General features: G+C 44.6%; 1 protein-coding gene across 7 annotated transcripts; it reads left to right on the forward strand.

Annotated features, from left to right (window-relative positions):
- The first annotated feature begins 6,512 nt into the window (after positions 1–6,512).
- CSF1 (colony stimulating factor 1) lies at positions 6,513–114,420 on the forward strand. Of its 7 annotated transcripts, none has more exons than XM_053250242.1 (11): positions 6,513–6,590; positions 59,241–59,337; positions 67,081–67,128; positions 88,233–88,364; positions 98,816–98,878; positions 100,329–100,499; positions 101,458–101,623; positions 104,344–105,464; positions 108,847–108,896; positions 109,179–109,234; positions 111,660–114,420. In XM_053250242.1, the coding sequence occupies exons 2-10, from the start codon at positions 59,263–59,265 to the stop codon at positions 109,231–109,233; spliced, it is 1,881 nt and encodes a 626-aa protein (XP_053106217.1). In that variant the 5' UTR covers positions 6,513–6,590; positions 59,241–59,262; the 3' UTR covers position 109,234; positions 111,660–114,420. The 7 variants fall into 7 exon arrangements, with proteins under 7 accessions (XP_053106217.1, XP_053106218.1, XP_053106220.1 ...); XM_053250247.1 differs by having other exon boundaries at positions 6,555–6,590; positions 67,031–67,128; XM_053250243.1 differs by lacking the exon at positions 67,081–67,128 and having other exon boundaries at positions 59,241–59,346.
- Positions 114,421–144,179: the final 29,759 nt, after the last annotated feature.

The raw sequence follows: 144,179 nt of genomic DNA on the forward strand, positions 1-144,179 counted from the left end.
TGCACCCCCCAACCCCCAAATATCTGACACCCATATATATATATATATATATATATATATATATATATATATATATATATGAATATGAATATGAATATGAATATGAATATGAATGAGAGAGACAGAGAGAGGGACAGAGACAGACAAATATTACAGGTACTTAAAGTCTCCAATAGTCTTTCATCTAAGCCTGGAACTTCTCACTGATCAGGAACATACAAAACATCGTGAACATATTCAGTGGTAGAACATCTGCTTTCCCCACCACCCCACTTGCTTCCCACTGCTGCCCCTCATATATATATATTCTCCATCTCAATTTTTTTAATTAAAAAAAACACCTTCCAATTGTTGTTTCTGACGTCTCCAAGCTCTGGGTGTCTCATTTAAAAACACAGAGGAGGTTCCAGCTAACAAGAGACCGAGCCCTTTCTCATGATCATGTGAGAGGCCTTGAAGGCAGGTGGCAGGGAAGGCAGCAGAAGCTCACCTTCCCGGCAGATGATCTGGCTGCTGAGTCTGGGCAGGTCAGGGTGCGCAGATCACATACCCAGATGACCTGCTGATGCCCCATGCAGCACGGAGGTGTGGGGGTTGGCACATGTCATCCAGGCCCCCAGAAACCGCACAATCCACCATGCAAGTGTGTGGTGCATTGAGGGGATTGTGACAGCCGGGAGCCCGCTCCTGTGCCAGCCCAGGCTGGGGAAAGCCAGTGCTCACACATGAGCAGTTAGCCTGAGTTAAGGGTGCATCTGTGCCCGTAACCATGGCTAACTAGCAGGCTCCATAGGCGGGTTTGCTGCTGCTTCACCACTGTTGCCAGTACCACTCTATTTTGAGGTAGCGCTGTCTTAGCAGCACTGCAGCATGGGCTCATGAGCAGTGAATTTTTCACCCTGCCTTAGCTAAAAAGGCAATATTGCATTCCGTTTTAGATGATCCGGAGGAGAATCATCAGATGATCCTCCCGGAGGAGGATCCCGGCAGAGTGGAGCAGCCCGGGCTTCCAGGAGGAGGCAGCCAGCTCACCTTATGCTGTTGTTGCCAGGCAACGGCTTGTAAACACGATGGCGCCACCAGGCTCAAACTCTCATATTTTGGACACATTATGCAAAAACCCAGCTCCCTTGAGAAGTCCATAATGCTGGGGAAAGTTGAAGTAAAAAGAAGAGGACGACCAGCAGCAAGGTGGATGGACTCGATTACGACAGCAATGAATGCACCACTGCGAGACCTTAAAGGCCAAGTTGAAGACAGATCATCCTGGAGAGAATCTACCTATGTGGTAGCTAAGAGTGGACACCGACTTGATGGCACTTAATCAATCAATCAATCAATCAATCAATCAGCCAGTCAGACAACAGTTTGAATTCCTTCTAGGATTAGCAAAGATAAGGTACATTTCCCAACTCACTATGAATATCAAATTGTATGGCAAGGACTTAGTGGAGATGTGGATAAGTTGCTAGAAACTTATAATTTTTTACACGTGAAGACATCCAAATCTTGAGATATGCAATCGAGCTCAGCTCCAGAGGTGCTCTTACCCCCGGACCTTGGGGCTCCAGCCCATGGACTCTGAGGTCTGGGGGGAGGGCTCCAAAGGCCCGGGGGGGGGGCTCCTGTCGCCACCCCACACCCACCGCCTCTGCCCTGCCATGAGGCTGAACTGCTGGTTTTTTCAATAATTCTAGCCTGCAGGGGTAGGCAGTGAGCCGAGCAGTCCTCCCCAGCCTCTTCCCGTAGTGGTCGTGGGAGTGGCCGCTGGCCCTGACCATCTGGTTCCAGTGCACTTGTGCAGTTATAATAGAGTGTTGCAACCACACCCAGCGGTGGGGGGCCTCGCAGCGGGTGGGGTCCGGGTGCCAAAATTACCTAGGTGCGTCACTAGTCAGCTCCATTCACCAAATGCAGTACATCTGTATAGCTTTACCTTCGCCTTTTGTGGGGCAAAATTGACTTAAAGTAATTCAGTCCAGCTAGCAATGGATGACTTTGTTTTGCATAAACACCCTTGCCCTGTAGGGAAAGAGAAACCCCCTTGATGGATTCAATTCAAGCCTCAAGGTTTGATTTTCAGAATATATTTCCCCTGCCCCATCACATGTTTTCAGAGTCGTCACAGCACAGAGACCGTCTTCACATCATGTAGGGGAGTTTCCACTTTCAGCCAAAAGAATAGCTGGCGTGTCTAGCCAGCACTACAGGGCAGTTCTGGTAATACCGCCGGAAGCCATGCAGCTCTCACTGTTTCTTACGGGCAGCCAAGCCCGGACTTATCTGCCCTAGCCCAGACCTGGCTGCTCTTGAGAACAGCCTCACCATCCTTTAACCATTAGTGCCTGCTGATGAAATGCCAGCCAGCAATCCTGGATTGCTTTCACACTAACACTTCTTAGCACTGCCGACACATTACTTTTCTGAAATTAGCTGGAAGTGTAATTGAAATGGAAGCCCCACAAAGCACATTCATATAGCACTATATTATCCTGCAAGGCCCTTTCCCATGGCCCAGATTCTCCATTAAAATTTACCCCTCAAGTATTTTATTTATTTAAAATACTTATACTCTATCTTTAGATCCCATTTGGAGGACCCCCTCAAGATGGCTTTCAACAAGTTTAAAATGCAATGCTATACAAATTCAAATTGTAAAATACCAGTACAATCATAAGCAACATAATTAAAAACATACATAACAGAGATAGCAAATTATTACAAAATAGATCCAATAAGTTTCATTTTGCAAAGGTCCCTAGCAGCTTCAATAAAGGTAAAGTGTGCAGTCGAATCAGTGTCGACTCCTGGGGACCACACAGAGCCCTGTGGTTTTCCTTGGTATAATACAGGAGGGATTTACCATTGCCATCTCCCGCACAGTATGAGATGATGCCTTTCAGCATCTTCCTATATCAGTGCTGCCTGATATAGGTACCAGTGGGGATTCGGACCAGCAACCTCTGGCTTGGTAGTCAAGCCACTTCAATAAAGACCTCAATTTTAGAAGGTTCAGCTTGCTTTGTTGTTTACTGTAGACCAGAGGCAGGCAACCTTGGTACTCCAGCCGTCGCTGAACCTCAGCTCTTATCAAGAAATTGTGACTGGGGATGGTGGGAGTTATAGTTCAGCAGCAGTTGGACTGCCTAGGTTGCCTACCCCTGGTGTAGACCTTAGCTGGCAGACTAGTGACGAATCGCTTTGTTATTACCTACTCTTTGAATAGAGACGCTAATTTCCCCCAATTTCAGTTTCTGGTCCTGTGAAGAGGGGGGAGGTTCTGAGGAATTAATTGCTGGTTTTCTCTTGTTCTTTTTCCCCTCCCCTTTCCCTGTGGTTGGTCTGTGAAGATGGTGTTCTTGCACAAGAATGGCAGTAAATTAATTGTTAACAAATACTGAGGTGGAACAGCCTCCTATCTATAAGAGAAAACATTTGGATTACTCATTATTATGAAAGTTGTATGAACTGGCAGCTGAGAGGCTGTGGCAGAGTCTGGTGCAGGCAGGGAGAAGAGGAGGCAGTGTGCCAGCCACAGTGTCTAGGCTCACTCCTCTCGCCTGCCTGCTTGGATCGCATGGAGCTCAAGTGGCTGCTCCAAGTTGGAATAAGCCCGGCCTTCAAAGACTGGACCAATGCCACCTTCTGTGCCACATGATGGTTATTTTATTTATTTATTTATTTATTTAACATATTTTTATACCACCCAAAACTTACATCTCTTATGCAACCCTTCCAAGCCTGAGCAGTACACTTTGGTGGAGAGGAGGGTAGCAGAGACAAGGTGGCGGGGTGGTGAGGGAGGTGAAACAGGCAGAAAGAGAAAGAGTGTTTTTAAAAGTAGAGGTCACACTGAGTTGGGGGTCCCCGGAGGCTTTCCACTCCTTTGGAGCCCCACACTGCCCCAAACAGTCCCAAAGTATGTGGTCAATTGTTTCCCTTACCCCACAGATCGCAAACTGTTCAGATTCCAGTCTATAACAAAACATTTGCTACATAAAGCACAGTGTCCTGTCAGGATACAGAGCAAGGCAGCCTGTTTCACCCTACCAGCTAGCTCATGTTGTGAACTACACCTGGTTTCACACTCTGTACATGCTCAGAGGGAAAGAGGGAAAGTCACATCATACACAAACTGAATTCGTTCTTGGAGATGGTGACCATGTAGGATCTGGGCGCGCAAACAGAGATAGAGAGAGAGACACACTCAGAAAGTTCAATGGGCTTTATTATAAAAAGTTGCTCATCAGGATAAAATAAAAACATGTTTCCGATTCAAAGTGTAGTGTAATGTGCCTAACTAACATATGTGTGTGCAATCAGTAATTACAGCTATCTAATAATCTAACAAATCCTAATAAAACATTTAGAGAGAAGCAGAGAAAGAAGAAGGGGGGGTCAGGAAGGGGGTGGCAGTGATGAATAGAGAGGAGGAAAGTGGGATCCAAGGCTTGTGGAGCAGCATATTACCAGGGTTAGAGGCTTGAGAGTGGTGGGGCTTTCAGCTGAAGGAGAGAGGCTGTAGCTGGGAACAGCAGCTTGGGAGCGATGCAATCTTCTAGCAGTCAAGCAGGCTGGTCAAGCAGGCAGTTTGCTCAGAGCGAGGCAGAGAACGAGAGTACCCTGGCTGGGGAAGTCTTGACTTCTTACTGTGCAGCAGAAGTCAATATAAGAAGACAGACAGTCCCTTCTCCCTGGAAAGAGTTCCTGCTTCTAGCCCCGCAGCTTGGGCAGCAAACCCTTGGATTGCTGATGAGCAAGTCTTGCTTGTAGGCAAAAGATTGCTTGTAGGCAAAAGTCTGCTAATCTGCAATGTCCAGAGACTCCTTCTTATATTGGTTCAATCCTTTGATGTCCATTTGAGTCTTCTGGATCACAAAAGGTGTCAATTCCTGTTATCCTCCAGATATTGTCTTTTAATTATAGCTCAGGATATTTGGCCAGTCCAGGGTAATCTCAATCCCATCTTCTGTTATCTGTTATTTTGGGGCGGGGACATTTTATTTTGCCGAAAGCAAATCTGAATCTCTGAGCTGCAAATGGGCATCTTCTCTTGTCCCCAGATTTCCCGGCCCAGTCCTAGAAGGTGTTAAAAGGTGTAGTACAAGGACTAAATCTACAGGTGTTTTCCTAGAGTGGAATTTCTATAGACAGCAACTGAGTATCCCCTTTGGGCATGGCAGAGCAATCATTGACAAGGTTTAACATAGTCTTCTTGCAACAGGAAAGGGGAGATCAGCCCCTGGCCTCTTCCACAGACATTATCTGATAGCTCAGGCCTAGCCCTTGTGTTTCTGTGAGTACCCATTTCACAATACAATGCTGGATTGCCTCTTCCTTCACAGAGCAGTCTGCCAAGGCAGTCATGAGACCTGGGTGTCAGTTCACCTTGAGTTCAGGCATTTAATTTAACTCTTAATAAAATGGAATCAGACACAGGCCTGAATCCTACACAATTCTGGGTTGGTATTCTGGGTTTAATGTGTGGGGGGGTCCCCAACATTCAAGAAGTTCAAAGTCATTTACATTTATGCAGCCTACCTTCCTACCACACCTTACTGTTATGCCCTCCTCCCAGCACCTTTTCCTATTTTATTTATTTGTTTATTTGAGCTCCTGTCCCTGTCTAACCCAGCATTTAGTCTCAGCAACTGCTTGAAGCAAAGTGTTGGTTTTAATGGTTGCTACCATTAAAATAAATTGTAGGTAAAATAAATTGTTCATGCCCCACATTTCCCTGAAGAAGGTTCTGTTGCTTATTTATTTATTTTTCAAATTTGTAGACTCACCCAAACTTCTGTCTCTGAGTGATTTACAACATAAAACAGATTAAAAATGAAAACCTTGACACAATTTAAAACCAAAGTCCAATTAAAAAGCTTGGGTTAAAAATAAGTCTTTGGAGACTTTTTAAAGGTTGTCAGAGATGGAGAGGCTCTTATTTCAGCAGGGAGAAGCTCTTATTTCTACCTGAGCAGCAGCCATACAAACCAACACCTTGCTTCAAGCAGTTGCTGAGATTGTATAATGTTGGGTTAGACAGGATAGGAACACAAGCAAGCAAGCAAACAAAGTTGGCAATAAATAGGTTTGGCGAGTCCTCAAGGGACTGCTCCAAGTCAGGGGGTGAAGGCAGGGCTGTATTGTCAGGCTATGGTGGTTCAGATTTCCCTGGGTCTTCTGGCATGGGGGTCCCGAGGCTAGATTATAGGGTCTTCCCAGGTGCGTAACAACGATTGGGCAAGGGGAGACAGTTGTCTGGGGGCCCCACTGCCTGGAGGGGCCCCCCAGAGGCACCTCACGTGACTCCCCATTGCCCCCTGCCCAGCCCCAAGGCCCCTCAGCCACTTGCCCTGTTCGCCGTCTCTCCAGCTTGTTCTCCTGGCCGGCAATCCAGGCGGCAGACAAGCTGCAAAGAGCTCCTTTTCTCCCGCCTCTCAGCTGATCGGCGGGTGGGCGGGGCTTCCACGGAGGTCTGGTGTAGGCCTCTGTGAAGCCTGAACTCGAGTAGGGCCCAAGCCAGCCAGGAAGGAGGAGGCAGCCAGAGAGGCCTCCACTGTTCTCTGCAGCAGAAGACCCCCTGCTGCCAGGTAGAGTGTGAACTCCTTTTTGTGGTTACCTTCCCCACCCCCCACCCCCACCCGGATATATAGGGATCTGCTTGCCATAGGGCTTTGATATGGGGGTGGGGGAGGAGGGACCGAGAAGTCTCTGAATATTTATTTTGAAACAGCTTGGAAAATTTGCTGACTTAAAAAAAACTATCTAAAAAGTCCTATAAGTGGCTTGTTTCATGGCAGAAAATTACAAAAACTTCTGGAAGAAACAGTATTATATTTATTTTATTCATTCATTTATAAATGCACTTATGTTCAAGTTGTTTTGCAACCCAGAAGGTCTGAGTGAGAACTGTGAAGCATGTCTTCTGCTTTTATTTTATTTTATTTTTCTTGTGTGTGAACTGCTCCCCAATAACCTGCAGGGACTTCAGGATAAATCTGGCCAACATGTGAATGCAGCACCTCCATTCCAGAGGAGATGTGTGTTAAAGGGCTTTAAAAGCCTCCTGTGAAAAACCTCCTGGAATCAAACTTGACTGAATTTGTTCAGAATTCTGAGAAAACAAACATAGGCTCACCCTGCATGGTTGAAAGTCTCCTTGGCTAATCTGCAGCGAGGGGTCCATTTTAATCATTCATCTTTCTAGTGTGTTCTAGGCATTAAAAGTAAAACAAATGTATAGTACTCAATGTATATCACTATATATTGTGACGTGTGCGTGTGTGTATTCAGTGAAATGTATTTCCAGGCAGCATACTTATTTTGGAATATCAGACTTAAATCCTTGGGGGCCTGGGGTGTGCGGAGGCCCTGGACTTTGAGTGGGGGGGCCCCATTTTAAAATCTTGTCTCTGGGCCCACTCCAACCTTGCTACGCCCCTGGGTCTTCCAATGCTGAATTTCTCCTGAACTATCCATCTCATCCTCAAATTGTGGCAGGTCATGGTGACACGATTTTAGCTATATGTTTATGACAAAAGCCCTTCCACAAACCAGGTCTGAAACAAAATGCAGGAAAATAGCACAGAAAACCCTGGATTGCAACCATCTGGCAACAAGGTCATCTGGATGCTCCATATACGGTGAATCAACTGTTAGAGAACTTTGGAGGAGATATCATTTATCTACCCCACTCGCAGCAGAAGTGCACAAGGAGAGCAACGCTAATTAATTTATCTGGAGACATAGTGTTAAAGTTCTAGGTAAAGTAGTTTATTTAGGATACATTAGAGAAATAGGAAAGGCCTACATGCCTAGGTGCTTACTACAACAGGAAGTGGAAGAGGAAGAGGAAGTCTGTCTAATGAAACCTGAGACTCTCTGTCTAACAAAGGGGAAGTCGAGAAGAGAAAGTATAGTGAGAGAGGGATTTCCCTTGCTCACTATCTCTACCCCTAGTCCCCCTAATGGTCAATAGGGTTGTTAGTGCAAAGAGTCAATGCCATCAGGAGCTGCATCTCCAACATGAACAATGTATCACAACCCCAGAGAAACAGGCTAGTGTGGAAGCAAGCTATTAGCCAGCATTTTGACTACAGTAACAGAGGAATGACTGGCCAGTCATCCTTTGCTTAGAACACTCTGCCTCCTTCCCATAGAAGAGCCAGTCCTCAGAAAAGTTTTAAATGGCACCGTAGCCATTAACACATTAACAATAAATTAAAAATATAAAGCTGATTACTCATTAGTTATTCACATATGACAAAGATACTTTCCCAAAATGAACATGTGTTTCTCCTCTAAATGGAACATTAATCCCTTTTATAAGCTCCATTCAGACCATCAATATTAGCAACAAAAAACAATTTTTATCTCTGTATCCAAAAGCCATTGGCACACCCTCAATTATACACGTGTTCACATAAAGATAACAGCTGTAACACGATGTTCAACACATCCTGCTTCAGAAGCCAGTGTGGAAGAAGCCACTGCAGAGTAAATGAACAGCAGGCAGAGGAGAGTTTTCAGCAGTGTGTAATAATATGAGGGTGTGGGCTCAGGCAGCGAATTTTAATTTGGGAATAGGGGCATTTGGAGTGCACGAGGGTGTCCCTGCTTTCCTCTGTGAAACGTTGGAGGATATCCAGTGATGTCCTCCAGATTTACAAAGCAGGAGAGTGAGGCTTGTGGTTCTGTGTCACAACAGAAACATCTTGGAAATATTCCTGCCGTTTCCGGTCTTCGCTGCTCATCATTACATGCTCAGGAACAGTTTGTTTTCATCCAAAAGTAAAGCTATAAATTACCCCAGTGGGTGCCCCAGTCTGATTAGTTCTCCCAGGTCAGTGCATTCCCTTGTTCTGACAAGGTCTTGACTGCTCTGTAATGAGGATCGATTATTAACAGTTCTGATGGCCTACTTCCCCCACTTCCCAACAGGCTAGCTGCTCATCCAGTATCCAAATCAGAGTCATCAGAAAGGCATCCATGGAATGAAGACACCCAACTCAAGTCTCTGAATACAGCCAGACACCAGTAAAACAAAAAGCGCAGGCCAAACTAAACATAAGAGGATTATAGAGCATTCCCATGTGTTATTCTCGTGTCTCCCATGTTGACTTCTAAAGCAGGGGCTGGGGGGATCTAATTCTTATGGCAAAAGGTCACATAAGCTAAAGGAGAGGACCCCCTTCTCCGCCACCCCATCTTACCTCCCTGTATTCTGCCACATCAGGCACTTTTCTTCCACCCTAATACAAGGGGTGAGTGGGGCCATTCCATCAAGAGACAGAAACCAGCTGAGGCAGAGGGAAAGTTCTGCTCCTTTTACCCCCATGCCCACTTTGTTGTGAAGATTAGACCCTGCTCCCTACTTTCTTTCCATGTCATCTTTTCATGTTAGCACAGACAAGTTTGGTGTGCTTTTGAACAAAAGTGGTGAAAAGTCTGTTACCTGCCCCGTATCCTAACATAAAGCCCATATATCCAAATGAAGAAAACAGCTAAACCTCAAGCTTTTAGGTTCTCCTGAGCAACTACCAGGCCATCCCCATTATGGACTGGCCCATAAGCTGCGATTTTACATTTCCTGAAGCTTTCTTGGCAGTTTGAATTACACAGAACCCAGATAATATTAAGCATAATAACCCAAGTTCACCTGAAACTATGAGCCTTGTGTATAGCTCTAGTGTGAAAGCATGAACAAGTTCATCACAAGTAATGACAGCTTCTGGGAATCCAACCAAAGTTCTCTATGAATGTTTGTGGAGTTTGTGCCAGGCTTAATGTGGGAATGAAAGAGTGCTTGAATTATCAGCAAAAAGCTAGGGAGGCTCTTACTGAAATCTGTCTGCCACATGACCTGACCTGTACCCATTTTAGCCCCTCCCATTGGTCCTCATAAGTCACACTCCCAGCTCTATTTCCACAGAGTGCTGTACAAATTATAAATATATAGGAACATTTGATTATGGAAAAAAGTAGGGAGGCATTTAATGTGCCAAGAGCAATGACCTCCTGCTCCTGCTTAATGGCATTGAAATGGCTGGAGTCTGTGTTCTCATGGACTTTGTTTCTTTGTGACTGTTTAAATAAAAAAAACAGCAATGGTCCTCTTCCCTTTGGTGCTCACTCTGCTTGTCAGAAATGGAATCCAGAGAGGGGAATTCCATCCTGCCCCCCACTGGACCCATCCAACAAAGAATCCTTCAGGGAAGTGGCATTAACTGAGAATGATGCAGGATGGCACTAATCAAACTCTTTTTATTCCTTGCACTATTCAAATGTTTTTTTACAAGTTAAGTATGTGCACCAGTCTGTCCCACACTGTGACAGGACCGTTGACAGGAATCTGGTAAACTTGCTCTGGGCAGAAATCTGCCCTTCTGTGCCTCCATTAATTCCACATGATAATTTTGAGGGATTTGTTCTTTGCTTTCAGCAACGGGGCCAGTTAGCTGGCCCAGAGCAGGCCCATCCCCCTAATCTGTCCCCCATTTTTTTACTAATAAGTGCCCCAGGCCACAAGTTGTCTTTAAAAGACCCAGATACACTGCCCTCAATTGTTTTGTGCCTATGCCCTGAACCTTTAGGCTGGCTATGGACCTGCCAGCTAGGTTAACCATTGCTTTGCAGCAGAAGTTGTGCTGCTCTTCTGCACAACCTTAACCCAAAGATAATCCAGCCCTATTTTGTGTGGTTCCTGAGAGCAACTTAAATTGGACTCCAGATCCCCCATTCCCTTCCCACTCCTTTCCTTCGGAGCGCAAGAATATGCTCACCTTGGAGCCAGATTTATAGTTAGTGAGGCTGTCCCACTTGGCTAGACGTTTCCCTCAGCCAATGAAGTTAGATTCAAAGGCAGCTAGAACTTTTGAGGTATGGCAGGGGACTCTGAGGCCAGGTTCAGACTAAATACAAAACTGGAGGTCCTTTTACCTCTGGTTTCTGAAGCCACATGTCCAAACCTGGAAAATCAGAATTAAGAGTGAAAATCGATCTGCAGTTTCCCTCGCCAAACTCCCTGGAGGGAGAGAAAGGGAAAGAAATGCACCCAGCTTGCACACGCTGCCTGAAAATGAGCTCTGGAGGACTTGCACAGCCCTTCCGTGGCTCGTGGCCGGGTTCTTTGAACCCATCCACTTAATGGTGGCTTTGCTCCTGAACCAAGCAAGGCAGAACTGGAGACCGGTCTGCCTTTTACAGCCAGGGACATAGAGAGAAGTGGTGCAGAAACTCCGACAGGGGGCCACAGGGGCCCTTGAACAGAGTTAAGGAGGCCAAATCATGGCCCCCCAGACACACTGTAAATCAGTAGCTAAGGGGATCATAACAAATGCTAGGTGAGCCATTCCCTCGACCCCTTGTAATTCAAGTACTGAATCAGGGGTGTAGCCACTATTGTGCCAACGGGTTCAAAGAACCTGGGCCGCCAATGAAAAGAGCTGCTGAAGCCCTGTGGCTCAGGCTCCAGAGGAGCCCAGAGCAAACTCGCCCCTCCCAGGCCCGGGCAGCCGAGAGCCCAGTCGAACTCTCTGTCAGTTATTTCAGGCAGCGCCAACTGCGCGATAGGACACTTTCTCCTTTCTCTCCCTCGGGCAGCTGGCGCTGCCTGAAATGATGAGCTGAAAGCTCACTAGGGCTCTCAGCAGCCCAGGCCACGCCCCTTTGGAGAGAGAGAAAGGGGAAAACATCCTATCAGGCAGCTGGCACTCCCTGAAATAACAGACGGAGAGTTCATTCGGGCTCTTGGTAGCCCAGGCGGGACATCGCGCATGCGGGCATATCTGGAGGGGACTGCCGAGCGGGGCTGGACCCAGGCCGCCGTTCGGCTGGCTCTGCAGCTGCACTGAATGAAACCAATTAAAAGTTTCAGTAATTTGTGGAAGTGAAAAAATATTTCTCCAAACAGGAGAGCTGTGGTGCTCTAATCAGTGATGGCACAGGTGCAATCTAATAGACTAAAAGCCTGCAGCCGAAGAATAGGCTGACTAGTTCAAATCAATATGAAAAATTCAGACTCCCACCCTCACTGATGCTGCAGTAACACTAGAAGCCACAATTGGCAGAATTCCCCTATAAGGCTATAGAGCAAGGCTACACAACTTCAGCCCGCCAGCTGCTGCTGGACTACAACTCCCATCACTCCCTGTCACAATAGCCAATGTTCATGGGTGATGTGAGCTGTAGTCCAACAACAGCTGGAGGGCCGAAGTAGGGCCTTGCTCTAGATCTAGCAATGGCACACCACCTTGACTCTCCGCCCTTCAGTTCTCAGCCCTCCAAATTATTCAAGCTTGCTCAGATACTTCCTGCCAGTAGTTTACAGCCTCTGTTCTACTTTCTTCAACTCAATATTTCCATTACCCATCAACTCAAAATTTCCATCACATATTATTTCCCCAGGTTCCTGCTTACTCCTCTGCTTCTTTCTTCAAGTCTTGAGTTCCCTATAAATTTACTTCAGGTTCTTCTTTTTTGGTCTCTTACGAGCTCTGCACCCTTCCTTACCTCTGAAGTATGCCCCTTAGCTTCCTTACTTTCTATCACTACTTCCCAGTCCTTAACCTGCTCCTTGTAAGGTTTTAATTCTAATCCAATTGACAGTTTCCCATTCCTCACAGAAACTGGTGTACGGAATGTTTAGTTCTGTGACCAACTAAACATTCCATGCCACCCCCACCTCGCAAATTCAGACAATCAGTGGGTGACATACTGACTGACATCATGAACATGAAAGTGCTGGAGATGGAGTCCCAATGCATCGACCTTTTGCACCAACTATCCTCATGACCACTAGGGGCATTGGGAGTAGAGACAGTGAGTAAGGGTCTCCCGAGCTGTTCTACCTGTTTCTACTCTATGACCCCTGATTGGATTCCTTAGGTATTTCCTGTGAGAGTCAGATTCCCTCCCTTTCCTCTTAGAGAGCAGATAGAAACATCTCTCTCTCCCTACCTATTCATTACTCAGTTCTATAGATTAGGATTAGGTCTTTCCTATCCAACGTGTACTTCACCAATAAATCTACTTAACATTTGATTCTACAAGAATCTCCATGTGTCTTCTCTAAATAGCTGCAACAACTAAACTCTGCATTCTACTCTGTAACAGGAGTGGGTATCTTCTTTAGTGCTCTGCTAATTGACTGGGGGTAAAAGTGTCAACCAACAGGAAGAGCATTTGCACATGCAAGGGGAGAAGGGTGATTTAACCAGCAACATCAAACTGTGATTTGAGTGCTGGGTTACCTGGAATTGGATAACCATCAGGAGAGAAGATATCCTTTTCAACAAAGAGCTCTAGGGTGTGCTCATTTCTCTGGGGGTGGGGGTGGGGGAGAGATTGCTTCCCCACCGCATACACACACATATAAAGTGTGCCATCAAGTCGGTGAGGCTATTCACACGATGGGAGGAAATTGGGCAGAGGCTAGCCCAATTTTCTCCCATCGTGTGAACCAGCGGGCTCGGGTGCAAGCCCAGTGGTTACTAAGCGGGTAAGCCGCCCAAGAACCCCTGCCTTTAAACCAGGTTTGCAGAGCGATTGCTCCACCAGTAATTTTGCAGAGCGATTGCTCCACCGGTAATTTTACTTGTGTGTTGCTGTGGCGCAGCTCTGCGCCATGGCAACTCATGAGTAGATCCCTGGCCGGGAGGCCCAAAAACAGCCTCCTGGCTTGGGAGTCTCTCCAGCATGCCCTGCGCACTCGTGCAGGGCACGCTGAAGCTTCTGGGGACCGCATGGCCCTCAAACTCCCTAGCTCTGGCCGGCTCCATGACGGAGCCGGCAGTTGTGTGGGTGGCCACCGCAGCCGCCCAGAGCAGACTGCTGCTCGTCTGCGGGGGGAACAGGTTAAGCCCACTCTCCCTGCAAACCCCCTAGAGGCTCTTCTCACTAATCATGAGAAGAGCCTTGGTGTCTACTCCTGGAGACCACAAAGCCCTGTGGCTGTCTTTGGTAGAATACAGGAGGGGTTTACCATTGCCTCCTCCCACACAATATGAGGTAATGCCTTTCAGCATCTTCCTATATCGCTGCTGCCCGATATAGGTGTTTACCATAGTTTTGGAAACATACCTGTGGGGATTCGAACCGGCAACTTCTGGTTTGGTAGTCAAGCCATTTCCCCGCTGTGCCATTATACATGCATATAAAGGAAAGGAAAGATTGTGTCGTTGGGTCAGTGTCGACTCCTGGCGACCACAGAGCCATGTGGTTTTCTTGGTAGAATACAGGAGTGGTTTACCATTGCCTTCTCCCGCGCAGGGTGAGATTAAGATGATGCCTTTCAGCACCTTCCTATATCACTGCTGCCCAGTATAGGAGTTCCCCATATTCTGGGAAACACACCAGTGGGGATTTGAACCAACAGCCTCCTGCTCTCTAGGCAGGTTGCTTCCCCACTGCACCATTAGGCGGCTTCACACACACATATACACACTCTAATTTTCTTGCTTTTTTGCATATGTGCATTCTCACACTGCTGTTTGGAAATATTAGTACAGAGGCCGGATGTAATGTTTTTTGCTCAAATAGCTGTATGGTTTTCTCAACAGTTGGATTCTAAATGTGTAGTCACATTTAGATGATGTATGGCCTGCTCTTGGAGCACATGTGCTCCTGGTACAGATCTGCAAATTATGTATCTGTTATTAAAAGTTCAGGTCAATCTCAGCAAGGCATGAATGAACAGAATACAGAAGCAACTTTCTGAGCACCTAATCTAAAAAATGCAGGCTGCCCAGGCAGAACAGGCAACTGAGCTCATTAGGTACTTTGTTTAAATAGCAAGCAGAAGACCATAATGAGGAGCAGGGGAGCTTGCCTCAACATGTATTCCCATTCTGAGGAGCTAGGGAAATCCACATATTGTGTGTACTAGATGCTGTAGATTGTATGCCACCAGGGATGCCACAATCAAGATTGTGCTCAACCAGACGATCGAGCACGTGACTCTGAGGGTGGCTGCAGCCAGCCCACTGCCTGCCTGCCAATCTCCTGTTGTGTGTGGCCAGGGGAGGCTGAGGGCCTAACCCTAACCTCGGCTGTGCATGACAGTAGATTGGCAGGCGGGCCTCAGACGACCTCAGAGTTACATGCTAGGCTGTCTGGCACGGGCCAGTGCCATGGCCATCCTGGTCAGGACATTGCCCGCGCCCCCAGTGTGGAAGACCAGACTTCCCCTCAGAAGTCTGGTCCAAAGGGTGCCTCTTACTGGAAGGGGACCTTGCCCTGGCTGATTTGCCCCAGGTCCTGCACCCTACCAGGGCTGTCCATTGTGTCTGGAAGTTTACCAAGATCAGCTGCAGCACAGAGGATATGGGGAAACAGTGCATGCAGAAGAGACTGCCACAGTTCCTGTGCCACATGAGACACCTGAAGATCGGGCTTGATCAGCAATCTTCAGGTGTTTCAACCTTTAGGTCCAGGATCCAAAATCACCCCAGTGTACCTCTGCTTCCAGTTTATGTTAATGGCAGCAACAACAGCGGGGCCCAGGTGGCCGCCCTGCTTGCCCTGCCTTAAGGACAACCCTGCTTAGAAAATCAGGGAGTTAAAAGGTTGCTCTCTAGAGGTGGCTTACAGGACAGGAAGAAGCCTGGTCACTGTTACAAAGTGAACGTTAGAGAGGATGTTACAAATCTCATTACATAACATTTGGAAAACATTCAAGGAAATGATGCAAAAATTTTGGAGGAAGATCATAGATACAGATGAGATGAGGAAAGACTGAAAAAGCAGTAATGGAAGGGAATAAAAACAGTATTCTAAGAAGTAGAAATCATTTTAGGATAATTTAGGACAAAATCACCAAGACTGGCCAAGAAAAATGATTTTTTAAAAGAGAGAATGATACTTTTGCAATAAAGGAAATGAAACCAGAAGAATGAAAAGATATATTTAAACATTTAAATACATTTTAAGATATTTAAACATTCTGACCATTAAATCATGAAGTGACAACATAAAGATGTGAATGTTAAAATATGAGGAGAGTAGGATTGCAGAATGTAGTTCATTCTGGTGAAGGCATTCAAGATATGCTAGTTGAACAAGGTAGTCACCAGAAGGAATGTGACTACTGAACCATTACTGGATGAAATAATTCCAATAATCCCAGTTCAAATGAAAATTTATGGCTTTCCCTCTGCCAGTATTTTTGTAATGAAAATGCATCTCATTGTTCTGCCCGTAATGTAACAAAACAACTCACTATTCTAGATTTCTGAAGTGTGCACTCCTTGCACAGGGGGGCAAGGCAGGTAGACAAAAAGAATTAAGATGCACCATGTTCACACCGCACTAGACGTATTGAAAAGATTGGACACGTATTGGTCATGCTTTCAGAAAAGGATGCTCTCCTCTGCCTCTCCTTGACATGGCTTCAACCTGGAGACAGCTAGGGCTCCCACCCAGTTGGGGAGGAACAAGTCAGATCTCTATCACTTAGACCAGCTGCTGACGTGTGGGACCCAGACCCCAAAAGTGAGAATGATGAACCTGGAAGTGAGGAGCCCCAGGAACTTTAACACAGACTCCCAGAAACAGCCTCTCCCTCCTAAACAGGTTTCTCCTAAAGGGTCAGACCCTGACATGCTGGGAACCTCTCACCCTTCAGAGTCTGCTCACAGGTACAAAGAATGCATCAGCTAAGAGGTGCCTGGGAGGTGGTGGAATGCTTGGCTCCAGTCCCAGGTGCTGGCCCTTTAAGGATACTGAAGGCTGGGAGGGATAGTTAGGGCCAGAAGACACAGAAGGGCATAACTGGAGCTGGAACTTTGTTGAATCAAATTATTCCTCGGAGGTCCTTTGCCCTGCCCTGACACTCTTTGTGACTCAGTAAGGCTATTCATAAGTCTGGGAGCCAGCCAGGGAGGGTGGGCGGGAGGAAGGCTGCACAAAACTTACCTTTCCTCCAAACAATCCTGCAATGCTGGTGGGAAGCTCAGACTGTGCTGCTACACAGGATACTCCCCACCTCCACATATCCCACACTGCACGGCGCAACAAGTGTGGTGCATTGGGAGATATCCATGTGCAAGCAGCCTGAGCCCACACACTCCTGACATCAGGGTTAAGGGCATGCTTGCTCCCTGAATCTCGACTAATGGCCAGGCTTCAAAGTGGGGTTAGGTGGGTGGGTAGCACTGGGATCCACGCATATCCCAGCACTGCACCCAGGGGTGTAGCTAGGGGAGAGAGGACTCGTGTTAACCCCTCTCCCCGGCAGCCCAGAGTGAGGAGATAATAAAGACAATAGGGAGGGGTGGAGCTGAGGGCCCTCAGGAGCTGCGGTGGAGGTTGCGTTCTTTGACCCCATCCATCAGTTACAGCTACACCCCCACTGCACAGGAGCAGCCTAACCCAGGCTGGCTGCCCTAGACTGGATTAGGCTGCTTGTGTGAACAGCCTTCTTTTGTGAGGCTGTAAAGGATTCCTCTGGTCTGGAAAAGGGATGGGCTGAAGGTAGGCTATGGTGCACTGATAAACCACTGGCCAATTTTGGATGGGTCACCTAATATCTAGACCCTTGGACACTTGCAAAGCATTTTATCCTGCTATTCCTCCAAAGAGCCCAGACTGGTGTACATGGTTATATTTATCCCCACAACAACCCTGTGAGGTAGATTAGGCCAAGAGATGTGACTGGCCCATAGTCACCTGTTTTATGGGTGAACGGGGATTTGAATTCTCATCTCCCTGATCCAAGTCCACCACAATGGCTACAAATTAAGAGTGGATGAAAGTGGGATTCATTTGAATCCATGCGTATGGAGTACAGTGGATTAGCAATCCATTGCCTTAACCACTTGACTACCTCATCTTAGAGCATGCTGCATTATGTGACCCTTGGTCTACAGCAAGGAACATCTTGCATCAGTTAAGCAAGCGGTCATACTCAGACTCCCAGCACAGATTAGCTGTGCCTTAATGAGATCCTGTGTATGTGCTTATTATCTGTAAGTTAAACACACATAAGTGTACCATGAATGATTTTTTTAAGGTAGATAACATCATTCTGGGGCATCAGTAACGGTGACTGGGAGCAAAAGAGCACCAGGGTAGCGGTCGCTTAAACTTTCCCACCTCCCATTTTTAAGCTCAAATTGAAATGAAAAGCAAAACCTTCCAATTCCAAACAGGTTTTTAATGGCGAAATAGCACTGTTTTGCTATTAAAAATGTAAATAAAACCTTTTAAAATGGAAAGAAATGAAGAATTATTCCTTGAGTAAGAAATGAGTAATAGTTTCCATGGTGGGAAGTTCCCACAGTGGGGACAGAAACTGACACTGGGGCAATTAAAAAAGCTTCTTCATCACTAATCCCACAGACATAATGAACAGAAAGCAATAAAATGGGCTGAACCTGCAAAGCTAAAGCTTTCAATTAAAGGAGAGGACAAGTTGCCCTTAAAAGCCTCAAAAGTGCTGGACTGGCCACACACACATACACACACACACACAAAGTTGCTAGATATCGGAAATCAAGAAATACAGCTGGGCGCTTTCCAGATTAGACCTTGCAATGGGGTCACAGCGTATCTCTGAAGTGTGTTTCCACACTTCTTGTGTTCTGACACCGAAGTGCCTACGCTGAAAGCAGGATGCCATTCACATTTCTGATGCCTTGTTTCAAATTTAATCGCTGCAGTTTATTGATAAAACATTGTATGTCCAGCATAAAAAGGTTGCTGTATTTTCGGGTTGTTAGTTTTCATGAGACTGCTCCCTCTGCCAGGTGCTTTGCTATTTACATTCGAATGTGATTTGCCTGAACAGAAGCATTTTGCTGCTGTTGAGCGACTAGTCTGGAAAGTGCCCTGGACAACACAGAAAACTCTACACTGCAACAAACTGATTCTTCTTCTTCCCACTTTTAACAAAACACTGAGCCTCAGTTCAGTGTAATTCTGAAATTGTTTTGTGATGGCTTTAGCTGGTCCTAACAAATTTTCCTTCCTGCCTAAACAATGTGTGTCTCGCTGCCACCTGCCTAACTGGCCCAAGATACAGTAATTTTTCCCCCAGTGCTTGGATTTGGGGTGGGGGGAGGCTGGGGATAAGGCCTGCCCCCATGAAATCCAAAATCTCTATCTTCTGGCCTCCCCTAGTTTTAGCCTTCATCCAACCCCTCCCCAGCTGTAGCCTTTTAAAAATAGTAGCAAAAGATAAGGAAGCCAGTCCCCTTCTGCCTCTCCCTGCCTACCCTGTGATTCAAGGATTGATTTTGCTCCTTTGACTAGCCTTGTTTCAGTTACAGGAGAGCCAGCTTCATATTCTATAGTGTGTTTACCTTAAATATTACTCAGAAATTAAACATTTTTAACAACTCTTCCAAGCTCTATTGCTCAGACCTAAATAGGTGTGAGATCATAACTGGATATGTGTGAGATCTAGTGAAACAGAATTTGGAAGCCTCCTGAAAGAAGTCCCAACTCTACCATCCATGAGAGAAATATACAACTGAGTTGTGTCTGGGTGTTCTGGTTCACTATCTCATTAACTACCACCACGACTGGTGGGAACCCATTTTGGATGTAGTGAAGGGCTGGTAGGCATCCAAGCACAGTCAACAACATCAGTCTGACTACTACCAAGATGGTGGATGCTGTGCCCCAGGGGTGTAGCTAGGGGAGAGGGGGCCCTTGGAGTGAGGGAAATAATGAAGAAAATAGGGAGGGGTGAAGCTGGGGGGGGCGGCCTCAGGAGCTAGGGGGCCAGGGTTCTTTGAACCCATCCGCTTAATTGTAGCTACACCCCTGCCATGCCCATAAGCAAGAACCCAACTATCCTAATACAGATGTCAGCTGTTCAGGGGGGGAAAGTGGCATAGTCCTCCCAGACCTTAGCACTTCAGAATACAGATGGAGGATTGCACTTTTCAGTGTTCCTCCCCCATCAAAAACCCCTTGCATTTGGGAAACTAGTGGTTGACTATACTATATACTTTCTTCTAAACATTCATTCATTCATTCATATTTAAAATATGTGTATCCCAGACCTCTGGCTCACTGCTGCTCAGAGCAGCTTACAATAAAACATGATCTAAAACAATAAATCACAATAAAACTGCAACAGGCAATGAAAGCACAGTAATATAACAAAGACGATAAAACATGCTAAGAGACAGAAGCAGAGAAAATAGTTGTCAGGACTAAAAAAACCAATTAAAACTAGAAACCAGACAGGCTTCTTTTTAAAAGTGGGTTTTAAAGTTCTCTTTATAACTAAGCAAAGAGGGAGACTGAAGAAGCCCCTCTGAGAAGGCATTAATTTCCAAAGGCGGAAGAGCAGCACTACTCAGGGAGCCCTATCCCTAGTATCCACCAACTGAATGGAAACTTGACGGCGTAGCTAAGAGAAGGGCTTGAATTGGCAACCTGAGGGCCCTGGCAGATTCATATGAACAAAAGTAATTTCATTTGCAATGGCTCACACAGCATGGCCAAACAGTTTGTATAATGTAGTCATACACAACCAGAGACATGTGCAGCACTTTTGGGAAAAGTATGGAACATTCTGTGGCAAAAGCAGGAAGCTACTCATGTGTGCTGCGCAGCCTGGGCTAGTCTTGCGATTGTCTCTATTAGCCATGCAGATGAGTAAGGGAGAACTGGTCTTGTGGTAACAAGCATGACTTGTCTCCTTTGCTAAGCAGGGTCAACCCTGGTTGCCTATGAAAGGGAGACTAGAAGTGTGAGCACTGTAAGATATTCCCCTTAGGGGATGGAGCCGCTCTGGGAAGAGCATCCAGGCTCCAAGTTCCTTCCCTGGCATCTCCAAGATAGGGCTGAGAGAGATTCCTGCCTGCAACCTCAGAGAAGCCGCTGCCAGTCTGTGTAGACCAGACCAGGCCCCCCAGCTGTTTTTGAACTACAACTCCCAAAATCCCCAGTCACAGTGGCCAATAACCAGGGGTTATGGGAACTGTAGGCTGACATCTGAAGGAGGGCCAAAGTTGAGCAGCCCTGGTGTAGACAATACTGAGATAGACCAATGGTCTGACTCAGTATATGGCAGCTTCCTATGCTCCTAAGGGAGCAGTGTGGGTGAAGCAGCGCGTGTGGAGGTAAGAATCAGATGTGCTTTGTGAGTATATCTGATTTCCTGCAAGGTATAGGTGTGTCCTTAGTGAGGATGCTCTATGTCTGTCTTGATCGTCAAATAAGCAGCAGGTGGTAAGAAGACCAAGTCACATTGAGCAAGTCAGATCTGCACCAAGAATACTTCCAGCGTGATCTCTAGTGCAGTATTATGTTTAATACAGCAGACTTCTGCATGGTTACAGCTGTTTGTATCCACACAGGAAACAGTGAGAAATGATGGCCCCATGATGGTTGAGACACATCATGCCAGAACTTCATAAGGCCAGAGAGAAAAAATGGAGATGTATTTATAGATCAACCATGTGATAACATGTGTCTGTCATCAGGCTGTTTGTGCCCATAAATAGAAAATTCAGCAAAGCAGGTCTCTGATGGAAATGGCTGCTATGGTTCTGACATATAGGCAAAAGGGTGAAGTGACATGATAGTCACTGCACTGGTCATGAAGGAGAACTTTGCATAACCATCTCATGTGTTCAGTGGATGCCGTTGAGAAGCTAATTTAGGGCTTTTTAAAAAAAGGACCTGCTAGGACTAGTTTTTAATGACTCCAGGACCCTATGCCAACAGTCTCTTTGCACTTGTTAAACAAAATAATTGAGTGATAAAATGTGGCCTTTTCCAAATATAATTTCCTGTATGGTGTGATAGAATGGATATAAAGCATAGTGGGGGGGGGTGTTCATCTGCTATGCACCCCTGTTGAGACACTTCAAAGAGCACAGCCCCAGACTGGCAACAGCACAGCAGCTGAACACCTTGACTCCTGTCTTCCACTGCCTTCTGCCTCTTCGTTGCCATTGCCTCCCTATGGTCCTCTTTTTCATTGTCCCAAAGGATGGCCCTGTCATGAGGCAAGGTGAGGCACACTTGCCTCAGGCAGCAGATTGCTGGGGCGCCAGCAGGACTGTAAGATGCCTCTTGCCATCCCAGTCACAGCAGCATTCTGACTAGTCTGACCCCACGCAATGTTTGCAAGAAGCACCTCTCCTCACACTCGGTAAAGCTGGCAAGAAGCAGGAGGAGGAGGAGACTGCTAGCAACCTTCTCTCCTCCCTGCCCTCCCTGCACTTTCAAAGCTTGCAAAGATTAGGTTTGAAAGGGGGATGGCCCACACCAGGGGCATGGGGCAAACGTCAGGTGCTGCAATAGCTCGGGCTGCCCCAGATCATCCCACACGACTCACAGTGCTCATGATATGTAGGTTGGATTGTGGGAGATGGAATTCCCCTTTGAATTTGGCTGGAACAAATATCCTATATGAACAACATCCGAGGCGCTCTGCCTGCTTCCTGCAGCACCTACTCCCTGCTGTGCTTCTATGACTGGAAAACGTGTCTGCGATGAGCAAGCGGACTCAAGTCTGGAAGTACTTTGAGCCAAGAATAATATTCTAAAACCACTTTGGTTTTGCTTCAAAAACTCATGAGTTTCTGAACTCTGCTTTTCTACACACTGTGTGTGCGCATTTACTTCATTTGTATGATTTGTTCTGATGACAGTATTGGAATATGCTCAGAATATGAATAATTTGGCAGAAATTGTTATTGTGGTGATAAGAGGATGAGAGAGGACAAGGTCCTGTAAGGCTGCAGTACAAGTTAGAAAAAAATAATCTTGGTCTGACCTGCTCCTTTGCTTTTAACAGTAGCAAGCTGCAGTAAACTTTTCTCATTTTCATGGGAGCAAGTATTATTACATGCTAATAATGCCTGTAGATCAGGCTGCTGTTAAATGAACTAATGGTTGCCAGTTCTTCTATCTCAGTGCAAAACATCAGCCTAGGTTATTTTAATGCCCCATACAGACTTACATTTCTGGGAGTGCTCAGCACAGTCTTTCAATAAGCTGAAATATGCAACACAGTTCTATGCAGGCTTGCTCAAAAGTAAGTCCTGTTGAGTTCCATATGGCTTGCAAAGGATTACAACCTACAGCTGTTAAAATGATGTCATTCTGTTATGAACAATGCGGCCCCCACCGTAGCCTGCCAGGTATTTAATGGTGAACAGTAGGACCTTGATAAACAGCTTGGAGCAGTGACTACTGAAAGTTCTTGGAGCATCATGTTATGTATAGCACAGATAAGGTCAAGAAAGTTATCTTACTCATGCATTTTAGAGAAGAGACATTTAAATTATGATTAAAAACTTTTCAAAACAGCTCATGAATTAAATTTAATTTCTTAATTGCTAATGCTTCCTGAGAGTCTGACAGTCTATAGTTTGTTTCTATATTTTTGGACTATGCTGGACTATGGCAGCTCATACTAAAAAAGGAACAATGGACTGAAAACTGAACCCAATGGGAAAATCTAATATTTTACTGTGTTCTATGAAAGACCCGAGCAGAGGCCATACTCAGGCTAACTTTGCTTGAAGAAAGGGGCCTCCGAACAAGAGAGGCAGGCACAGCCTGACACTATATAGCCAAAGAAAGTCTGTGGAGATAAGGCAGCAGATAAATCATCAAGGCTTACAAGTCATGGCATGTATGTAAGGAGGAGGAGACTGGAAGCCATTGCACATGCGCCTTGTCAAGTTTGTGGTACCTTGTCGAAGAATGAAGAATAAGAATCACAAGGCCTAATGGTAGCAGTTAGTGGGGGAGTAAGCAAGCCCTCTCCAAGGTGGGAATTGGATTTTTTATTAAATCCAGGTTGCTATGATTAACACAGAATATTAGATTCCTAATAGCTACGGAGATGAGGAGCCTAAAAAGCCAATGAGAATCTGGGTGCAACAGGTGGGAACCAATCAAGAGTCAGAAAAGACAAAGAAGAGAAGTATAACTTACAAGGTATAAAATGAAAAAGTCAGCCTGAAAAGAGGATTTTTCTCCCTTTGTTCACTTATATTTTTCCTTTTCCTTCGTGCAAATTTCCACCCCACTCTTCTTGAATCTTCCCTTTGTCCAAGATGCATCTCTCAGAAACTATTATCTCTCTCTCTCCCATTCTCACCTTCAATCATTCTTATTAAGTCTTAAGTATTTTATCATCTTCTATGCATTGTCAATGCAGTTCATATTCTGATATACTCACTTATCCACTGAGTAGCTAATTCTTTGTTCATTTTGTTCTGATGTCTTTTGGAGAAGCCTGAAAACATCTCAAGCTCCAGAAGGATAAATATGATTGCTTTAGGGGTATTGGTTAAAGGTTTTAGAGACATTTAGTGGGTATGCTTTATTATTAACTCACAACATCACTCTTAATAGTAGCTTCAAATGCCACACACTTTTTTTTGGTTTATGACTGTGTTTTAGTGTATTTTTTGCCATGTATTTACCTTTCATGTGTCTTTTGCTACATTTTACCAACCTATAATTATCATATTTTTATACTGCCTGATATGTATATATCTAGGCAGTGTACAAAATTTAAAATATTTAAGTCACAAATTAAAATAATGACAATAAAAACAATAGAATAAAGTTATTAAAACAAGTTTTTAAAATTAATTCTAATTAAAAGCCTGAGAGAACAGGAGGGTCTTGAGGTTCTTCCTGAAAACAAACAGATAAGGAGATGCTCTTATTTCAGCAGGAAGCTTATTCCATCCTATATGCCTCAAGTCTTTGAATAAAACGTTAAGCTTTAAAAAGGTGGGGCCATTGGGCTCTAGGGTTTTGATAATATGACAAGCCTACTGAGGCAATAGAAGAACTGGATCATTTTAGCATACTTTCAGAGCATATGTATTGCCTATATGTAGTAAAGTCTCTTGAATAGATGTAATTCAAAAGCAGAATTTTGGGGACTGAAATGAATCTCTACTCAGTTGTCAAATATAACTGGCAATTCTGGAGGATGTTGCATTAATGCAAGCAAAGAGTGTGTGTGGGTATTTTAACACACAATTTGTAGGCATTAATACCACATAAAATTAAATATTTATCATATATCCATTTAACATAGGTTACACTGCAACTGTAAATGGTATGCATTCATAATTCAGTGTACAGTATAGCTGAACTATTTCAAAACCATGCCAGAATTGCTGAACTGGTTATCAAATTAATTTTTAAAAGTATATATCATATGAACCAGAAGCAGTTAAACAATATGGTTGAACATGAATGGGAAGTGAACCCACATGTATAAGGGTTTGACTCTCTCTCTCTCTCTCTCATAATAGAATTTTGTTAGATGCAGTTTGTCATGCAGAGATGAGAAAAGCAGCACATGACAAACATTTTCTTCTACGCAAATATTGTTACATAAACGATTTCTTCTTTTGCACCTAGCTGTCTCATTGTTCCCACATGCAGAGGTGCTCTTACCCCTGGACTTTGGGGCCAAAGCCCAGGGCCTCCACAGCCCCTGGGGACCTCCAAATCCTCTTTAGTCTGCCCTGGGTGGTGTGATCACCCAATGGAGCATGATGATGCTTAATTTGCAGGGGGGGCACCTCTAAAGGCCTTTAGGTCCAGGCTCCAAAATTACCTAGGTGCACCTCTGTCCACATGCCCACACACAATGTGTACCTAACACTAAACCCCTCTGTCCAGCTTCCTTCCTGCATGCCCTGCAGCCATTGCTTGAGAGCATCTCTAGGGCGGGAAATCATGAGCTTTTGTGGGAAATCATTACTGAAAGTGAATAATCCCAGGAAGAAGTCTTGAGTGCCCTGGGAAAGTCCCATGTTAGGCTGAAGACAAATCAGGTGGCTTCTTCCTTCCATTAATATGTGCTGCTATCATGGAGATATGCCTATGTAACATAACCAAATATGGGTAATGTTTTTGTCAGCAAGATTACTACCTAGTAAGGGCAACTAATTTGTGCCATATGTCAGTTTAGAAGGCATCTTAAAATACCATACAATATCCCTGCAGTTCCTCTATTCCCAAAGCCTTCACCCAGGGCTACCATCTGCCGTGACTTACAGTCAGGCACCCCCATCCACTCTGGACAAAACCTCAGAGAATCCAGGAAACTCAAGGTCACCCAAGGACCCCATGGCCCAAGACCTCACCCAGCCCAGCTGTGTAAAGCCAGAGGATACATACCACATTACCACCAGCCTTGGATTCCACAGGGTCACTAAGTGAAACAAAGCTGCCACTGCCTTGACAAAGCCTGAAACTACAGCAGCAGGCAAGGTCCCTTTAAACCATCTAGATCCTTGTCCTGGGGGTGGAGTTATCTGTCTCCAAGCCAGAGCTACGAGGATAAAAGCCTAGCCTGCAGTCTGCTCCAAAAAATCCTTGTTAGAGTAAAACCTATGCAGAGCTCTCTTGAATCTGTGGTCTTAGCCTTACTTCTGATTCCTGATTCTCGACTGGCCTGCCTGAGTCTACTTTTGCCTTGTCCCAATACCCACTGCTGGCTGACTCTGCCTTTGCCTCACTCATATACCTACTGCCCTCTGTGGGGATCTCAGACTGACTACCAGATGCCAACTGTGCCACCTAGACCCATCCACACCCTTGATTTCAGTGCTGCCATGACAGACCAGAGCACCATCTCTGGCAAAGCTCATTTGTAATAGCTGTGTGGCAGAAATTCAAGGCTTTTCCAGTCTAGAAAGCAGTGATAGGAAAACTGCATCTGTTGAATTAATGCCGATCATAGCTGTCAAAACATATAGGAATGCCCTCATTCCTCAAAAGGTGGCACCCTAGTCTTCATCTCATCTCACTGTAGAAAATCAAGAAAAGTTGTAAATATTTTTGGACAGGGTGCAAAAGAACATGTGCACATTCTGTATACAGCAAGCCTAAGCGTGTTTACCCAGAACTAAGTCTCACTGTGTTCAGTGGGACCTAAGAGTGCATAGAATTGCAGCCGCAGAATTAAAATCAGAGTCTGACCACTAAACCTGCACCTGAGATTCATTTGTGCTAATTTCTGAGCTTTGTAAAAGCAGAGCTTAGGTATTAGAGGTGACTTGTCATTGCCTGGACAAGAAATAGAGAGACACAGAGATTATGTAAGGATAAAATGAAATAGATGAAGGGGTAGGAAGATCATTCTTGATAAAGACTGGAAATGCAGGATAGCTCAGAGATCTGCGGGCTGCAGCCAAGAGCAGGTTCTGCTTTCTGTAGTGCTGGGGGTGAAAAGAAAAGCTTTTTTGTGAACTCAGGTTTTCCTGGATTACTAAAAAGTAAAAAAAGCAGGCATGAGTGAATGAAATCATGATGAATTTCTACTTTCGGCATGTGTTGAAGTATTGTTTGCACCTTCACCATATTTTAATCCTGAAAGCAAAACAAAACATAACTGTACCTAACCTATGATTCCTGTCAGAACCACTACTTTCGCAAATTCTGCCAGACATTCATATACCCAGTAGATGTTGCTAACTAGCACCTATTTTTCTTTTTCTCTTGTCCAGAGGTAATAAAATCTGACAAGGAATTCTGACCACAGTTGGCATGTTCTATAATTGGCCAATGAAATGAGAACCAGTGTGATAGAGCAAAATCTGCTGTGTTTTTCAGGAAGCTCTCAGGATGGGATTGGGAAACCCAGCAAAATCTGAGAGGCATGAAAAGGAATCTGTCAGAATGCTGCCAATCAGATATGTACTACATTTTTCAGCCGTACTATCTGCCCATACATTTCCTGTGTGACATGCTTTTCTCAATTTGCCATTAGTAGATTACTTTCCATTTCATACTAAGAGTTTAGAAATACAGAGCAGACTTTCAGCAAATCATGGAAAGAAAAACCTTGGCAATATCCTTGGAGTTTTTGACATGATCTAAACTGGCAGAACACAAAAATTAAGATATGCTTTCAGTGGGCAGAAAAATTATCACAAACAGTGGGACTCCTGTAATTCAAAACAAACCTCTAAAACTACAATAACTCAGTCACTGTTGTTGGATTTTTAAAAATCTGAGTAATCATACCCCTTGCCAGGTGGACTCTAGAAATGTGCAAATCGATAATAGCTGAATCACTTTGAGATTGAATCGGAGCGATTCGAGTGATTCAAACTCAAATCAAATCACCCCTAGAATAAAGGCCCTGATTTGAGTTCAAATCAGATCACCCTGTGCCCCCCATTAGCTGGGGGAGGGAACAGGGAGAGGGGAGGCCAAATAAGGGAGATTCAAAATGTATTTTAGAAGCTGCTTAGAGGCAGAGAAACAGAGATCCAATTGTGCCTCAGGTGAGAAGGATCTGAGAGAGACTGCAGCAGCAGCACTGAGAGCAGAGACTGGTGGTGATGGTCGGGGCCTGCCTGCCTGCCAGGCCCAGTGAGGGGAGAGGGAGACAGAGAGTGTCTGCCAGCTGGGCCTATCTGTCTCTCTCTATTCTTTTTTCTCCTTTTTATTTGCAGTCGATTCCCCGCCCCACTAATATTTTTTAAATTAGCCCTGCTACCTTTGCTGCTGCTGTCAGTGTGCCTGGTGGGTTAATTTTTCATTTTAGCAAGCTGGTGCCCAGCCTCAGCCTGCCAGGTTTCTCTTTTGGGTTTTGTTTGTTTGTTTTGTTTGGGTGGGGATGTGCCCACCTGCTTGCACCCACTCCCCCCCCAGCTTTCGAGTCCTGGTGCCTGCTCAGCTGAGAGTGCCTCCAAGAGCAGCACCTGGCAGACTCCAGCCAAAGATGCTGGAACAGAAGCCCCCAGCTGAAAACGCCAGAAGGTGAGAGCCCCCCCCCACACACACACCTTGGTCAAGTTATTAGACCTTAGTGTTCTTTCAATCTGGCCTAGTTTGGGGAAGGGGGATTAGGTGGGTAGTGGCAGGACTGTAGGACAGGAGGGGTGGGCTTGGGTTAGACAGGCCACACTAATCCCCTGTGGCTGCTGAGGTCGAAGTAGAGTGGGAGTATTCGCCTATCAGGGAAGAAGCTCTTCATCCTGTGGCAGCAGAGAAGGAGGTGTCACTGTCTGGTAGCCCAGCCAGATCGGTCTCTTCATCCTCCCCAATCCCCTTTGGCAGTGCAAACATACACACCCATGAGACAGAGGAGGAACAGGAAGTACCTCCACTTCCTGGACCTTCTTAGCCCCATATGGAGGGAGGTGGTGGTGGTGGCCCCCAGAACGAACAAGCAGCCCGAGGGCTAACACCACCAAAACACTGCCAGAGCAATAGCAGCCTGGTATGGGACCACTTTGTGCTCTGCCATGGTGACCCACACCATGCTGCCTGCATCCACTGTGGGACACAGGTAGGCAGGGGGAGGGACCCCAAGCGTCTGACGACATCAGGGATGCTACCGCACCTACAACGGCATCACTCTACTTCTGCTGGCAGCAATAGGCCTCAGTTAGCGGCAAGGCACCTGTTCTTGCTCCATGCAGGGGAAGTTGCCTGCGCAGTGGGTGCACTCAGGTCTAGTTAGGAAAGAGGCATCTTTCAAAATGGTGATTCTCTTTATATTTAGCAGGGGGAGAGCAAATCGCCCTATCCAACCCCAGCACAGCATCCCTTCAGTGGCTGTTGTTGGTGTTTACCTTATATTTCTTTTTTAGATTGGGAGCCCTTTGGGGACAGGGAACCATCTTCTTGATGTATTATTTATTTTTCTATGTAAACCACTTTGAGAACTTTGGTTGACAAGCGATATATAAATATTGTAGTAGTAGTAGTAGTAGTAGTAGTAGCCCAGAGCCCCATCTCATCACCCGGGCCATTGGGGAGATGATTGCTTTGGACGACCAGCCATTCCAGGTGGCACTGAACCCTGGCTGCTCCAACTGCTTGCCCCCAACTACAACATCCCCTAATGCACCACCTTCAGCAGGCGGGTGGTGCCCTCTTGGTACTGGACATGAAGTGAGGCCATGTCAGGGCTGCTGCATGCAGCAGCCCTTGAAACCGGCATGCACTTCATTGTGGATCTGTGGACCAGTCCCAGTGGGTGATTTCCACTAAAATTAAAAATACATAATTAAAATAAAAAAACAATTAAAAGCAGATTAAAATTACAATAAAAACAATTAAAAGCAGATTAAAATTACAATAAAAACAATTAAAAGCAGATTAAAATTACAATTACTAAATATCATTAAAAGCCAGGCTAAAAAGATGGGCCTTTAAGGCTCTTCTCAAGGCCCCCAAGGAAGACAATCCTCTTATATCCACAGGGAGTGCGTTCCACAACCCAGGAGCAACAATTGAGTAGGCCCAATCTGTGGTTGCCACCAGATGAACTGGTGGCACCCGAAGATAGACCCCTCCTGTTGATCTCAATGACTGGTGGGGATCTTGCAGAGAAAGGCGCTCTTTCAGGTAACCCAAACCTAAGCCATTCAGGGCTTTAAAGGTAATAACCAGCACTCTGTGCCCGGAAACATATTGGCAGCCAGTGCAATTGCATAAGAACAGGCATAATGTAGCCTCTCCAGATAACCCAGAGCAGATAGCCCAGGTATCTCTCTGGGATACTCCAATTTGGCTGCCGCATTTTGAACAAACTGAAGTTTCTGAACTACATACAAAGGCAGCCCTACATAGAGCGCATTGCAGTAGTCCAATCTAGAGGTTACCAGCTGGCGTACCACTGTTTTCAGGTCATTCTCCTCAAGAAATGAGCAGAGTTGTTGAATCAGTCACAGCTGGTAAAAAGCGCTCCTGACCACAACCAACCTGAGGCACCAGGGCGAGACCCGGGTCCAAGAGCACTCCCAAGCTCTGAACCTGTTCTTTCTGGGGGAGTGTAACCTTGTCCAGGAAAGGAAGTTCTATTCTGTCTTGCAGATTATGACTGCACCAACAATGAGCACCTCCGTCTTACTTGGATACAGCTTCAGCTTATTATCCCTCAGGCAGCCCATTACTGCCGGTGGCAAACATTTAAGGGGCTAACACCATTTCCTGATATTGATGACAAGGAGAAATAGATTTGAGTGTCATCAGCATATTGATAACACCCAGCACCAAATCCCCTGATGACTTCACCAAGCATTTTCATGTAGATGTTAAAAAGCATTGGTGACAAATTGAAGCCCTATGGGACTCCATATAGTCACTCCCATTTTGAAGAGCAACTGTCACCAAGAGCCATCATACGAAATCTACCTGAGATACAGGAACAGAACCACTGCAAAACAATGCCTCCTATCTCCAAATCCCTCAGGTCAATGGTATCAAAAGCTGCTGAGAAATCCAAAAGAACCAGCAGAGTCATTGTCCTCCTGTCAATTCTGCAAAGGTCATCTATCAGGCCGACCAAGTGCATCTCAACCCCATAGCCCATTCTAAAGCCAGTTTGAAATGGGTCTAGATAATCAGTTTCCTCCAAAACTGGTCAGCCACCAGTTTCCTTGGAGCTGGTCAGCCACCACCCTCTCAATCAACCATGGGAGACTGGAGACTGGCCTATAATTATCCAAACAGCTTATGTGCGGAGACAGCAACACTGAGCCAGGCTTTTCCCACTGCTCTTCTCCTTGAGAATACGATGGATGAGATCAAAACCACACTGACCACTGGGGAAGCAATTGCCTTGGCAGGTCAGCCGAGGACTGGAGTGTTTGATCAGCTCAGCAGCCCCTTGGGTGGATCGGCAACACATGTTTTGTCCTGCTTATGTGATCCAAGGATGAAGGGCAAAGCGGTCACCCCAACCAGCTGCCCAGGTGGAGGGACCTCCTAATTGCAGAGGTTAGGCAAGCAGAGAGAAAAAGGCTGGAGAACAACCAGGAGGAGGGTGCTGGAACACTTACTGCTATTATGCAGTCCACCCTTAGCAGCAGCATCACTGCTGCTTTCTGGTCCAGCAGCATGGTGTTCCTGGCAGGGCTAAGTGAGCCAGTGGTTCTGCTTCATCAGAAGTCTTTCCCCGCATGGAGAAAAGCTTCATCTGATGCATTTCAGTGGGTAAGTAAAGTAAACTGTGCCGTCAAGTCAGTTTCAACTCCTTGAGCCCACAGAGCCCTGTGGTTTTCTTTGGTAGAATACAGGAGGGGTTTACCATTGCCTCCTTCCGTGCAGTCTGAGATGATGCCTTTCAGCATCTTCCTATATTGCTGCTGCCCAATATAGTACCGGCAGGGATTCAAATCAGCAACCTTCTGCTTGTTAATCATGTTGGGAATTCTCTGTGGTAAGAGAATCCCTTTTTCATTATAGCAGAGTGCACAGAGGCACAACACAGAGGAATTTACTTAGGCATGCGTTTATGCTGAGAGTAAAGTAATTTGGAGCCAATTCATAGTTTCAAATCAATATATAAGGCATTTATTAAGGAACTCCATTCTAGATGGGAAAGTGAGGAGTTAGGATCTCTAATCTATCTAGCTGGATGCAGATGGATTCTGCATCTTCTCTGCACACATGGTGCAGGGAGAGGAGCTTGCCATGTTGCAATGTAGAAGGACAGGAAGGGAAGAGAGAGAGGAAGGAAGTCACTCTGAGATTAGCAATCTACATTCCAAAGGGATAGTGTCAGAGCAGTAGAGAAGAGATGACCAATGTCTTGACCCTCTAGCCCTCTGACTCACTAGTCTGTCCTCCACTGTCTGAGACAAGAGACAGCGCAAAGTCCTTAACTTCCAACAAATCAAGCATTTCCCCACTGCACCACTTAAGGTAGGATACTGGAGTGAGTCCCATTTTTTTTTAAAGCTGGTACTCCTAAAGGCGAGGTGGCCAAATTTGCAGATGATACCAAACTCTTTCGGGTAGTGAAATCCAAAACAGATTGTAAGGAGCTCCAAAAGGATCTCTCCAAACTGGGGGAGTGGGTGACAAAATGGCAAATGCGCTTCAATGTTGGCAAGTGTAAAGTGATGCACATTGGGACGAAAAACCCCAATTTCAAGTATACGTTGATGGGATCTGAGCTGTCAGTGACTGATCAAGAGAGGGATCTTGGGGTCGTGGTGGATAGCTCGTTGAAAGTGTCGACTGTGAGAATGCCAATTCCATGCTAGGGATCATTAGGAAAGGGATTGAAAATAAAACTACTAATATTATAATGCCCTTATACAAAACTATAGTGCGGCCATACCTGGAGTACTGTCTGTGTACAATTCTGGTCACCACATCTGAAAAAGGACATTGTAGAACTGGAAAAGGTGCAGAAGAGGGCAACCAAGATGATCAGGGGCCTAGAGCACCTTTCCTATGAGGCAAAGCTACAACAGCTGGGGCTATTTAGTTTAGTAAAAAGGCGACTGTGGGGAGACATGATAGAGGTCTATAAAATCATGCATGGAGAGGAAAAAGCGGATAGGGAGAAATTCTTCTCCCTTTCACATAACACTAGAACCAGGGGTCATCCCATGAAATTGATTGCTGGGAAATTTAGGACCAGCAAACAGAAATATTTTTTCACACTATGCATAATCAACTTGTGGAATTCTCTGCCACAAGATGGGGTGACAACCAACAGCCTGGGTGGCTTTAAGAGGGGTTTGGATAACTTCATGGAGGAGAGGTCTATCAATGGCTACTAGTGAGAGGGTCATTTCCAGCCTCAAGGGCGGGATGCCTCTGAGTACCAGTTGCAGGGGAGTAACAGCAGGAGAGAGGGCATGCCCTCAACTCCTGCCTGTGGCTTCCAGTGGCATCTGGTGGGCCACTGTGTGAAACAGGATGCTGGACTAGATTGGCTTTGGGCCCGATCCAATAGGGCTGTTCTTATGTTATATAAAGGCCACTGAAAAACTTTTCTTCATAGCGGTGGTAGCTCTGTGAGTGTAAGTATGTAACATATGTAAACCACTTATAATATTGCACAACATCTAGGTTCTGCAGCAATAACACAGGCTGCTGGTGCTGGATATGGTGACTCTCCACAGTAATGGGTGATCTTACAAACATTACAGACCCAAATTGGAAGCACTTCTGTGTGGAAGTAGTTTTTGGAGGTTCCATATGGAACCCTCAATTTGACATAATTTACTCTGCATCCAACATAAAGGATTTGTTTTCTTCTCTAAAGATGGAAAGTTCTCTGCACAAAGCGCTCTCTCAATCTCTCTCTCTCAATCTCTCTCATCTGGAAGGTGATGGGAGTCCTAAACCCCTACAGCATTTCTGTATGGAGCTTGTTTTCAGAAGACACTGTTGCTGCCTGTTTGACCTGGCATCTGAACTGTTGTGAAGTGAGGACATAAACAGCTGTATGTTGAACATGGATGCATTAAGCTCTGTCAGCTGCAGTTTGACAGAGCTAGTCAGGAAACTCCAGACAAAGCTTATGCCTGATATGGAAGAAATAGCAGCTGAAGTATCAGCTCTACATCTGGAATGTCTCCTCTTCAATGTGCCCTCTTGGAGGCTTGCTTTCCTGCACCCCAGTGAAACTGAAGGACTGTAAAGGTCAGAGACAGGACCTTGTTGCCCCCTGCGGATTTCCCCCTGCTGCAGAAAATCCCCTAACCCTGACTTTGTGCCCTATTGTGGAGGTTTCAGGATTTCCAGCAGGGTGGACACTCCTTCCTAAGTTCAGATAACTGCACCCGGTTATACTGATATAACTTTCACATGTCCTTCCATGCTGTAGCTTCTTTATCTAACAATATAACAATAACTCTGGTTTTGGCACTTGCTACGCCACTGTCCTGAATGTTTCTAGCAGGAAAGTGGTAGCCCAGTCCGATGGATGTTTTCTCAGAAGTAAATCCAGTTGCGGTGGATGACACTTTCTCCATTAGTGCTGCCTAAGGCAATCCTATCAAATTAAAATGTGATAGACAAGAGCAGCCTGCAGATGGCCTGCTTCATAGGACTGATCTTCATTCATATAGGGAAAAGGATGAAGGCCATACCACTGGCACGTATTTCAGACAGTGAATACATGAAACAGGCCATTTTTTCCTTGCACCTTGCTAATTTTTGTGTAGGAGAAAACAGAAACATTCCTCCATCATTAGGTAGAACAGCCTGTAAAGATAACAAAATGCAGGGGGTGGGGCACACCTCAGTGGCAGAGAATCTGTTTTGCATGTAGGGTCCCAGGTGCAATCCCTGGCATCTCCAGGGATGGCTGGGAGAGACTCCTACCTAAACGTTTGGTGTGCTTCTGCCAGGTAGACCAGACAATGCTGAGCAAAATGGACCAATGGCCTGACTCAGTATAAGGCAGCTTCCTATGTTCCAGTGTTCCTAAAATCAACTTTAATGGTATGATTTAAGCATAAGCAGCAGTCCAATGAGGTCAGAATTCATTGACAACAAAAGAGGGGAGAAGCTTTGCTGAGCAGATAGTTCCTGGCTGCCTGCTACAGTTGTATACAAGTTGTTCTAGTAAGAACTAACCAGCCTACTTTCTTTTCACTGTCTCTACAAATGGACTAAATTTGGTTCAAACTGAGGTCCACAAGTTAGATCTCTTGCACCTCAAATGTTCATGCGTCCGCCATCTTGGATCGGGGTGGATGACATCATCACAAACTATACCACTGAGGTGTCCCTACAACTGTACCCGATTTGGTTCATATTGGTCCAGGCATTGCAAAGTTGATAGTGGGACACACACACACACTAACACAGATACAGAATGCTGGCTGATCTCATAAGCCTACTAGAAAGTAGGCTAAAAAGGGGTGGTGATGCGATGAGGTATGGGTAAAGGAAGTCCTGTCAGCATTTGACAGGCCAGACAAAATGGGCGAGGTGAGACTAATTGGCTCAAGAACAACATACTGCTGGTTTTGGAAGTGTTGCTGACTTGCCTAGAATGCTATATCATAAGATCACTGTCTCTTTTTCAAAGAACTGGTTAGAGACCACCCAGGCTAGGGAGCTCATCCCATCTGCTGCTTTAGGGTCTAGAAATGCCTGAGAGAATTGTTGAGCACTGCTCCCCCACTTGCCTTGGGCCTACTTAAAGATCTGTGTACCTTGAGCAGGGGAAAGAGAAGAAGGCCAGAGCCCTGATGTGAAATGTTATATAAAGTGGAGAGGCTACACTTGCTTACACAGCATCCCCCAAAGCATGCTTGGAAGTCTCTCCTCTAGTCTATAATCACATACACAACTACCCCCTCACCCCCCGATCTCTATGATTACAGCATTTTTCTGAAGAAACTTGATAGAATACCATTTTATATAATGCATGAGCAGCCCTCAGGTCAGCAAGTTCATATCATTGGCTCCTGAATGGGACCACTGATGGTCTAAGTCAACTGCCTTCTATTTTCTGTAACTTTTTGTTGTTTTTAGTATTTCTACATTAAATACCTTGGCAGAAATATGATATACGAAGGCCGTAAAAAAATAAATCACACGTGTGCACACACCCTATTAAAGGCATGAAGTCCTGCCAGGAAAGGGAAAAAAAATAGCAATATTGTTTCCAAATCATTTCAGGAGCATGGATACTGCAAACACATCTAATTGATGCTGGACAACTTTGAGAAACATGTCCCTTTCCCTTAAAAGCAGGCCTCTGGGGTACCTGAACCATAGTTTTAATACACTGCTAAGGGAATGGGCTATGTTTCCCTGGATTTGCAAAAATATTAGGATAGTATGTAACAATTATACAAGTGACCCTATTATTCACTTGCACACTGAACAATGTGCAAGTGAGTTTGGTACTGCAGACCATTGTGGGGCTCCGCTCTACCTCATCTCTCATATTTTCATCTGATGACATCATTCCAGCTGTTCAACAGAGGGGTGAGAAAGAGTTGCAGGGTGGGGCTTCTTTACAGAATCCTGTTGAACTGCTCAGGGTGGAAATTGGCTTGAGCACAGGTTGTTATTGAGTGCAAGATAGCTTAGGAAAGAGAAATTGTTATAGATGCTAGTCCAAACTAGACATTAGATTTAAAGTGTTTGGGGAAAGTGTGTGGAATTTGGGTAGAACTAGAAATATCCTTGTCACCTATTATCTCACTAGGCAGAGAGGTCCTGAATGAAATGGCAGTGTTTAATATCATCTCCTTTTCCAGATTGTAAAAATTGATGTAACTCACCCTGCGTTCTTGGGACAATCTGGGATATTTCAACAAGACTTGCATGACCTAGCTCAGAGGGTTTCAACCTTTTAAAACAAGCATAACCCTTCTGTTTCTAAGCTTCAGCTCAGGTACCCCATATATAGAATATACAAGCATGCTTGTATGTCTGCATACTTGCATGCAGAAGGTTGCAAGTTCCCTCCCTGCCATCTCCAAGTTAGGGCTGAGAGATAATCCTGCCTGCAACTTTGAAGAAGCTGCTGCCAGTCTGTGTAGACAATACTGAGCTAGATGGACCAATGGTCTGACTTGGTATAAGGCAGCTTCCTAAATTCCTATGTTCCTAAGCAACCAAGAATTGTTAGGAATGTTCTTATGGCTCCCAGAAGTAAAACTTGCCAAAGTTAATGGGAAATAAAGTACAAGCTAAGTGAATCTGCCCAGGAATCAGGAAAAACAAAAACAAAAAACAACCCAAACCCCTAATTCGATGCTCCAGTTTGTTCCTCCACCCATCCTCTGGAGCCTCATGGCCAGGGCTCCACAGCATACCCTTGACCTGACCCCACCTCTCCCTCCTTGTCTCCGTGTGACTGTCTGGGTGCTCAGGCTCACCTCACCCCTCCCTCAGCCTGAATGACAGGCTTGGAAACAAGGGCAATGGGCGCTGAGCACCAGCCAGCATTTCCCTCACTGCTGAGCCTGTCAGTCAGGCTGAGGGAGGAACTGGCTAAACCTGAGCACCTAGACAACCAATCATGTGGAGAGGAGGATGGGGGGATGCTGCCTGACACTCCTGCCCCTCTCCTCCTGGAGAGGGAGCTGATGGTGTAGCATGAAAGTGAGTCAAGGTGGTAGGAGGGTTCTGTGTACCTCATGCACATCCTGTGAGTTTTCAAAGTACCTCCAGGGGTACAAATACCCCATTTGAAAAACCCCAAACTAGCCGATAGTTTTTTAGTCCTAGGTTTGGACTTTACATGCTTCAGCCTATTTCAGGTTGGCTTTGTGGCAAGTAGGGAGGAAATCATGTATGCTGCCCTCTGTGCCACCCTGAGCTTGGAAGAAGGGCCATATGTAAATAAATCCAAACCAACAGTTGCTACTTCCAGAGGCAGAGCATACATGTTCAGACTGCACACACAAGCCAAACACTGCTGTGGTTGTTGCTTTTTTATATGAATGATCTAATGATGCTGCTGGATTTTAATGCTGATTGCTTTAATTTTATGTATTGCTTGAAGTTGCCATGAACGTTATGGTCAAAAGATGAGGTAGAAATATCTTTAAATAAATAATCCATAAGTCATTCCATTTAATTATCCTAGACAAGAGTCCATGGCTTGTGGGGGGCAGCCAGAGATGCAGTGAACAGGGCAAGGATGGGGGAAGCTACTAAACTGCACAAATGCCACTGTGTTTGCTTTGTCCAGCCATGGTACTGGGAGCAGGAGGTCAGACACTGACAGGCTGCAGATGGCTGATGTAAACAGTAATATTTGTACATAAACAAGCAGCCCTGGAAAGCAAAGAGAAACAGTTCCTCTTTGTTTGGATGCTATCTGAGCAGGCAAAGTACTGCAGCCAAGGAAAGCTTATTCCTCCTCGCTATATTATCCAAATCCTAGTCGATTGCTGCCCTCAAGTAAAGGTGATGCTTACAACTTAACTCCTCAGGTATGATATAGCATGAAGAAAGAGGGTATAAGTGCTAGACTGAGGCCAATACATTCCCTCTCAGGAAAGTTGCCACTTAGCTTGTGCCTGTAAGTCCTGTTTCTGTCACTTTACCATAGTAGATAAGGGAGGAAAAATCACAAGGCGTTTTGTTGAACTTTTGAAAGCAGGAATCACCATGGCATGGGAGGATCCTGTACTGACACCTCTCCCAACGCACGCAGACTCCAGAGAGGCATTCACAACTCTGCCTGCCTTCTGAATCTCCTTAGTGCAATACTTCACTTTAGTGCGGATACTCCAGGGAAACAGCACATGGGAGCAAAGTTATCACACAATCATCTTATGCAAAACTGCTGGGCATCGTCTTAAGAGTTGAGAAGTCAGTTGGTCTGACACAGGTGCAGATCCCCTGCTAAACATTTGTGGAATTTCCCCCCTCGTTTTAATGAACTTCCCCACACAACCTAACAATCCATGTCTTCAGTCCCCAAAAATATGTCTCTCCCCATGCCCATCACAAAAGTCTCCTTCTCTCCCCATGCTCACCGCAAAAGTCTCCTCTCCCTGCAAAAATGATTTGTGAGGAATTGCTCCTCAAGCTTTTCCTCCATCTGCACCTCTGAGGTCTGAAACAACGAGAAAATGCCATGAATGGGCCATACTGTTCAGTAGGGGTGTGCACAAAACCAGTTGGCCCAGTTCGGTTTGAGTCCAAACCAGACCCAGACTGGGCCAGTTCAGTCGCACCCCAGTTCAGTTCATGACCCAGGCCATAGAGGCCCATTGGGCATGCATGGTGGACTCCAAATGGCCACCACCATGGGGGTGAGGCCCAGAATGGGCCAAAGACCTTCTGAAGCAGGTGATTAGGAGCATAATGGAGGCTGGTGGGAGGAGGGAGGACCTCCTGTGACCCCTGTCCCCCACGGCATTGGAGTCCCCTAGAGGGGGTGAGTTTAAAAAAAAAATTAATTCATGAACACCACCCCGCTGGACGGCTGGGTGTGTGTGTGTGTGTTCAGTTCGATATCGGACTGTCAAACCAAACAGGCTCAATGTTGATCCTGTTCGACATCAAACCTGTTTGCACATCCCTACTGTTCAGGCATTCAGGAGAACACTGCTGAACATTGCCTACTGGGCTTGAAATGGGTCAGAAATCCCACCTCCTGCCTGTCCCTTGCGGTGTTTTTGGTTAACCCATTAATTGATCCAGGCCAGTTTTTGAATGGTGCTTTAGTTACTATTATTCCAGTCCTGGAGTAGAGGCAGGGCTAACAAACATCCAGCAACAACAGCACAGAAGGCAGACTGCACTTGCCTCTCTGAAATAATATCTATCCATTAAACCTTTAATACTCCCAATTCAACTCCACTGTCTTGTCCTTGCATACTACAACTCTTTCCTATGGATTCAACACCCCTTATCCTCACAGCCCCACTCTTTACATTTACTACAGAATTCATCTGAAGAAATAAATGCTGTAAACATGTTCATGCACCTCCTTGTGGTTGGGAGACTAAAGCACCCCAGTTTCCTGATCACAGGATGGTGCACAACCACACTTACAACCTTCACCTCTCCAGATGGATGCTGTAAGTATTATTGACCTGCCCGGCAGGGGAGGGTGATTGATGCACCAGGGGGGACTCCTACCTCATTTCTGGAGGCAGTACATAAGTATCGCCTCCTTGGATAATATCTGGATGGGGCTAATGACTGAAGCAAATCAGGATGACTGAATGCCTATGCCTTAAGATAATTTCCAGAGTAAAAGAAAGAAAAAAATAGACAGAATGCTCCTGTGGAATTTTAAAGGCTGACTAGTTTACTGTGGGTTAAGATATGTATGAATTGAGCTACAAGGCAAAATACATTCATGAGTGAGACCTAAAAATTACTGATGTTCTAACAATACATCCTGGTATCTGTGATGTGAAGCATGAATACAATATGTCATCGGGATGCTGCCTTACCTGGTTGTCTGTGTGGCCCTGTGAAGTCCAGCAGAGAGCATGGCATCCCTTCTTTGGGGCTTCTGTCTTGCCCCAAAAGGAGCAAGGGTGAAACAGTTCTAGGCTGGTTGGGTTCCAGAGGGATTAAGCAGGTGAGGCAGGGGGAGCTGCAGGAAAAAACTCCAGTGGGGTAGCCATGTTGGGTGTGGCAGAAAGCAGGAAATGAGACTAGGGAGGGGGTAGGGCTTGGAGTAGCCTTTAAGCCCTTTAAGCTCTGTACTAAAGCCAAGGCAGCCAATGATGAAGGCTGCTCTTCAGCATGGGAGTCAGAAGTTCCCCTGCAGAGGGAACCAGCTGGATGCAGCAGGCCAGGAGGAGGGCTGAGATGATGAAGTAATCTCCTCCCTGGCCTACTCTGAGGCTGACTTTGTTCCCATCCTCTAATTCTAGGTTCAAGAAAGGCCAGGAACACCTCCTCCCACATAGGAACATAGGAAACTGCCATATACTGAGTCAGACCATTGGTCTATCTAGCTCAGTATTGTCTTCACAGACTGCCAGCGGCTTCTCCAAGGTTGCAGGCAAGAATCTCTCTCAGCCCTAATGTCCATGATATGTCCAACCTCCTGCAAAAAACCTGGGTCTCGCTTTTCGCTCTGCGTTGGCGCAAGTCAGCATGGGGCATAGCATGGTGGGGGAAAGGATCTTTCAATGGTAATATCACAAAAGTATTGAAAAGAGAACACCCGGACTACTTGAGAGATTTGTTATTCACACTTTAAAAATGGAAGGTTGAACCGGATCTATTTAAAGGATCCTCCTCAGTTAAGCAGCTAAGGAAAACAATTTATGGAGAGATTCTAGAAGTGGGTTTCTTAAAACCTGATTTAGAAAGTAAATGCTACAAACAACGCACTTCACAGTACTTGTTGCAACCCGATCACCCTATCGCTCTCTTTAAAGAGAAAAAAGTCCCTTTCCATTTATGGGAAACAAGGTGGCGCTTATACCATCAAGTACTACCACTTAATGCGGCTAAGCCATGGCTCCCAGAGGACCAGCAAAAGTGCCCTAAAATCACCTGCAAACAGAAAGCTAGTGAGCTAGGCAAAACATTCAGGGAAACCCACTCACATTTCTTAAAAGAGTGTGTGGTAGCCAAAAGAGTGTGGCAGGGAGTAAGCAAGCTGTTAGAGTGGCCTGATTTGGAAAAACAGACTTGGGAAGAACTAACCTTGGGTTTGAGCGATAGAACCTCCTTTTGAGGTCCCAAAAAGAAACCTTCAAGGAAACGGGATGGAACGGGTGCCCTCATACTAGGGAATTGGAACGTTCCCCTTCTCGTAATCAGGTTAGTAAACCTGTATGTCATTTATGCAATGCTCCTGCATAGGAATAGGGAGGGAAGACGCGACCAAGAGGTTCACGCAGATGAGACAGTAAATCTCTTCTGGAAAAGTTTGTATGGTTATGTGCAAAAAGACAAGAGTATCTCTTCTAAACAGCAATGGGACAAATTGTGGAAATGGACGTCGGACATAACCCCCCCGATTACCTGATGTGCCTTGTAATCCCCCACCCCCGAGTTACAGTACTACCCGCATATACTTCATAATCTTGTGTGTTTCCAAATCCTTGTGTGTAAATCTTTGTAGATATATCATGTACAAACAACCACTTTGTATATAATTGTGCTTTGGCATCGTACTGTATGCTTTGGTAGTTTGTTGGTTCAATAAAAAAATCTTGTCCTATAAAAAAATCTTGTCCTATCTTGGAGAAGCCAGGGAGGGAACTTGGAACCTTCTGCTCTTCCCAGAGTGGCTTCATCCCCTGAGGGGAATATCTTGCAGTGCTCACACATCAAGTCTCCCATTCAGATGCAACCAGGGCAGACCCTGCTTAGCTATGGGGACAAGTCATGCTTGCTACCACAAGACCAGCTCTCCTCTCCCACTTGGAGCCTTACATAATACATGTCATTCTTGACAAAGCCTGCAAATACTCATATACTGTTAATGTATAAAGATGAAATAAGGGAGGGTAAAGCGAGCACATTTGAGCCTGGTCCCTAACTCCAACTGGAGGAACATAAAATATACTATACCATATACCATAATATACCCTGGTTTCCCACCTCACACCCTCTCTCATGAAACAGCTCCGTAGCCAGGCAGCAAGCCCCAGACTCTACACATCCACTGGTCTCTCACTGTCCCATAGCAAAACTGCTCATTCTACAAAATTCTAGGAAGAAGGCCACCTAATCTGAATTTTCTAGAGCAGCATCAAACAGGGCTAGACCTACCATGAAGCAGGGTCTGTGGGCCTGTTCAGTTGTGGACAACATGGCAGCCAAGAGAGTGCCTTCCCCATGGATGGCCTGCAAATGAAAGAAAGTAAAGTGGTACGCCACACTGCTTTTCATTGTCCCTTCCTAACAGAAAAGAAAGGGAGGGTGGGAGAGGGAAATATTTAAAAGGAGGAAGAAGTTGGGGTGTGGTTTTAATAGCAAAAAAGACAAAAGGAATTCAAGGGTTAGCACTGCCATCAGAGCATGAATACTGAACAATTGGTGAAACATCAGTGAGCAGACCATTGGTTTTTGTCATAAAATAGCTGAAGATGTTTCATGCATGCTGGTGGATTAGGGTGGCTATTTTTCCCCCCTTGTGCCTTTTGAACAATTGCATGACAGATAGAAATCAACAAATGCAGCACCCTCTAGCTTAGAGATATATCTCTAAAGCATATCTTGAGTTTCTGCTTGTGGTGCTGCAGAAACAACCATAGAGCTGTTGCCAGAAAAAAAGAAATGTGGCAACTATTTTTTTTTTTATTCCTCTGTTTTCCATCCTGACATACTTCCAGTTATTCACTCACTTGTATGTGAGACTTTGTTGACCTGCCTTTTGACCTTCAGTCATAGTAACACATAGCAAACAATGCAATGGGGTGGCTTCTCTGTTACTATACAATATGACCAGGGGTTCCCCTGCAGTTTCTGCTTTTCACAGAAAGTGTAGAAGGTAGTGAGGAAGTTAGTTTATTGAAACATTGCAGAGGATTCACTTAAATGGCAGAAATAATTTCCTGGAGAACGCACGACTGACGCAGGTTTCCATTTCCACTATCCTGCAAGACTTCCCCAATCTCCTGACTCAGAGTCATGTTTATTTCTTCTGGGTAAGTTCTTGACCCAGTCAGTGCTCACAAGTTGGAGAGGGTGGCTGCTGCAGTGTTTGGTTTATTAATCAGTTAGAATAATTGATTACAACTCTTTTGATCCAAAATATGCTCCCAATGAACTGGGAGCAGATTTTAATACATGTATGGGATGATGGGCAGGTGTGTAGCTGGGGGAAAGGGGGCTTGTGTTCATGACTCTCCCCGCCAGCCCCTCGTGTGTGTGCAAGCCACACCTCCTGCATGTGATGTCACACACAGGGAGCATGGCCAGCACCCCGGAAGGGTTTGTGTGGCCCAAATGAGTTCATTTCCCAGCTGACAATGAAGCGTAGGATGTGAAAGTTAGGGAGAAATTAGAAATAGTCCAGAATAATTTCCTAAGGAAAATTCTGGGCCTTCCCCCAAGCACTCCTCCTGTGCATCTAAGAATGAAAGCGAGGCTGCTCTCAATCTCTGTTAGAGTCCATCTGATACTTCTAAATGCTTTAAGAAACTTGACAGTCTTCTGGAAGACCATCTAGTTAATATTGGCACTAACAAGAATGGTATCACTGGGCAGATATGCTATCCCATATTCGACAAATGCACTCTCTGCCTTCCCTAGAGGAACTTAAGTCCTTGGGGGGGGGGGGTTGGGGGGGGAGGATCCATTATTGTCTCCTTGAGCGGGATGCCCACCACAAGACTGGTTTGGTCCTACATTCAAAGTTCTCCCCATGGTATCCTCACTTGAAAACAGAACCACTACTCAACCTCACCAGCGCACCACTAAGAAAGGCATTTACCAGTTTATGTTTTCAAACCATCCCCTCAGTATAACTTGAGGCAGAGATACACTTTGCCACAAACCTTGAGGATCTGATCCATGGCCTCCTGACTCTGGGGGGCCTCCAAATATTTGTGGGGGGAGCCTCCCCAGAGCCCCGTTGCTGCCCCATGCCCGCCCTACTGCTGCCTGCATCTCGGGCCTCTGCACATGCGCAGAGGCCAAAAACAGCCTGAACTGTCATTTGGCCAACAGGCGGGCTCAGGGAAGGAGCACTTGCCACCACCTCCACCGCCTCGGTCCGCACCCCGCTGGCTGCCCCCTGTCTCTACAACCCAGCCATGCAGCGGCGGTTGGAGGGAAAAAAGGGTTTTTTAAAGATTTAACTTGCTCCTGACCCCCCTCAAGCCCGGGGGCCCCTCCAATGCCCTTCAGGTCTGGGCTCCAAAATTACCTAGGTGTGCCACTGTCTTGAGGGTAGATTTCAAAAAGTTCCCATGGAACAAAGCCTCTACCCCTGTAGCCAGGAGCATTAAACATTATGGCCTATACTGCCCCTTTTATAGAACAATAAGAGAAAAATAAGATTATTGATAAATTCACTGGTTCTGAAGCAGAATGTGTTAATTACTTGCTGGTGGATGGGTTTCCTTATGTTAGTTATCAAGCGACCATTTTTGCTTTATTGTCTTTTTAAATTAGGAAGAGAACTGTATCTGCTAGCCCTGCTACACATCTGGCTAAGTTGTAGTTTCAGGACTAGCTCTCTTATTCATGTTGTATCCATCAGAGTTGTAACTACAGTTACAATTTAGGATTATAGCTCTTTTTATTTTCATGCCTGTTGTTTAGTTAGTTATTATGGTGGTGGTGTTTTTTACTGGTTTTTTTATGTCTCATCTTTATTGTCTCATTTTTTATGTCTCATCATGAGAGCCAGCGTGGTGTAGTGGTTAGAGTGCTGGACTAGGACCGGGGAGACCCGAGTTCAAATCCCCATTCAGCCATGAAACCCGCTGGGTGACTCTGGGCCAGTCACTTCTCTCTCAGCCTGACCTACTTCACAGGGTTGTTGTGAAAGAGAAACTCAAGTATGTAGTACACTGCTCTGGGCTCCTTGGAGGAAGAGCGGGATATAAATGTAAAAATAATAATAATAATAATCTGTTTTTCTTTAAGCGTGATTTATTAGCCAATGAGGCTCTTCTCATGATCCGTGAAAAGAGCCTAGGGAGGGTTTGCGAGGAGGGTGGGCTAAGCCCGCTCTCCCCGCAGACGAGCAGCAGACTGCTCTGGGTGGCCACAGTGGCCACCCACGTGACTGCCGGCTCCGTCACGGAGCCAGTGGGGGCTGGGGAGTTTGGGGGCTGCATGGCCCCTGGAAGCTCCAACATGCCCTGTGCAAGTGCGCAGGGCATGCTGGAGAGCCCCCCTGAGCGGGGAGGCTGCTTTTGAGCCTCCCGGTCAGGGGTCTCCTCGTGAGTAGGCGTGGAGGCACGCCACGGCAACTCACGATTTTAAAAACCGGGTTTGCGGAGCACTCGCTCCAGTTTAAAGGGAGGGGTAGTTTGGCGGGTTAACTGCCTGCAGGCAACCAGGCTCGCCTGTGAGCCCGGTGGTCCACACGGTCAGGCGAAATCGGGCTAGGCTCCCCTAGCCCGATTTTGCCTGATCGTGGGGATTGCCTCATAGTGTTTTATTAGCCTTTAATATGTGTGTTATGACCTGTGATTACAACAATAAACTTACTTATCCTCACTGCCTTGATACTGCCACATAGAACAAAAATCATTTCGTGCACAGATGCAAAAATAAATAAATAAATTAGAGGTAACACTGCTCTCTACCCAGGTTTTCCCATTCCTAACCTGCTGTTGCTGGTTGTGAGAAGATGAACCTTACTCCCTCCCGACTTTTCTCCCAGCAATTCGTGTTCATAGGTGCACTGCTCCTGAAGCCAGAGACCCCATTTAGTATCATGACTAATGACAATCATTAATAGATTATTCTCCATGAATATGTATATAATTGGCTGACATCCTGACTGAATTACTCAGTGGAAATCCTATTGAAATAGGAAGTCCTGTAAAGTAATTCCCGAGTAATATTAATGAGAGTCTGGATGTCAGCTATTGTCTCCAAGCTACTGAGCACCAAATAGTCACTTGATGGTAGCAGAGCCTGAAAGCTCCACCTATTTGGCCAATAATTTGTTTCAAATATCATATTTAGGAGCATAGGCTGTCTTGCAGTCTGTACCCTGCATGTTTAGCACTTGGATGTGCATAGGCGATGTACAAACGTTCAGATCAACACATGGAGGTTATAGAAAACTCATGGAGGGTTGTAGGGCAGAGCCAGCAGACATAACTCCTGTGTTGGTTTTACCTGAATTATCATATGAACAGGTGTTTCTTACCATCAATGACAGCACGGACACTTTCTAGTAAGTGTCCATGACAATGACACTTCTGTTGTTTTAAGCTGGTTTGCTGTTGTAAATTGTTTTGAATGTCAATGTGACAATGAATTAGTCTGAGTACTGAGCTCTCTGAAATGGAGATGAAACCTCTAGGGAAGATGTCCGTCTCTACTGCAACAAGAATTATAGGATCCCCCTTTTTTTAAAAAAGAAACATATCCTTTGATCCCCCATAATGTTGCAAATTGTTAAGTGTGGGGACTGTTAGCTTGGCATGTTGCGCCTTTCTCTGTATTCCTTGCTAGATGAGATTTTCGGTACCATTTAGTGAAATGTATTAGTAATGCAGCCCAGAGAAAACCTACACTGTTCAGAATGCATCTTCCAATCCTATGAATCACTTCCCCCTTCTACTGTACACTAACAACAAACATTCATTTAAATAGCACAAAAGAAGCAATTTTATTTCCTAAGTGATTCAGAAATTCAGTTTTATGAAAATTTTCATTTGTGACCTCAAAGTGTGAAGATATGCTCTCTGGGTTCTAGAGAAGGATCCATTTTAAAGTTTTTATTTCTCCTCCACCCACTTTTTCTTTTTGTCTTGGACATAACTCACCATAGTGGTGGAAGTAGCTTGCTTATTTGATTTGTTATCAATACCATATCTAACCCCTTTGTTATCACAAAGACAGTGTACCTATTTTCCACTGAATAACGTTGGCAGGCATGCTCTATGCCCTGAAGCATGACCGTTAAGATTCCCCCACCCCCAAGCCTTTGACATTTGAAAAAAAAAATTCTTCTCATAACTCTGCCTATTGCCATGGCTCGATTGCGGTTGCTAATGTCTTGTGGCAGTGGGTTCCATAGCATACCTTAGAACAAAAAGGCTCATTCTTTCAAGCATCCTTTTATTAAAAGGTCTCCTTGTGCTCCTACATGGTGTGCATTAAAATCTGCAGTGAGTAGGAGGACTCATTTCATGAATGGCTTCACTTCCCTCCTTCCATTTGGCCTTTCTCACTGGGTCAGTGTGGAGTTAAGCATGACTCAGCGGTGAACTATTTTTGGAATGGTTCATACTGCATCCTGCCCGAAGCACGAGTGAAAGCCACTGGGTCTTCTGTGTTCAGAAATAACTCACTCTTCCCCCTGTCAGTTAGAGATATCAATGCTGTCATTGTTTTTCATTAGATAGCATTAGCTCACCAGGGTGGCTGAGTCAGTTTAACAGAAGTAGGATGTATAATTGAATTGTCCATGTTTATGTATTTACTGGTTCAGGTGCATGAACAGACAAAGTATTAGATAATTGTCTAGGAGGCTGAAATGCATGCCAGGCGTGAATGAAAAATAAATTCCATTATGAGATTATCTTGAGACAGATTTGTATGACACCGATTCTTTCCTCTGATTTCTCTTAAACATCTCTCTTCTACAGCTGTATCAAATGTTCATGGGTTAACAGTTTTGTCATGAAAAAAGGGTTTCTGGAAGTGGGGGCAAAATGTTCTTTTTTTAAAAAAAAAAGTGTTATAGCTCAGTGTCAGAGCACAGGCTTTGCATGCAGAAGGTCCCTAGCTCAATCCCTGACACCTCCAACTAAAAGGAGCAGGGTGACGAGAGCCTGTGTGGACTTCCTGGGGCAGCACCCCTTGAACCTGAGCCCTATTGCAGAACTGGCTGATCCCACACCATCATGCTCCTGATATCTGCACACCAGCACCTACAACAAGCTCTTCAGGAACAGACAGTCAAAGCAGAGGAGGACTCTAGAAGGCTGCCTCTTTAAAGCTTCCACTCTCCAGGAAGTTATTCACATATGGCTTTATGCCTCGGGGTATGTGAAGAGCAAATCTACTTCCCAACAGATTTGGAAGCTGTTTACTTCGGGGGATTAAATTGACAGTTCACATAGCTGTCGGTTCCTCCCCCTACACCCTGGCAGATCTTTACCAGTTATGCACACAACTGTGGTAGCTAAATAACTTATACTTCATGAACGTATCTACAAGAAAAGTCTAGCCTCCAAACCTAAACCCTTTTAAAGCCATCAGCACATTCTGTGGCAATTAATTCCACAAGTTATTCATTTTATTTATATCCCATTTTCTTCCTCATGGTGGCATACATATGGTTCCCAAACAGTCTGCCATCCATAACTGTGGTAGCTAAATGGCACTTCCATGTTCAGAAGCAGCATACCCCTGAATAACTAGTGCTGGGGACACAAATCAAGGGAGGGTGGTTGCCTTCATATGTTGCTTGTGAGCTTTCCCAAGGCATCTGGCAGGTGGCCACTGCTGAAAACAGATGCTGGATTAGATTGAGCTTTGATTTGATCCAGAGGGGCTCTTCCTACTTCCTACGTACTTACTAGTATTATTTATGTACCACTTTTCAACAAAAAAAGAAAAATTCTCAAGGCAGTTTGTATAGAAAAAGAACAACAAGAAGATGGCTTCCTGTCCCCTAAAGAGCTACCAGTCTAAAAGGAAACACAAGGTAGATACCAGCAATGGCCAGTTGATCTCATAAGAACATAAGAACAGCCCTGCTGGATCAAGCCCAAGGCCCATCTAGTCCAGCATCCTGTTTCACACAATGGCCCACCAGATGCAGCTGGAAGCCCACAGCAGGAGTTGAGGGCATGCTGTCTCTTCTGCTATAACTCCCACTGCAACTGGTATTCAGAGGCATCCTGCCTCTGAGGCTGGAGGTGGTCTATAGCCCTATGACTAGTAGCCATTGATAGACCTCTCCTCCGTGAAGTTATCCAAACCCCTCTTAAAGCCATCCAGGTTGATGGCTGTGTCACAACATCTTGTGGCAGAGAATTCCACAAGTTGATTATGCGTTGTTTGAAAAAGTACTTCTATTTGTTGGTCCTAAATTTCCCAGCAATCAATTTCATGGGATGAACCCTGGTTCTAGTGTGATGTGAGAGGGAGAAGAATTTCTCCCTATCCGCTTTCTCCTCTCCATGCATGATTTTATAGACCTCTATCATGTCTCCCCTCAGTTGTCTTTTTTCTAAACTAAAGAGTCCCAGGTGTTGTAGCCTTGCCTCATAAGAAAGGTGCTCTAGACCCCTGATCATCTTGCTTGCCCTCTTCTGCACCTTTTCCAGTTCTACAATGTCCTTTTTTAGATGAGGTGACCAGAATTGTATGCAGTCCTCCAAATGTGGCCACACCATCGTTTTGTGCAAGGGCATTATAATATTAGCAGTTTTATTTCCAATCCCCTTCCTAATAGGGATGGGCCCGGACCAGTCCGGAGGCCATTGAAATGGCCTCCGGACAGATCCGGACCTGTGTGGTCCAGATTGGGGGTGGGGGGTCACTTTAAGAGCGGCGGGAGGGTTTACTTACCCCTCCCGCCGCTTTCCGCCGTGGCGCCGTAATTAGTAGAGTAATTGGGGCGGCAGGATACCTCCCTGCCGCCCCTTCCCCGCTGCGGCTCTGCAAAGCTCCCAGTAATGCTTTGCGCGCGCGCACATCAGTGACGTGAAGCACGCGCACATTGTGCATGCGCGCAAAGCATTACTGGGAGCTTTGCAGAGCCGCAGCGGGGAAGGGGCGGCAGGGAGGTATCCTGCCACCCCAATTACTCTACTAATTACGGCGCCACGGCGGAAAGCGGCGGGAGGGGGAAGTAAACCCTCCCACCACACTTAAAGCGACCCCCTGCCCCAGTGCCGGACCGCAGTGTGGCGGTTCCGTGTACACCCCTACTTCCTAATGACCCCTAGCATGGAATTGGCCTTTTTCACAGCTGTCACACATTGAGTCGACACTTTCAACGAGCTGTCCACCATGACCCCAAGATCCCTCTCCTGGTCAGTCACCAACAGCTCAGATCCTATCAACATATACTTGGTTGGGGTTTTTTGTCCTAATGTGCATCACTTTACATTTGCCAACATTGAAGCGCATTTGCCATTTTGTCACCCACTCACCCAGTTTGGAGAGATCCTTTTAGAGCTCTTCACAATCTGTTTTGGATTTCACTACCCGAAAGAATTTGATATCGTCTGAAAATTTGGCCAACTTGCTGCTTACCCCTACTTCTAGATCATTTATTAATAAATTAAATAGCACTGGTCCCAGTACAGATCCCTGGGGGACCCCATTTCTTACTTCACCCCATTGTGAAAACTCTCCATTTATACCTACCCTCTGTTTCCTGTCCTTCAACCAGTTAGCAATCCACATATGTACTTGTCCCCTTATCCCATGACTGCTAAGTTTCCTCAGGAGTCTTTAATGAGGAACTTTGTCAAAAGCTTTTTGGAAGTCCAGGTAGACTATGTCAACTGGATCACCTTGCTCCACACAATTGTTGACACTCTCAAAGAACTCCAAAAGGTTTGTGAGGCAAGATTTACCTTTGCAGAAGCCATGCTGGTTCTCTCCCAGCAGGGCCTGTTCTTCTACGTGCTTTACAATTTTATCCTTAAGAATGCTATCCATCAATTTGCCTGGAATGGACGTTAAGCTAACTGGCCTGTAATTTCCCAGATCGCCCCTGGATCCCTTTTTGAAAATCAGTGTTACATTTGCTACTCTCCAGTCCTCTGGTACAGAGCCCAATTGCAGGGATAAGTTATATATTTTAGCAAGGAGGTTGGCAATTTCACATTTGAGTTCTTTGAGGACTCTTGGATGGATGCTATCCTGCCCTGGTGAATTGCTAGTTTTCAGTTTTTCAAGACAGTTTAGAACATCATCTCTTGTCACTTCTATCTGACTCATTTCTTTAGCCTCCATCCCCCAAAAGCCTGGTTCATGAACAGGTATATGCTCAGTATCCTCTGCCATGAAGATGGACACAAAGAACTCATTTAGCTCCTCTACAACATCTCCTGCTGCTAAATATACTTTTTTACATTCACAGGGAGCATTTAAGGGAAAAACAGAACAAAATACCAAAGCAGCATTTACTTAGTAGATACTCAGCACTAATTAGCCAATGTCTGCTCACTTAATGCAAAGCAGACACTGGGCCACCCCTTAAGATCCAGTGGTTGCAGTTAAGCTGCTGATTATTGAGTAGTGATGAGAGGAGGTGCATGCATTCCCATTTCCCAGTCACCTGTGCAGTGAAAACGACTAAGAAGTGATAGTTTGGGATAGGTTCATCATAGCTGCTTGACACGAGCAACCAACATCAGTGACCTTAATAGGGTGGCTGATGCTGGTTATCCATGCCAAGCAACTACAACAATTCTCTCCCACACGATCACTTCCCGGTCCTTTTCACTGTGCAGGAGCATGCATGCCTTCTCTTTCATCCACCGCCCAATGTTTGGCGGCATAACTACAATTGCTGGATCATCAGAACCAGCCTACTCTTCGCTTAATGTAAAGCAGAGCTTAATATTGCTACCTCCCGCCCCACCTCCCGGGTACTATTTTTTCACATTTTTGAGTTATAACTTTTTTAAAAAACCATTCCATCATGTCCAAAGTACATCCTGTGCTTGTATGCAAAGGGTTGTTCTGTGCCATCTGGGTTGCCCTTTGGGAAATGTGGTTCTTCATAGCAATCTGTGGTCAGTAGGACAGAAAGGCTATCCAGTGACAAAAATCTGTGTTACTGCAGAGTTGTATCATAGAGTTAGGACAATTTAAATGTCCCAAAAGCCAAGAAAAGCAAAACTGAGAGAATTCTGCCTTCAAGATAGCTGATTAAATTGCACTGTGATATGAAGCAAAGTTCCATGCATTTTGTTCATTAAGAACAATAAATCATTATATAACTTCATTTTTTAAAGGATGCAGTTTTTCCCCAGGCTCTTTTTCCTTTACTGCAATATTACTGGCTAAGATTTTAGCACAGTTTCATGTTTCTCATTTGGTTTTTTTCCATTCCATTTTGAGTTGTGAATTGTGAATTCACACTGAGTTGTGAATTAAAGCCACCATTTATTGACTATGTCTTGGCAGCATACCAGAGGTCTGTGCACATGTTTTTTAGGGTATTTAGTGTGGAATCACTCCCGTGAAAAGAACACTAGAGGCATGTATGGTGAAAAGTTGACAAATTCATTTTTCTCCTTCATTTGAATATAAGTTGAAATGTCAAATTTAGCTTGATACATTTGGCATTTCTGTACTTTAAAAACAAACAAACAATATAATGGTAGCTATTTCCCCAATAATTGACTTATTTATAGATTGGAACAAAACCCATTGGGTTTTACATATTTTAAAAATATGGCCCTACATAGGTTATAGGACCATATTTAAGGAAAAACAGCTATAGGTTGCATCATAGGGTTTATTGTGTCATACTTTGAATATTTTCTCCTACCAAAACATTGATGAGATAATCATGTAACAAATGATGATATCACTTATTCATGCAAGTACCTTCATTCATTTGGCATTTGCATGCTATGGTGCGTTGCAGATTCCCTCTCATACAGCTACAGTTGTTTGAGCCACATCCGGTAGATAGAGCATCATCCACATGTGCTGAAATCCACAAGCACCAGGTATCAGACACAGAGATAGTGGACTGAGGAAGTGGACAGACTGCTTTGGACTGTGCACCCTACAACCTGTTCTCTTGACCCTTGCCCAACTTGGCTTTAGGGATGTATGAAACGTTTCAGATACAAAACGTATTGTACCCAAAGCAGCCCGTTTCGGGTGTTTTGTAGACAAAACAAAACAGCCTTTTTCCAGATCCAAAAATTTTGTATATAAAACAAAACGTCCCTGTTTCGGCTACAAAACGTTTTGTTGTTTCGGACCTCCATTTTGTGGTGATCTCTGAGTCAGTCTCCATTTTGTGTTTGACATCTCTTTGAATTTCCCGCCCTTCCAGCCTTCCAATCAGTGACCTAAAGCATGGGCTGACCTGATGACAATTCCCTCCTTGTTCCCCATTGGCTCTTTTGCTTCTTGCCACTCTTTACTGACCCCACATTGGCCAGGGGAAGGGTTGCTAACCCATGGGGTGCTGGGTTCTGTTGTTTCTGTGGTGTAGATTCTCTGGTAGCATATGAGAGTGGATTCTTGTTTTTCACTGAAAAGCGCATATGCCACCAGAGAATGTACACTGAACACCTCAGAAACAACAAAACCCAGTACCCCACGGGCTTGTGGGTAAGGGGGTGGTTGGCACCCTATGTGCACTACACAACCCCTCACTCTGGGCAACCCCAGTGTCCCCCAAGTGGAATTATGGGGCAGCTGAAACCTCCATTATTCCCCATAGGAGAAATCTTAAAGACACATAAACTTCAACAACACAAAAAATCAGCCCTTTGCCCAATTCCTTTGAAATAATTCTGGTAGTTCCCTTGCCCCATTGGGCACTACCACCCACAACACTCCACTCTCGGTCACCCCTTTCCCCTCAATGTGAAGCGATACATTTACTGGAATCCCCATTATTCCCTATGGGAAAATTCTTAAAGATGCGTAAACTTGAAAAAATCACACAAAAAATCAGCCCTTTGCCCAATTCCTTTGAAATTTGGGTGGTAGCTTCCACCCATTGGACACTACCACCCCCACCACCCACTCTTTTTGCCTTGGGACCCTTTTTAAAAATCCAAATCAATTTGGATTCAGATTCGGAAAATTTGGCTACAAAACAAAACAGGGGTGATTCAGATTCTGACAATTCAGGTACAAAACAAAACGGGTGTTTTGATTTGGATACAAATCTAAATGAGAAAATTCCAAAATGCACACCCCTACTTGGCTTATCTCATCTGATAATCATATTATCAGAGAGGGTCTGGTAAATATTATAAATGCTCCTCTGAGGGCGTGTAGGTTGCCTCCTTGTCTTAAGGAGGCTATTATTAGACCACTTTTGAAGAAAGCTACACTGGATCCCTCTGCAGATCCTTTTGGATCTCTTTGCAGCTTTCGATACCATTGACCATAGTATCCTTCTGGACTGCCTGAGGGAAGTGGGATTGGGTGGCGCCATCTTGGCGGAAGTGGAGGTGGGCGGGGCGGCAGCTGGGCCAGTCTGTCCAGCCCAGCAGCCCTTGAAAAACCCGTGATGTCATGGCTTTGCGACAATATACTTTAACTGTGCAGGTGCACCTCACAGTTTTTAAGGGCCACTGGGCCGGATGGACAGGCCCAGCAGCCACTCCACCCACTGCCGCCATGTGGGGGAGGAAGCCTGCTTGGCTTACCCCCACCCCACCCCCACACATGACAGCTAAAAGTACAGAAAAGCTGCAGTTCAGCACAGCAGGGGGCAGCGGTGGGGGCAGTGGCGGAGCAGGTGCAGAGTGGTGGCAGGAGGACGCCTGGTCTTTGGAGGCCCTCCCCCAGACCTTGGAGGACAGGGTGGCAGCAGGAGGACGCCCAGTCTTTGGATGCCCTCCCCCAGACCTTGGAAGTCTGGTTTCCTCCCGGGTTTTCAGGTTGAGGCAGTAGCCAGGAGCACTTTTTATCAGCTTTGGCTGATACGTCAGCTACACCCATTTCTAGAGGTAAATGACCTTAAATCAGTGGTACATATCCTGATAACCTCCAGACTTGACTACTGTAATGTGCTCTATGTGGGGCTGCCTTTGAACATAGTCTGGAAACTACAATTGGTACAGAATGCGGCAGCCAGATTGGTCTCTGGGACAACATGAAGGGACCATATAATACCGATTCTGAAAGAACTGCACTGGTGGCCAATATATTTCCAGGTGAAATACAAAGTGCTGCTATAAAGCCCTTAAAAGCTTGGATCCAAGCTATTTAAGAGAGTGCTTCCTTTGTTATGAATCCTGCCACCTGTTACGATCTTCAGGAGAGATCTGGCTACAGTTGCTGCCAGCTGGTCTGGTGGTGACTCAGGACTAGGCTATCTCTGTGGCTGCCCCAGGGCTCCCTGCTGAAATAAGAGCATCTCCATCTCTGTTTGTTTTCAGGAAAACCTTCATGACTCTCCTGTTCTTGCAAGCTTTTAATTAGAATTAATTTAATAACTTTAATAATTTGTTTTAATCACTGCTTTATACTGTTGTTTTGTGTCTTGTGTATTTTAATTGGTGTTGATTTTTAATATTTTAAATCTTGTACACCACCTAGAGATGTACATATCAAATAAATAAAAATAAATAATATGATCTTTTTGTCATTAAATGTATTTATTGTTAATTTTCATTAACAATAAATTTTAACAATTTTAACAATTTTCATTAACTGCCTTTCATTAAAACAACCTCAAGGTGGTTCACAGAACACTTAAAACAATATAAGACTATAAAATAGTTAACACAATTAAAATATTAAATTGGAATATAAAAATACAAATTACAAATTTTAATTACAAAATTACAAATTTTAAAATATAAAAATTTGTACAAATACAAATACTAATTAAAAGTTTTAGAGACATACACAATAGGACCATGAAATACAGAACAGCAGCAACAAAAACAACACTCATATAAAAGCCTGGGTAAAAAGCCAAGATTTCACTTTGAAACAAGTTCTCCACTGTGTTTTGTCCAAGCCATTTTCTCTGGTAGAGGTAGGCTTGGGCTGTTAAGAAGTTGCTTGCCACCAAGAAGTTATTTGTACGGGAAACTTTAGAACATCAGTTATTAGGTCAAAGGATAGAAATGTACCATTCCTTCTCTCTAGGAGTGAACAGGCTTACTTCCTTTGACCCTTCCTTTTCTAAATGACATTGCCTCTCCACCTGTTTCTTTCTTTTCTTTCTTTTTTTTCCATTCTAAATTGCAGCACAAGGTGCCTCTTCCCCAACTTGTCCTCACCAGGAGGTTTTAGAGACAGGGCTCCCCCCCGCCCAATCCAATCCTTATTGGAGTGTGCCAGTCCACATATTCGCTGGATTTAATCCGACCTCCCTGTGGGCTATCAGGGACCAGGACAGACAGGAGTTTGATTCTCCCTGAATGATGGCTGTGAATTCTGGCTTAACCCGAGTTATGTCTGGGGTAAAAGAAATCCTCTATTTCCAGCAGCTGTTGAAAAAAAAAACTTCAGGGCTTCTGCTTTCTCCAAAGGTGTTGATGGAGGTGCTGATGGCTATGTGAAGGAAGTGCTGATGGCTGTGTGAATGGTCCATCTAAGCCCTCGAATCTGCTGTGAAGCAGAGAGCCCGGTGGTGTAGTGGTTAGAGTGCTGGACTAGGACCAGGGAGACCTGAGTTCAAATCCCCATTCAGCCATGATACTGGCTGGGTGACTCTGGGCCAGTCACTTCTCTCTCAGCCTAACCTACTTCACAGGGTTGTTGTGAAAGAGAAACTCAAGTATGTAGTACACCGCTCTGGGCTTCTTGGAGAAAGAGAGGGATATAAAATGTTAAATAAATAAATAAACTTCAGATATGCTCTTCAGATACCCCAAGGCATAGAGCCATGTGTGAAAAACCTCCAGATGGTGCATCTGTCTGAGTGTTGACTCAAGAAGCTGCAGTACTGGCTGTCCCAGGAGGGTCTGTGTGGCACTGGCTCAGCAAATGCCTCTTTCTAAACAATAGAGGGAAAGTAATGGGAGAGAACCAGGAATGTCAAAGTAAACACAGCCAGCTCAAGAGAATGGCAGTTGTGGGAGTTGATAGGCTAATGAGGCAATACCCTAGTGAGCGAGTGGGTTCTTGGTTTTGTATGGCTCTCTTTCACATTGTAATATGTTACAGTGACAGTACATAGGTCACTGAGGCAAATCCCTGAGAGGCATAGCGTTTCATTGGTGGACTTTGATTCATGCTTTTGCGATGAGACTTGCATCATGGATTTGAAGATATGGGATAAGGGGGCACAAACAAACCCATCATTAAGTCTTTTCTCTTCTCATTTCCATCTGGGAGATATGGCAAGCCCAGCAAAAGTAGTCCGCTGCTAGAGGGGGCCCCTTTGCATAGCTAGCACCCTGTGGTTTGGAGGCCATGATGATGATGATGATTTTTGGAGCAAGTACTTGTAAGAACAACATGACTGACAGTGGCTAGCTGATGTCTGTGTGTATATTTTCTTTAAAGCTGTCCAGGTTCAAGCCTGCATATGAATGGGAGATTTGATGTGTGAGCACAGTAAGATATTCCTCTTAGGGGATGGAGCCGTCCTGGGAAGAGCAGAAGGCTCCAAGTTCCCTCCCTGGCATCTCCAAGAGAGGGCTGAGAGAGATTCCTGCCTGCAACCTTGGAGAAACCGCTGCCAGTCTGTGCAGACAATACTGAGCTATGGTCTGACTCAGTAAATGGCAGCTTCCTATGTTCCTAGAGAAAGGAGGCACCCAGGAGAGCAATCTCTTGACCTCAGCTCCTGAAAAGACCAACAGCCTGAGACAACATTTTATTAATCTTATGTAATTTCATTGTTTTAATATTGTAAACCGCTTTGGATGCCTTTGTCAAGGCAGAAAGGTATAAAAATGTAACAAATAAATAATGAACTCTGGCCCAGAAACCCTCTCCACTTATCTCCAGTGGTGGCAACTGACTGTGGTTATGAGTGACAAAGGAAAGGCATTCTTCTTTTTCATTACTTTGCATGTTTCAGAGCTGTGGCCTGGGTCAGATGAGGCCTTAGGCAGATCTCCCATAAATATAAATTATCAGAAAGCCACAAAAATAAATTAGCTGTGCTAATTTGCAAATGTTTTGAGGTTTGTGATTAACCAGTAATATGTAATGTAATATTACATATTACAGTAATATGTGTGTGATTAACACACACACACACATTCTTGTAATTATGATTCAAAGGCTTGTCCACATGAAGCATTATCCAATATGAAAGCAGGATGCTACCTACCTTCTTCTGAGTCAGCCCATTGGTCCATCTAGTCTAGTGCTGTCAACTTTGGCTAGCAGCAGCTTTCCAAAGTCTCATGCAAAAGTCATTCTGGTCTTAATGGTTAGTGCCCTGGATATCTGAAGGACCGCCTGCCCTCACAGATATCTGCCCGCTTGACCAGATCATCAGAGGGGCCTCTGCTCCATGTGCTGATGGTGAGAGGGGCTAAGTTGTCGAGCATGCAGGACAGGGCCTTCTCAGTCACTGCCCCCAGGCTTTGGAATGCTCTCCTGGCTGGCTCTGCTCCTCAGTCTCCACATCAGTTTTTAGGAAGCAAGTAAAGACATGGCTCTTCACCCAGACTTTCAAATGAAAATACTGTTTTTACTGCTGCTGCTGCTTTGTGTTTTTGTGTATGGTTGTTTTTTAATGGGTTCTTAAATTTTTAATAGATTTTTAAAATATTTATATTATCTGTACTTTTGTATCTTAATTATGCATTATCTATCTATTTATCTATCTATCTATCTATTTCTCTAAGGTGTACCTGTCGCTAATCCCATATGTGGCAGCTCTCACAAGAGTTCGTGAGCAAGCTGCTGGCAGAGGGAGAGGAAATCAGCGGTGCCAGTGGACAGGTGGGCGAGGTGGGAAACAAAACGGCAGCAGGGGGAGAAAACGGTGGTGGTGGCAGGGGCGGGCAGGCAGGGGAAGAAAATGGTGGTGGTGGCAGGTGGGCGGGTGGGGAAAGAAATAGGTGGCGGTGGGCGGGGGAAACTAGAGGCACAGATGCTCTGCACCCAGCCCAACTAGTTTTAATTATATTGTAAATCACTTTGAGATTATTTTAATGAAAAATGGTATATAAATTGAACAAATAAATAAATTTCCTGTTACCTGCTACCTGATCCTTTTAACTTGAGATGCCAGAGCTTGAACCTGAGATCACCTGCATGCAAAATAGACTCATTACCACTAAGCTATGTCCCCTTCCCCATGCTTGCACTCAACATATCAATGGGCTTAAGTGACTACATTCTGTCTTGGTCTCCCTGACATTTAATCAAAAGCAAAAGCATAGCCACCCTCATTGGGTTGTACACAAAGCAGAGGCTTTGTGCATATGGAATAGCTGTTCTGTGAGCAAGCTCACATTGCTGAGCATGAGAAAAAGGGATGATCAGCCCTCTATGTGCATGAATCAACATAGGATTTCACTGTAGACAGGGAAATAAATGCTAGAACCATTGCAGAATGGATGAAGTTCCACTACCCACTTCTTCTATAAAGTGCAAATGGCTACCTGCCCCTCACTCTGTATGCAAATACACACCTGCATCAAATTATTGTATATGAGAATAGTCGCATGCACTGCCCCATTGCATGCAACTATCAGGGGATCACGCTCAGTTCTGGAGTTCCCAAAGCGGGGCTTTCATGAGGTGAAGGACATAAGGAGCAGATAAGGAGATGTGTGGAGGAGTGGACTGCTAGTTGGAGGATAATGGAAATACTAGGAAAGGAAAGGAAAAGTTGCTCCTGGACAGATACATGGGTCCTACACAAATGCCAACATTTGTTGGCAACAGTGCTTAATCTGAAACAGAATTCTCCAGATGTTAAATCTTAGGACCCATTTGCAATGCCAGGATGAAGTCCTGAACCTGTAAAATAATAATAGAGGAGAAAGCATCTTTCAACAAGTGTACAGTGCTTTCTCTCACCATTGAACAACTAGCCCCCTCATCTTGGATTAAGAAATGGACTTCCAAGTCAGAGGTTGACTTGTGTTCATAGGTAAGATCTGAAGCACTTCCCTCTTTAGGAATTAAGCACTCGTGACAGTTCTATCAGCAAAACAATGAGTCTCTTGGTTGCACTGGCTTCTGCAGCTTGTTCTGGATAGAGGAGTTCTGAATGAGATTTCTTTAAACAATGGGGGTCTTACAATAATTAATTCATGCTAGTAGGACCACAATATACTTTGACTGTATTGTCTGACATGGTGCTGACAAGTTCCAGTCTAGTGGAGTGAAAGGGGGAGCACCCATTACCCCTTGCTAACCCTTGGAGTCATCCCTGGCAGGGTTTAGAAGTCCAGGAAAAAATGATCCCAGTGGTGTTTTTGGTTAATCCATTCATTGATCCAGGCCAGCTTTTGAATGGTGCTTTATTTACTTTTATTCCCATCCTGGAGTAGAGCAGCAAGAGCGCTGAAGGCAGACAGCATTTGCCTCTCTGTAAATAATATCTATCTCGTTGTACTGTTAATATTCCTGATTCAACTCAATGGTCTCGTCCTTGCATACCACAACTCTTTTCTCTGGATTCTACACTGGCAACAAGGATGGGATGACATTGTCACTGGGTATGGAGTCATCATCATCTGAGCTTGAAGCCTGATGTGTGCTCTGCATCAGTATTTTACTTGGGGAGAAAGGAGGGATGTGGTGTTTTTGGTTAATCCATTCAAAAGCAGGATGCATTTGCCTCTCTGTAAATAATATATATCCCATTAAACTGTTAATATTCCTGCTTCAACTTCTCTGTCTTGTCCTTGAATACCACAACTCTTTCCTCTGGTTTCTACAGTCCCTGCCCCACATTATGCAGGGTTTTGTACTCCCAAGAACTCGTAGTGCAATCTTGCAACTATTTCGCCTGATACGATACAGGGCTTGCATAGCAAGTGAGACAGACATGAATTGCTCTGTCCTACTAGCAGAACATAAGATGACTTTAACTGCAGTTGTGCAAGCCACTGTTTGCACTACTACTAGGAAGCTTTTCACATGGGGCTTTTGAAGCCCTTTAATCTCCTCCGGAATGGAGGGGATGCATTCATATATCGGCTAGATTTACCCCGAAATCCCTGCGAGTTATTGGGGAGCTGTTCACACACAATTCGGGTTTTTCACTGCGATTTATATCTGGGTTTTAAAAGTCCACTATTTGCAATGGGTTTTTTGGGATAACTTTGAGTTTGCAATAAAACCTCCCTGTAAACCCACGGTCAAACCTGCTGTGCATAAAAGTCCCAAGAGCTTTTCCAGAAGGTGACTTTACTTTGTTTCAGTTCACCCCCAGGAGGTTGGGTGTGCGTTCACATATCGGCCAGATTTACCCCGAAGTCCATGAGATATATCAGAGAACACTCCATACATGATTCAGGTTCCCCTCCGTGTGTTGGAGCTTGGATTGATTTGTGTCACGGGTTAAAAACAAATCCACTTTTTGCGTAGGTTTTTTTTTATTTGGCTAAGATTCACTCTAGGATACCCCTCTCCTGGGTATGTTTAAGCCTGCTGTCTGGGAACACTCCAGGGGAGAGTGGAACCAAAGGTCTGGGCTGCCAATAAAGCAAACTTACTGGTAGTTACTGTTAACTCACATAATAGGTTTACTACTCTCAGGTGATTTGCAAAAAGCAACCCTTAATAGTAGGAAATGACCAGAAAATAATAAACCCATAATAACCCCATATAACCCCCATACTACTATTACAAATATTATATACTGCTTTTCAACAAAAATTATCAAAGCAGTTTACATAGAAGAATGAATAAATAAGATGGTTCGTTGTCCCAAAAGGGCTCATAATCTAAAAGGAAATAAAAGGTAGGCACCAGCCGCCACTGTAGAGATGCTGTGTTGGGGTTGGATAGGGACAGTTGCTCTCCCCATGCTAGACAGAAGAGAGTCATGCCGTTAAAAGGCGTGCCTTTGCTCAGGGGACAATATATGTGAGGAAGCTGCAGATTGCCACAGAAGGGCAGGAATGGATTTGCCCCGCTGGAAAGAAGAAGAAAATGGCCAGCAGAAGTAGAGTGGAGGATTGTGCACTGAATCCCTTGGCAAGATGACTCACAGAAAGAGTATTACAACTCTTGTGTTCTAATAACCACTGGCCTATACCATTTCCTAGAGTTGCGGGTTATACTGCACTATGCACTGTAGGTGACTGTACAAGGCACAACCCTTACTGTACAACATGGTGAGGTTATCTGGGACTTGCCACAAATTCAGTTAGTTAATACAAACCAAAACCATGTGGTTTATAGCTATTGGTCTCATATCTCTGCTCTTAATCATGTCCAGATCCTCTCATGGCTGCTGTGTGTCTAGGGGATTTCTCCAACTGCTCATCAAGAGCCATAACATGCCCAGTGGGCTGTTCCTGCTGAGCATGAACATTGTTGCGGCTGTTCTGTGGACTGCTGTGTGAGTGCGAAATGGTCTCCAGGGATAGGTACAGTGGAGATGAATGTACTCCAAGGCTCATTGCACTTGGCAGGCCACATTTCTATTGCCCACATGATAAACTGCCAGTATAATTTTTTGTATTCTTACCTACAAAGAGATTTTTGCCTATTAGTCTTGCCTGGTCTTGCCCATAAATCCTGACTTGGGTACAGTTGCTTGGATATTGGAATTTATTCCAGGAAGGTATGTTTAGGGCTGTGGCTCAAGGAGATGACATCAAAAGCAAAAGCAGTACTCACACTGATTATAACTACTAATTTTTGAGGGTTTTTTGTTTTTAGAAATGGCAGGACTCCATGCAAGTCTACATGAATGCTGGGGAGAAAGCAAACTTGACAGCCCAATTCTGTGCTGCCACCTCGGGGCTTTTTTCAATGTGCAACCAGACCAAAATTGTGCCATTCCAGGGGGAAAATGTTCAGTTCCAAAGGAACATTTGTGCAGTTCTAGAACTCTAGTTATGCAAAAGTTGTATTATGTTGGCTGATGTAAAAAGTGACTTAGAACACATCTATTTATTACTAACAACTCACTGGAAAATCCCAAGATAAACTTGGATTGGTTTGAAAAAACAAAACAAAACAAGTGATAGCTTAGCTGTGGACATTCTGTAGTTTCTAGTTCATTTAGATCTAGGATTGTTCAGACCCCTGAGGAGATGATAATAAGCTTAGATATTTACACAGACTTTAAATGCAAAATGTAAAATATTCCCCCAGTTTAAGGATTTTTTCATCCTGAGGCCTTCTAGACTTGCATCTTAAAGATACAGTACACAACTCAGGCAGAATCTGTAACACCACCACCTGCTTCCCAGAGGTAGTCTGGTCCCCAGACAAGTTTTCAGCTTTTCCTAGAGAAAAAGCATAGACATGGATTCATAGTGAACTATTGATGAAGTTTTTCTCTTTTCCAAAGTAATCAGTAAAAATTGCTCTTTAGACACAAAGGCCATAACTAAGTGTGTGTCTGTATGCCAGAAAGAAGCAGCCCTACTGTGGAGAGCTTCCTTTGTTTCACAGCATCTATTGCACAGCCCTCAGGATCATATTTTCAGGTGGCACAGGGCACTTCCAGGGCAAGGAGAGATTGATAGACATTGTCGCCCCTTGTGCAATAGATGCTGTGGTGCTAAGGAAGTTCTCTGCAGCAGGGATGCTTCTTCTGGACTGTGGTCACATGCTTTATCAGAATGCTGGCCAAGTGCCCTTTAAACAATTTCCATTCAAACAGCTACAGACTGTATTGCCCAATCAGGAACACAAAAAGGCAACAATTTACCTCTTAACACAAAGGCAAAGCCATTGACCCAGTCCCAGGTACACGCTTGACCTGAAGATAGTCATCTCTGTGTTCTTTCTCGCTTTTCACAAACACAGGCTAGAATTTCCTTAACCACAGCTAGATCTTGCCTTTCCCTTACTACTCAGCCAGTTTCGAAGATGAAAGGAGGAAAAGGATTCCGATAACTCCTTTTTGTATCATTAAAACCTCCTTCCAGAAAGAAAAAAGAAAAAATTTAGTTCACACAAGGCATCTTTATTACTCTCTGTGCTATCTAAAACAGTAACATCTCAGTATCTGATGATGTCGATTGTCACCCACGAAAGCATATGCAATATTAAACCATCTTACAAGCCTTTCAACTAGTCTCTGGGGCCATTCACATGACCTACTGGGCGGGTGGGCGGGCAGGTGGGTGGGTGGGTGGGGGAAACCTTGCCTTCCCCCCAGACAATTGTTTTTTACTATTATTATGGGAGCGCATGCTTCCACAAGATCAGCCCTGTTGCATGCAGCGTGGAGCAGGGCAAATCGCTCGGAGGCCGGGACTCGTTCGCCGACCTCAAGGAATCCCACAGTGCACTGCACTCCGAGCTCAGTGTACTGGGGGATCCCCAAGGGAACAGGCACTCTAGGCACCTGTCTCTGTGTCAGCATGAACTGCAAGCAGCCTGCGCTGACCCACGATCCCTGGCAGCTGGATTAAGGGTGTGTTTGTAGCCTTAACCACAGTTCTAAGCGCCAGGCTTCAGCACAAGGTCTTGCTCAGCCAAGCCCGGGCTTGCCTGCTTGTGAGAACAGCTGCTCAGGGCAACCTATTTCTTTACAAGTACTTCATAACATTGGACTAGGGGCTAGTAAAATATAAGATTTACTATGTTTTTCATCCTGTGCACTAGGCAGATCTAGGTGGTTGTCTAGGGTGCCAAATCTTGGGGGGCATGGGTGCCGCTGCCCCTGCCCCCTGCAATGAATAGCTGTGGTGGATCCCAGTGGTGATTGGGGCAGGGGGAGCAATGAGGAAGCAGAATATATATCTTTAAAAATGCACAAAATGTCCCACCGCTGCTCCCTGTTCCACTGCCCTGGTCCACACAGAGTCTGCACATGCGCCACCTCCTCTGTTCAGCTGGCTGATGTGCATTTGTGATGGCCATTTTAGATCAGCAGGGGTAGGGTGCACAGCAGGGGCAGACTCTGCACGGAGCTGGACAGTGGTGTGGGTCAGCAACATAGGAACATAGGAAGCTGCCTTATACTGAGTCAGATCATTGGTCCATCTAGGTCAGCATTGTCCACACAGACTGGCAGCAGCTTCTCCAAGGTTGCAGGCAGGAGTCTCTCTCAGCCCTATCTAAAGATGCCGGGGGGGGGGGGGGGGACTGGGAACCTTCTGCATGCAAGCTTGCAGGTGCTCTGCCCAGAGCGGCCCCATCCCCTAAGGGGAATATCCTACAGTGCTCACATGTCTCCCATTCAAATGCAAAACAAGGTGGACCTTGCATAGCAAAGGGGAAAATTCATGCTTGCTACCACAAGAACAGCTCTCCTCCGCTCCTCTGCAGAAGTGGGATGTCTTATCAATTTGGAAATGTACAATCTGCTTCCTCACAGGGGTGTAACTATAACAGGGCAAGGGGTGACAGTTGTCTTGGGGCCCACTGCCTTGTCCCCCCCCGAAGCAAGTCACATGACTGACGCCCCCAGTTGCACACCCACCCGGGCTTCCTTCAGTTGTATTCATCCTCCGAAATTGATGTGAGTGTTAAGACCTGGAGCTACCAGAACAGCATGTCTTTCTCTAATACCTAGACTTGCATCGCCCACAATTTACAAAACCTTAAAAAAAATAATGTAGGATGATGTTCTATTGTGGCACATAGGTTTATATATATGCTTTTTGTTACCACTATTCAGCCTCATTTAATATTTCTTTACTTCATGAGCTGAGCTTCAGTGAGAGGGGGTCCCATTTTAAAACCTTGTCTCTGGGCCCACTCCAACCTTGCTATGCCCCTGCTTCCTCAGCACCTCCCCTGCCCCAAACAGCGTCAGCCACCAAGTATAATCTTGCCCTGCCCCCCTCCATGCAGTTACAATTGTATTCTGTAAGGTACAGAACATAATTTTAGCAGAATGTGAGGGGGGCACCAAAATCATACTTCATCTAGGGCACCAAAAACCTTAGAGAAGGCCCTGTTTTTCATCTCCTAGACGTTCTCTACACACAGTGAAAATAAATTTTAAAAAAACAAGAGTCCTAAAAACAAGACAAATACATTTCCCCATACAGGCAGGATTACTCTCAATTGGCCCATGGAAATCCCCATCCTGGCCACCACTCAAAGGCATAACTGTTAGTAGTTGGCAGCCAGTTTTTATGTTAACACATAAAAAATGTGAAAGGGCATTTTTCTACTGCATCTTTTGCCATTGTCAATTCACCTGCGGTTATTTATACAGCATTCAAACCTGTCTCATGTATGAGGCACCTAATTACTGTTGCTTAACCCACTGAGTCTAGAAGAAAGGTCTGTGCTCACCCAATACCATTCTCTTGATGAGTCATTCTCCTCCTAGACTTGGAGTGTAGAAGGACTCTGTAGCTATTCATACTTTTTGGCAAAGGACTGCTCTGCATATTTCCATTCAATCAATCAATCAGCCTTTATTATGGTCAAAGACTAGCAGAAATATTTCCATTGAGAGCACAGTATCTCTCAGTGAAGTGATCATTTGCCTGGGTTTCCTCCTTTGCATTTGCTGGCATCTTGTATCCTTTAGACTTCAAAGCTTCTACCAGTTGTGCAAAGGATCCTTCTTCCTTCTCGCAGAGCCTGAATTGGATAATGGATCAAGGAACTCATTCATTACTCCAAACTGTAAGTCGAAGGCTTTAATCTTTCTGGTAGCGTATTCAGCTTTTTGTCTGCAGTGCTATTGGGCTAGCGCATTCAGGTTGGCAGCCCGTAAGCATACTTACTCAGATGTTAAGCAGGGAAGCCACCTACCTAGAGAGCAGGAGGCTGTTGTTTTGAATCCCCGCTGGTGTGTTTCCCAGAATATGGGAAACTCCTATATTGGGCAACAGTGATATAGGAAGGTGTTGAAAGGCATCATCTCATACTGTGTGGGAGAAGGCAATGGTAAATCCCTCCTGTATTCTATCAAAGACAACCACAGGGCTCTGTAGTCATCAGGAGTCACCAGGAGTTTGGTGTGTAAATGAGATATTCATTTATTAATTTATTATTAATTATTATTATTATTATTACATTTATATCCCACTCTTCCTCCAAGGACCCCAGAGCAATGTACTACATACTTGAGTATCTCTTTCACAACAACCCTGTGAAGTAGGTTAGGCTGAGAGAGAAGTGACTGGCCCAGAGTCACCCAGCAAGTATCATGGCTTAATGGGGATTTGAACTTGGGTCTCCCCGGTCCTAGTCCAGCACTCTAGCCCCTACACCACGCTGGCTCTATAAATATAGAAAAATATAGAAATTCATTCAATTTCTATACCACCCTTCCAAAAATGGCTCAGAGTTTACACAGAAAATGAATGACTGAATGAATGAATAAGAAAGAAAGAAAGAAAGAAAGATGGATCCCTGTCCCCAAAGGGCTCACAATCTAAAAAGAAACTTAAGATAGACACCAGCAACAGTCACTGGAAGTACTGTGCTGGAGGTGGATAGGGCCAGTTACTCTCTCCCTGTTAAATGAAGAGAATCACCACTTTAAATGCCTCTTTGCCAAGTTAGCATTTGTAAAAGACTCCATTCAGGTCACTTAAAATGTGTTTTCTTCCATCATTAGACATAGCAAACAAGAAATATGATATATAGCAAAAGCAGATTAAGATCAAAACCATTTGCCAAAACAGAAGCTTAAAGGACATTGTAGAAATGCATCCAGTACTCAGCTTATAATAAAATCTTATTTAATACCCAGTATTCATATTGTAAGCAATCTTAATTACTAATTACTTGTGTGAATTAATTACTTGTGTAATTAAGTAATTTTGGTGCTGTTCATAGTTTAAATAATCTCCATAGTATTGCTAGCAAATATCCTATTTTCTGTTGTTTATATGATGATCTTTTAATAACCTCTGCAAAAACCTTTCCTGCATATTTCCTGTAACTGAGCAAGAAAACATATAGTGCAGAGTGTGTGTGTACGTGTGTGTGTGTGTGTGTGTGTGTGCGTGCGCGCGCGCAAATACAGTACCAAAAAATTAAAGGCACTTTACAGTGTTGTCTGTCTAAAACAGCAGAGGGCATTTGTGGAAATGTTAACAAAGTTAGAACTTTTCTCAAAGCAAGGTCAGCAAACCTAGACAGACCAATAAAGTAGCTTCCAAGCTACAATGAAATGTTGTCAGGTGCTGCTTTTCTACTTATCAAATAAAGGTGAATGTTTCTGCACAAAATATCTCACAACTGATTTTCAAATTCTAATTTGGCAAAATCAGCTTAGTTCCTACAAACAACGTAGAGCAAAACAATATAATTGGATCAAATAGACCATTCTAGGACCAGGTAATCAGCTTGGAGGAGCTTGATTGACATTGTTCATAAAAGCTTCTCTCCATGAGCCCGTATTTTGCCATATACGTTAATTTAATTTAGTAGTTGAATAAGTACAAGTAGTCTAATTGTCTTCTGGAAGCATTCCAGTTCCTGTTTTCAGTAGTACAAAAGGTGTAAAGTAAAGTAAAGTGTGGAGAGGAGAGGAGATGGAGAGGAGAGCTGGTTTTGTGGTAGCAAGCATGACTTGCTACCACAACCATGTGGTAGCAACCATGACTTGCTTGTGGTAGCAAGCATGACCCTTAGCTAGGCAGGGTCTGACCTGGTTGCATATGAATGGGAGACTCTTTGTTGCTTCTGACAGCTGGACTGGAACCGATGGGTTGAAATTACAAGAACACAGATTTAGGTTAGATATTAGGAAGTACATAACTGTGAAAGTGCTGGTTCAACAGCCAAACAGTCCACCTTGAGCAGTGGAAGGCTTTCTTTGGAGATTTTCTAACAGGCTGGACTATCTGTCAGGGGATGCTGTAGCATTCCATGTTATATTTTATATTACTTTTAGTTTGTTATTGTTGTGAGCCATGCCAAGCAGTATTGTACTGGAGGGGGGTTGGGGGTGGGGCGGGAAGAGAGAGAGAGAGAGAGAAAGAGAGAGAGAGAGAGAGAGAGAGAGATTTTCCAACAGGCCGGACAGCTATATATAAAAGTTTCCTGCACTGAGCAGAAGTTAGTCTAGAAGACTTCCAAGGTCCCTTCCAATTCTAACATATTTCAATTCTATGATTCTATTATTTCCAAAAATTCACTGCTTGGAAGATAATAGAATCATAGATCCAACCATAAGATGGATCAGTGGAGGTGTGTGTGTGTGTGTGTGTGTGTGTGTGTGTGTGTGTGTGTGTGTGTGTAACAGAGGACCCAGAACATAAGAAAAGCCCTGCTGGATCAGGCCCAAGCAGTGTTCTCTCTAATTTTTTTCATCTGTGTGCAGAATGAGTTTTGTTCTGAGCGGCAGTATCAAGGCAGTGTGCATGCACATGCATTCAAAGTGGGGCCTTCCTGATTCAACCTGAGCGGCATCTAAAATTAACTGAGTGGATATCAAAAACCATGTGAGCGCATGCACATGTGCACTCCTTAGAGGGAACACTGGGCCCAAGGCCTAACTAATCCAGCATCCTGTTTCATCAGATGCCTCTGGGAAGCCCACAGGCAACAGCTGAGGGCATGCCTTCTCTCCTACTGCTACTCTCCTGCCATTGGTATTGAGAGGCATCATGCCTCAGAGGCTGGAGGTGGCCTATAGCCCTCATACTAGCAGCCGTCGATAGACCTTTCCTCCATGAATTTATCTACACCCCTCTTAAAGCCACCCAGGCTGTCACCACATCTTGTGGCAGAGAACTCCATAGGTTGATTATACATTGTGTGAAAAAGTCCTTCCTTTTAGCAGCCCTAAATTCCTTGGCAATCAATTTCATGGGATGACCCCTGGTTCTAGAGTTATGTGAGAGGGAGAAAAATGTCATTCCATCAACTTTCTCTACAACATGCATGATTTTATAGACCTCTATCATGTCTCCCCACAGTCATCTTTTTTTTAAACAAAAAAGCCCCAGGTGTTGTAGCCTTGCCTCGTAAGAAAGGTGCTCTAGGCCCCTGATCATCTTGGTTGCCCTCTTCTGCACCTTTTCCAGTTCTACAATGTCCTTATCAAGATATAGAGGCCAGAACTGCATGCAGTATCCAAATGTGGCTGCACCATAGTTTTATATAAGGGCATTATAACCTTAGCAGTTTTATTTTCAAACCCCTTCCTAATGATTCCAAGCATGGAATTGGCCCTTTTCACAGCTGCCGCACATTGAGTTGACAGTTTCAACAAGCTGTCAGTCACTGACAGCTCAGACACCAACAGTCTATTATTATTATTTCGATTTCTATACCGCCCTTCCAAATATGGCTCAGGACGGTTTACACAGAGAATAAATAAATAAATAAGATGGATCCCTCTCCCCAAAGGGCTCACAATCTAAAAATAAACACAAGATAGACACCAGCAACAGTCACTGGAGGTACTCTGCTGCGGGTGAATAGGGCTAGTTGCTCTCCCCTTGTTAAATAAAGAGAATCACCATGTGATATGTGAAGTTGTGGCGCTCAGAAATTGAGGCCCTTGTCAAACAAAATAAACACGGTAAAGCTCCTGGGATCAACCACATCATTATTGAGATTATACGCTCTAACTTAGAATGGTGGGCCCCTGTTCTTGCTTCATTATTCTCATTTATCAATAATACTGCCAAAATTCCTCAGGATTGAGGGGTTGCTTTGATTATCCCTATTTATAAAAAAGGAAGTAGACAAGATCCTGCAAATTACTGCCCAATTAGCCTTTTGAGCATTATTTCTAAATTATATGCGAAACATCTCCTGACAAAACTGGCTGACTGGATTGATGCCTATAACATCCTGGCACCTGAACAAGCCGGATTTCGCGAAGGCCGATCAAACATTGACCAGGCTTTTATACTCCAACACCTGGCTGAGAAATATACTTGTAAATCTGGCTCTGCCCTCTATGCGGCATTCATTGACTTAAAATCTGCTTTTGATTCCATCTCTAGGGGCTGCCTTTGGGCTAAGTTGAGGGATTTATCCATAGATAAGTGTCTCCTATTATTAATTTATAAGCTACATGAAAATACGTCCCTAAGAGTTCATTGTAGTGCACGGGGTCACTTATCTGATGAAATCCCTACACATAGAGGAGTCAGACAGGGGTGTATTTTAGCCCCTCTCTTGTTTAACATCTATATTAACTCCATAGTAACCCATATGAATGCTCCTTCTATTCATCCACCCAAACTGGCTCATAAACATATATCAATTTTGCTGTATGCCGATGACATGGTTCTCCTGTCACTGACTCCAGTTGGTCTAAGGCGGGCGCTTGCATCACTCAGCTCTTTTTGTGCAGAGGAGGCCATTGAGGTAAACTACCAAAAAACTAAAGTACTGGTATTTGCCAAACGCCCCAAGCCCCATGTATGGAAAATAAATGGCCAATTAATTGAACAAGTTAAAATATTTAAATACCTTGGCATAGTCTTCCATGCTTCGGGAGGCCGCCAGGCCCACCTGAACTATGCCATACAGAAAGCCCAGCATTCGGCCAACTTAATTAGATCTTTTTATTTCACGAAGGGCGCTGCATATATACCTGCTGCCATTAAACTCTTTGCAGCTAAAGTACATCCACAGCTTATGTATGGTGCACAATTGGGCCCTTTCTGCAATTTTTCACCTCTGGAGGCCATACAGACAAATTTCTTAGATCCATTTTCCAGGTCCCAAATAGTGTCTCAAATGCTGCTATTAGACGGGAGGCAGGCTTCTATACTTTGGAATCGGTTTATTGGAAATGTATTTTCCTATTCTGGTTAAAATTGAAGTTCTCACAAGCGGGATTAGTCCCTCTCACTATGACTGACTCCTTTGATTCGAGATGGAAACGGTCGCTCAAAATAAAATCTCAACTTTATGGGATCCCACTTGAAGAACTCGCTAGGATGGGCTTTACTACAGCTATGAAGGTTATCAAACAGCGAATAATTGATACTGACCTACAGGTTGAAGCCTCCAAAATACCTAGAGGTTTGTTTATAGGCAACCAGCTCTACAATCTTAAGCCTGCTCATTACCTAAGTCACATAACATTTCCTAAATTTAGGCGTGCCTTGACCCTTGCACGTCTTAATGTTCTTCCAACATCTGCTCTTAAGGGAAGGTTAAAGGGGACTCCTTACGTTTTGCGTCTCTGCCCTTGTGGCTTAGGTGCTATTGAGTCCACTGCACATTTTATTCTTTACTGTGACCTCTACAGGGATGCCCGTTTAGATTTCATTTCACCCTTGCTGAAGTCTTTTCCTGGCCGTTCAGATGACTTTTATCTTGATTTATTAGTGTCTAAATTTGATAGTATGAGTACTAATTCTGTGGCCAAGTTTTGTTATATTGCATGCAAGCTGCATATTGCCATTTTATGATCTCTCTCTCTCTCTCTCTCTCTCTCTCTCTCTCTCTCTCTCTCTCTCTCTCTCTCTCTCTCCTCTTTTTTGTGTTCTGGTCATTCACCGAAATAAAAGCTGATTTCTGTGGCGGTGTGTGTGTGTGTGCCCCAATATGCATCAATTTACACTTGTTAACATTGAACTGCATTTGCCATCTTGTTGCCACTCACCCAGTTTGGAGAGATCCGTTTGGAGCTCCTCACCATCTCTTTTGGATTTCACTACCCTAAATAATTTGGTGTCATCTGCAAATTTGGCTACCTCGCTGCTTACCCCAACTTCTAGATCACTGATGAACAAGTTAAAGAGCACTGCTCCCATTACTGATCCCTGGGGGACCCCTCTTACTGCCCTCCATTTAGAGAAGTGTCAATTTATACCTACCCTCTGATTCCTTTTCTTCAACCAGTTACCAATCCACACATGAACCTGTCCCCATATCCCATGACTGCTAGTTTTTCTCAGGCATCTTTGATGAGGAACTTTGTTGAAAATTTTTTGAAAGTCCAGGTATACTATATCAACTGGATCACCTTTATCCACACACCTGTTGACACTCTCAGAGAACTCCTCTCAAAAAGGCAAGACTTACCTTTGCAGAGGCCATGCTGGTTCTCCTTCAGCAGGGCCTGTTGTTAACAATTTCATCCTTGAGAATGTTTTCCATCAATTTGCCTGGAACAGACATTAAGCTAACCAGCCTGTAACTTCCAGATCCCCCCTGGATTCCTTTTTGAAAATTGGTGTTACATTGGCTACTTTCCAATCCTCTGGTACAGAGTCTGATTGTAGAGTTATGTTTTGCAAGGAGATCGGCAATTTCACATTTGAGTTCTTTAAGGACACTCGGGTGGATGCAGGGGCGTATCTATGGGGGGGCAGGGGGGGCACATGCCCCGGGCGCCACTTGAAGGGGGGGCGCAATTTCTTAAAATTAAATAATTTTTAAAAATGGCCACCAAAAACAAAATGGCCACTGGGCATGCTCAAATGGCCTCTGTGAGGCCCTAGGGCATGCCACGCCTCGCAGAGGCCATTTGAGCATGCACAGTGGCCATTTTGTTTTCAATGGCCATTTTTAAAATATATATATATTTTTTTTAAAATGACCACCGCACATGCTCAAATGGTGCCTGTGAGGCCCTAGAGGCCAGTGGGAGGAGGGGGAAACTTTGCAGACCCCCCACAGCCTTTAAGATGTCCCCCAAAGGGGCTACAGGTAATTTTTTAAAAAATTAATATAATATGTCACTGTACACATATTCAGATTGGCACTAAGTACAGAGAATAAGGGCTTGTGAATACTGAGCTGAAGTTTATGAGCTAAGATTGAATCCATTTGCTCTCTCTTTGCTTCTTGTGATAAGTGAGTTAAATGTGATGTCTTAATAATATGGCTATTAATGGTCAGTTTGTCTTTGAATCAACGTGAAATCCTTAGTATTAAGGCCCACTGGGAGTTTCTTGCTCTTTCTCTCATTTTTACTGTCTTTCTGAATATATTCCAAGCAGTGACACAGTTTACTCTGCATATCATATAATTATTTTCAGAGTATCTGGGAAAAGTCAAATTCTCCATTTATTTTTAAAACTTATGTAATCGTGATGCTACAATGCATAGCAGAGAATTAGACAGGCACTTCTTTTAGTTTTTCCAAGTAAAACTCCGCATAATATTTGGGGATTTCATGAGCCCCAGCATACTGAAATTTGTCGTTTTCCAGCATTTTAACCTGAGCTATCCAAACAAATTAATGATAGCCCCACAATTTGGATAGTTTTAAAAAATAAATCTGAAGTGGTAGATAGGAGCTTGACCACATGTATGATATTGGTAATTTTTGTAATTTTTTTAAAATTTTAAAATAAAAGTTTTCTGAAACATGTGTGTCAGTCAGATGTATGTTGGGGGGTGGCGGGGGGGGTGCGGCGGGGGGGCGCAATTTCAGTGCTTGCCCTGGGCGCCGTTTTCCCTAGTTACGCCACTGGGTGGATGCCATCTTGCTCTGGCATTATGTTGATTTTTAATTTTTTCAGACAGTTCAGAATGTTGCATCTCATCACTTCTATCTGCCTCTGTTCTTTAGCCTCTAGCTTGTCCTAGCCTATTTACACATTTCACAAAAATGCATGTATCAGAACTCTGGTGGTTGCTTTTTTGAAGAGGAAGAGCAGTTTTAGGAGGGGGTGATTTGGAGCAGAGATGTGCTTCACCCAGGTGGTTCTGCTGTAAATGGCTTCCCAAATACCATCATCATACTTTATTTACGGTCTTTGACCAAAAAAGAAATAAAAATCTTTACATAATTAAAAGGAAAAATATTAATAGAAAGTCAGTTACACATAAATGGCTAGCAGCTTTTGATTAATAATAATTACACATAAAAATAAAATAACGGCATTGGTAAGGCGTAAGTGTATGGGCATAATTTAAAATTAACAGTAAGGAACCCAAAGTTGTATTCTATTCTTTTGAAGTTCTTAATCTGGTGACCACAAAATTTAGCCACAACGTATGAAATAGTTGCATCATTATCTGCTAACAAATATGCAACAACAAGATCCTCAGGTTGTTCCCTCATATCATTTAACAGTGGGCTGATTAATTGAGATCTCAAGTTTTGATATATTCCCAAATAGCATTTCCATCATGGAATTCAAAATACACTTGCCATCCAATCTGGAAAAGGGGGTGGAGGAGAGTTGGAGCAGCTGCAGATGGGAAAGTGTTAAAACAGCCACTCCAGCCTGCTGCTTCTTTACTCCAAACTGCTTCTTCTCAAAGTTGATTCTCTTTCATTCTATACATTACTATGCACTCAAAAAGATGTATGTGTATGTTTTCTATCAGTTCTCAGATTAATATGCATCCTTCTTGCAAACATAGTCCATTCATATTCATTCAGTGATGGCTCAGCAAAGAGAGCATTCTTTCCAAGCAGTAATGCTTCTGGGATTCCCCTGGGCCTGTCTGCTGTGGTATAGCTGCATCAGAGAATCCAGATGCAGTCTTACTGCCTCCCTTGGGATTATGTCAGTGCCCATATACTGGCAGAGAAAAGACATGAAAAGCTGCAGAGGGCTTCCTGTCCCAAGAGGCCTCAACCATGGTTGCTTAATGTTTCAAGGCTGACTTCAGCCCTCTTGCAGCAACCTAGTGTGCCCCAGAGCACTGCTGGGGAATTATTAATATATAATCTTATTTGAGTAGGGATGTGTGTGTTTATATCATGTTTGGAAAGTGTATCAGGTATCTATATCTTTCTATATGTCAATGGCTCTAGGTATATATGCATGTCTGCTCATCAGCATGCACGTAACTGGCAGCCTGAGATTATACAAATTTACTTGGTGAAGATATCGGAGTTCACATGGCATGTGCCATGGGTGTGTGCACAGCTCAGCGGTCTCAGATTTACTGGTAATTTGACATTATAATGATCCTGTGAACCAGCCCATAGTCTTTAAAAAGACAGATATGCAATTTATACTGCTACAGTCTAACAATGGGCATTCACTGCTGTACTATTGGCATATAATCATGTGTCCATGTGGTATGTGTCATGCTTAGTCATATCCAAGAGAGTAGTTTAGTGGTTAGAGTGCTAGACTAGGACCGGGGAGACCCAAGTTCAAATCCCCATTCAGCCATGATACTTTGTGGGTGACTCTGGGCCAGTCACTTCTCTCTCAGCCTAACCTACTTCACAGGGTTGTTGTGAGGAGAAATTCAAGTATGTAGCACACAGCTCTGTAAAGAATAAATAAATAAAATAAATAAATATCTAAGCATGAGATATAATGTAAACCACCCTGAGGCATTTTTGGAAGGGTGGTATATAAATCAAATCAAATCAAATCAAATATCTAAGGGGCACTTATCTGATCAGAAGCCATTTGCAGTGATGGCTGTCCACTAGATTAGGTTAAGTCAGAGTTTCCAAGATATAGACAGAGCATGTCTGTTAGCCTTTTGTTTTTTTCCACTCATGAGTGTAGTCACATCTCCCTCCCCTCATCCCTTTCTGCTATAACATCACCCAAAGGATGAAACTCAGCTGACAGTGCCTGAGAAAAGTTAGTAATAGCTAATTCACCTCCTCCCTAGTAACCAGCATAACACTCATATTTGTCTTCCTCTGACCAGAAGGCCTCCCACAATGGAAATGAAAACCACAACAAGCAAGCCTTATAAAAATTATCATTATTATACTAAATAAAGGAACGTCGCCACTTTAAAAGCTGAGCTGCAAGAAGGAAAAGGGCTTGGGGATTTCCCACTGGTCCTTTTCACTCTGTTGCATCCAAACACAATAAAACTCTCTTCACATTCAAGATTTTATTTTTCCCATGATTCCTAAGGAATCATGGGGAATTTTGTGCATTTTATTATGTATAAATAATATATACCCTTTAACAAAAGAAAAAAGAAAACTATAATTATCCTGTGTTGAAAAATGGTCCAGATTTAGGAAGCAAGCATAGATGGCATAGGAAGCTGCCTTATACCAAATCAGACATTGGTCCATCTAGCTCAGTACTGTACACTGACTGACAGCTGCTTTCCAGGTTTCAGGTGGGTATTTTCCAGTCCTGCCTGGGAGATACCAAGGATGGGATCTGGGACCTTCTGCATACAAAGCAGATGTTCTTCCACTGTGCTACAGCCCTCGACCTACTAGTCATATGATTACCTTTACAAAAAAAGATCTGCATATCAGTTAATTAAATGGTCCAAAGCAAACTTGTTTACGTTGATAAAAATGTATCCTACTCCACTGCCTCTGTACTTGCTATATACTTGCTAAAGTGTTTCCTATACACTTGCTATATACCACCTCTGTCCTTGCTATGTATATACTTGCTATATACACCTTGCTAAAGTGTTTCCAAGAGCAAATACTAGAAGAATGACATGAGCTATTTATGGCACTGTCAGTCTCAAACTTGAGTGGATGAAATCATGATAATAAGCAAGTTGATCTAGTAAGAACTAATCTGCCTACTTTCTTTTCACTAGCCCTATAACTGGACTAAATTTGGTCCAAATTGGTTAGGCAGTTCACAAGTTAGCCCACCTGCACCTCAAACGTTCATGCATCCATCTTGAATTGGGGTGGATGACATCATCACAAGCTATGCACTCGAGGTGCATGTGTCCCTAGAACTGCACCAAATCTGGTCCAAATCAGTTCCCATTTGCACCTCAAATATTTACATGTCTGCCATCTTGAATCAGGGTGGATGACATCATTACAAATTATACCATTGAGGTGTCCTTATGTGTCACTATACCTGTAGCAAATTTGGTTCAAACAGGTTAGCCAGTTCACAAGTTAGCCCATTTGCCCTCAAATGTTCACATCTGCCAGTTTGAACTGGGGTGGATGACATCATCACAAACGATGCCGATGAGGTGTTCCTGTGTGTCACTCACTACAACTGTACCAAATTTGGTTCAAATAAGTTAGTCAGTCCACAAGTTAGCCCACTTGCACCTCAAAGAGTCATGCATCTGCCATCTTGAATTGGGGTGGATGACATCATCACAAACCAAACCATGCCGTTGAGGCATACCTATGTGTCATACAGCTGTAGAACATTTGATACAAATGGGTTAGGCGGTTCACAAGTTAGCCCACGTGCCTCAAATATACTTAGTAATTTGTTGTAAGGGACATAAAGCAGACCCATACAATCTTTCTCCTCATGTCTGGAGGGATAACTGCTTTTGAAGATGGTTGTATCTACAGCAATATTATTATTATGGTTATGGACAACAATTCCTCTAAGTAGTGTCATAAGTAAGAAGTTGGGGAAAGTGGAGATGGATGTCTCTGAATTATCAACCTAGAGTAAAATTATTGAAAAAAAATATTGTGAACCGCCCAGAGACATAAGTTTCGGGCAGTATAGAAATTTGCTAAATAAATAAATAAAATGTTTGTGCATCCGCCATCTTGAATCGGGGTGCATGACATCATCACAAACTATGTCATTGAGGTGTCCCTATGTGTCACTCACTATAACTGTACCCAATTTTGTTCATATTGGTTCAGGCTTTGCGAAGTTGGGGTGGGGTGGGACACACACATGGATGGACACATACATGGAATGCCATGTGATCTCATAAGCCTACTGGAAAGTAGGCTAATAAAAAGATAATTAAAATATAATTACAATACTAATATTTAGCAAGGGAAGAACTGGCCCTATCCAACCCCAGCACAGCTTCCCTAGGGGCTGTGGCTGGTATCTGCTTAATGTTTCTTTTTAGATTGTGAGCCCTTTGGGGACAGGGGACCACCTCATTTATGTATTATTTATTTTTCTTTGTAAACCACTTTGAGAACTTTGATTGAAGAGTGGTATATAAATACTTGTAGTAGTAATGGCAATAGTAGTATTAGTAATAGTAATAATCTGCTTTGCACCTGTTGAGATAAACTTGCATTTCCATATGGACTGATAGCCTACATTACTATTCAGTTTTCTATCAACTTCCTTTCACTGTAGTCAAACAGTAGTCAAACAAATGATATCATGATTGTCAATTCCTTTCATCACTCTCCTATATATAGTGGATCATCAGGAAGCAAGGGTGATTAAATGGATGAAATGCAGTGGTGACAAGATGAGGAGGTGCTATGAAATGTGGTTCTTTCCCCCCCTTTCCTTTCTTAGTTCACAAATATGCTATGTTGATGGCACCAGATCTTTTAGAATCAATACTCCTTTAAAAAATTTTTTTCCTCAGTAGCACAACTACTGCACCAAATTGGATTGAGAATATTCAGTGAAGCACAGAGGTGTGTGCTCTAGGAACAAATGTGTTATTTATGTGTGAATCATATAAACATATGATATGGGTGGGGGGCTATTTTTCACTGCACACTTGTGGAGATTTTCCAGTATTGCATAGATAATTATTACTGGTGTTATAACAATTAAACTGTCAAAATATGGAAGTTTGTGTAAAAGGGTAGTAATCAATTCATTAATCAATTCAAATGAGGATCAATTCAAAATCCTGGCTACACAAAAATAAACTTATGGTGCCCAAACAGACGTAATATTATTTGACTGGTGGGGCTGCTCTGGAAACATACTCACTGAAATAAAATTCAGCTCAAATGAACAATTTTTTTTCTAAGGTTAAACTCAGGGAAAGCCAGTTCCACAAATTTGGAGCAGGAGCCAGTTGTGCACAGCACTGATTGGACTGTGACTGTCATGTCACAAACCCACCCATCCTCACTCAAGTCTTTGGAGCAGTTTTCAATTCATTTTAAACTGTGCTTTTAAAAAAAAGTGATAAATTAGTGTTTAATGAATAAATGTACATGGAACACTTTAAAAATATGTCAAAAAGGTAGACAGCCTTCCTGAAGTATGGGCAGAGGAAGCCAAGACTGAAAACTTAACTCAGTTTAATGAAATGATAGAAGTCTATCATTTACACTGCAAAGGCAGGATGAAGCAAGGCTCATCCTTTGGGGGAGAGAAAGAAAACTGGAACTCCTGATTTCACGTTACGTCAGTACAACACTCTTGATCTCTTCTGTATTAATCTCATTCAAACTGTCAGGCCTGTAGCCAAGACACTAAAAGAACAGAGAGGGGCAGATTATGGGATGCTTGTGTGCATATGCAAGATGGTGGTGGAGTATTTGCAGTTCCTTTTTTTAAAAGAAAGAAAACTTTTTTCTTTCATATTATGCAGTATATAAACTAATAAAAAGTATTAATCAAAATACTTGCAATTTCAATTAGAAGATTTTTAAAAATCTAAAATAGGAAAAGCATTTATTTATTTATACAAGGAAGAATTATGTGACTGTTAAAATAACAGATACTTAAACATTTAAGTATTTGGAAATATGATTCCTATTCCTCTAAAACAAAAATGAAGAGAGAATGAAGGATGGAGACCTGAAGCTTATATTCTTCCTAGGGCAGTTGGTGGATAAGATGAATATGACACTACCCTCCTCTGCCCCTTCTCTCTCTCTCACACACCCTGCACCACCTGAAGGGTTTATATTCAGTCATTCCAAATTACTCTGTACATATTCAACTCTACCCTTTTCTTTCTGTGATCCTAAAGGGCCAGTGTTGCTAATCTCATAAACGTTACACAATGTTACAGTTTAGCAAGATTCTTCAGAAGTATGAGTTTGCTGTTGACCAAAAGGTTTCCTCCCTCCTCCTATTTTAGTTATTTATGAAGCACCTAAAATTACCAGGCTTTCAATAAACGTGTATTGTACCATAAATGTATTAAAAAAAAATTCCCTGCCTATAAATTAATCACTGAACATTGACTAAGAAGCACTTAACAGTAACTAAATGCACACAGGCCTGACCCACGCCCACCACCCCACCCCACCTCAGGCACCTGAGGCAATATGGCGAGTACACCACTTGCCACTCGTCTTCTCCCTCTGGTAGAGCACAGAGCGCCCTGTTCACCACTCCCCTCCCTCCAAGCAGCAGAGATAAGAAGTGGCAGCAAGTGGGGTGGTACCCACCACAGGGAAGGGTGGGTTGGTGGCCACCTGAGGCAACAATCTCACCTCAAGGGCTACCCACCCCCAAAATTTGCAGAACTTGAGATCAGCATTTCTGGCTGAGATCAATAATTCATCGAGCTCTTTGTCAGGTCTGCAGGGAGGAAGGGAAATGACCAAAGAAAGGAGGAAGCCCATCTGTTAGCAGCTCAAGGTGAGGAGCCAGGCCAGCATCAGTAGTTTCATAGGCTCTGTTGGCCCCTTATCTTAATCCTTGCAGGATACAAGTTGCAGTACCACCCTTTCTCCACCTGCAGTGGTGGTGCTGCAGAGCAGCAGAGACCAAGCCAGAAGCTCCCTCTGCTTGCCAGACTCCCCAGGTTGAGACCCACTTGAGATCACTTTATATCCTTTAAGTTCAGAGTAACCTAACCTTTTCAGTGTTAGGGGCCAACTACAACATGAGTGTCACAACATCCATGGACAAATCCAGAAACTCCAGCCCCACCCATCTGCCTAAGCCTCCTCCCTGCCGCCCTCCCAAGCACACCTGTGACAAAGTGGTGCAAAGAGAGCCTGTTGGAGGTGAGGTCCAATCCTGTCAGTTTACCACGGACAAGAGTTTAGCCCTGCTCCTGGGTTCTTTCATGGGAGAGGAGGACACCCATGTATCCACATTTTACCTCTACACTGAGTACAGAGACTTCTTACTCACACATCCTCACTATCTCTTTCCAGTTGCCACCCTGAACCAGCTTGGAGTGCCATTGTTGCCATGATCTGCCTGTTCTCCTACCTTCTTCACCTCAACGGACATCAAAGTATGTCCCCATCTACTTTTCTCAGCTTGGCTGGAGACATTTATTATTCACCAGGACCACTGGCGCTCTTACCCCTGGAGTTCGGGGCCAAAGTCCAGGGCCTCCACACACCCTGCCCTCCCCAATCCTCTTTAGATTGTCCTGGTGGTGTGGCTGCCACTGGCCTGCACTGCGCTGGGCAGCTGAGTGTGATTATGACCTGTGCTGGGTGCTTTAGAGACAGAGGGGGGAGTAAGGAAAGAAACATGTGGGATGGGGGTATGTGTGTGTTGAAATGTTTCTGCTACTGCATATTTGCATAAATATACTCCCATATAAAAATACTGTGTTTGTCATAGTGTGTGTGTGTGTGTGTGTGTGTGTGTGTGTGTGTGTGTGTGTGATGCTTAACTTGCAGCAGGAGCGGGGCCTCCAGTGGCAGTGTGTGTGTGTGTGTCCAAAGACCTTTAGGTCCAGGCTCCAAAATTAGCTAAGTGCTTCTCTGACCAGGATACTTGAAAGGGTATTTTAAATAGCCTGAGGTTTTAGTGTATCAAGACTTGCTATTAACTCTTCTTTGAATTTTATTGTCTTCATTGTGTTTACTCTCATGACCACTTCTCTGCAGTAAGTTGCTATTAGTCCCATTTTACAGATGCACAGCTGAGGCCAAGAAACAGAAACTTGCTTGAAGCCACAGAAGTAAATCTTTTATTTTATTGGGATTTGAACCGCTCAGCTTTATTCACTGGGCATGTAAGACGGTGTGGTTCCATACACTGCTGTAACATGAGCAGCTTTTATTTGTACACATACTGTACATTTATCTCCCACTCTTCCTCCAAGGAGCCTAGAGCAGTTTATCTTCACAACAACCCTGTGAAGTAGGTTAGCTGGGAGATAAATGACTTTCATAGGAGGATTTGAACTCGAGTCCCCCTGGTCCTAAGCTTACGCTCCAACCGCTCCAGCACACCGGGTCTTGCATTAATGGTGACACAAAATGCCTATGGGAGCGGGATCGCCTGGGTTTTTTTCATGGGGAGGAGCAAAGGAATCCCCAGATGTACACACTTGCCTGCCTGGTGCTGAATTCCATCCCAGGGCTGGGAAGGAGAGACGGAAAGGGTTGGGAAAGGCCATCTTTAAATTGGTTCCCGTTCGGAAGCTTCAGGTTTCAGGGACAAAGCTGGGAGAGCAAAGCGGAGGAGACAAAAAGTTGCCGGGGGTGGGGGTGCGGAAGAAAAGCAGAGGAGGGAGGGAGGGAGGGTGCAATAACTGGCGCCGATCCAAGGTGATTTCCCATAAACCACATGCTTGGGGAGAGCTCTTTATAAGGCCGACTCGCCGAGACCGGAGGCAGCACCACCACCAGTACGGACTGGAGGCAGCCTTTCCTGGACTCTGTGCAAAGTGAAAGTCCCGGCCCCTTCGCCCGCCAGCCACGCCACAAACGGGATTAGCGTGCACGGGAAAGGCGCGCCCTCTGCCACTCGCAAACCCGGATTTGGAGCCCATGGCCCGAGCAGCCTTCGGATTCGGAAGGGGCGTGTGCACGGTGGAGGTAAGAGTCCTCTCGGGTACAGTTGTTCAACGCGGGTAGCCCCCCGAGGGCCCGGCTGGGTTCTCGTCCCGTCGCTGCTGCGTTCCGGGCTGTATCAACCAACCACCCTCTCCGTGCAGAGCAGTCGCAGCCAAACCACAAACCGGTTCAGCGAAGTAATGAGATCTTGAGCTCGTTTGCAGATACTTGCCATGTGGATAGCGTGTGACTGCGTCTGGGACTGCAGCGAAAGAGCCTGATCTTGTGCGTGTTTGTTCGGAAGTAAGTCAGAGGCTTTTTCTTAGACACTATGCATAAAAGCAGACTCTTTAAGCTGCAGCTCCTGGCATATTCACAAGTATCAATTGCGATTAACTGAATTAATTGGGACTGACTCCGAATCAACTGGCAGAGGATCGGCCCGTTAGTGTACATCTTATGTCGGTCCAAGCGCTTCGGTTTAACAGAGCTGAAGATCGGACTGCGCTCTGACGCATCTCTGCCGCTGCTCGGGTTAGACGCGAGTACCTCGGCTGAGAGATGTTTTGTGGATCGGGCTGCTGAGCGTAACTTGCTCGTTGATTGCGCGGCTGTTCCTCCGCATTGCCACCTAGGCTGTTCATTCTCTGCCCCCCGCTTCACTCCTCTCCTGTCATTCTGCATGGAAGCTGCACGCCGATCAAAGGTCAGTCGAATCCCCCTTATCTATTTGACCGACCGTACAGGGCATTCCCCGGGTATGTCTATGCAGAAGTGGGGCCTGCTGGGATTTACTCCGGAGTAAGTGTGCAAAGGATCGAGACTTGAAGTCGTTAGAAACGCCATTGATTGCTGTAGTACATTGGCTTACTGTTAGTATCCCAAAACTCAACTGAGACTGTATTATCACAGCAAATATTTGCTTGATCTTGGAAAGGGAATTGTTGGGGAGGGGATACCTTTTTGTTGGAATAACTTCTCCATTGGTGAGGCTATGCAAGCTTTGAAGCTGCACAGATCTCTTTACTTTCTACTAAAAGAGGTTTGTGTTGACAATGTATGCAAGTTTCACTGGGATCTGAGCCTTGAACAGTTATATTCTTGTTTGAAGTCACTATACTTCTGCAGGGACTCAATTGGAACCTGGATTTGCCTGGTTCATACAGTAGTAGTAAATGAGTGCCTCTTGAGTTATGTAGAGTGCTTTCTACATATGTAGCATATGTAGAGTGCTTTCTCTTAACACATTAACCACAGTACATCCCCATCTGGTAGGACTTCCAAATTAATTCAGAAGATACACTGTGATTAACTGTAATCAGTAAAAGCATTCTGCATATGCTCATAAGCACTTATTATACTACTTTGTGGCTCAGGACTTTCTTAGAAAGGGTTGCGCTCCAGCATCTGTGTCTCTCAGGTTCTGTCCTCCAGCCTTAGATATTAGTTACCTTCCTTGCAAGGTTGTTGTGAAACTCAGTAAGATATTTTTATCCTAAGATGCTATAGAAATTGATATCTGAAAGCATACATGCATACCCAAAGAAGAGGATCCCTATAGCAAGTTCTACTCTTCAGATACTTTCTATAACCAGAGAAGATTAATTAGTTAAGCATGAGTTGAATTCCCTTCCAAACCTATTTCATTTGTCTTGTTCCCTCTCTTCTCCCCTCCTCCCTTTCCTTCTCACTTTTGGCACATCGTGGATATTGGATGGAGAATTAGGTGCAGTTTAGGGGGTTTCCCAGGATCACAGGGTGATGTTTTTTGTTAGTCAATGCTGTGACACCGAAGGAGTCGCCTAAGTTTGGGGGAAGGTGTCTTGTTGGTTCATTGCAGAATGGAAGATGTTGAACTATGACTGAACGTGTAAGGGCATGTACGCCTTGTAAAGAAAGGACTTCTGTATGAGGAGGAAGGACAGAGAAGTAAGTGGATAGACCAGGCCTGGGCAGAAAGGTTTTTCTTTGGATCTAGGAGTGAGCCCTCAAATTTAGGAACCAGACAATGAACACCTGACAAAATTACTGGACGTTGTGGAGAGGAAAGAGTAAATTGACTCCTCTGTATCACCTTCACAAGTGACACCCTTGGAACAGAAACAGGACTGCCTGAGACAAATATCTTATTAAATAACTCTGCCTCTGAATATCCTAGTCTAGATGCTGCAGTTAAATTTCTAGGCGCCCTGGCTCCCTGGTCCCTGAGATTTCTCAAGCCCTGGAATAGACTCCCTCTGCAGTCCACATCTACTGAGAAGTGAGTTCCACTGAGTTCAATGGAACTTAATTGTGAGTGTGCTTGGAATTTCTACCTTCGCTTATGCAAGAAGACTAGGCAAAAGAGGTGCTAGAAGATGCAGTGACATGAGCTTTCACATCAGTTGCCTGAATATGAAGGGGTAGTAGAGAGGCAGTCAGAGGGGACTCTCCTGCCCATAAAAAAAAAATCAACCAGAGATGTAGACCAAAACCAGGTGAGGCACCCATCTACCTGTCCTGCTCTGTGCTTCCTGCCATGGGACTCTAGGAGTCTTCTGTAACCCATGCACTGTGGAATATCCTTGAGATGATTCTTTGAGCCACTGGATGAGAGACTCACTTAAGGTTAAAGCTGAAATTGCTGAGGGTACCTAAGTCCTGGACAACACGGCTGGAATCTGCAGCTCTGAAAGTACCTCCTGCAGATGAGTTGCCTGTTAATGTCAGAATTCTGATGCAGGAGTTCTGGGAGGTAGTAGCAAAATCTGCAGTTGCTCATACTTGGTCTCCTGAAACTTCCTCATCTCTAGCAATGTCTGGTGCTGGGTACCTTGGGAAGGTGAGATGCATACACCAGCTACCCCCCCCCCCAAAGTTAGCTGTTGCTTGAACTGGGCGGGGGAAGGCTTTATTCCACCCCCTGCTCTTTAGCATTTCCTAATCGACTTTTGCTGAGTCTTGCTGGTGTCTTGTCTCATGGCAATGTGTCCCACAAGTTAATCTTTCAAAGAAGCAGTAAAAGATGGTTTTGCATTCTTAGCATGTATAATTTGGAGTTTGATGGAGTGGCAGCATGGCTAAAGTGAAGAGAAAATTCCAGGTTGGAGGGCTCAAGGATGACACCGCAGGATCTTGTTGTTTCCAGCAGGGTAGCAGTTTGGGGCTGTTTGCTCTGGCTTGGAAGGTGCAGCAGGTGCAATGGAAGAGTGAGAGATGTGAGGGAAAAGAAAGGCTAGGAAGACATGAAGGAAAAGAGGGGAGTATGCATGGGGAAAGAGACTAATTAACAGAATTTCTCTGATCCTAAAATAAAATTGCCTTGAAGCAAAAGCTCTTTTGGTTTCCTTCTTTGCATTGGAGGAAAAAAATGCTGTCACCAACTGGCAAAGGCATCTTCACTGAAATATGCAATCCAGCTGAGCCCTAAGAATTGGGAAATTCCCAGCTTGGCTGCTCAGCTGACCTCTCCTTTCCCTAATAACACAGAGAGGAACAAGCAGGGAATAGACAGGAAAGGCATGCTTGCAGGCCAGAATTAACTCTTCCATGCTGAAAAGGGACTTTGCTTCTGTTATGTGTAACACAAGGCAGTCGGGGAAATCTGGCACCTTGTCAGCAGCGGCACGGTGCTTCGCCCTGTCTGCTGTTCCATGTAGTAAGCTGGGCAGACGCTATCAATAGATACAGACTCGGAGTTTGTACAGGTCATCGTGGATGGCAAGAGTGAAACTCAAGTCCTCTGGAGCCATGCCCAGTGTGTGGTATTTGAGAAAGGCTGTTCTTGGCACAAAGGCCCACTGGCAAAGCTCTAGGAATACAAAGTTTAAAAAATTAAAGATAGCCAGAAAAGTATTATAAAGAGCCTAAATTAAAGTGTAGCTCTTGCAAAGCAAAGTTGTGTCTAAGCCTCTGTCCAAAATAAGCCCACCGTCCTTAAATATAACTTCTAACATAAAATGTTCTGTGTTGCAATGAAGCATTTCAGTGGGAAGGGAAATGACTGGCTGGGTGAGGAGAGTGATTCGCCAGCAGCTGTAGCTTGGAAGGCCTGTGTGTGGCCACCCAGTGCAAGCGAGAAACTAATGGATGGGGTTGTGTAAAATGTCAGGTCAAGTCTACTGGGTTGCCAGTTCTAGAATCTGAATCAAGACAATAAAATATGCAGTAGATAACACCAGATGAACCAGAAATGAATAAATAGTCCTGACTCCTGGATGTGTTTCAGATGTAAACAACATCTGGGGACCCAAGTTTGAGAACCCCTGATGTGAGATAATTCAGTATTGCAATCCCTGTATTGCCAAAGGGGAGCTGAGAGAGTAACTTTTTAATGTTAACGAACAAGAACAAAGATGTAGATTAAGCTTTTATTTATTGACCAGCTGATTTCCTTTGACTCGAGGCGGTTTACATAAATTAAAACAATGAAGACAAGAGAAAAGTGTGTGTGTGTGTGTGTGTGTGTGTAGATTGCTGTTAATGGGGGCAGAGGGGCATGTGGGAAGGCAGATTCCCATCACATTTAATCCTCTCTCCTCTCTTACCCATTGCACAGAAAAGCATGATCTCCAGCCTCCTGTTGGCCTTGTTTCTCTCTGCAACCTGCGACGCCTATCTCACTGAGCAACAGAAAGAAAAATGCAGAAGGGTCATTTCTGACTACCACATGCAAAACCTATCGGAGCTGGTGAGTTCCTTTGCAAATAGGATGTTGGGAAGAACAAACCAAAATTCGAGTGGTCTAAATCTGATGCTCCAGGAAGGCATTGCCTACCCTGGTGGCACTCCTGCAGCTGAGTCCAGCCTAGCACTGCAGCAAGGCAGAGGGATTCTTGCTTAATGAAAGGAGAGTGGCACTGCTGCCTCGTCCATGTGGACCATGGCCTGATCTGGGTTCACAGGGGACCTCCTGCTCCAGTGCCAGGCCAGGAGGAAAGCTTTCTCAAGAACAGTCAAAATACTGTGTGTGTGTGTGTGTGTGTGTGTGTGTGTGTGTGAGAGAGAGAGAGAGAGAGAGAGAGAGAGAGAGAGAGAGAGAGAGAGAGAGATCACTTGGGTCCCCAAATGATGTTGGACTAAAACTCCCATTATCCCTTTGGCCGTTGTGGCTGTGGATGATGGGAGTTATGGTCCAACTTCTGCCATCCACAGCCACCAAAGCCAAAGGGATGATGTGAGTCGTAGTCCATTTGTGGACCCATGTTTGCAAACCCCTGCTCATAAGATAATTCAGGATTGCAATCAGCGCATTGCTGATGGAGAGCTAACTTCCTGAGATCCTCTAATGAGGTCATGGCAGAGATAAGAGTCAAACCAGGGTCTTCTGCTTCATAGCTCAGGCTCTCATGGCACCAGAGAAGTGAACATGTAAACCAAGCCGGGGAATCCCGAGTTGTGTGAAAAACAGCTCTGCACCAAGGAGACCCAAATTCTGCATTAAGAAGAGCTGGTTTTTGTTCCCTGTGTACATTCTGGACACTACATATGCCTGTAGTCATGGGGAGAGGCAAAGAGCTATGCAGGGTATTGAAGCCCTTTGGGAGGCCTGCTCAGCTCTCCTTCCCACCCACTGTTGGTAAGCTGTGAGTTTCAGTAGGCATTGCTCACACACTTCGTTATTGTTGCTTTTAAGGTGTTTATATACTGCCTTTCCAGGTGGTTTACAAATAAAAGCAAAAGACCATCACATGCAATGTGAAATGAACAGCACAATTAAGAGTCTTTATCTGATGCCAAAAGGATAGCATCTCAGGTGCCAGGAGGCTTTACACACAGGGCTTCTGCCCCGAATCTCCTTCAGAAGAGAGTGTGTGTATTCACACACCAGCCAAACTTACCTCAAAGTCCCTCCACACACAAACCGGGCTTTGTGATGCAAATTATAGCTTATCTCGATGTATTATTACATATATAATAATGTGTGTGTGTGTGTGTGTACACACACACACACACATATATATATAGTAGTATAATAATATAATTATTATATGTCTGGGTTTTTAAAATGCTGGTTTTAAGCTACTTTTTCTGAAAACGCCAGAGCAAATGGGAGAGGCACTGGCGTAGAATCATTAGCGTGATAAGAGGCATGCTCTCTTCAGAAATGCAGATCTATCTCTGCAGGAGCTCTCTTCCCCCTCCCCCCATTGGCTAGAAGGAAAACACGGAGCATGCCATGTGGATTTGTTTCAAAAGAAAACCAAGAGCAGAGGGGAGGGGCTGCTTCCTCAATTCCGTGAATGTATTTTGAAGTGCCTTCGCTCAACCTTTACCCTGAAGCCAAGTGCGAATAACTCCCTGGTGAGCCTCTCTAGGGAGGGAGTTCCACAAATAGGGTACCACAAACAAAAAGGCTCTGTCTCCAGTCACCACCTATCTCATCTCAATTGGTGGTGGCTGTATCTGGGTAGAGAGCCTTCAAAGACTTACCTTATTGTATGGGCAGTTGATGTGGGAGCAGGTGTTCCTTCAGGTATTAATGAGTCCTAATCCATGTAGGACTTTAAAAGTCAACACCTTGAATTGTGTTTAGAAATGTTCCAATGACTAGTGAAGTTCTTTAGGCATAGGGTGGTGTGTTTTCATCATCCAGTCCCATTAGTTAAATTCCTAACTAATTTCTGAACAGTCTTCAAGAGCAGCTCCACATAGGAAACTGCCATCTACTGAGTCAGACCATTGGTCTATCTAGCTCAGTATTGTCTTCACAGACTGGCAGTGGCTTCTCCAAGGTTGCAGGCAGGAATCTCTCTCAGCCCTGGAGAAGCCAGGGAGGGAACTTGAAACCTTCTGCTCTTCCCAGAGCGGCTTCATCCCCTGAGGGGAATATCTTGCAGTGCTCACACATCAAGTCTCTCATTCATATGCAACCAGGGCAGACCCTGCTTAGCTATGGGGACAAGTCATGCTTGCTACCACAAGACCAGCTCTCCTCCCGCTAAGTGCATTGCAGTAGTCCCTTTTACAGTCGTCCAATCACAGTTTATTTTTAAACTTGTGTTTTAAAATTGACTTTTAAAAAATTTAATATTGTATTGTATTTTGGTTGTGGTTGTTGGTGTGTAGTGATGTGTCTTTACTTGATGTTTTAATGTTGTGAGCTGCCCAGAGAAAAATTTGTTATTGGGCAGCTAAAAAATAAAGTAGTTATTCTTTTGGAAGCTGACAGAGCACTGACAAGTGTAGCCAAGTGAATTCTGCCCGGGAGAGGCTGCAGTTGGCACACCAGCCATTCAGGCCTATCCCCCTTGCATTAAGGGCTAGGAACTTGATATGGCAGTGGGGGATGGGGGGTGGGGACTGAAAACTGATTCTCGGGATGATTATTTTCTATGCTCAAATCTAACTTCTACACTCTGAGGGTATGCCTGTAAAGCTGCAAAATGTGCTCAGTTGTGTTGGCAGCTGTGTAAAACTACCAACTCATCTGGAGAGGTATGGCAGTTAAGGACACAATTTGCTGCTGATCAATAGTCCTGTCCAAAATGGCCGGATCAACAGTAAACCAAGGGTGCCTGCAGTCTTGAGGCTGCCTTTTTCTTTATGCGCCATTCTTCCTCTAAAGACATTAATGATTGATATGCCAAAAAGAAGATAGGAAATAAGGAAAGAGAAGAGATGGTGAAAAGAAGAATTGCATGCTTCTGTTGGAATAAAATAGGGCCAGTATTGTCAGGGTTTTTGTTTACACCGAATGTGCTACTAAAACCATCAGCTGGGCACAGCCTGAAATGCACTCTGATTCTGCAGGCTGAAGATCCATTCAATGCAGTTCTGCTTCTGCACACACTTCAGTTCTCAGTCTTCAAAGGGAGAATCTCTTCTTGGGAGATGAGAGGAAAGACTCCTTACAAATGCTTTTATTTATTGCATTTTTAGGCTGTCCTTTGTCTTTGATTTCAAGACAGTTTACAGCAAATTAAAGCATCCCTTAATAATGCAATAGAAACAACAATATTACATCAGCAAAATACTAAATTGCAAACTGAGAAATGCTTAGGAGTCTGTGAAGTTGTGTTCGGGCTTGAGTCAAGCTGAAAGTGTTGGCAGCTGCAGCCTGGCCAAGTATAATGCAAAATGTAATGGAAAGAGCAGGCCAGGATGACCCAAAACAAGTGCATTTTGATAACTGAATCTTCCGGCCTCTGCCCTGGCTCGTAATCTTGCCTAGATCACTGGTGAACTGCAAGGAGGTCTCTGTTGCAAGAGTCATGATTAACTGGCAAAGTTCCCAACTCTGATCTTGCTTATAAAGAACTCTGTAGGCTAGTTTCTTCTTCTAGTTTGTTTTGGGAAAAGAAAATAGCTAAAGCAAACACTGCAACGCCCATTGCTTTTTGTGTGGCATCCTATATTATGGCTTAGCCAGTGGAGGCTCTATGGTCAAGTCTGGTGCTCCTGAGGAGTACCCGTTACCACCCCAGAGGCAAGAGAAGTGTGTGGGGGTACTTATTGGTTAGGGTTAGCCATTGGATCTCTGGATTTCCACTCCCCGGCTCTTTATTAAAATGGCCCTTCCCTGAAGCTAATTGCTGCCCTGGTATATTTATTACATTTGTATGCTGCTCTTCCTTCAAAGAGCCCAGAATGGTGTACATGGTTATTTTAATTTTCACAACCCTGAGAGAGAAGCAACTGGCCCAGAGTCACCCAGTTAGTTTCATGGCTGAGTGGGGATTTGAACTTGCGTCTCCCCAGTCCTAGTCCAACACTTTAACCACTGGCCTAACTGTTGTACAAGGGATGGGCATACCTAGGATTAGTTTAAGGACCCTGGGCTCCCAGCAGCTACATAGCTTTTTTAAAAAGTCCATCTGAAGTGGTCTTACTTTCTAGCTTTGCACAATGGCTTGTTCCTTCCATAGCCAGGATTGCCCTGAAATTCTGCATTCCCACAATCAGCACACACACACAGACCCCACGCCATGCTCACAGATCCTGATTAACATTTTAACTGGGTTCCTTGTGATTGTGAGAAGGCAGCTATAATAGTAACATCCCCATGGAGGCTTGAAATAGCCAAGCATTTGACATATCCTTGGCACCAGGCTTCTTGCCTCTGTGCATTGGAGTCACTTCTGGCATGAAACTCAATCAGACTTGAGATGCTGGGGCACTGGGGTTGGTACCAAGGCATTGATCCAGAACCAAAAGAAGAAGAGTAAATGAATTTGGTTCTCAAGGCAAATTGAGTGCTACTAGCATGTAAATAGTAGGTTGTCATACCTGTTTAAAAAAAAACCAAAAACCCACAAACAAACCCAGAAGTGCAAGACCAGCTCAAAGAGGGATGTGCACAAAATACTTTTTGCAATTGTTTCAAACTCGAAATGAAATGCAAATAGCTGAAATGTTTCATTTCAAACAGCGGTCAAGCCAGCTGTTTCAACAAAACAAACTCAAAACCTTTCACATGTTCCAGCCATAGGGAACAATGGGGAACCTGAAATGATGCATTGTGCCCCATGGGTAGCTCCTAGGGACACCAAAGTGGGTTGTGTGTTAGGGAATGATGGGTGCTACCTACCACCCAGCCCACCAAAGAAAAGGGCAAACAAGTGATTTTAAACAAATTGTTAACCTTTTCCCCTCCCACCCACCCCCCTCAGGATCCTAGGGGGGTTGGGGAAAAGGTTTAAAAAAATGTTTAAAATTCCCCACTTGCCAATTTCTTTTGTGAGTTGGGTGGTAGATAGCATCCATCGTGCCCCAACACACAACCCACTTTGGTATCCCTAGGAGCTACCCATGGGGCACAATTAAATGTTTCAAGTCTCCCATTGTTCCCTATGGCCGGAACAAGCTGCACTCACAGCATACATGTACACGAGTTTTGCATTGCAATTTGCAGTGCATTTTGGAACTTGCAACCTGCCTTGAAAAACGTTGTGGAATCCTACAGTAAAAGGGAATCTGTCCCTCCAGACACGGAACACACTTCAGACACGGAACACAAAAATTCACTGACCCAGAATCTGCTGCCAGCCACAGTGCCTGCGCTGCAGTAACATCATTTGCATAAGTTGCACTCTCACACACAATTATGACTCCTTACTCCCTAGCATTGCCACAGCATCACCTTTAGCACCAAGCATAGCCATATACTCAACTAGAGCAACTTCAACCGCATTTTGACTAAGTACACCTTGCCATGTGGATTGGCGATCAGAGCAGTGAGTGAAGCATAAGTTAGTCTCAAGACCAGACATGCTGCTCATCACAGTAATCAACCAGAAAAATTACACAGAGAGAGAGCTGCCACTGTCCATTTCTTGCCACAACACTATCTCACAATCCAAACAAACCACAACTCAAGGGAAGGCACCCAAGTTCTGCCTTTGAAATCCAGCAAACCCAGATAGTTATAGCAGCAATAGCTATGTGCTGAGAATCACAAAATCATACCTTCCATCCTGACATATCCTCTTCTTCAAGAGGCACAGTATAAGCGTTCTCTGCCCTGCAGTCCCTTTGAATACATTTTGAAATTCCCTCCTTTTGTGTTTACCCCTACTCTCTCAGCCAATGGGGGGGGACAGTTACCCATGATAGCACTTTATTTGTATGATAAGCCAACCAAGAACAAAGGAAATTGCAAGCCATTAGGAAGCCTGTGCAAAAAACAAAACAGAACAAAACAAAAACCCAGCAAGGGAAAAACAGGCCTTCAAAATGGCACTCAAAATGTTTCAATCAAAATGGAGTTGTTTCATTCCAAACTTGAGGCCCTTTATTTAGAGGGCATTTTGTTTTGAGCTCCAAACAGCCTGTTTCGAAGCGAAATGTTCTGCATATCCCTAAGCTCAACCATAGAGCCAGGCTGTGCAGCTGCCTAGAGTGACACAACTCAGGGGGCACTTGCATGTGAGAAACACAGCTTAGTCAACTTTCCATGTGTGTTCTGGGAAGAAACCCTAGAATAATTTCTGCAGAGGGATTAGTTTCCCATGTGGAATATATGATTGCCTATGTGAAAGCTCTGTCTCTCCTCACCCTGCATAGGATGGCACAAAAGCTTGTGCAGGTCCCATATAATTTAAAAAGGCCTCTTTCTCCCTTCACTGCTGCTTCCACCTTGAAGTCTCTATTGCTTGCCACAACTCCTTGACCTGTGCTGAAAATAAACTCAGCTAGACATGTTGCATGCTTCTAGGTTTTTGGGTTTGTTTTTTTAAAGTGGAAACATTAAACTGCTTTCTAACATAGAGGTTGAGCTAAAGAAACTAATTTTTCTTCTTTCAAGTGTGTGTATGCTTATAAAAATAATAGAAACTAAATGGAGGTTAAAATTGGATCTCGGAAGCTCTAAGACTATATGGTAAATAAATTATTACACAGCCACAGTGCTATCTAAATTATAAGTAAAATATCTAACCGAGAACATACTTTGTATTCTGTTTGAGAAAGATGCCTAGTATCAAATTTGTTACAAACTTTTCACATAATCTTTTCTTGGACAAATATAGTGAGTCACTTCAGCCACACTAGCATTTCCCAAACATTACACAACCTCACCACTTATAAATATCTTTTTTCAAAGCTTAGTAATAATTAACTCTGGACAATCAAATTCAGCAGTAGTTCTACTGCTTTACAAGGTGCTAAGCCGTTAATGATTCCTGATAAAAATGCAGTAGAGTGAATGGTATATAGTAATCCAATATTACCCAAAAACTTCAGAGCTTCTCTAATGTCTAAACAATGGGGTATGTCTGGAGATGTGGAAAATGATCTTTTTAACTCACCTTGCAACAATATTTATTTTGCTATGATTTATATCTGCTTTTCAATTTTAAAAAAATGTTTTCAGAGTAGTTTACATAGAAGGATGATGATGGTAAAATAATTAATAAGATGATTGCCTATTCCTAAAGGGCTCAGAATCTAAACAGAAACACAGGGTAGACATGAGCCCCTGAAGGAATGCTGTGTCACTTTCTCTCCTTGTGCTAAATATAAGAGAATCACCACTTTGAAAGCTGCCTCTTTGCCTGCATGATAACTATACTTGGCCAACAATAACTAGACCATGAATTCTAATATTTATCTGCAACTGACTTCTTTCAAGATTTATCCTATTCTTACTTAGCAGAAAGTAGTTTAGGAAAGAGATTTGCTTGGGTGTGGTGTGTGGTGGGGTGTTGAAAAGCTTAACTTCCTCTTGCAGAAGGACTGAGATACTGACTGAAACTGCTTTGCTTTGGGTTGTTTTCTTTGTTAATAGCTAATGTTTTGCTAAACTAATCTTACTGATTCACTTGCAGAGGATCTCTGATCAAAATGAGGTTTGCTTATCTTTGCTTAATGGGAAGTAAGCTAGATGAAACCATTTTGAGCACTTCTGATGAAATGGAAATATAATAGAGATTTGCGATAAAATTCTGTTTCTCAAAGAGGTAGAATTGTTAATTTCCAGTTTTAAGTGCCTTTCTGTGCAAAAAGTCAGGATTTAAATAAAAAAATATTGTGCCACCTGCCAAGAGTTTGATTTGGATTATTTGGCTCATTATTGCTGGGCCAGGTAAACATGGTTCTCCTTGGTTCTATATAATCCCAAAGTTGAGCATTGGACTTGGTCAAACACTTGGTCAAAAGGGCATTGGAACTGAGGAAACCAAAACTGAAAGTGAGATTTTTCTGCTGCCTGTCTAGCCACTGGAACAGTGTACCCAGATTGTCCCCTCTGAATTTTCTGCTTGTCTGCCTGAGCTGCTCTGTGACTAATAAGTGTTGCCAGGAGTGGGGCTGCTCTATCCAGATAATGGAGCTATTGTTTCCAATTAGACATGCCTTCCTGGCAGTCCCGTCTCTCATCCAGAGGCTACAAAATGTTCCTTGAGCCCTGCTCCTAAAACTGATCCTTTGCCAGTATTGCAATATACTCCGGTCCCTGATGAAACTGTTATCCAGAATGCTGAGTCAGCACTTGCCAAGGCTTGTGGACTCTGACACTACCTCCCAGTTTGTTTAGGTGAGACTTAGCAGTGCTTTGCAGCTAGCTTGCACAACAGGGTTATATTCACAACATGGCTTATCTTATTTATTTATTTAACATATTTATTTATTTAACTTTTTAAATACCATCCAAAACTTACGTGTTGGGTAAGTTTCTGGATACTTATCTATCCCAGTACTTGTTTTCCCCTCAGTGTGCTGTCACTGTATAGACCAGGGTGACTCTATTTATTTATTTTATTTTATTTATCAAATTTGTACACTGCCCCAAACGTTCATCTCTGGGCAGTTAACAATAACACATAACGAGTTAAAACATACATAAAACTTAAAACAATTTTAAAAGTCAAAACCAGATTAAAACCTAAAAATTTAAAAAGCCGAAAAAGCTTGGGTGACGAGGTGGGTTTTCAAATGCTTTTTAAAATTGCCAGAGATGGGGAGGTTCGTATTTCAGTAGGGAGCACATTCCACAATCTTGGGGCAGCAACTGAGAAGGCCCGTCCCCGTGTGGCTGCGAGCCAAGCTGGCGGCAACTGGAAATAGACCTCTCCAGATGTCCTCAGTGGGCGGTGGAGCTCTTAAAGAAGATGTTCTCTTAAAGCCATTCTCATTATCTTGTGTGGATGCGGCTTCTGTGGAGTATTGAATACCCTTTCAGAATCTTCAGTGTACCTTTCTCTTCTGACAAATGTAGTTTTAAAAACCAGCAACATACACATCCTGGGTGCTTCTTTCATATGAAGAGGGCTGCGTAACTTGCTTTGTGTTACCAGTGCCGGTAGCAGGGCAAAAGGGCACCTTTTAAGGTGGTGGTTCTCTTCTGTTTTCTAGGGAGAGAGCCACTGGCCCTGTCCAAACCCAGCACAGCATCCCTGCAGTGCCAGTAGCTGGCGTCTCCTTTGTGTTTCTTCTTAGATTGTGAGCTCTCTCGGGGAGGGGACTGTTTTCTTATACCTTTGCTATGTAAGCTGCTTTATTTTAAAACTTATATTCCACTCTTATTTTATTCATTCATTCATCCAATTTTTATACCGCCCTTCCAAAATTGGCTCTTCCACTAAGAAGCCCAGAGCAGTATACATGGTTATGCTTATCCTCACAACAACTCTGTTCAGTAGATTAGGCTGAGAAATAAGTAATTGGCCCAGAGAGTCCCCCAGTGAGTCTCATGGCTGAATGGGGGTTTGAACACCCATCTCCCCAGTTGTAATCCAGTGCCCTAACCACTACCCCATGCTGGCTTAGAGAACTTCTTCATTGAAAAGCAGTATTTTAAAAAGTATCTGGCAGTTTTTAAAGAGGCACTGAAGACATATTTATTCACCCAGGCTTTTAATTAGATTTATAGTTTTACTATTTTAGTGTTGGGTTCTTAAATGATTTAGTGTTAATGATTTTAATGTTTAAATTATTTTAATTAATTGGTTTGATGTTTAAGTGTTTTTAACTGTAAACTGCCCAGAGATGCAGGTTGTGGGCAGTATAAAAATATGCAAAATAAAATAAAATAAAATAAAATATATAAATAGTCTTAATAATAACACTGGTGTTACGTACGCCACTGTGATTTTAAGTTAGTGCTTTTGGACCCCTTCAGAACCCTACAGGGTGTGGAGCTAGAGTTATTTCTGCAAAGGCTTTGTTGCAGCGATAAATAACATTTGTATTTTGAAGCCCGGTGTGATCTTTGCATTTCCCTGCTACCAACACAGCACTTGGTCCGTGGAAAGCTGAGGGAGTGCAGTTGGTAGGAAAAGAAGGGTGCAGAAGGGTTCCTTTGGTATTTGCAGCATCTTGTCTTTAAGAAGCTGGGGCAATGGGTATCATGCAAGGATATGCATGCTGTTTGCTAACCAGCATCCAGAACTACACCTCCCTGTTGTATAGACTGCCAGTCCAGCCACATTGTAGAAGAGCACTTGGGGGCATGGGAAAGCAATGCTACTATGAACTTTGCCACACTGTTGCTCTTTTTCTTGTCTGCCCTTAATCTCTAGGGTATTTCCAAGCAGATGGTTGAGGGCTGAAGCCCATGGAAGTAGGGAACATGGTGTTCTATAGTGCCCACTGGAATATTCCCTGTTGCTTGCAAGGGCTAGTCTTTCCAATAACATGGATTCCTAGAGAGAGAAAATGAAGGTCCTTTAGAATGGTGCCTTGACTCTGCTTTTTTTGTTGCAGATTGATGCCCAGATGAAAACCGACTGTCGCCAACGTTTTGGCTATGTGGATGAAAGTGAGCTGGTGAGTTGAGACTGGGACAAGCTGCTGTGCATGTCAGTCTGTAGTTTCTTAGGTGCACCTAAGAAAGCAGGTGTTGTTGTTTTTAATGTTCTACCTTGAGGAACCCTATCAACATCACATCATCTGTCAGTGAACCCCTGTGTCTCTGCCACAGAACCCTAGAACTGCAGAGGATTCTGGGGCACATTCTAGAGTGTGCACATGGTTCATGGGGGACCCTGGCTTTGCCTCTTGAGATTCACTGCTGCCCTGTTTGAACTGAAAATGTGACTCGGATTCCCTTGCTAACTGAGCAAAGAGGCATCTTTAAACTGCTGACTCGCTTATGTTTAGCAGGAGAAGAGCAACTGACCCTATCCAACCCCAGCACAGCATTCCTCCAATGGCTGTTGCTGGTGTCTACCCTATTTTACTTTATTTAAAGATTAGCAGGTGCGGCCCTTTGTTGAGCAGGCAAAGTCATTTTGTGTAGACTACACTTCTAAGAAAGTTCAATAAATTAAATGTATGTAATATAATTTTTTATTAATGTGCTTGCAAAATGGAAGTAAAATAACAGATTGGAATGTGTAGGCTTCAACTTCAAACATTGTTCATTTAGCTTATAATAACCATATATGGTAAATTTGAATCATTGTAAATTTGAATCTGTGAAAGATCTGCTTTTGGGGGGCATCTTGTTGTTTTGGAATTATTGATCTGATCGAGTGTGAAAAATCTGTTGAGAACCATAATAGTTCAAATAATTAATCCAGCATTTCTGCTTAAAAATAAATAAATACAAATACAATATTCAAACGTATAACCCAAGCATATTCTGGTGCAAAACATAGTGCATTAAGCTAATTTCAGTGGCAGGATTGTTCATGCAAAATTTGGTATCTGTATGTCATCAGGAAGTAGAACAAACAAGCAGACAAATTATTCAAAATATATAATAGATTGTGAGCCATTTTGGAACAGGGAATCATTTTCATTCATTCATCATTGGTTTTTCTATGTAAACTGCTTTTGTTGAAAAGTGGTATATAAATACCTGTAGTAGTAATAATTGTAGTACACCCAATGCGCTGTGCATTGTGGGAGAAATCTGCTAATGGCAGACAAGCTGCCTTTCTATGTAAACCACTTTGAGAACCTTTTGTGTGTGTGGGAAAGTGGTATATAAATAATAGTAGTAATCGCTTGTCCAGCACTGTGGACAATTGTGTTCTCTGGAACACAATTTGAAAGCCACTGTTTTTAGAGATGATGAACTACTTGTTGCATAGATGAGCTTGTGGTTAAGCCATCAGTCTTGCATTTGGAAGGCCTGAACACGGTTCTTGCTCAACTCGGGGGCTCCCTAGAAGACATTGTACAAGTCATCTGTGCAATGGCGTGGTGTCTTTGAAGAGGTTCTGGAGTGTTTCTATGATACAGATTGTCACCTATCTCTGTTGCCTTCTAGGCGGATCCTGTCTGCTTTCTCAAAGCAGCATATTCTCCGCTAGAAAATATCCTTGACAAGATTGACTTCAAGAGCAATACTCCAAGCAGTGAAAAACTAATTCAGTTGAGGAAGCTACACTTTGAACTTGAGGAGTGCATTATACATGCGCATGAACGTGAAGAGAGCAAGGTACTTTCTGGTGACCAGCCTTTTGGTCACAAATGCGAACAGAGCTGTGGTGAGCCTGCAGAGCCTAAAAAGCAGGGGAATCCTGCCATTTGTGCCAGAAGCTGTGCTTTTTAATCTGGATTTTATTGGCGGGGGGGCGGGGGGCTGCCTTGAAGGCCTGTATCAGAAAGGGGTAGGCTATAACATTTTGTGCCTGGAAAAATGTGGTTCTTCATTAGTTGACACATCTGTTGTGATTTGGCGTGGATGTGTAGAATGGGTTGCACAAATGTCATAGCTGAGAGTTCCAGTGAATCACAACTCTGTCCCGGCACTATTTTGTAATATTAGGTTTCTTAAAAAAAAAAAAAAAAAAAAAGCTAGTTAAGTATCCGCATTTACTATGCTGGGTGCTGCATGCGTGTTTCCCAATCTAGCGTTAAACCCTGCATACAGCCCTGATTGCTGGAGCCACAGCAACCTAATTCTGCAGGCAGATGCTGCCTGATGGATCGGAGTAGCCCTGTTCAGGCATGATCAAAACTGGGGATTCTGTGTTCACGGACATCCTCCCTGAGAGCATGTGTGCAAAACCCCTGCCTCCCGCTGTCCATGGTTTTCACCAGGTTTGTCTGCAGAGATGTCCATACATGTGCTCATGGAAAGATTCTTGCTGTGATTGAAATATGGGGGTGCCCAAGTGTTTTGCGTCATGGGAAGAATGTCTCCACGAGTACAGTGGAGTGTACGGATAGTGTCTGTAGAGACAGACAAATGCTGAAACTGTGGAGAGCAGGCTCTGGGTTTCAAAGTGCATTTTCAGGGTGTTGCATGCACTCATAGCACCCCCAGTTTTCATAATGCCTGAACCTCTTGCTGCATATGCTGTCCTAAGGTTTTTGGGAGATGGGGCTTTTAACAGGCATACAGAAGGTGGCTCCTGGGTTGTTGACTTCTGCTCTGTTTAAATCTCTCAAAGCGCTGCTTGAAGGATATTTCACTGACTGCTGAGGAAGTGCTGCAGCGGGTGCATGACTATTTTAAGGAGGCCAAAAAACAACTCCACATCCACAATTTTGTCCGTGACTGCAGTCGTGTCTTCCAAAAGTGTTCAGACTCGCGTGAAAAGAAAACAACACCTGCAGGTTAGTCGCTAGAGCAGTGATCTTCCCTATTTTTAGAGTGGGGGCCACAGCCACTGAGAGAGCTTGTTCCACAGGGGTGGGGGAGTGAAGGCAGTGCTTGGAGGGACACACACACACAATCCAGCGAGAGGAGGAGGAGGGCCAAATGAGAGAGCCTTTGCAAGTGCTGCAACAGTGGGGCCAGAGAGAGAGAGAGAGAGAGAGAGAGAGAGAGAGAACGCACAGAAGAAGGGTAAGGGAGAGAGCCCATGTGAGTGCCCTGGCTGCAGCGGCAGGGCAGGAGACAGATAGCACATGAGATGACCAGGGAGGAGAGAGAACGAGATGGAGAGGGTGCACAGCAGGAGAGAGAATGCATGCAGAAGCAAGAGGAGCAGGGGGGAGGGGGGGAGGGAGAGAACAGTGAGCACTGTGGCAGGAGCAGGGGGAGCAAGCAAGTGGGGGGGGGAGAGGAAGAGGGAGGGAGAGCGTGGTGGCTGAAGGGAATAGAGGGGGAGGGGGCATGTGGGGGGCCACCAGTGGCCCATGCAATGAAGAACAGTGAGCTAGAGATTTTTGGGAAGTGCATCTCCTGACCACTGCTGGGGCCGTATTTGAGGGGGCAACACACTTGGAAAGGAAATGGAGCATTCTGGAGTGAGGGGCGGGATTGTTTGTTGATGGCATCTATGACTCTGTAGCTTCCATTTTGTGAGCATTTATGTCTGCATAACAGGCTTTTGTGTGCATTTTGCATCTGTGTGTGAAATTTCTTATCTGTGCATGAGCAACACATGTATGCAATTTAGCAGTCACTAAAGGCTCAGTTGGAGACATTTCATGCTTAGTTTTTAGAAATACTCCATGTGCCATTTTGGTTTGAGGCCAGGGCAGAACTGGCCAAATGTTTAGCAGGACAAAGCATAGCTTTTTAGCATGGAATTTGGTGGGGTTTCCCCCTCACCACTCTGTGCTGATCAGCTGTAGTCCCCCCCCCACCTCTGAACATGTTTGTAGCCCCCACATAATTTCAGAGAGGAAACTTCAAAACATGTGGACAAGGGCTGATTTTAAAAGCCCTTGCTAAGGACCCATTGCGACACTGTTTTGCTCATGCAAGTATATCCCCACAACTTGTTCTGATGTTCAGTGTTATGTTGTCGTCTACTTGTGGACAGGCATGCTGAGAGAATCCCAGAGGCAGCTTGGTACATCATATTTGTCTCTGAGCTGCTGAAATGGGGTCTTCTGATACTGCTATCCTAGAACATTTCCACCTTCCCATGGTGGCCCTCCACAAAAGAGAGAGGATACATCAAGACATTGTTAAGAACAAGGTTGAGGGTGGAGAGCTTGATCATGGGCTAAGCCCCATCTGGTTAGGATAGGTTTTCCTTTTAAATTGTTCCAAAGCTGGGGACAGAATCTGAGTAGGGTATGTCCGCCCTACCCAGCTGGGGCTTAGCAAAAGATCGCGCTCCCCACCTCTTACCTTGTGTTTTAACTCTTACACAGTCGGAAAATAGGAGTGCACCCAGCTCCCAAACTTGGCTAGGATGTGTCTCCTACACAACTTCTGATCATTTGCACGAGCCTATTGACTCTCCTTGTGTGTGTTGGTGGAGTTGTGTAGATCACTAAATTCAGCCTGAGGCGAGATCCATGTAAATCTTTGAAATCATGCAGCCCCCATCTTGGACAGTAGTGGGGGTAGGCAGGAATTCTGGCCACAAGGCAAAGTGAATTGAGTTGTTCAGGTTGGGCAGCTGGCTTGGGACAATGGCCTACCTTTGAAGCCGCTAATGGCAAGGACAGTTGCCAACCTGTGCGACAATCTTGGGTCAATTCTACTAGTGTAGATTCCTTGGGGATCTGATGAATGCAGTGAAGTCTCTGCCCGCCCGCTCTGGTGGTGCTCTGTAGCATTGGTATGGACCAGGGATGCTCACCATTGGATCCTTAGAGATAGTTGGACTACAACTTCCATCATTCTCAGCCACAATAGATTTTGGCCACTGTGACCAGGGATGGTGGGATTTGTAGTCCATCAGCATCTGCGGACCTAAGGTTGAGAACCCCGATATGGAGAATGCAGCCACTGTCCAACTTAAGGAGCTGGCAAAGTCCATATTCTGTGTTACTGTGATGGTCTCTGTTCTGTCTGTGTGTGCACTGGACCTGTGAAACTGCAGAGGAGAGCAATGTTGAATCGACATGCTTCCTTCCTTCCTTGATTCCTGCTTTACTGACTCCTTCTGGTGGTGACGTGTAGCTCAATTACTGTTCTGCCCACAGACACGTGTGCTGTGTGCTCAAGTGGAAGCTGGCATTATGCTGACTTGCTTTGGCTTGCTAACCAGCTGGATCCTGACCCAGTGGCCCATCATCTCCATGCTCTCTGGCCTCTTCCACATCTCTTGCTATCTCGGCAGGCTGCATGAAGCATGCTTGAGGTCTGCTGCCCTTGCCAGCCTCCTTACCCTTCTCTCCCTCTCATTTCCCCATCCATCTTCTACGGAGGGCCTTTCTGAGCCTTGCTGCTGCTAGCTGGCTCGCTCCCTCTTGGTTCAAATTCATGTTTTCATTTTGTATTGGGTGCTGGCTTTTATCTGCTCACGCTGAGGTCTGGGCATGGTGGTTTGAGAGAAGGGGCTGAGCTGAGCTGCAGCATCTTTTCTGTTCTCCTTGCACCTCTAGAGGCTGGTGACTCTATGGCTGTTCTCTTTATCTGGATCTTTCAGGTGTGGTGGCTGACCAGAGCTGCAGGTGTCCAGGCACGGGCCACATCAATGGGGGACTCTCAGCTTCTCTCCTCCTGGCCCCTGAGCCCCTCTCTTCCATTGCAGACCAGCTGGACAGCAAGGAAACAGCTGCCAGCACTCTCCAGCTAGCCGTGCTGCCTGGCACCACACAGACTCAAGGCGGGTCAGAGGGTAGTACCAAGCCCAGGGTGTCTAGAAGCACTCTCATGAGCCCAGGAAGTGCAGAGAGCATGGATTTCAGGGTTGGCACTGATGCCCTCATGTCCTCACCATCAGAAGAACCAGTGTTAGCAGTCGTTCCACAGGGGCCTGCTCCCGTGACCACACACCCTGCCTCCCTTCTGGATCCAGACTTCCCCAGGCTCAAAAGCATTCCTCACTTTCCTTCCAGCCAGCAGCATGTTGGACCCATGGGGATGGAGTCTCCTCTCCCTGGTTCTGAAGCTGGCAGCAGCCAGACACAGCCCAACGAGTTCTCCTTGCAGGATCCCTCTTTCTCTGGCTCAGCCAAACTCTCACCCAGTAAGCAGGCAAGAGAAATGGACCCGGCCATGCCAGAATCTACATCTGATTGGGATGTAGCTGATACCAGCAGTACATCCAGCCTAAGCCTGGCATCTGTGGCCAGTTTGAAGCCAGTCTACAGCTCAAGGGTGCCCTCCAGTGGCAGACTGGCAACATTCCTGCCCAGGGATCCAGAACTCTTCCCTACCCTTGGCTCTGAGGAGTTTGGCTCTGCAACAGATCAGCCTTCCACTACAGGCAGTTCATCATCTCCCAGGCAGATATCCCCAGAAAGCTACTCCTGGGGGGAGCAGGGCAGCGAAGGCAGAGCCCCGGCTAACCAGCAAAGCACCCAGGTCCGAGAGAAGCGAGCAAGACAAGAAGAGGGCCTGGCCCAGGAAGACAGGGAGCCCGAGGATAGCATGCTGGGACCCCACTTTGACCTGAACTTAATTCCTCCGAACACAGACAAGCACAGCAAGAAGCCAGAAGCCAGAGATACCCAAGGGATGGCTGTGATTTATGTGGTGGTGCCCAGCGTCCTGGGAATCCTGCTGGCAGTGGGAGGCCTGCTCTTCTACTTCCATAAATCTAGGGTAAGGGCCAATCCTGGCTTCAACTCTGTCATCTTACGCTCTGTTTCAATACCTTTTGGCTACCCAGGGTACGTGTGCGTGTGTGTAGGCGGGGTAGGGGACATCGACTTGCCTTAGAATAACTAAATGGAGGAACTGTGAGCCTTGTTTTGTCATAGATTATCTAGACCAGGCCTGCTCAATTTAGGCCCTCCAGGTGTTTTTGGACTACAACTCCCATAATCCCCAGCCACAGTGGCCAATAGCCTGGGATTATGGGAGTTGTAGGCCAACTTCTGCTGGAGGGCCGAAGTTGAGCAGCCCTGATCTAGACCCATTTCAAACTGGCTTTTGGGCAGCCTATGGGGTGGAGACTGCCTTGGTCAGCCTGATGGACAATCACCAGTTAGGCACTGACAGAGAGTGTGACTCTATTGGTCCTTTTGGATCTCTCAGCGGCTTTTGATACTATTGACCATGGTATCCTTCTGGAGTGTCTGAGGGGTTGGGAGTGGGAGGCACTGCGTTGTGGTGGTTCCACTCCTCCTACCTCTTGGGCAGATTCCAGATGGTATCCCTTGGAGACTGATGCTCTTCAAAATCTGAACTTTCGTATGGTGTCTCTCAGGGCTCCATAGTATCTCCAATGTTGTTTCACATCTACATGAGACTGCAGGAAGAGATCATCAGGAGGTTTAATGCAGAGTGTTATCAATATGCTGATGACACCCAGGTCTGTTTCTCCATGTCAGCATCATCGGAAGAATGCATAACGCCCCCCCCCCACCCGCCCAAATGCCTGCCTGGAGGCAGTGATGGGCTGGATGAGGAATAACAAACAGAGACTTAATGCAAATACAATGAATATTTCTATACCGCTTTAGACTGTATATAATCCAGATAAAACGTAGGTACTTATTGTGCGGGGTTGGAACTCAGGAGACTATTTGGATCTGCTTGTTCTAGATGGGGTCACACTTCCCCAGAAGGAGCACATACACAATCTGGGGGTGCTTCTGGATCCAAACCACTCTCTGGTGTCTCAGGTTGAGGCGATGGCCAGAAGTGCTTTCTATCAACTTCTGTTGATACACCAGCTGCGTCCATTTCTTGAGATAAATGACCTCAGAACAATAGTACATAATCTGGTAACCTCCAGACTTGATTACTGCAATGCACTCTATGTGGGGCTGCCTTTGTACATAGTCCAGAAACTGCAGTTGGTACAGAATGCAGCAACTAGGTTGGTCTCTGGGCCCTCCCAGCGAAACCATATTACTCCTATATTAAAAGAGCTACACTGGCTACCAATAAGAGCTTCTGGGCAAAATACAAGGTGCTGGTTATAGCCTATAAAGCCCTAAACAGCTTAGGCCCAGGGTATTTAAAAGAGACCACCTTCTTCACCATGAGCCCCACCTCCCATTGAGATTGCCTGGAGAGGTCCATCTGCAATTGCCACTGGCCCGTCTGGTGGCTACGCAAGGAGGGGTCTTTTCAGTTGGTGCCCCAGGGCTCTGGAATGTGCTGCCTGCTGAAATAAGAGCCTCCCCATCTCTGACAATCTTTTAAAAGTCTCTAAAGACTTGTTTTTTTTTCACCCAAGCTTTTTAACCGGATTGTGGTTTTAAACTATTTTTTCATTTTTAATCTGTTTTGATATTGTTGTAAACCACCCAGAAACGGAAGTTTGGGGCTGTCTGCAAATTTGAAAAATAAATAAATAGGTTGAACTAAAGTGCGAGGCATAGCTGCCGGGAGCAAGGACAGGCCCCCCCAATTCCCCCCCCCATAAGTATTGGTGCTCCAGGCTACAAGCTGTCTGCCCCCTTACTTATTTTGGTGCCTCCCTGCACTTTTGGACTGACTGTGGGCCTGTAAAGTGCCCCCCCATCTCTCTATCACATCTCCCATTCTGGATGGCAAGGCTGTGCTGTCTCCTGTTCCCCTCCGTCTAAGCGATCTTGCATCTACTTTTGTCGTACCTCATTGGTTTGGAAAGAAAGACTAGCTAGCCAGGAAAGAATTTTCCTGGTGCAGATTTCCCAGCGTTGACTTGCCTGAGCCACCTCATAAACAAGCTGACCTACAGCCACAGGATGGAGCATTCCATATGGGGACAATTGCCCTCTGGCACCACAATCCAAATTTTGAAAGTTTTCAGCAGTTAGTGCCAGAACCCAGTGCCACTGTCCTAGTAGATTGGGGAGATGGCGTCTCCTTCCTGTGATACAGTTCTCTCATCTGTAGAGTGAAGATAGTGGTATTTTCCATCCCTACTAGATAAAAAAGCTTATTGTTTGTCCAGTAGTTGAGAGAAAGTGAAGACACCAATGCCTTTCCCAATAGCAACCAGATGACTGTGCCTTAGTGTGCTAGAACTGAACTACTGTTATGTGGCACCCACACACTCCATCATCCTGCTAATGGCACTGACTCCCTTGGGCTCTGGATAGATATTCACTGTTCCTGTCAGCATCCTCCCATCTTGCAGAATCATGCCCACTGCAGAAGAAGTTCTCCTGTGAGAAGAAAGGCAAAAAACCCACCACCACCAACAACAAACCCCCCACAAAAAACTAGGAATAGCTCCTACACTACAAATTGACTGTTGCTCAAAGGACTGAATCCTATAGCTATTGGCAAGATATGGGGATGAGGTTAATTTAATTATCGCTCTTGATTGCTTAAAAAAATGAGAGCGGGAGACTTTGGATACTTCTGGGTGAAGGGCTTTAGCCATGCAGCATTGCATATCGTTAATACAATATAGCATACTGTTAATGCTATATTGTGTTGGCCATCTGACATGATATTGCCATCCCCATGTAATGAAAGGGTCAGGACTAGTAGCAGGGGGAATGAGCGTGGGAGGGGGGCGGAATGTAGGAGGAGTGTGTGTTGGTGGGGGGGAGAGGGAGGAGGGGCAGGGATGAATGTCAGTGCTGGAGCTAGTGTGTACAGAACTTCTCCTAAGAGGAGAAAGTACTCTCAAACAGCAGGACATTCCAGAAACCCTGTGGAGGCAGAGGCAGAGGTTTTGGTATGACTAGTGCTGATGTCATAGACACAATCCAATACGTGTTTATGACACTAGCACAGATCTTCTCCATGCACCAGTGGTGCCCCTTGTGGGGGCAAAAAAGGCTCTTTATCAGCAACTCTGGTTAATAGTTCAAGTTCTGATAAGCAGCAATTCTCCCACAATGAGAGTGTTTGCTGGGACTATGTTGTTCGGCTGTACTTGTTCCTAGGATAAGCACAGTGTCTACAAAAGCCCAGAGAGGTTGTCTCTCTCTCACCTTCAGCCATTCATTCAGTGCAATCCTCTCTACACTTGCTTCATGTGCTTCATGTCAGGGTTACCATTGAAGTAATTAACCCTTTCTTTTATCTCACACAGATGTTGGCAAGAAGGCGACTGCAAAGGAACATGGAAGTTCAAGAAGGAAGGTAAGAGGCTAGGAAGTTGTGTAATTCTTTGGCTAAACTTAGGCCCCTCCTTGCTGCCAGCCATCTCAACCCCTGATTCCTAGATTCCTTCAATCTTTGGGGCTACAATTCCTCCCCCCTCCTCCCATGTCTGAACATTTGGCCTGTCCCACACACAACACCGTTCTTGGATGAACTGACAGCTGTCATTGGGAGGAAAAGAGAGTGGGTAACATTTCTTCTTGGGTTGCAATGCAGTTCCTGCTTTTGATCTCGACATGCAACTCTTGTTTCTTTTTGTAGGCCACTGAATGGAGGGCAGGAACATGTGGAGTTGCAGATGCAGGAGGAAGTATGAGGTAAGATACTTGGCTGGGGACCAAGGTGGATTTGGAGGGGCTTCCGTGTTTCCTACCCTCTGACAGAAACCTCTGGAAAGGAATGATAGGGCTAGCATTAAAGTGAGCACACACAGTCTGGATGGACACAAACAGAAGTGCCATGCTTCATGGCAGTATTTCTTTGAATACCAAGTGGCTGGGAATAACTGAGGGACAGTTTATTCTTTCCTACCCTGATCTGCCTGGTAGTTCTTGGACATGGGATGTTGATTTAGATCGGGGTGCACAACTTTGGCCCTCCAGGGCACTTTTCAGATTACCCGCTACAACAGCCATAAACTGCTTTGGCTTGGCAGGATCATATTGAAAACGATCCCCGGAATCTGAACTCCTACAATGGGGAAATTACGGCTACTCTTTTGCGACACGCATGCAGTGTTGTAGCACTCTGTCTCAAAGATAAAATCCGAAAGAAGCCATCGGAAATGTGAACGGCACCTTGCTGTCAGTGCAGGTGTCACAACACAGGAAGTATGGAAGCACACTTAGCAGATACGTAGTGACACAGTTGTAGCCTTTAATCTGGAAAGTGCCTAGCTGTTGTTGGACTACAGCTCCCATCATTTCTAGCCACAGTGGCCAGTAGTCAGGGATTATGGGAGTTGTAGTCCATCTGCAGGTGGGCTAAAGCTGTGCAGCCCTGATCTACATGGACCTCTGCTCCGATCCAGCAAGACTTCTTAAGGCCTGCTTGGGGACTCGAGCAACCTGAGCAGCTGTCCTCTACAGCCAGCTGAATGCTGCTGAAAACATGCAACCTGTTACCTCCTTACTGTGTAGGGACATGTCTGCTACAAATGTTGATGGGTGTCGTGGAATGTGGCTTATCTTTGCAGGCAGCAGCAGATAGCAATCTGTACAGTTTACGGCACATTCCTAGTTTGGGAAACATTCCACAAAACTATCGTTTTCTTGCATGCTGCGGTGCTTCTTCGGAAGCCAGGCATTGCTCTTGTGTAAAACCAGTGAGCCAGTCCAGACATCACGCAGAACTGTGGTTAAATCTTGGTTCTGCACAGTGTCCCCAGGCCTCAGAAGCATGTGCTCACTCCCTTCCCTGTAGCAGCCTGAGCATAACCATTTTGGGGACAATTGTCTCCTGCTAACTTGAACAAAGAGGTGCCTTTTAAAAGTGATTCTCTTTATTGAGCAAGGGGAGAGCAACTGGCCCTATCCATCCCCAGCCCAACATCTTTCCAGTGGCTGTTGCTGGTGTCTGTCTTGTTTCTTTTTTAGATTTTGAGACCTTTATGGGAACTTTTGTTGAAAAGCTGTATATGAATATTTCATATTGGTGCTTGTATGTTGTGACAGACACAAGCATCCCTTAGGACCAACTTGCATGACCATGTTATCCTAAGGTACTGCTTTTAGGACAGCTGGCAGAGAAAGGTAGACTTGTGTGAATTCTGCATCCAAATGCATACTGTGCATCTGGCAGCCCTGCTGCTGTCTTACTTATTATTTTTAATGTTGTTTACACATGCTTTTCAACAAAAAGCCTACAAAACCATTTATTTAGCAGAAGAGGTAAGAAAAAAAGATGAGAAGATGGTTCCTTGTCCCAAAGGGATTTGCAGACTCAAAAGCAACACAAGGGAGACACCAGTAACAGCCATTGGAAGGGATTCTATCAGAGGTGTAGCTATAATTGAATAAGGGGGACGGTTGTTCAAACAAAGTGGCCCATAAGTGAGAGCAGGGCCCACCAGCGGAGTGACAAGTTGCTTTTTGCTCTCTGCCCCCACCCCATCTCTCCAAAGAAGAAGGTGGGGAAATATTGGGCAGTGGGGAGGAGCCCATCTTCACTTTTTTTTCACAGGTCCTACTCCAACCTCACTATCCTGGGGTTGAATAGAGATGGCTGTGATCCCCCTGCTGAATATAAAAGAGCCACCACTTTAAGAGACCTCTTTGCCCCATTAGCAGGGGTGCTAGGCAAGGCTCAAAGAAGGGGCACATTATGAACCCATTCACGAGATTGGTTGCCATCTGATGTCTGTAAGAAGGTGACAGCCAAGAAATTATATCACCAAAGAATTAATTTCTACAAATTGGCTCACTTCTTTCAGAGAGGGAATAAGCACTGGCTGATAGTGACCTGTTCATGTCTTGCTGAATAAATTTTGTGATCCCACTTAGGTCTAAATAAGAGAGATCCTAAGTGAGTCAGAATTTCCTTTGGTGGGTTGGTTAGTTTGGAAACCTATAACCTTCCATATAGCTTGGCAGAGCCTTCAAAGTGGCTTTCAATCTTAAGAAATCCATACCCAGAATTAAAGCAAACTGTGCCTATGCTTGGGCACCCCTGCCAGTAAGCCTTTCTTCTTTCTAGTTAAGCACTACGTTGTTATGGTGATTGTTGTTGTCATCTTCTTTCCAGCCCTCTTGGATGAGAAACTGCATGGAGCTTGGCCTGCAAGCTTCTTTTCTTTTGTACGGCCCTCTTGACACAATTGGGAGAAGTTATACCAACTGGACTTTGGGAACTGAAGCAATTGCAGTCCCTTCCCATGAAGACTATTCTTTCTCTGTTGTTGGGCAGAGATGGAAAGGGAGTCACCAGGAAATGGACACTATTTATTCCTGGCACTCATCCACCATTTTTTGTTTGTTTGCAAGCTGTCCTTTTTTCTGCCAGTTGGCCCACAAGCCAGAGTAGCTTGATGAAGGATGGGGACCCAAAAGATACCAACGTTCTGGAAACTGACCTGGACTACAAAGCTCCTCTTCTGATGGAGAGCATCTAGGAATTGCTTTGCCTGCAACTTTCTGCATCAACTCCAGGCTGCCTTTAGGGGCTGGAGGTAGCAGTTTGAACAGCCATATGTCTGGGCAAGGCTTGATTCAGTCGACTCTGCCAGAGCTTCTGACTCATAAGGAACTGCAGGAGACGTTGGGATCTCAACCCTCCTGTTTTCTATTTTCTAGCCAGATTCTCTCCCTAGTGATATGAATCATGGCAACATGTGATTGCTCAAGAGAGAGGAGACACTTTGCTCTACTTTTCCTCCTTTACTTTAAGGGTATATGTAATGTAGCCAAGGAAGAGGGATATCTACCCGGTACCCCAGCAAATTCGCCTCCTCTTACTTGCTTAACTCCCCACATTAGCCTAGTGCATTGATGCCAGCGGCCTTCTGTGTCTCTACTCCTAGCGTCTGCCCAAAATACAAAATGGAATCTTTTTATCTGGTTTTTTAAACTAGAACTTGAGGGCCTAATTGGTTATTAAGAACAGGTGAAAAAATCCATATAATACATGATGTATGGAATTCACTGGCATCAGATGTGCTAATGGCTTTAAAAGCGGATGACACAAAATTTTGCAGGACAAATCTGTTGATGGTTATTAGTCACGATGGCTTTATGGAACCTCTGTGCCCAGAGGCAGGAGACCTCTGAGCATTAATTAGGGGGCGGCAGCAGGAGAGGCACTGAATTCTCCTCTTGCTTTGCACATCCACTTTCGTGGAGGTCCAGGGCAGAATACGTGTCACCGAGGCAAATGCATGTTTCTGAGCCTCCATTTGTCAAGGTAATGGGGAGCACAGGGACACTTTCAGGGATCTAATGGAAGAAGCGAGGGGTGTTCAAGCACCTTCCCCGCCAAGCAATGCTTTCCCCCTGCCAGGTGTCCTTCTAGTTTTGAAGCTTGGCTGGGGCTGGTAGGGGTGACTCAATATGGTCTGGGAGTGCATTTGTGGGGAGAATAAGTGGTCACCCTCTCCCTCGCACTGATTCTCTGGTGCAAATGCCGTACACTTTCTTTGCTATAGTGAGGGAATCGTAGGGTTGGGAGCTCTGTGAGGAACTCCACCTTCCATCCTCCCCTGTGCTTCTCTTTCCATGTGGTCGTGGAGAACTGGTCTGCAGAGGGCAAACTGGAATTGCCACAGCCCAGTTCCGAAATGAAGCGCAAGTTGTTGCACTGTATGTACTTTAATGTTTCCCCTGCCACGTTCTGAGAACATTCCAGTCCCTACTCTAGCACCTAGGCTGTAACTTTGTGTATATGTATGTGGTTATGCAGAAAGGATGGCAAAAGGCTGGGCCCGACGATGCCTCATTTCAATCCATCCCTTTTCTTCCTCAGACTTGGTGTCTGACCTTTTTGCCCCTCTTTCCCTGCTGAAGAAAAGGTATGTTTGTAGCAAGATAGCTGAGCTTCCTGAGCTGGTCTCCAAAAATGCTGCCTTTCCCATGTGAGTTTTAATGTTCCAGATTTTGGATGAACTGTTTAACTGGAGGAAGGTGCCTTTGCCAGGTTCCAGGAGGAGCCAGTTCTGAATAATGCCATGTATATTGTTTTGGTGATGCGAGCAGGCCTCCCATTCACCAGACATTTTGTAACTCTCCTCTTCGCTGTGCCAGTGCATTATCTTATAAAGAGTATTCTGCTTGATAGGGTGGGTGCATCAGCCTGAGCCACTGGGGCTTGTGTCCCAGTGTGGATTTTTGCAGGGTTGTACATCCCGGCATTCATCTAGCAAATCCAGTAATCTCTGCAAAAGTGGCAGAATGTGTATCTATTTTCTCTTCGCTTGTGCTGCAAGCAGGGATTTTATCTGCCTTTGACACATCCATTGCTGCTTTTCTCCCCTCCCAGTCTCCCTGCTGTAATTCATGGAGAGCTTGTCCACACCTCAGAGATTGGAAAGAGTCCTCTTTCCTTTTGGGCAGCAGGAATAATGGAGGCTTGCAGAAGTTTAGGCCCTAGTGGCTTGTACAGGTCAATGAGCCATGACACAGAAATAGCTCCCACATATCCCATGAACTGACACTCATTGAACGAAGTCTGTATCTAGCACCTTGGGGCTGGGTTGGTGACCTTGTGCTGATGTAGCTGTCAGTAAGCTCCATCCTGAGCACTTAATCTGTTGGCACAGAAGACCTTAGGATCTGGTCTTAAGACCGACATCTGCCATCCTTTTATATAGGAGAAACCAATTGGAGAGAAGTTCCTTTTAAAAGGGAGTTATAATTCTGGTTCAAACTGTGTGGTTTTTTAATATATATATATATTTTTAAACAATGAATTTATTTTATATAAAAGACTTTAAAAACGGTTTTAAATGTTTTATTTAAAAATAGAAAAGGTTGTATTTAATAATAATAATAAACTGATGTGTAACACTTTTTAACTCTTGTGTACAGATGTTTTTATTCTAATACTCAGAAGGTGCTTGGGGTTTATAAGAACTATACAGCAAATATATAATAAACCTTACCTTTTGGAGGGGGCTGACAGGTGGTTTCTAGTCATTCTCTTATCCAGACAGTTTCCAAGTTCAGCAGTAGCAGCACAGCATGTAAGACTTTCACATTTGGCTCGTCCAGATGCTGCTGTATTCTAACATCAGCTCAAGTCACTATTAAAAGTAAAATGGGGCATACAAACACTAGGAAGAAGGTCACATTCTGGCAATCTGCAGTAACCAGTGAAACAACCATCCTCTTTCAAGTTAGAATAAAAAGGGTATGGAGGGGGGGAGGGCATGGATGGTTGTTTCACTGATTGCCACAGATGACCAGTAGATGGTGCTAAAAATATAATGCATCTTCCTTCCTAGTGTGGATTCCCCATTTTATTTTATTTTATTTTATTTTATTTTATTTTATTTGTAGTAATTGGTGTAGATGTTGGAATATATCCATGCCTGGAAAAGCACATAATGAGTATGAAAACAGAATGCCAGTAACAATCCCATTACATCTAATTAAGTAAATATTGACTTCCCGCTCACCAATCTACATGATTCATTAACTATACAAGTCAACCATTGCTATAGTAATTCAAAACATATATCCTATACATTGCAAACTCAATTTTACTCTGCCCAACCTGCTATTATTACTAAATTGCAAACCCTGCTGAAAAGTCGATATTAGAAAAATAGTTCTTTAAGTATAGTAAGAATGGTTTCCAATCTTCTTTAAAACATTCCAAGTTTTCATCCCTTATCAGTACTGTAAGTCTTGCCATCTCAGCATATTCCAATATTTTTACCAACCAATCTTCTTTTGAGGGCATTTCATTGTCCTTCCATTTCTATGCATATACTATTCTGGCCGCCGTGGTTGCATACATAAAAAATGTTAAGTTTCTTCTGGAAAACTCTCCTTGCGTTATTCCCAGCAGGAAGGATTCTGGCCTCTTAGGAAATGTCATTTTAAAATTTTTCTTCAACTCATTATATATCATATCCCCAAAGGCCTTTGCCTTCCCGCAAGACCACCACATATGAAAAAAAGTTCCTTCATAATGTCGACATTTCCAACATTTGTTTGGCCTTAAAATATTCATACCTACTACAAACTTTCAGCTGTGCAGTAGGTCAGCATCACTATAGCTCTTGAAAGAATTGACATGTTAGTGACTGAGTTGAAACTTCTTTCATGTTGAAAATGCATGCATGGAAAAAGCAGAGCACAGACAAATCTCTAGGCAGGTAGTAAGTGTCAGATATCATGTTGGAGATCCATGTAACTTTCCCCCGATACATATGGCTTTTAAAAATGAAAGCCGCTGTTGGCAGCTGCAATCCTAAACTGAGGAAGCATGGATGCCTAACCATCTGGTTTTACTCTTAGGATCATGCACACACACAAGCAGTCCCTTAATAACATTCTGTACCCTTACTACCACATGTTTCTGGTGATTTAATGCTTCTAACAAATGGGTAGAATATATACTGTAGTTGATGTACCTATTGAAAGAACAGGGAACCCAGTGGTTGGCAAATTTTTATTTAAGACCTTTTTTTTGCTTGATACTTTGCATCAAAATATATGCCTTGTGTCAGGTCTGAGCAGGATTGAGCAGGGCTGATTGGCTAATATGAATACGAGGAATATTTATATACCACTTATCAACCAAAGTTCCCAAAGCAGTTTATATAGCTCTTAATAAATAAATTAAATGGCTCCCTGTCCCAAAGGGTTCACAATCTAAAAAAGAAACATAATGTAGACACCAGCAACAGCCACTGGCCTTTTAAAAGTCAGGACACCACAAAGCAAAGCAGCAGGAAACGACTTTAACCTTTTGAAAGGTAGAGCAGGATGAAGAGGAGCGGAAATGGCGGTGGTGGCTGTTGACACGACTGGGGAAGGGAAGGGAAGGGGAGTTGCAGGGCCATGATCTGCAGGCCTTAGGTGTAATGCACCTCAAATAAATTTAACATTAAATACTTGGTCTATTATGCAATCATTAAATGTGAATATCTCAACAAAATTAAACACATACAGCTAGAATCAAATGCTTAGCAATCAGTTTGGAATTAGTTTACAGCGTACTTACTCTCTCTCCCCCCACCAGCTGATGTGAGTCAGCCCAACTAGCGTGAAATAGCTGGAGCCAGCATAATGCAGATGGCAAGGTTCTGATGCCCAAATGACTTTTGGGATCCCTTTTGATGATCAGTCAAATCACATTCTGTTTGAAGCACTAAAACTCCAGTCCAATGCTAATAGCTCTGTATTCCATCTTTCAGTTTTTAATTTAAAGACTACTGGTAAAATCTGCTCTCTGACTGGCAAGGAAGAGTGATCAGCCTGTTGGGGGTAATTACTTACATAGCGGAGTATTTCAGGAGCTAACTCACTCCCGTTACAGCAGAAATTAACAGAGTCTCAGGGGCAACAGCTTGTAAATCATAAGCAAGGAGATTCATGTAAGGTTAAACTAACCTACTTTGTTCAGATGTACATGATGACAGAATAGAGCTATATCTAACAGCTGGCTACTAAGGATATACACAGAACTGATTCGGAGGCCCTTTATGGGCCTCCAAACCGGTTCAAACGACCGGTGGTTCTGCCAGTTCAAAGGCAGGGGTTTGTTTTTAAGGGTGGGGGAGGGTGCACTTACCCCTCCCTCTGCTTTCCCCCCACCGGTGCTCGGGGCATGCCTCCCTGCCGCCCCGTTGCCCCCTTGACTGGAAGTACCCGATTTGCCTGTGTGCACCAGGCATGTGCACGTGTGAATTGGGTATTTCTGATCTAGGGGGCAACAGAGCGGCAGGGAGGTATGCTGTCGCCCCAACAGACTTTTAAAAAACCAAGCGCCGGCGGGGGGGAAGTAGAGGGAGCGGTAAGTGCACCCTCCCCCGCCCTTAAAAACATACACCCCTCCACCTTCGAACATCCCCTGCCCAGTTCCGTACACATCCCTACTGGCTACTTGTTGGCCAGAGAAAGACCTATGGAAGCATGGTGCTCAGAGAGAGAGCTAGTTGCATTCTGGGAAGAAGAAGGAAGTCACTCCCAGGAAGTTTCTGAGTGCACTCTATCCCTAGAGGGGTCATGGAGGCAGAGATAAACAGGAAAGAAAAGGAGACCCTATCTGTCTCTACTAGTGGTCATTAGGGTTACTGGTGCAAAAGATCGATGCCATCTGGGGCTGGATCTCCAACAATGTTGATAGCTCTGAATTTCATTTTTCAGTTTTTAAAGACTACTGGTAAAATCTGCACTCAGGCAAGGAAGAGTGATCAGCCTTCAGTGAATTAGAAAAAAGATGCAATGAAATGGTGGGACATTGCTGGTGGGGAAAGGAGGTTATCTTGCTGGTGCACTCAACTTCATTGGTATAGCAGTGAGCACTCAGCTGCTCAAGAGTATAGAGCAGGCCTCACAACTCTGCCCCTGCCCAGCTGCTTTGAGCCTACAGCTCCCATCATCCTCAGCCACCGTGGCCCACAATTTAGGGATTTATGGGAATTGTAGTCTGACATCTACAGGAGGCCCAACGATGTGCAGCCCTGCAGGGAAAAACATACCAGCCATTTATTTCTGTAAAGGTCACCAAATGTCCTAGTGATGTCACAGGCACTGTCCACCTGGCATCAATAATGCAATAGAGATGCTTGCTGAGAGGGAACATTACATTTTTCAGAATGATGTCTGATTGCTGGAATAAACATAATAGCCCTAAAATAGGTGTGCTACAAGCTGGGAAGAGACATTGGCAACAACTGTTATTGTATTGCACTGTAAAACGATTCTTGGAAAGCATTTATGGACGCCTACTGTAAGTGTGGTGATAAATGCAGTTTCTACCTTCTGAAACAGGTAAGATGTAGAATATTCAGGACTGCATCTAATAAACTTATAAACAACAAAGCACTGCAGCATTAATTCCTTCATAAAACCCAGCTAAATCATACGAACATGAGAGCTGCCAGTAAGCTCGTCTTTGAAACACGGACATCGTTTCGAGTCATAAAAGCTAGCAAGCAAGCCTTGCTGCCTAAGGACATGGATGAATGTAATGGAGAGGTGCTTTTTAACACAATCCAGCAGAGCAGGTTTCTCTGAATGAATTCCTGGAATTTAGAAGACCAGATCTATGGGAAATGATCATAGCTGCACCCTGCTTCCCTGCAGCACAACGCCTTGTTTCTCTGGCACAACACGGAGATGTGGGGATTGATAAGGCCTAGTGCAAGCCTGGCATACTTTGAGTTCTTTAGATCTGTCCTTGTAAGTTATTAGGAGTGCCTCTTGAGCAAATTCCACTCAGCAGGAAATGAAAGATAAGTAAGCACTCATTGAACTAAACTTCAGTCCTTAATAAACTACAGCAATTATAGTTGTATAATTGCTGTAGTTATAGTATATGACCTATAGGAATAGGTCAGTTTCCTCCAGGGCGCACATGCTCCTTATAACAGTATGCTACTAACAGTGTGCATATGCAACTTAAGCTGATTTGACCTTTGTTATAGCTTTCTTCCTGTTATGCTGAGTCAGTTGCAACTTGGAGGCAAAGTGCTAGAAACTGGCACTTGGTCTAGCACAGGAAGCTCAGATGAATCAAGACACTTCTGGCAAATAATGACAATTAAGTGTTGGGCTTCTTAAAGCTAAGTGCTTCAGAGTGCACTGTTGTTGTTCATCATAATAATCACTCTAACTGGTTTTATTCCTTTATTTATTTATTTATTTATTTATTTATTTATTTATTTATTTATTTATTTATTTCAAGGACTCTGGGATAGTAGAGTTGATTTGCGAAGTGAGATTTGAACCCAAGTCTATATCCAACATAAGCAGCAATTCTGAGCAAACCTATAGGTATATTGCAAACCCCAGCATACAATTTGGAAAAATTATCTGAAACTTTGAAATATTACTCATTTTTTGCCCCACTATTCATTAAAAATATGGGGGGGGGATCTAAACTTCACATCACAAACATCACAAATTACTGTGCATAGGTTTTTATGTTCATCCACAAACAATATATACAGACAGCAGTATGCTGTAAAGTGTTCAAAAATGTGCCGTACATGCTTACTTCCTTGGACATCAGGAAGAGGTCATTCTGTAACTCAGCACTATAAATGTCAATGTTAGGTAAAGGTGTGCAATGCATTATGTTAATTGTGTGAAAACATGCAGGCTCCCTATCGATAGCTATCTGGTTGTAACGATCTGGTTGTCTGGGCACATGTTTTGTCTTCTGCTCAGTATCCTGTGTGATCTGGGTTCCTTCCTTTCTCTGCCTGTCTCTGTTTCTGCTCCTCCACGATAACTGGGACCCTCTGTTTTCTAACTAAAAAAACAATCCTCCCTATCATGTGTTCTAGTGGATCATGTGTGCTATCATGTGTGCTAATGGACCTACGGTATGGCTGTTCTCTGGGGTGGCATGGTGGGAAGGTTTCAGCTCCCTGATGCTGCCCAGAGTGAGAAAGAGATTGTGAGTCACTACTTCTTCCCTCCCCACTTAGTGCCCTGATTGCAGTGGTGGGACACAAGGAGGATTAGTGTCAGCTCTCGTGGAGCCTGCTTGCCCCCTTAATGTCCCAGGGGGGGAGCCGGACCAGCCCGCTCCCCTAACCCAGGAGGGGAGGGGCCACTGAGCACTCAAAGGAACGGCTTGCCCTCCTAAAACCCAGAGGAGGGGAGCCACCCACACGGCTTGCCCCGCTACGCCCACAGGGGGCAAGCCAAGCCACCACATCCTACGGGGAAACAGCTCGCCCTCCTAAAAACCCAGAGGAGAGGAGCCACCAATGGCTTGCCCTGCTATGCCCACGGGGGGCAAGCCACCACACACTCCACCCTACCTTGGTAGAGAGGAGCTCCACCAGAGCTGCGGACAAGCCCAGTGAGGTTTCTTTTCCCCCCTGCAGAAGGATGCCAGACCACCTGGAAACCTCCAGAGGACACCCCAGACGATGTGCCACCTCCCACCCACAAGTTGAGACCGGGTTCCCCCGCTCTCCTGGCTTGGACTCTATCCTGGACTCTGTCCAGATTCACATATGCGTGGAACCGAAGGAGGACTTGCATACATTGGCGATGCCTTGCAGCTCGCGACTAACTCAGATGTACACTTATTTTCTTATGGCTGTCTTGACCTGCATGTATGTATGTACGTATGTATGTAACCTCCCGCCTCGGGAATGTGATCTATAACATATCTGCATGCTAAACGAACCATGCCAGCACAGCGGCTGACCACGCCAGGAACTCCTGCTGACAACACCCCTGGAGGACCCCCTGGACCTGGAGAAGACCCTCCGCCATCAAGGACCCACGCCCAGAGGCTGCAATTGGCAGAAGAAGATTGGCACGGCCCTGCCGGCCACACGCAAGGTGAGGCTGGGATCTGTCCCTCCCTTGGACATTTTGGACATTCCTCTCACTGAACTCTATACCCAAACCCATAGGAACTTGTGTACAGTGCTATATTCTCTCTACCATTGCAACCACACATTCGTTAGTACGCGGTCGTGTTTTATTGGGAAATTCTATTCACTGTTGCTTTTGTAAACCATATGTTAAACATTCTCTAATAAAAGTCAATCTGCACAGAATAACTCCAGGCAGACACAGAGCTCTTAATGAAGCATTTTCATTGAGCAAAGAACACACTAAGTAAAAACTAGCAGATACAACAGCTTGGCAGATTCAACATACTTCAGTGCAGAGTGAAACCTAAGTGCAGTTTCACTAAGCAGTTCAATATATGTACCCATTAGGCCTGCTGGACCCAATCCCCACCAACACAGGCATGCATATGGATATAAAGGCAGTTGCCCCAACCTGTCACTCGACATTCAGCTGTCTGTTCTCTTCTTCTGATCAGAAGCCAGAGTGGCTGCTCCTTGCAACCATCACTTACCGAATCTTTCCCACCATACCATCCTGAGAGGGAGAGTGAACAAGCAAAAGGCAACAGCAGAAGTTTCTGCAAGACACACCTGCTGTCTCTTCCTCTCCTGGCTTGCCTTTGTGCTTGCTCATAGTGGGAATTCTGCTGCACCACTCATGGAGAGCACCAAACAAGCAAGAGGAACGTGACAGGAAGGACTGTGGAAGTGATGCTTGCAAGGAGCAGTCTGTTCCAGCCACTCATCTGTCCTCTCCCTCTCAGACTTTCCCTGCTCTACCCGGGAAGGAGAGCTGGCCCTGCGGTAGTGCACATGAATTGTTCTCTTTGCTAAGCAGGGACTGTCCTGATTTGCATTTGGATGGGTGACTCTGAGCGCTGGCAGCTGTAAGATATTCCCCTTAGGGAATGGGGCTGTAGCTCAGTAGTAGAGCATCTGCTTAACATGCAGAGAATCCCAGGTTTATTCCCTGGCATCTCCAGGTAGGGCTGGGAGAGACTCCGGCTTGGTACCTTGGAGCGCCACTGCCAGTCAGTATAGCATATAATACTGAGCTAGATGGGCCAATGGGAGGGGGGAAGAAGGAGGGGGAGGGGGGAGGGGAAGAGGAGGGGAAGAAGAACTACAACTACGGAAGAAGAAGAACTAGGGGGAGGGAAGAAGGAACTTACAACTATTTTTAAGCAGCTTCAGCCACAAGGTCTTTTTGATGGAACAGCATTTGGGCAACAACTGCAAAACCAAGCATCAAACTCCTAAACTTGCATTGTTCATGGAACTAATGTGTAGTTTGACCCTAGTTGCTAATCCAAGCTCAGTGTGGGTTATCACCTTTTTAGGCCTACAGTCTCTCTCAATGAGTGCTCAGTGCTGCTTTCCTATGCAGCATGGAAACTCCCTTCAAGAACCATAAAATGCAATCTATCTTCATCACTGTAGATTACAGCAATGCTAGTTGGAATTAGGTGACTGGCTCTGTAAACTAGACTATTTTGCTGTAAAGAATAATGCATCTTCTCTTTGCATGAAAAAGGTGTGACCAGGAGGTTTTTCACACCCAGCTTTTAGTTCACATCTCTTCTGGAATAGAGGGGGTGCATTCACATATTGTCCAGATTTCCCCCAAAGTCCCTGTGAGCTATCAGGGACCACTTCACACACAATTCAGGTTTTTCATTGTGCATTAGAGAGTAGCTTGATTTATTTCCAGGGACTTTTACACACAGCAGGCTTTCCTGCAAGCTTACTGGGAGGCTTTACTGAGAACTTGAAGTTGTCCCAAAAAACCCGATGGAAATTGTGGCTTTTTTAAAACCCCTGATAAATAAATTGGGCTGTCACTGTAAGTGGTGCAGTGGGGAAATGCTTGACTAACAAGCAGAAGGTTGCCGGTTCGAATCCCCGCTGGTACTATATTGGGCAGTAGTGATATAGGAAGATGCTGAAAGGCATCATCTCATACTGTGCGGAAGGATGCAATGGTAAACCTCTCCTGTATTCTACTAAAGAAAACCACAGAGTTCTGTGGTCGCCAGTAGTTGAAATCGACTTTACAGCACACTTTACCTTACACTCTAACACAGGGTTTCTTAAGCGTGGCCCCCCAGATGTTTTTGGACTACAACTCCCATCATCCTCAGCCACAAAGGCAATATCTGGGGATGATGGGAGTTGTAGTCCAAAAACATCTGGGGGCCCAAGGTTAAGAAACCCTGCTCTAACACACAATGAAAAGCCCAAATTGTGTGTGAACTGCACCCTGATAACTTGCAGGGACTTTGGGGCTAGGTTGCCAGAACCTAAGGGGTATACTCATGGGTCAAATGGGCCATAACCCAAAGTTTGGCTTTAAAAAAGCCAAACCTGCCGCTAAGTGACAGCACTTCCTCCAGTCTGGAGGAGATGCAAGTTAAAGGGCTTTAAAAGGCCTGCGTGAAAAACTTCAAAGGTAAAAAAATCCACTTTTTTGCATCATTTGGGGGGGGCAACTTTGAACTCGCAGCACAGCCTCTCAGTAAGCCCTCAGTAGAGCCTGCTGTCTGGAAATGTGCCAGGTTTCAGCAATCCCAGCAAGAGTGACTCTAGAACAATGCTGGGGGGCTCAAAGGGGTAGGGCTGTGCACGAACCACAGTTCAAACTGCGGTTTGAGCACCTTTTGGGAACAGGGAGCAGGAGCTTAGAGACAGAGGAGAGCAGCTCCTTACCTGCTCTCCGCCACCCACGCAGCTTCCTGCTGGGCGGGGTGCATCCCAAGTACCCCCTTGTGGCACCAGCACACACATAGCGTCCTGCATATAATCTTATTTGCAAAGCCAATCACCTCATTCCAACTAGCTTTGCTGTAATCTGTAGTGATTGAGGTAGATTGCATTTTGTGAGGATCACATGCAGATCACATCTGCACGGTTGTTGGGGCGGTGTACACATTTAAAAAATAAAATAAAATAAAATAAAATATAGATAGATAGATGGATCGATAGATCGATAGATTGATAGATCAATAGATAGAATAAAGAAGCCTCATTCGCTCACTCCTCTGCCGCAGGACAAGCAGCCAGGTAGGCAGGACGCCAGCATGCACATGCTACCCACACATGCGTGGATGCCATGTGCATGCTGACACCACACGGGGGTACTTGGGTTGTGCGCCGTCCCAGCAGGAAGCTGCATGGTTGTGGCAGAGAGCAGGTAAGGACCTGCTCTCCTCTTTCATAAAGCTCCTGCTCCCCGTTCCCAAAGGGCATTCAAACCACGGTCCTAACGGTGGTTTGTGCACACCACTACCCAATTGCTCCCTCAGAGTTGCTCAAACCATCATTCATGCACACCCCTACAAAAGGGGAACCGCATTTCCTGCACACCCCATAAAGGGGGAACTAAGAATGGTATTAGGGGAGTGATGATTTTGCTATACATTAAATACTTTTAGAGGTAAGGCAATTACTGTAATCCAAGTAACTCATGTGTCTCCTACCTACCTGGCTGTCCTGCTGCTTATTCTGGCAGAGGAGTGAGTGAATAAAGGAACATAGGAAACTGCCATATACTGAGTCAGACCATTGGTCTATCTAGCTCAGTATTGTCTTCACAGACTGGCAGCGGCTTCTCCAAGGCTGCAGGCAGGAATCTCTCTCAGCCCTATCTTGGAGAAGCCAGGGAGGGAACTTGGAACCTTCTGCTCTTCCCAGAGCAGCTTCATCCCCTGAGGGGATGATCTTGCAGTGCTCACACATCAAGTCTCCCATTCAGATGCAACCAGGGCAGACCCTGCTTAGCTAAGGGGACAAGTCATGCTTGCTACCACAAGACCAGCTCTTCTCTCTTTATGTTATTTATTTAAGCTTCTTTATGTTATTTATTTATTTATTCTGAATCTGTATACCATCCCAAACATCTATTTCTGGGTGGTTTATAAACAATGGAGGCCTTTGAAAATAATTAATTTGAGCTATAGGACCACAATATACCATGACTGTATTGCCTGACACTTTGCTGTAAAGCTCCAGTCTGGTGAATGGGGGAGTGGGGAATATTTGTGGGGGGAGTGACTGTTAACCCTTGCAACTCCTTGGAGTCACCCCCCCCACCCCTGATTCCAGAGAGACAACTGCTAGTGCCACTATTTTCATATTCTGCTTCCTTTTCACATTTCATTTCCTTTCAAAGTTGTGTCTATTTATTCTCCTTCCTGCTGTGCTCTGGAACTGATCTGGGGAGCCATCTGGACCTCCCCTGGGCCTGGTTTTGGATTCTTTTGGATTCTTTCCTTTCATTCTTTGCTCAGCAGCACAGTTTGGGAGGTCTGCCATGAGCTCGTCTTCTGCTTCAAGCTACTCGGGAAGACTCTGTGATTAAGGAGCTGATCTCCAGCTTTCCTGTTCCCTTTGTGGGCTGCATCTCACTTGTTTCAGCCTGAAGTCCAGGTCTTGCTGAGCCTGACAAACAAACAAACATACAAATCAGGATTAGCTGCATTATTTTCTCTGAAGTTTTGAGAACCCGCCTCCTGCCCTCTGCCTTTGTAATGCATTTGACAGACATACTGGCCTGCTAATACTGATTCAGAAGTCTTTTATATGGATGTGGAAGGATTGCTTGACATTGTTTGGACTGAATTTGAACCAAATTTGTACCGAACCATGGGCATGCAAACTGGTTCAGTCAAACCAATTGGATGGGCCGGTCAGTTCGATGAACCAGCTCAAACTGGTTTGGAGAGGTTCACAGTCAAACCACTCAAACTGACTCAGTTTGTGGCAGTCCAGTTCATTATTGAACCGGTTCTGTGCATCCCTAGTCTGTTGTCATGCTCCCTCATTCATATTTCAGGTGGGCAGACTGCCTTTTTCTTTTTAAATAAAATAAAATGCTGTGTGCATTTTTTTCAACTAAATTTTATTTATGATGATGATGCCACCAGTCTTCAGCCAATCAGTAACAGCTAACTATTGCTGTAAATACACAGATCCGTTTCCCCTGAGTTTGATCTGGGAGAGACGGTGGTAAATCCAAATGGAGCTGTTCTTTACTGAGCCAAGATGAGGCAGCCACCTCAGGCAGCAGATATTGGTGCACCAACAGGACAGCAAGATGCTTCCCACCAACTTTCAGTGCCTTTCATGCCCAAACCCCCACCACAGGAGGAGCTCTTTGCTTTCTCCTCCTATTCCTTCTTTGCCATCACTATCTACCTTGATGAAGAGCACATGCACTCTCCTTCACCTCCTCTCTCATGTGCTGCTGGGCTGATTATGAATTCTACTACTTCCTTTTCATCATAGGCCCAGTGGTGCATAAGGAAGGATGTAGAGGAGGGTGCATGTGGAGTGTGGTGGCTATTCCCACCAAAAAGGAAGAGGCAGTGAGGTCAGTAAGTTTATGTGTGTACATGTAGATGCAACCCTAGTCAAGCAGCAGTTATCGCTGCTGCTGCTGCTGCTACTACTACTTGGGGGGAAAGGGTGGGAAGGAGAGGAAGTGCATGGGAGCAGCATTTGGTATCCTGTGCCAGGAGCACAGTGTGCATCCAAACAAGGGGTAGTGAGTGCCTTTCCCCACGGGGCTTTCCATTCAAATGCTGCAGATCTGTAAGTTTCAGGACTGCTGGAGCATCAAAGAGGGCCCTTCAAAAAATATATGCAGTGTGGGGCACAGAAGAATAACTGCAAAAATGAAGCCTGTGCCAAACGATGCCTGAGTGGTTCTACTTGTTTCGGCAAGGAACTCCGGGTGTGGATAGTGGCTGACTGCTCATGCCTTCCACAGACTCTTTCCTAGAGGATTTTACAGGATTCTTCCTTAACCCCAGCCCTCTACTGAACATTGCTATGAGACTGCTCAGTAGCATCAATACATGGATAGCCTGCAATTTAGCTCTGCACCAGGGCATTTTCCAGATTACACGGTGCCACGTGTCCCATAAGTGCCCCTCTGTATTGCTAATGTTTTGACATTGCACTCGTTGCGCTGTCAGCAGGGTGCCATCCATATTTCCAATGTCTTGTTTCAAATATTATTGATGCATTATGGCCCTATAACATGGTAATAGCGTTGCAGGAAAGTAGATGTATTTTTCCATGGTAGGAAGGCTTACAATGGAGTTTACTGCAATGGCATGTTGCAGTATAGACAGTTCTCCCCCCACCCCCACCTGCCAGTGCTTGCTTCCTCTGCCCCCTCGCTGCGGGGAGAGAAACAGGCAGGGAGAAGTCTCAGCTTTCCCCTCCTTCCTCCCCACAGATCTCAAACCCCACACCTCCCTCCTCCTCCTCTTGCTTCCAATATAACTTGAGCTTGCCAACACAGAAGGGATGGGGAAATGGAGGTGGAGGGAGGAGATCAGAGGGGTATCATTATTTATTTATTTATTTATTTACACAGTCGGACATGTGTTATTGACTGGTTTGTTTTATCCAGACATCGAGTCCTTCCCAAGGACCTGGGATGGCTGAATTTTATTGTCAATGTTGTTGCTGTTGTTATAGATATCATCGCAGAATATAGGCTGTTCCCAGTAAAGCTGCTTTTTGTAATTGGCTGATGGTGATTTCTGTGGCCCCTATGGTGTTGAGGTGCTCTTCAAGGTCTTTTGGAACTGCACCCAGGGCGCCAATGACCACTGGGATTATTTGGGTCTTTTTCTGCCACAGCCTTTCAATTTCAATTTGTAGATCTTTGTATTTGGTGATTTTTTCTATTTCTTTTTCTTCTATTCTGCTATCCCCTGGTATTGCTATGTCGATTATTTTGACTTGTTTTTCTTTCTTCTCGACTACAGTTATATCTGCTGTATTGTGTGGCAGATGTTTGTCTGTTTGTAGTCGGAAGTCCCATAATATTTTTACATCTTCATTTTCTTCAACTTTTTCAATTTTATGGTCCCACCAATTTTTGGCTACAGGTAGCTTGTATTTTTTGCAGATGTTCCAGTGTATCATCCCTGCTGCCTTGCCATGCCTTTGTTTGTAGTCAGTCTGTGCGATCTTTTTAGAACAGCTGATTAGGTGGTCCACTGTTTCATCTGCTTCTTTACAAAGGTGGCACTTGCTGTTTGTTGTGGATTTTTCTACTATTGCTCTTATTGCATTTGTTCTTAGTGCCTGTTCTTGTGCAGCCAGTATTAAACCCTCTGTTTCTTTCTTCAAGTTGCCATTCTTAAGCCATTGCCAGGTCTTGGTGATGTCTGATTTTCCACTTATATTGTGCAAATATTGACCATGCAGGGGCTCCTTTCTCCATTTTTCTGCTTGGTTCTTGACTTGTTCTTTCTTGTAGGCCAGCTTTTTTTCATTGGTGTTGAATAGTTTCTCGTTCTTGACCATTTGAAGTGCATCTTCTTCACTGTCCCTTATATATTCTTCAAGGCCTCTTTTCTCCTCCTCTACTGTTTGATGGACTTGCAGCATTCCTCTTCTACCTGAGCCGCGAGGGAGGTATAGCCTATCTACATCACTGCGGGGGTGAAGAGCCTGACTGATGGTCATTATTTTCCTGGTCTTACGATCTAGCGTCTCTAGCTCTGCCTGGGTCCAGTCTATTATTCCTGCAGTGCATCTGCTAACAGGTATAGCCCAGGTGTTTATGGCTTTTATGGTGTTCCTGCCATTGAGTTTGGACTTTAGGATCTTTCTAACTCTCCTGATGTATTCACTTCCAATTTTTCTTTTAACTTCAGTGTGTGCAATGTTATCAGCCTGGAGAATGCCCAAGTATTTTTAACGTTCTTTCTCTTCCAGGTTCTTGATGTTGCTTCCATTGGGTAGTTCTATTCCTTCTGTTTTTGTTATTTTTCCTCTGTTCATTATTAATGCAGCACACTTGTTTAGTCCAAACTCCATTGCTATATCACTACTGAATAAATGGACAGTGTTTATCAGTGATTCAATTTCTGACTGGAACTTTCCATACAACTTCAGATTGTCCATGTACAGCAGATGGTTGATTTTACTTGATGTTTTAGATGTTTGGTATCTGAGGCCTGTTTTGTTTAGTATTTGTGAAAGTGGGGTCATGGCGATTACAAACAACAGAGGGGATAGTGAGTCCCCTTGGGAAATGCCTCTTCTAATGCTAACCTGTCCAAGTGTCTCACCATTGATTGTTAACTGTGTACTCCACATGCTCATTGCTTTTTAAAATAAATATCTGAATGTTTTTGCTGACACCAGTTGTTTCTAAACATTTTAGTATCCATGTGTGAGGTAATGAATTGAAGGCTTTCTTGTAGTCAATCCATGCAACACTTAGATTTGTTTTTCTTCTCTTGCAATTTTCTAAAATCATTTTGTCAGTCAGCAGCTGGTCTTTTGTGCCTCTGGTGTTCGGGCAATTTCCTTTCTGTTCAACTGGAAGCTGTTTCTTAGTTAATAAGTGTTGCATCACTTCATCTGCTATTATTCCAGTTAATAATTTGAACATGGTTGGCAGGCAGGTTATCGGTCTATAATTACTTGGAACTTCACCTTTTGCTGGGTCTTTCGTGATGAGTTTTCCCAGTTGTTAGCCATTGTTCAATATCACCTCCTTGCAAAATGTGATTGAACTGTTTTGATAGTTGTTTATTAAGGCTTGTTAGGTGTTTAAGCCAAAAGCCATGCAGTTGATCGTCGCCTGGCGCAGTCCAATTTTTAATTTTCTTTGCTATTCACTTATTAATTCGGGTGTTATTATTAGATCTTGCATTTGTTGGTTACATTTTTCAACCTCTTTCATCCAGCATGCTTTTTTATTATAATCCATTGGATTGTCCCATAATTTCCCCCAGAATTGCACTGTTTCTTCTTTATTTGGTGTTTCTACGTTTCTTGCAGTTTCTCCTTCTATGCTTTGGTAGTAACGTCTCTGATTCGACTGGAACTGGAGAGTCTGCCTGTGTTGTGTAATTCTGGCTTCGTATCTGCTAATCTTCTTTGACACTGCTGTTATTTGCTGCTTTATTATTTCCAGGACTTCTCTAATTTTCCTTGAATCTAGGTGGTATTTTTGGATCAGATACTGTTTGGTGTTTTCATTCTTCAGCTTCTTGTCTTTCATATCTTTCAATTTACTAGCATCTGATCTAAGCCTGGAGATTTTATTTTCTAATCTAATCTTTCATTTAGGTGATGTTCTGCTTTCTTTTTTTACAGGTCCACTGATCTTTTATCTGAGCTCTTGTGTTCTTATTGTTGCTGCACTGTACATTAGTTGGTTTGTTTCTTGCAAATTATTGGTTGTTATTTCTGCAAGTGCAGCATTGACATCTTTTAATGCCTGAGCAACTTGGTTTTTTGCAACTGTTTTTAGAGCTGGAGGTCGAACCCTGGTGGTTGTTTGGTTCATGTGCTCAGTTATTTTTTGCTTTAGTTCTTGTTGCTTTTCTGTTAAACGGCATTTGGGTTTTTGAGGTGAAGGCAAAAGGGAGGTTGCCTGGTTTTGATTTTGAAACAGTTCAGCAACAGTGGCATCCTCTCTTTCCAACACCTCCTTCACCTGCGCCTGAGCAACTTCTTCAGTTGGTGGTAATTTTTCTTCCATATCTTGAGCCTGTGTTGCTCTTTGCAGTTCTTCCAGCTCAACTCCTGTGAATACTTTATTTCTGATTATGAATCTTCTCTGGTCTGCTAGCCTTTGTTCTGTTATTTCTGTATCTGGATGCTTCTTTTTCCAAATTTGGTACATTCTTTTTAAATAACCTCTTCTAGTTGGACTAGACTTGTAATAGCAGATCATTATTTCCTTGTTGGCATTTTTCGTATATTTTTTCCAGTTAAGGGACGTTTCTTCCAGTAACTTTGCAGTCTCCAGCCCTGGTTGCTCAACTGAAGATCCTGAGTCCTGTAGCCCACTTGCCACCAGATATCCAGGACTCCAGCACCTGGCGCGGTCCTTGTTGACCCGGGCGACAACCGATCTGGAATAGATTTATTAAAGTTACGTCTCACCATATTGTTGATGGGAGAGGCACTCTTTGTTTGGCTCCTCTGGTGAGACCTGTCCAGTATGGTTGGACCTCTGGCATAGCTCTCACATTCCTCAGAGCACGCAAGCCCCACAACCACGCCAAGGTAGTGCCTCACTGGGGGATTATTATTATTATTCCACCGGGGTTCTTTTGTGTATTCCCCTTTTAATTTGCTACTTTGTCCAGAGACTCATATTAGTGCAGTTGAGCAGATTTCTGAATCCAACCCTTGTTAGAGGTTGTTGATTTTTACCCACAATAGGTAAAACAGCAGAGCACTAAGGAATGAGCACACACTCCAGTTACAGAAGTGTAGGTAGCAGAGGATGGTTTGGATATTGCAGCTATTTAGAGAAAACACATGGAGATCCTTGTGTGACTAAACACTAAACATTTATTGGTTAAATACACTTAGACAGGAAAGACCTATATCTAATTTAAAGGACTACATAATGGATAGGTAAGGAGAGAGAGAGAGAGATGTTTCCATCTGCTCTCTAGGAGGAAAGGAAGGATTGTGACTCAGCACAGGAAGTGCTGCAGAGTCAGTTCAGGGGTCATAGAGTAGGGACAGATAGGGAGACCCTTACTCACTGTCTCTACTCCCAATGCCCCTAGTGGTCATTAGGACAGTTGATGCAAAAGGTCAATGCACTGAAAGTTCATCTCCAACAACCCTTTCTTGTGCACTTTTACTGAAGAGGAACTAAATAATTTACTTCTGTGCAATCCCTTGCTTACTACAAGGCAAAGGGCAGGGAGAGAGAACAGTCAGTTACTTAAAAGGAAGCCCATTGAATTAAATCATGCTTCATTTACTTCTGTGCAATCCCACAGCCCTCACTGGAGGAGTGCTCTCCTCCACTCTGCCTGCTCTCTGCCTGCTCTCTCTCTATGGAGGCACACCAGTTCCTGTCTCTCCCCCTTCCTGGATCACCACAGGATTCCCTTTCGCTCCTCCGCTCTAAGCAGTTCCCTTGTTTTGTCACTCCAAAGGATCTCCTCATACACCTTACTCCCTGCCTGCTTTTTAAATTTCCCCCTGGTTATTGCTTGTCCAAAACTGGAATGATGCAAGACAACGTTAGATTTTTGTTTTGGAATGGTGTTTCCCCCTGCTGGTGGATTTGAGCAAGGCAGCCTAGAAGTTACAAAAAGAAATTTCACATCACCCCGCCCCCAACTGCATTGGCCCAAATGGGGCAGATAGACACATTTCAAGGAGAATATGGACAGTCCTGATTTGAAAACATGTTGAAATGGATGGAAGATATGAATGGCCACCAGCCTACAATGAAGCATTGGATAATGCTTTACTCTCAGTTTTAAACCATTGCACTATTCCGTCACAGTTTGCAGTGCTTTACCCTTTGCAAATCTCATAGTCTAGAAAATGCCCTATTGCGCATTATAGCCTTTGTGTCAGAGCAAGCTCCCGTGAGCGGAAGGAAAAATGCTGAATCATCCCCGCTGAGCTTTCTGGCAAAGGCTACTCCTAAAAGCAAAGGCTAATCCCCTGCTAACAGGGCAAAGAGGCACCATTTACCATGGTTCTCTTTATTTAGCAGGGGGAGAGTAACTGGCCCTATCCACCCCCAGCACAGTACCTCCAGTGACTGTTGCTGGAGTCTATCTTGTGTTGTTGTTGTTGTTGTTTTTAGAATGTGAGCCCTTTAGGGACAGGGAGCCATCTTATTTATTTATTATTTCTCTGTGTAAACCACCCTGAGCCATTTCTGGAAGGGAGGTATAGAAATCGAAATAATAATAATAATAATAATAATAATAATAATAATAATAATAATAATTTTTAAAAATAAAACTTTCCTGTAATTTTTGGTAGGTGCTAAAGGCTGCCGCCGCCACCCACTTATCGACAGAGCTTAAACTCCCCCCCCCCGCCCACTGGGCTTGGGGTGGAATCCCAGGGAAACTCTTTCTCTTGCTATTGGAAAAGTACACAAAAATCCCCCACGTGCAAACCTACACATGGTGAGCGAACTGGTAGTCTGCTGAACATCTGAGGACATGTTTGCACCAGAGTAAGACTCCCTTCCAGCCCCCCCTTTTTTCCTGAGTTAAAAATCCACTTGGAGAGGCTTGTAAAAGAAAATATCAAAAAGAAAAACAGATTAATTCAAATGCTACAGAATGCTTCCATCTGAGGTTCTCTCAGCTTTTCTTTACAGGTAAAAATACTCAGTAGATTACAAGAATACTTCAAAAAGCACCCCGATGATTTTGGGGTGGCACACTTTAAAAATTGTGGTTACCCAGTTGCAAGGAACAGGTATGTAGGAAAATACAAAAACACCTTTAAAAGCTTAGAGAATCTTTTGCAATGCCCTGGCTGGATGGGTGAAGGCTAGTGTTTCTTCGTTTAGTTACATGACAGGTAAGCAATCATAGACTAGTATCAGGAATATGCAAAGTGCACACCAAAAAACCAGAAAGTCTAACACAAAATCTGACTAAACTAACTTTCCCTAGACGAAACTTCCCGAAGCCAAAGCCCTGGCTTCATTTGTCTTGAACTTACCAAATCCTGGATAAGAATTCAAACCTCTGAAATTCTATCTTCCAATAACTGCAGTCATCTTCCAGCAGCCATCCTCCCTGGCCTCATGTGTTCCTCTCTGTACCCCCAGCCAGTGAGCATCCATTATACCTCCACAGCTGCCGCCTCCTCCTCCTGGCTGGGTGAACACCCTCCTATCTCCCTTGCATTAGGCTAGAAATTAAAAGAGGGTGGAAGCAGAAGGAAAAATGATGAAAGAGCAATAAGAGCACTCTTATCATTTTCTCTTTTGCTCCCTTCCCTTTTCATTACTAACCTTGTGTTAACCAGGTAACCTAATGCTTCCTCCTCCTAGCCCAGCACACACCCTCCTACCTCCCATAGGAGGAGGGCAAGGAGGAGGAAGCAGCAGTGGCAGAGGGCTGCCTTAGCATGGCTCTTTGCAAAGCATTGGCTACACCACCACTCAACTGAGTGCTGCTCTGATGGCAGTAAGGATGGGAGGTAGAGGGAGGCAGGTAGCAGGGGGCATCTAGCTGCCCTGCTGGTGTCCCCAAAATCCACCACTTGAGGTCACTACACCTCATGAATGGACCACTGCTGGCTGAGGATTTGGACAAAAGTATCAAGTGTGTGCATGTGTGGCTATGTGTACTTGATGGAGGCTAAAACTATCTACACCATGTGAAGCTTTCAGTCCTGCTCCATTAATGTTAGCTGGAAGTTTGTTAGTGCTTTCAACAGGATCAGGAATGTTGGATCAGAGCTCCTAAGCTCTGTCTTGCTAAGATAAAACTAGGATTTATAGCACACAAAGATCTGTTTCCACAGACTGTTAATAAGTTGTTAACTGAAACTGTGCCCTGTGGGAACACAGAGCTTTAGTAGCAGGAATATAATATGCAAAAATGTAGGTCATAGTTGTTGTGCTAGGCAAATGGCTTTTGCATGCAACTTCCAAGTCTTGGAAGACTGATTTCCAAGGTTACTGTGTGACTTTTGTTTTATATTTGAAACAGCACTGCCATACTTTGGGAAGCTGGAAGTGGTGGAGGAGCTTCTTTTTAAAAGCCCACAACTAAAGAGTACTTCCAAATCACTGGGCAAACTCAGACATCATGGCAGCAAGTAGGTAGGAGAAAACCACCAGTTCCCGCCAAGTGTGTGAGATTTGAAGTTGGCTTGATATGGTTGGGCTGAGGTGGGTTCTCGGCATTGAACACTGGCAGGTTCTGATGGCACAGAAGCTATGGCAGCAGTAGTGGAAGTGCGTGCTCAGCAGGAACCAATGGTTTTCTCCCGCTTACTTGCTGCTGTGGTGTCTGAACCCACCCACAGTCCTCGTCATTTACAAGATTATGCCATTAGCACAACAACAAACGATTGCTGAAAGATAAACCATCTTTCTTGTGATAACAAAACTATGAGGGCTGGAAGGTACTCTAGGCCAATTCTCCAACAATGAGACAGAATACCTACATCCAAACACCCTTAACAGATGACAGAGTGTTCAAACTGAGGCCAGGAGCTCTAACAAGGCACTCAGTGCTCCACTCCAGAGAGGCCTATAGAGCAAATAATAAATTTAATGCAAGGCAACCCAGTTGACAAGGCACTAATAAACAAGACATGCTGCACTTTTAATTTCCTACCTAGTCTTTTAACAGCACTTGTCATCATGCAGTGGGTCATGTAGTTCTTCGCTCTTTTACCCTCAGAAAAACTTTTTATATGTTTGGGCTGAGGACAGCTTGACATTTTGTGCGTAGGAAGAGAAATCTGTGTGAAAAAATAATGTGTAGACAGCCTTTTCTGTCATGATGCCCACACTCTGGAATTCTCTGGCCAGAGAGATCAGCCACAAAACCTCCCTTGACAGATTATGCTCACAGGTAGGAATATTCCTTGGCAGGCTTTTTCTACCCATAAATGATTTATGAATTGAGTCTTAGCTGTGGTTACTCCTCTTGTGTAGTAGTTCTTCATATTTTAATTAACTATTAGATGCACATAATTTTATTACATCTTTGCATCTACCTTATTCTATATTTTGCTGACATAAAAAAGTTACCACTGTATTTATGAAAGGAGCAAATGTGTGCTGATCCTCACTTTTTCTGCTAAATTCAGACTAGGAAAGCCCTTTCCCACCCCTGTGACATGTATTTTGGAGGGGAAAGCTGTGATTCATACATAAGGACACCCTTCAAAAAGGACATCACTGACATATGCAGTATAGTTGGGAAACAGTTTTGAAGTACAAATCGTAACATATGAGGTGATCCTGAGAAGCTTTTATTGGGCAAACTCACTCAGTAGGGTCAAACTATAAATTACATTAAGCCTGTCATTAACAGACAGGATTAGCACTAGAAGGTGGTATAGAATCCAAGGGAAAGAGTTATGGTATGCAAGGACAAGGCAGTGGAGTGGAATCAGGAATATTAATTGTTTAATGAAATAGATATTATGTTCAGAGAGGCAAGTGCAGACTGCTTTTCAGTGCTCTTGCTGCTGGCTGTCTTTTAGCCACGCCCCTACTCCAGGACTGGAATACAAGTAACTAAAGCCCTATTCAAAAGCTGGCCTGGATCAAAGAATGGATTAACCAAAAACACCACAGTTGACAAGAAGAGTCCCCCCCTTTTTAAAAAATAAAAAAGCAGCCACAGAGGGCCTCGTCCAGCTCACAAATGGGGTATACAGGGAGGGAGTTTCAAACTTCCCCCATGTACCATTTTCCTGCTCATCTTCTGAAGTGTCTGTATTTGCCCCTCAAATAATTATTTGGCCATTCCAGTATGTCATAGTCCTGAGTCAGATCAACACTTTCACCATAGCTGCTCTTCTATATAAAGATAATATATTCTAACACTTCAGATGTTAAGCCCATTTTATACTATCCAATGTTGCTGTCTCTTTTAAATTATTGTTCATCATTATTGTGCATCATGAATAACAGAATATAATTTTAAGGAATACATCTGATAATAACAGGCTTAGCATTAACATGTAGAGTGGCTGTAAGCCGGGAATTTCAGATAGGTCTCCCATTTCCTGATACAACATTGTATCACACCATTGGTGACAATGAGAAATTTCCTCTCAGGGCAAATCAGTTGGGATTGTGATGGGGCAAAGAAAACAGCCTCCCCCATGCCACAGCCCTAATCTAGAGCAGGGACCACTGTGACTGCTATTCACATGAAAAACGATTCTGTCTGAAATCTTAGAATGACATACATTGGAAGGCATTTTAATGTAGAAAGGTACCTTTTGTGTTTCATATAATGGAATTTTTATATTTATGTTGACAAATTTTCTCTAGCTTCATCCTTGCTAATGTAGTTTGAACTATCCAGTAAAGCAGGTACTGAGAAATTTGTAGATATTGAGGAATGTGTTTTTAAACGCTATATTTTAAAAACACGTTGTAAGGTTCCATCTCCTCCTGTGCAGAGGGTTCCAGAAGGCCTCAGAATTATGGCCACTGGAGGAGCGCTATTCCACTGTCTGGCAATCTGTTCCTTTCACAGACTGCCCCGAGGAACTGCTGCCTCCAGCTCTCCAAGGGAGTCACAGAACTCCTTCTCGGAGTTTTCCAGATTACACGTTGCCACAGTTTTATAACGTAAGCGCCCTTCTGCATTGTTCATGTTTTGACATCGCGGTCGTTGCGCTGTCATTAGGGTACCATCCATATTTCCCATGCCTTGTGTCGGGTTTCTTTGATGCATTATGCCACTATAACGTGGTTAAAGCATGGCAGGAAAGAAGCTGTATTTTTCATTGTAAGGAGCCTCGCCCCACATTTTATGCATTGTAGCATGTGGTGGTGTGGATGGTTTTTTAAATGCATGAATTAATGCTTATTTGACTGCTTCTTCCCCTGCGTAGTGGGGTACGAAGGCAGGGGGACATGGGCACTGCTTACTGTGGGGAGGGAGAGAAGCTTCCTTCCCAACATCTCCCCGCCAAAAAGTGTGTTGTGAGCAAGGTTCAGAGAGGGGTCTCTGCTGGCCGGTATTGTTTGCTTTCAATCAGAGCACTTTTAACTCGGGTTCTTGAGGCATCTTTCAATTTCCTATTAATTTGCCTTAATTTGGGGGTTTCTGATTTCAGCCCTCACCCATTCAGTGGCACTTTTACTGAAGAGGAAGCCCATTGAACTGAATCATTTACTTCTTTGCAATCCCATTTGCTTACTATGGTTCAATAGTATTGTGACAATTGGTTGTTTTTACAGCCCCCCTCCAACCCATCCATGAAATACCCCGCTGCACTAGCCAGGGCGGTGAAGCAGCTGCTGCAGCAGCAGTAGCCATGGATGGCCCATTCCTGCAAGGAACGTGGGGAGCAAATGGAAGCGGATCAGATGCTGGCTGGGCTTCTCCAACAAACAAGCTCCCCATCTGAGGTGCCTCCTAGCTCGCCCTGGCATTTGCAGGAAACCAGGCTCTCCCCACTCTCTCTTCCCCCCCTGCCTCCCTCGTAGAAAATCCCTTCAGCCAAGAACAATTCACTGCAAAGCATCTCCTCACGCACCACACTCCTCATCCTTCCTCATATAGTGAAGTCCCTGCCGCCCACCGGCCGCACAAATGGCAGTTAAAAAACCCCAAAATCTCTGCTCCCTCCTATTATTATGACTCCCTCTCCGGCATTGGATTTTTATTTTTAATATTTCCATTGTTATTACTTGTGCAAGGGTGCAATTATGCAAACAAGACAAAGGGGCTTTTTGTTTGTTTTGGAAAGTGCTTTCTCCTGCTGGCAGATTTGTGCAAGGCAGCCAAGAATTTTTTTTAAAAAAATTGTCATGTCACACACACTCCGTGACCCCATTGGCCTAGATGGAGCAGGGAGGAGGGGCCGATAAATGTATTTCAAGGAGAATATAGGAAAGTCCTGCCTTGAAAACACATTGCAGTGAATGGAAAATATGAATGGCAAGCAGCCTACAATGAAGTACTGAACAACCCTTTACTCCTGGTTTGAAAATGTTGCACTATTCCAGCATACTTTGCAATGCTTTAACCGTTGCAAATCTTGTAGTCCAGAAAGCACCCTCCTGGCAGCTCTCCTCCTGGACTGGCCCCTCATCACTCAGTCCAAGATCTCACATGGGTTGCCCCCGATCCTGCAATGACTCGCTGTCTTCAAGTGGCAGTGCTCTGCGATCCTGTGGGGGCCAGGCAGATGCTCCCTGGCCTGGGCAAGCAGACATCTCCAGGGCTAAATGGCCAGGAGGGACCAACACCAGCCACACTGGGAGGGTAGGTTTTCCAGTGCCAGCCCGATCTCTTGTGGTGGCCAGTGGCCCGTTGAGGGATCCCTGTCACACATAAAATGCTATATGTCAGAGGAAGGCAACCTTAGCTCTCCAGCTGTTGTGGAACTACAATTCCCATCATCCCCAGCCATAACAAACTGTAGCTGGGGGTGATGGTTGTAGTTCAACAGCAGCTGAAGAGCTGAGGTTGTCTACCCTTGCTATAAGTCATGCAGTTTTATTTGTCGGAAGCAGAAGGCTCCCATGTAGAAAGTCTTTGCTCAGAGTTTGCTCAGAGCATTGTGGTATAGTGGCAAGAAATGTTTCCCTCATATTGGTAAAATGTCATCAGCAATTGCCTCCAACACAACCACATGAAGAACGATCTAAATCAAGGTACGTGGGAGTTAGGACTGAGGTAAACATGAAAGAAAAGCTGAACTTGTCCATCAGATAACAATCAGTATCTTGTGTATAAGAAGGCTGGGTGACAAAACATTTATATTTCTGAATTATTTCCAGTGCCTGAACTGGATATACACCAAAGAAAACTACAGAGGGATTTATTCACCACATGTGTTCAAAGTACACATAGCAACATGAAGAGGGCATTTGTAATGCTACTGATGATGGATTTGTGCAGTCATTTTTTTTCAATTGGTTGATGATTTGCAACATCTCAATAATCTAAGATAAATTAGAAAGAGTTTTATTTCTACTAGCTAAAAATGATGGTTTAATGACTGGCTGAGGTTGGCTTGAAACTTTGTAATTTGTAAAAGCAAAGCAAAACAAGAAATGGGGGAAACAAAACCCACACCTTAGTATTATTCTCAGGGCAATACTTAAGCTAACAGATATCAAAGGAATTTAGCAGGGGAGTGTGTGGAGAGGAATACAAGCAGTCCCCCTTTATTACAAAGGAGACACCCAGCATGAGGAGAAAGTGAGTACTAGTGCACTTTATTTTCTTGGAGGACGGAACTTAAAACCTTTAATTAGCTGACAACTGCAGCTAAGACAAGTTCATTCCCTTGAAGCCAAGGTGGCAGACTGGAAAAATTCAGGGAGGCAGAGAGCCATGTGGATGAGACCCTCAGGGATGTGATAGAGGCATCACACTCCCAGGCTGACAGCTTCTCTGCTATCATGGAGAATGAAGGTCTCAGGGAAGGAGGACATCAGTCTGAGGAAGAGGGGACCCCTCCCTTGGGTGATGTGCCCATATTCCTTCACACAGAGGATACTCCTCCAGGGGTTGGGGACCTCCTAGTTGTGTCCACATGCAGGGCCAGCGAGACAGGAGGAGCTGAGGCGTCTCAATGACTGGGTGAGATGGTGGTGTCAGGAGGAGGGGTTTAGATTTGGTAGGCACTGGGATACATTTTGGGGCAAGCAAAGCCTGTAAAAAAAGGGACGGGCTCCACTTGAACCAAGATGGAACCAAACTGATGGCACTTAAAATCAAAGAGGGCTCAGAGCAGCTTTTAAAATGATGCCTGGGGAATTGCCAACAGGAACTGGGTGATATCTGGTTAGGCAAGCAAAATCCTGTAAGGTGTGAGGGTGCAAACCTTTCAGATAAATCAGAAGGGGACAAATCAGAATCAAGAGTAGAGCAGATGGAAACATATGACAGCTAGTTTAAAAAAATGGTCAAATGGCAGTAAGGGAGATGGCATACGACAATGCCAGTTAAGAGACTCAGTGTATATACACCAATGCCAGAAGCCTCTGAGCCAAGTTGGATGAGCTAGAGTGCTTGGCTGCTAATGAAAACATAGATATAGTGGGCATAATGGAAGCCTGGTGGAATGGTGAGAAAAGATGGGACACGGTTATTCCTGGATGCAAACTCTACAGAAAGGACAGGAAGGCAGAGACACATCTAGGGAAAATAGCGCCTAACGCAAGCACTGAAATTCCGCCCCCTGTCCAAACATCTGACACCCATCTTTCAGCTAACTTTACCATAATATCAGCTGGGGTGGGGGGGGAGTCAGGTTCATTAATCTAAAACCTAAAGGCCGTGGGGGGGGGTGTCTGCAAATGTTCCCCCTCCCCCCACTGGCCTCTAGGGCCTTGCAGGGACCATTTGAGCATGTGTGGTGGCCATTTTAAAAAATAATGTGGTTTGTTTTTTTAAAATGGCCACTGAAAACAAAATGTTCACTGCGCATGCTCAAATGGCCTCTGCAAGGCCTGGCATGGCCTAGGGCCTCACAGAGGCCATTTGAGCATGTGCAGTGGCCATTTTGTTTGCGGTGGCCATTTAAAAAATATTTTAATTTTTAAAAATGGCGCCCCCCTTCAAGTGGTGCCTGGGACACGTTCCCTGCCTGCCCCACCCTAGATATGCCCCTGCAGGGAGGGGCAGATTGGGGATGGAGGAGTAGCACTGTATATTAAAGAAGGGACAGAATCCAAAAAGTTAGAAAACGTAGGTGGACCAGAGTCCTCCATGGAAACATTATGGATGACAATTCAAGGACTGAAAAAGAAATGTGTTACTAGGGACGTGCTATCGCCCTCCGGATCAAAATGCTGAGAGCAAATCTGAGAGGCATCAAAGAGAGACAGAGCTGTAATAATGGGTGACTTCAATTATCCTCACATAGACTGGGCATGTGCTGCTCTCTTAGCAATTGCTAAGAGAAATTGTTGATCTCTTAGCAAAAACATGTAACTTGTCCCTACAATCAGGCTCTATCCCAGAAGACTGGAAAATAGCTAATGTAACTCCAATTTTCAAAAAGGGGTCCAGGGAAGATCTGGGAAATCACAGGCCGATCAGATTAACTTCTGTGCCAGGTAAATTGATTTCTAGACACGTTAAATAACTGTGCCTTAGAACAGTTAGTCATGGAACCAACCAGGGAGAAGACAACCTTGGACTTAATCCTGAATGGTGCCTAGGACCTGGTGTGAGATGTCAGCGTTGCAGAACCAATGGGGAACAGTGACCATATTCAGCTTATATGTTAGTGGATAATTGTCAAGGCGGTACAACACAGATGTATTGGACTTCAGAAGAGGAAACTTATGAAAAATGAGAAGGTAAACAGGAAGCTGAAAGGGAAAGTCAGGAGGGTCGAATCATTCCAGAAAACATGGAACTTATTTAAAACCACAAGAATAGAAGCTCAGTTGGAATGTATACCAAGCAGGAGGAAGGTACCACCACGTTCTTGCCTCACTAACCTTTTGGAGATCTTTGAGAGTGTCAACAGGCGCCGGTAAGGGCAGTGGTGGGGGAGGTGGGGCTGAGAGAGGCACCTTTTAAAATAACTTAGCAGGTACTTACCAACTTTACCGCAGCATCTTTCAACTGTTTCAAGCAGCAGCACTCTGCCCAGTATCCCATGTGGGGCAGTGGGGTGGTGGTGTGGCCCAGGCCTCTGCACACGCCAGGCAACACCATACTGACCATGCAAATGGCCTCTGCACACATGCAGGGGCCAGGATTGCCCTGCCGCCGCTCACTGGATACTGGGCAGAGCATTGCTGCTTAAGGCAGTTTGCAGGTGCTGCGGTAACACTGGGAAGCACCTACTAATTTATTTTTAAAGATGCCTCTCGCCACCCCCACCACCACCCTCACTGACCGCCACTGTCTACATGCCTGTTGACACTCTCAAGAACTCCAGAAGACTAGTGAGGCAAGAATTGCCCTTGCATCTACTTTAAAAGGGAATTGGACAAATTAATGGAGGACAGGTCTATCAATGGCTACTAGTTTGGTGGCTAGAGGCCACCTCCAGCCTCATAGGCAAGATTCCTCTCAATACCAGCTTCCCAGTGGCATCTGGTAGGCCACTGTGTGAAACAGGATGCTGGACTAGATAGGCCTTGGGGCCGATCCAGCAGGGCTGTTCTTATGTTCTTATCTGGTAGGCCACTGTGTGAAATAGGATGCTGGACTAGATCTGCCTTGTGCCTGATCCAACAGGGCTGTTCTTATTTTATTTTTTTAATGTTTATTTTTCTTGCTTGGAGCCTGATTAACACTGCTTGACTACAAGGAGCAATAACAATGTTTGGAGTGTATAATAGTGGTTCAGGAGTCCATGATTCCCATGATAACGATGGTTCTTCCTCAGTGAATAACATATCCCACTTGGAATTTTCTTCAATATTGTGGAATAATTTGTTTTTTGGTCCAAGAAATGTGAAAAATCAGTATTATTGAGTTCAAAACATAATCATATTTCTGCTGTTATGATACGCACGTGAGAGTGCCTTTAGCTGTGTTATTTCTTCAATTTGCTGACTGACTAGGTACATTGTTTTAGTTTATTTATATAAATGTGTAAAATGCTTGATACATTTATTTTCCAATAATACTATTCTGGATTACAGAAGTACAAGTATGAATATAAAGTCAAGTAAGAATGAGAACACCTTGCAGCCAAATACTGGAGAAATTGCCACATGCAAGTGTCCCAAGGAAACATTCCTACAAAACATTGTGCCTCACCCAGTCTTGTTAAGGTCTGAGTCAGATGACCACTTCTTGCTAATGAAGTCACTTCCGGCATACTACTGATGTGCTTAGTTGGTCTTAGAATGCTCACTCACCCACATGTATGGGTAGTAACTTATCACCACATCTGGTGTCAACCATTTGGGAGGCTTTTCTAGGATACAGGGGCGGAGCCACAATTGGGCAAACAGGTTCAAAGAACCTAGGCCGCCGCCAATCAGGGGCCATGCCTCACGGCCCTGACATGCCCCCAGGTTCTGACATCAGACGCAGGGGTGCTGGTTTAGCTCCCGAGCGGGGGCCGCGCAGCGCCCGTTCGGGAGTTAAATGGCCGCTGCGTTCACGGCACGGCCAGGAGTGGCTCTTCCCTGCCTTAAAGGCAGGGGAGAGCCGCTCCTGGCCATGTTGCAAATGCAGTGCCAGCCCCAACCTAGCTCCCGAACGGGGCCACACGGCCCCGTTTGGGAGTTGGACAGCCAACATTGCATTCTCAGCGTGGCCAGAAGTGGCTCTCCCCTGCCTTTAAAGCAGGGAAGAGTGCTCCTGGCCACACTGTGAATGCAGCGCCGGCTGGACTCAAACTCCCTAATGGAGCTGATGCGGGGGGTGGAGTGAGTGGGGCCACTGCCGCGGCCGGACACAGGCCGCTGGTTGTCTGGATCTGCGCCTGCAAGGATGAATGACTTCTGGAATAGATGAGTCAGAACTCACAAGTCTAGTGGTTTGACACCAAATCCAGGTTGCTTTCATTACACAGGAAAGGGCTGTGCAAAAATAAGCTCTTATGAATATATCATACACAACAAGAATACAGCTTGAAAATAAAATGTTGAGCTTGAATTGTATTTCCTCTAGGACCCATGTGGTCCCTTAGTGTGGAGAAAGAAATGTACCTCCATGTCTCCACAGGGTTGATTTGATTTAAATCAAATTGATTTAAATCATGATTTAAATCACAATTTGAATCGCTTCACAGAAGGACTCAATTTTAATTATTTAAGTCTCAATTTAAATTCCTATTCAGGAAGATTTTATTTAATCATCATTTTCTATAAAAGT

Source organism: Hemicordylus capensis, chromosome 4 (genome assembly GCF_027244095.1).
Source record: "Hemicordylus capensis ecotype Gifberg chromosome 4, rHemCap1.1.pri, whole genome shotgun sequence".
Lineage (NCBI taxonomy): Eukaryota > Metazoa > Chordata > Lepidosauria > Squamata > Cordylidae > Hemicordylus > Hemicordylus capensis.

Coding starts and splice junctions, on each gene's coding strand:
- CSF1 (XM_053250242.1), top strand. CDS start 59,263: ATGTGGCAGCTCTCACAAGAGTTCGTGAGCAAGCTGCTGGCAGAGGGA. Junction 59,338..67,080: donor TCAGCGGTGCCAGTGGACAG/GTGGGCGAGGTG, acceptor TCCTTCTCGCAG/AGCCTGAATTGGATAATGGA. Junction 108,897..109,178: donor ATGGAAGTTCAAGAAGGAAG/GTAAGAGGCTAG, acceptor TTCTTTTTGTAG/GCCACTGAATGGAGGGCAGG.